We start from the raw sequence: 144179 nt of genomic DNA, 5'->3' as shown, positions 1-144179 counted from the left end.
TCCTAGTTCAACATAACCTCCACTGCAGCCTGCCTTTGTGACACCTGAAAGAGGATGCCCGCTTGATCTCACAGGGATTCTAACACTTAGAGGAGTAAAGAATGGATGACTTTATGATACGTCATCTGTCTCTTGTTTACATTGTATTTTAATTTCTTATTCCAAAATCAGCCATGTTTCTGACATCTACAATGCAACTGTGAACCATCAAGCTTTCCATTCTGTGTATGAAGATCTGATCTATACGTAAAAGTAACATTTGAATTACAATATCACTTTGAAAAGGGTAATACAAAATATATTTTATTATCTTGCTCATAATAGGAGGATTTGAGGACAAAGATCCTCAATTACAAAATATTTCTCTCTAGTGCCTCTGTTAGATGACTGTGAAAGGCATAAAACTGTACTGGGAGACAAATGAGTGGAGATAATATGCTGTGAATTCTTTGACTGCTGATAATTCACTCTATTTCAAAAGTATGTGTGGTTTATCCATAAATCCATTATTAAGTTTTCTAATTCTGTAAATTAGAGAAAATATATTAATCTTTTTTGAATGAAGATATAAATTACCCCAAATTTAATTAATCTACTTTGTATCATTGAATGATTACATGAAAAACTCAGACCTCTGTGCATAAATTATGCAACTGCATTTTAAATGATAATATGGAAAAATTGGGCGTGCATGAAAATAATTATACAATTCTGAATTGTATAATGACTTTCTTTGACAATTTCAAAAAAAAATTTGTTTTTAAGTTGGCTTTGTTTTAAATCAAGTCTTTTCAGGAAACTATTTTGACTATTTGAAGGTGAGCACTGAGAAAGACTAGAAATGAGGAAGAGAAGTAGTGACCTTGATGGTATTTTAGTCTCAATAGATGAATTCTGGTGGATATTGGATGGTTGGTTTGCTTTAATCCTATATTGATTAACGGCCTACAAAGGGATGAGAACATATTGTAGACACTTATTTCATAAATATATGTGCTAATTTCCTACCATGGAATCAATGCTATTACATAAAGGATAGGGAAGATATCTCTGTGTTTAGGTTTCTCCTCTCCCCTGCAATTAATCTCTCCTTTCTCCCATTTTGTCAAATAGGGTATAAAAAATGTTCAGACTCCAACGCAGTTAAATCTTAGGCACTTTCACTTGTCACAGTCATCACCCAGTCTCCCAAATTAAAGAGCAGCTGTTCAGATTCTCTTGGGTAGGACATGATGAGTCTTATTTCCCACTTCCTGTGGAGCTCAGTTTGAACTATTTCTGATGCTCTGGAACTTGAGATAATCATCTACTCTTTAAAAGAAGACAAAATCTCAATATTACTTTCTTGAGTAATTTGGATGACCATTTATTGCTTTTATCCTGAGAACAACTGGTTTCGTTTTGCCCCCAAATATAGCATTCTTAGAATTGCCTGAAAGCATTTATTTCATGTACCTATGTTGCATTGCTAGAAATAGCACAGTTTCTGCCCCCTGTGAAATACAGCTAGATAATTGGGTGATCTCTTTTTTAAAAAAAAGAGTTGTTATGCTTTCAGTAATTCCATTTGGTCAGAAAACTGTTTTCTAATGCAATTTAACTCAGTTTTCTGAAATTGGCTTCTTAGGCTCTAAAAAGAAAAGTGGTGGTTGAGTGAGAGGGAAGAGAGAGTTTTAACTAAGGAAGAAATTGATCTCTCATAGGTTTTTTTCCTCCTATCTACTTTTCCTGTGAGTAGAGGTTTAGGGAAAATTTTGGTTTTGAAGTGACTTTCAGCCCAGATTTCCTAGCTTTTAAGTACATAGAGTAATTTCATCACTGAATCAACTTGATTTTATTATTACAATGTAAAAATCAGGGTGACTGTGGGGTTTTGGGGGTGGATGGTGGCTCACACCTGTAATCCCAGCAGTTTGGGAGGATCATTTGAACTCAGAAGTTCAAGACCAACCTGGGCAACATAGTAAGATCTCAGTCTCTCCTAAAAAAAAAAAAAAAAAAAAAGCCAGGCATGGTAGCATGTGCCTGTATTCCAGCTACTGGAGAGGCTGAGGTGGGAGTATCCTTGAGCCCAGAAGTTCAAGGCTGCAGTGAGTTATGATTGCACTACTGCACTCCAGCTTGGGCAATAGAGTGAGACCATGTAGAAAGGAAGGAAGGAAGGGAGGGAGAGAGGGAGGGAAGAATGAAATGAAAAGAAAAGAAAGATAGGGTGGATCATTTAAGATTAGGAGCTTAAGACCAGCCTGGACAACATGTTGAAACACTGTCTCTACTGAAAAGACAAAAATTAGCCAGGCATGGTGGTGGGCACCTGTAATCTCAGCTACTCTGGAGGCTGAGGCAGGAGAATCACTGGAACCTGGGAGGTGAAGTTTACAGTGAGCCCAGGTCACGCTACTGCATTCCAGCCTGGGTGATAGGGCAAGACTCAGTCTCAAAAAAGAAAAGAAAAGAAAAGAAAAGAAAAGAAAAGAAAAGAGAAGAGAAGAGAAGAGAAGAGAAGAGAAGAGAAGAGAAGAGAAGAGAAGAGAAGAGAAGAGAAGAGAAGAGAAAAGAAGGAAGGAAGGAAGGAAGGAAGGAAGGAAGGAAGGAAGGAAGGAAGGAAGGAAGGAAGGAAGGAACCAGATGTTTCTAACATTAGTGTATCAGATGGTTTTACCATTGTAGCTCAAACTTTAATATGCATGTAAATCACCCAGAAATTTGTCTGAAATGCTGGTCCTGATTGAAGAGCTTTGAGATTCTGCAATTCTAACATGCTCCATGATGCTGCTGATGGCTTTCACAGGGCATGGTCCTCCCTTTGAATATCTCAGGTATATACCATATAATTCATAAGCTAGTTGATATATGAAAGTTTATTACTGTCTTGTTCTCTACTTTTTTTATTTACATGAGACAACTTTTCAAGATTAAATAATTTCTCTAGATTTCAAAGATTCCATTATAGAAAAAGATTGTGATTATGGAAAAGAGCTTTAAAAACGTTTTCTAAGTTAGAGAATTGGGGCTTAAAAGAAGGTTTTGTTTTCCATAATCAAAAGAAAGTAAGGTTGAAAACTTAGCATCTCTTTAAATTAAAAAGTTTGAAAATGTGTCTAACTCCTAATGATTCATTTTGACTACCCTGAGTTCTTCAGTTCTCATTTCAAAATGAATGTCAGTGCTTAGAAATTTAGTGTCACTCAAAATCAGGTCCCATTTTATGAATATCAATGAATGGTTTCAAACCAAATTAATTTTAGAATGTTATGTTTTAAGAGTCTGGATACCAACTAAATATGACATGGTTCAATGACAGTTGAATTGTTTTGTACTTTTTCTTTCTCTCTTAATAAAATATATGTTTGAGGAAATATTGTTAGGAGTCCAGGAAATTTGGAGTGCCAGTGAATGAATGAATAGCATATTCTGCATCCAATGTGTAAATTGTGGGCCAAAAAGCCTCACAGATAAGATTAAGTCTTTTTTCTTTTTTGAGACAGGGTCTCACTCTGTCACCCAGGCTGGAGTGCAGTGGCACAGTCAACACTCACTTCAGCCTTGACCTTCCGAGCTCAAGCAATCCTCCCACCTCAGCCCTGTCAGTAGCTGGGACCACAGGTTTGCACCACACCCAGCTACCTTTGTATATTTTGTAGAGCTGGGTTTTTGCCATGTTGTCCAGGCTGGTCTCTTTTCCTGGGCTCAAGCGATTGCCTGCCATAGCCTCCCAGTGTGCTGGGATTACAAGCATGAGCCACTGCTCCTGGCCTTCTGTTGTATTTCTGGGTCAATGCACAGATACTTTTATCTGTCAACTGTATCAATCAATTTCAATAGCAATTGCTTATTTAGCACCTACTGTAGTGCCAGGTACTGTATGTTTTTATTAGCACCTACTGTGTGCTAGGCTTATCTCAAACTCCCAAGCTCCAGTGATCCACCTGCCTTGGCCTCCCACAATGCTGGGATTATAGGCATAAACCACCACACCCAGCCAACTGAGCTGGTTTTCTAACATGTTTCTTCTTTTTTAGCCCAGAGAATTTAAATGATTTATGAGACTGGCCAGATAAAAAGACACTGAGCTATCTTCCTTCCCTCCCTCCCTCCCCGTCTCTGTCACTCTCCCTTCCCTTCCCTCCCCTCTCCATCTCTGTCTCTCTCCCTTCCCTCCCCTCCCCATATCTCTCTCCCTCCCCTCTTCCCCTTCCCTTTCCCTTTTTTCTTTTATCTCTCCCCTCCTCTCTTCCCCTCCCCTCCCCTCCCCTCTCATTTCTTCTCCCCTCCCCTCCCCCTCCCCTACCTTCCCCTCTGCTCCCCCTCTGCTCACCTCCCCTCCCCTCCCCTCTCCTCTCCTTTGCCCTTCCTTCCCCTTCCCCTTCCCCTTTCACTTCTTCCCCTTCTCTTTCCCTTCCTTTCCTGTTATTCTCATGCCTCAGCCTCCCAAGTAGGTGAGATTACAGGCATGCACTACCACTCTTGCTCATTTTTGTATTTTTAGTAGAGACAGGGTTTCACCATGTTGGCCAGGTGAAACTCTCAAACTCCTGAGCTCAACAGATCCTTGGCCTCCCAAAGTGCTGGGATTACAGGCATAAACCCCCACACCTGGCAACTAAGCTGGTTTTCTAATATCTGTGTTCTCTGGCATGATTTCAGCTCACAGCAGCCTCTGCCTCCCAGGTTCAAGCGATTTGTGTCTCAGCATCCTGAGTAGATGGGGTTACAGATGTGTGCCACCACGTCCACTAATTTTTGTATTTTTCTTTATTATTATTATTTTTAATTGCATTTTAGGTTTTGGGGTACATGTGCAGAACATGCAAGATAGTTGCATAGGTACACACACGGCAGTGTATTTTGCTGCCTTCCTCCCCTTCACCCACATTTGGCATTTCTCCCCAGGCTATATCCCTCCCCATCTACCCCCCCCACTGTCCCTCCCCTATTCCCCCCAATAGACCCCAGTGTGTAGCACCGCCTTCCCCATGTCCATGTGTTCTCATTTTTTCTCACCTGCCTATGAGTGAGAATATGTGGTATTTCATTTTCTGTTCATGTGTCAGTTTGCTGAGAATGATGTTCTCCAGATTCACCCATGTCCCTACAAATGACACGAACTCATCGTTTTCGATTGCTGCATAATATTCCATGGTGTATATGTGCCACATTTTCCCAGTCCAGTCTATCATCGATGGGCATTTGGGTTGGTTCCAGGTCTTTGCTATTGTAAACAGTGCTGCAATGAACATTCGTGTGCATGTGTCCTTATAGTAGAACGATTTATAGTCCTTTGGATATATACCCAGTAATGGGATTGCTGAGTCAAATGGAATTTCTATTTCTAAGACCTTGAGGAATTGCCACATGGTCTTCCACAATGGTTGAACTAATTTACACTCCCACCAACAGTGTAAAAGTGTTCCTATTTCTCCACATCCTCTCCAGCATCTGTTGTCTCCAGATTTTTTAATGATCGCCATTCTAACTGGTGTGAGATGGTATCTCAGTGTGGTTTTGACTTGCATCTCTCTAATGACCAGTGATGATGAGCATTTTTTCATAAGTTTGTTAGCCTCATATATGTCTTCTTTTGTAAAGTGTCTGTTCATATCCTTTGCCCATTTTTGAATGGGCTTGTTTGTTTTTTTCCTGTAAATCTCTTTGAGTTCTTTGTAAATTCTGGATATCAGCCCTTTGTCAGATGGGTACACTGCAAACAATTTTTCCCATTCTGTTGGTTGCCGATTCACTCCAGTTACTGTTTCTTTTGCCATGCAGAAGCTGTGGAATTTGATTAGGTTCCATTTGTCTATTTTGGCTTTTACTGCCAATGCTTTTGGTGTTTTGTTCATGAAGTCCTTGCCTACTCCTATGTCCTGAATGGTTTTGGCTAGATTTTCTTCTAGGGTTTTTATGGTGCCAGGTCTTATGTTTAAGTCTTTAATCCATCTGGAGTTAATTTTAGTGTAAGGTGTCAGGAAGGGATCCAGTTTCTGCTTTCTGCACATGGCTAGCCAGTTTTGCCAACACCATTTATTAACCAGGGAATCCTTTCCCCATTGTTTGTTTTTGTCAGGTTTATCAAAGATTGTATGGTTGTAGATATGTTGTGTTGCCTCTGATGCTTCTGTTCTGTTCCATTGGTCTACATCTCTGTTTTGGTACCGGTACCATGCTGTTTTGATTACTGTAGCCTTGTAGTATAGTTTGAAATCCGGTAGTGTGATGCCCCCCGCTGTGTTCTTTTTGCTTAGAACTGACTTGGCTATGCGGGCTCTCTTTTGGTTCCATATGAAGTTCATGGTGGTTTTTTCCAGTTCTGTGAAGAAAGTCGATGGTAGCTTGATGGGGATAGCGTTGATTCTATAAATTACTTTGGGCGCTATAGCCATTTTCACGATATTGATTTTTCCTAACCATGAACATGGAATGTTTCTCTATCTGTTTGTGTCCTCTCTTATTTCGTTGAGCAGTGGTTTGTAGTTCTCCTTGAAGAGGTCCCTTACGTTCCTTGTAAGTTGTATTCCTAGGTATTTTATTCTTTTTTTTTTTTTAATTTTTTATTGGATTTTAGGTTTTGGGGTACATGAGCAGAGCATGCAAGACAGTTGCGTAGGTACGCACATGGCAGTGTGCTTTGCTTTGCTTCTCCTCTTCACCCACATTTGGCATTTCTCCCCAGGCTATCCCTCCCCACCTCCCCCTCCCACTGGCCCTCCCCTTTTCCCCCCAATAGACCCCAGTGTTTAGTACTCCCCTTTCTGTGTCCATGCGTTCTCATTTTTCATCACCCGCCTATGAGTGAGAATTTGCGGCGTTTCATTTTCTGTTCTTGTGTCAGTTTGCTGAGGATGATGTTCTCCAGATTCATCCATGTCCCTACAAACGACACAAACTCATCATTTCTGATTGCTGCATAATATTCCATGGTGTATATATGCCACATTTTTCCAATCCAGTCTATTATCAATGGGCATTTGGGTTGATTCCAGGTCCTTGCTATTGTAAACAGTGCTGCAGTGAACATTCGTGTACATGTGTCCTTATAGTAGAACGATTTATAGTCTTTTGGATATATACCCAGTAATGGGATTGCTGGGTCAAATGGAATTTCTATTTCTAAGGCCTTGAGGAATCGCCACACTGTCTTCCACAATGGTTGAACTAGTTTACACTCCCACCAACAGTGTAAAAGTGTTCCTTTTTCTCCACATCCTCTCCAGCATCTGTTGTCTCCAGATTTTTTAATGATCGCCATTCTAACTGGCGTGAGATGGTATCTCAGTGTGGTTTTGATCTGCATCTCTCTGATGACCAGTGACGATGAGCATTTTTTCATATGATTGTTGTCCTCATATATGTCTTCTTTCGTAAAGTGTCTGTTCATATCCTTTGCTCACTTTTGAATGGGCTTGTTTGTTTTTTTCCTGTAAATCTGTTTGAGTTCTTTGTAAATTCTGGATATCAGCCCTTTGTCAGATGGGTAAACTGCAAAAATTTTTTCCCATTCTGTTGGTTGCCGATTCACTCCAGTTACTGTTTCTTTTGCTGTGCAGAAGCTGTGGAGTTTGATTAGGTCCCATTTGTCTATTTTGGCTTTTGTTGCCAATGCTTTTGGTGTTTTGTTCATGAAGTCCTTGCCTACTCCTATGTCCTGGATAGTTTTGCCTAGGTTTCCTTCTAGGGTTTTTATGGTGCCAGGTCTTATGTTTAAGCCTTTAATCCATCTGGAGTTAATTTTAGTGTAAGGTGTCAGGAAGGGGTCCAGTTTCTGCTTTCTGCACATGGCTAGCCAGTTTTCCCAACACCATTTGTTAAACAGGGAATCCTTTCCCCATTGCTGGTTTTTGTCAGGTTTATCAAAGATTGTATAGTTGTAGATATGTTGTGTTGCCTCTGGTGTCTCTGTTTTGTTCCATTGGTCTATATCTCTGTTTTGGTACCAGTACCATGCTGTTTTGATTACTGTAGCCTTGTAGTATAGTTTGAAATCCGGTAGTGTGATGCCCCCCGCTGTGTTCTTTTTGCTTAGAACTGACTTGGCTATGCGGGCTCTCTTTTGGTTCCATATGAAGTTCATGGTGGTTTTTTCCAGTTCTGTGAAGAAAGTCGATGGTAGCTTGATGGGGATAGCGTTGATTCTGTAAATTACTTTGGGCAGTATAGCCATTTTCACAATATTAATTCTTCCTAACCATGAACATGGAATGTTTCTCCATCTGTTTGTGTCCTCTCTGATTTCGTTGAGCAGTGGTTTGTAGTTCTCCTTGAAGAGGTCCCTTACGTTCCTTGTGAGTTGTATTCCAAGGTATTTTATTCTTTTTGTAGCAATTGTGAATGGCAGTTCGTTCTTGATTTGGCTCTCTGTAAGTCTGTTATTGGTGTATAGGAATGCTTGCGATTTTTGCACATTGATTTTATATTCTGAGACTTTGCTGAAGTTGCTTATCAGTTTCAGGAGTTTTTGGGCTGAGGTGATGGGGTCTTCTAGGTATACTATTATGTCTGCAAATAGAGACAATTTGGCTTCCACCTTTCCTATTTGAATACCCTTCATTTCTTTTTCTTGCGTGATTGCTCTGGCTAGAACTTCCAGTACTATATTGAATAGGAGTGGTGAAAGAGGGCATCCTTGTCTAGTGCCAGATTTCAAAGGGAATGCTTCCAGTTTTTGCCCATTCAGTATGATATTGGCTGTTGGTTTGTCGTAAATAGCTTTCATTCCTTTTGGATACATTCCATCAATACCGAGTTTATTGAGGGTTTTTAGCATAAAGGGCTGTTGAATTTTGTCAAATGCCTTCTCTGCATCAATTGAGGTAATCATGTGGTTTTTGTTTCTGGTTCTGTTTAAGTGGTGAATTAGATTTATAGACTTGCGTATGTTGAACCAGCCTTGCATCCCCGGGATGAATCCTACTTGATCATGATGGATAAGTTTTCTGATGTGGTGTTGCAATTAGTTTGCCAGTATTTTATTGAAGATTTTTGCATCTATGTCCATCATGGATATTGGCCTGAAGTTTTCTTTTCTTGTTGAGTCTCTGCTGAGTTTTGGTATCAGGATGATGTTGTTCTCATAAAATGATTTGGGAAGGATTCCCTCTTTTTGAATTCTTTGGAATAGTTTCAGAAGGAATGGTACCAGCTCTTCTTTGTGTGTCTGGTAGAATTCGGCTATGAACTCATCTGGACCTGGGCTTTTTTTGTGTGGTAGGCTCTTAATGGCTGCCTCGGCTTCAGACCTTGTTATTGGTCTATTCATAGTTTCGACTTCCTCCTGGTTTAGGCTTGGGAGGACACAGGTGTTCAGAAATTTATCCATTTCTTCCAGGTTTACTAGCTTATTTGCATAGAATTGTTTGTAGTATTCTCTGATAATGGTTTGAATTTCTGTGGAATCTGTAGTGATTTCCCCTTTATCATTTTTTATTGCATCTATTTGGTTGTTCTCTCTTTTCTTTTTTATCAATCTGGCTAGTGGTCTGTCTATTTTGTTGATCATTTCAAAAAACCAGCTCTTGGATTTATTGATTTTTTGAAGGGTTTTTCGTGTCTCTATCTCCTTCAGTTCTGCTCTGATCTTAGTTGTTTCTTGTCTTCTGCTAGGTTTTGCGTTTTTTTGATCTTGCTCCTCTAGCTCTTTCAATTTTGACGATAGGGTGTGAATTTTGGATCTCTTCGCTATACTCATGTGGGCACTTATTGCTATATATTTTCCTCTGGAGACTGCTTTAAATGTGTTCCAGAGATTCTGGTATGTTATGTCTTCATTCTTATTGGTTTTGAAGAACTTCTTTATTTCTGCCTCCATTTCATTGTTTATCCAATCAACATTCAAGAGCCAGTTGTTCAGTTTCCATGAAGCTGTGTGGTTCTGAGTTAGTTTCTGAATTCTGAGTTCTAACTTGATTGCACTATGGTCTGAGAAACTGTTTGTTATGATTTCAGTTGTTTTGCATTTGCTGAGGAGTGCTTTACTTCCAATTATGTGGTCGATTTTGGAGTAGGTGTGATGTGGTGCTGAGAAGAATGTAAATTCTGTGGATTTGGGGTGGAGAGTTCTGTAGATGTCTATCAGGTTTGCTTGTTCCAGGTCTGAGTTCAAGCCCTGGATATCCTTGTTGATTTTCTGTCTGGTTGATCTGTCTAATATTGACAGTGGAATGTTAAAGTCTCCCACTATTATTGTGTGGGAGTCTAAGTCTCTTTGTAAGTCATTAAGAACTTGCCTTATGTATCTGGGTACTCCTATATTGTGTCCATATATATTTAGGATCGTTAGGTCTTTTTGTTGTATCAGCCCTTTTACCATTATGTAATGACCTTCTTTGTCTCTTTTGATCTTTGTTGCTTTAAAGTCTATTTTATCAGAGATGAGAATTGCAATTCCTGCTTTTTTTTGCTCTCCATTTGCTTGGTAAATCTTTCTCCATCCATTTATTATGAGCCTTTGTGTATCCTTGCATGTGAGGTGGATTTCCTGGATACAGCACACCAATGTGTTTTTTTGGTTTTTTATCCAATTTTCCAGTCTGTGTCTTTTGATTGATGCATTTAACACATTTACACTTAGGGTTAATATTGTTATGTGTGAATTTGATACTGCCATTTTGATGCTAGCTGGCTGTTTTTCCTGTTAGTTGATGAAGATTCTTCATTTTGTTGATGCTGTTTACCATTTGGTATGTTTTTGGAATGGCTGGTACTGGTTGTTCCTTTCTATGTGTAGTGCCTCTTTCAGGAGCTCTTGTAAAGCAGGCCTGGTGGTGACAAAATCTCTGAGTACTTGCTTGTTTGCAAGGGATTTTATATTTCCTTCACTTATGAAGCTCAATTTGGCTGGATATGAAATTCTGGCTTGAAAGTTTTTTTTCTTTAAGGGTGTTGAATATTGGCCCCCACTCTCTTCTGGCTTGTAGAGTTTCTGCTGAGAGATCTGCTGTGAGTCTGATGGGCTTCTCTTTGTGGGTTACCCGACCTTTCTCTCTGGCTGCCCTTAGTATTTTCTCCTTCATTTCAACCCTGGTGAATCTGGCGATTATGTGCCTTGGGGTTGCTCTTCTTGCGGAATATCTTTGTGGTGTTCTCTGTATTTCCTGGACTTTAATATTGGCCTGCCTTGCTTGGTTGGGGAAATTTTCCCCGATAATATCCTGAAGAGTATTTTCCAGCTTGGATTCATTCTCTTCGTCACATTCTGGTACACCTATCAAACGTAGGTTAGGTCTCTTCACATAGTCCCACATTTCTTGGAGACTTTGTTCATTTCTTTTTGCAGTTTTTTCTCTAATCTTGGTTTCTCATTTTATTTTATTGAGTTGATCTTCGACTTCTGATATCCTTTCTTCTGCTTGGTCAATTCGGCTGTTGAAACTTGTGCATGCTTCACGAAGTTCTCGTGTTGTGTTTTTCAACTCCTTCAATTCATTCATTCCTTTCTAAGTTGTCCATTCTTATCATTTCCTCGAATCTTTTTTCAAGGTTTTTAGTTTTTTTGCATTGATTTAGAACATGTTCTTTTAGCTCATGGAAGTTTCTCATTATCCACCTTCTGAAGTCTGATTCCATCATTCCGTCACACTCATTCTCCTTCCAGCTTTGTTCCCTTGTTGGTGAGGAGTTTTGTTCCTTTGTAGGAGGCAAGGTGTTTTGGTTTCTGGTGTTTTCCTCCTTTTTGCACTGGTTTCTTCCCATCTTTGTGGATTTATCGACCTGTCGTCTGAGTAGTTGCTGACTTTTCGATTGGGTCTCTGAGTGGACGCCCAGGTTGTTGATGATGAATTATTTCTGCTGCTTAGTTTTTTTCTAACAGTCTAGCCCCTCTGCTATAGGACTGCTGAGGTCCACTCCAGGCCCTGCTTGTCTGGGGTACACCTGTAGCAGCTGCGGAACAGTGAGGGATGCTACCAGTTTCTTCTTCTGCTATCTTTGTCCCAGAATGATGCCCGCCAAATGTCAGTCTGATTAGTCCTTTTTGAGGTGACTCTTTGGATATACAGGGGTCAGGGAGCTGCTTGAGGAGACCGACTGTACTTTATAGGAGCTCAAGTACTGAGCTGTGAGCTCCATTGTTCATTCAGGGCTGTTAGGCAGGTGCATTTATGTCTGCTGCAGCAGAACTTATAAATCCTTTTTTTTTCCTTAGATGCTCTGACTTGTGGAGTTAGAAATTTCTTTATGAGTATCCGTTGCACTGTCCTGCCCAGCTAGGAGGCAGTCTAGTCCCTATTTGCTGGCCAAGGCTCCGCCCTTCTACTGTGGGGTCCGCCCTGTTGCTGTGGGCTTTGCCCTGGTGCTGTGGGCTCTGCCCTGCTGCCTTGCGCTTCGCCCTACTGTCGTGGGCTTGGCCCTGTTGCTGTGGGCTCCAGCCTGTTGCCCGTGGGCTCCGCCCTGCTGTCGTAGGCTCCTCCCTGTTGGTGGAGTCTCTCTGTTATGGTGGGTTGCCGCGGCAATGGCAGGCTGCGTCAGCAATGGCAGTGTACTTCAGTAAGGGCGGAATGCCTTGGTAGTGTCGTACGCCCCTCCCCCACCAAGCTGCACCATCCTGGATTCAGCTGTGCCCGCGGTAAAACTCTCAACCCTGAGCGTTTCGAATCGCCATTTTATTTGTCCCTGTGGGGATGGAACCCACTGAGCCTGATCACCTGGCTCCCTGCCTCAGATCCCTTTCTCTCTCTTTTTCTTTTTAAGTTGAGCAGTTGACTCTCTCCCAGGTGTTTTAGTCGCCAGCTGAAAGGGCACCGGGATGTGTGCGATTTCCCGTGCAGCGACCCACTGCACCGGCTCAAATGTCACTTCTCAGGAATCTCCTGGTCTGGCTCTCTGTCCAAGTCTTATTTAATCAGATGGATATGCTAATCTGCCCTCCCAAATCTCAGATTGTCGGTTTAACAGGGCACCCAGACCAGCGTGTTTTGTGCGGGGTGCCACTGCGCTGCGGCGCTGCCCAAATTGGTGGCGCAAGCTGAGAGGGCTGCACTGGTGTCCCGTGTCTCTCCTACTCCTGGGAATTTCCCCATTCTGTGGGCAACAAAGATTTGTCTGGAAATGTGGCTAGGACTCACCCTCTGCGCCTTCACTGAGAGCTGCAATCCTGAGTTGTTCCTACCATGCCATCTTGGAAATCCCTCCTGTATTTTTCAATAGAGATGAGGTTGTACCTTGTTGGCCAGGCTGGTCTGGAACTCCTGGCCTCAAGTGATCCACCTGCCTCAGCCTCCCGAAGTGCTGAGATACCAGGCATGAGCCACTGTGCCTGGCCCAGTGATGATGTTCTTAATCTCATGTGCCTCCTATACTGCTGCCCCTGAAATGCTAATCAATCTTAAATATTTGTGTACAACAAATATAGCTGTGGGTCATGTTTTTCCTGTTATAGAAAAAATAGGTTACATTATATTCTTAAACTAAATGGTATATTATGATTATTTTACTTTTGATTTTCCCAATTGATTGTCTTATTCTGTTAAATAAGGGGATTTAAACTTTTTTTAAAAAATTAGATGACCATGATAATTGTTGTTTTAAAAATGCTAATCCGAGTTTGCAGTTCATTAAAGGCAATCATGACAGCTCTCTCTGAGTCTTTGCCCTGGATATAGTTACTGGCATTTCTTCATTATTTTATTGCTTAGTTTTTTATTATGGGTGTAATGTTTAGTATAAAAATAATTCAATCATTAGTTTATAAGTAAACATATTTGTTTAAAGTCCAGTTTTTCTCAAATGAAACTATTATGTTAAAACTAACCTTTTCATAGTGATTTATTTCTGCAGTTTTCTCTTCAATACTTAAAGATAAAGTGCTTTTCTTGTTCATTTATAAAATCAGGTATGAGCACAGAATGGCAGCAAGCAAAAAGAATACAGATTGTATCTGGTGAAGGTACTTACATTTTAAAAAGTTATTTATTTATTCATTTATTTTATTATTATACTTTAAGTTCTGGGATACATGTGCAGAACATGCTGGTTTTTACACAGGTATATGTGTGCCATGGTGGTTTGCTGCATCCATTACCCCATCGTCTACATTAGGTATTTCTCCAAATGCTATGCTACTTACATTTTCCTGTTGATTCCTACATTCTGTTCATCATATCCATTAAAATATAACTCTAAAATTTCACACACTATATCAATAAACCAAACATATTGTAAAACTGTCACAATTTTTTGTAAAAGCTGAAAAGTGGTAATCAGTTTTCTTATAAATTGCTTTAAAAATAAATTGTATATTTTTAACTCTAACATTGATTTTGAAGCAGACAAATCACTTGCCCAGAAAGGTATTTATCTAAATATTTTCCAGAAAAGTTTTCCACACACCCTTATAAAACTCTTTATTTAAATAATTGTGGCTCTCAATGTGCATTGAATATTTCTTCCCAAATTAGTTTTACTTGGCAAATATTAAATGATAATCTATCCTTAGGTAGTTGAGAGGGAGAGAAAGTGGAATGCAATGTTGTAAGCATTGTTCAGCAAGTTACATTTGTTTATTATCAGATGCATTAATCTGGAATAGTTTTATTCTTTATTCTCCCATTGGTTTGTTAGACTGTCAACTGGTGTCATTAACCTCACTGAAGGACAGTGTTTGTCACATGGGCAAGATGCCCATATTCTGGCTCTATATTTAAAGTTATTTCAGTTAGTAGGGACTTCTTTTGCATTTATTAGCAAGATTAGCAGAATTTTAAAAAAATTTTTTGTTTTGAAATGAGGTCTCACTGTGTTGCCCAGGCTGAAAAGCCCTGGGCTCAAGGGATCCTGATACCTCAACCTTCTAAGTATCTGGGACTACAATTGTGCACCACCACACCCAGCTAGATTTTTGTTTTTCAGTAACTTTTTCTACCATTTGATTAATGGAGTCACTTTTAGTTTGCAACAATCATTTCAATGTAATTAAGGCATCCATTTGTAAATGCTACAAATGTAACCCTTTTTTAAAAATGAAATGTTGGGTGCCTAATTGTCATTTGTGAATGTGCTTCCTTAGCTAGACTCAAAAGATAAAAGACTTCTTACTTATTAAATACTTTGGGTGGATATTTGGAATGTGACTGAGATTTATTTTATTGAAGGCAACTTTTCATTTGTTCTTTTGTTGAATCAACTGTAACATATAGTGTTTTAATTAGAGCATAGCATCAGTCAGTTATGCTTTAGATTTAAAAGAGTGACAGGAAGTAGATTACAAAATATGAATCTTAAGAACTCAATCCATCCAAGCATTTCAGATATTTAAATAATTTTAACCAATTATTTAAATAATTGGTTTCAAGTCATGTACTAATTTTAAGATTGTTGTGAATACGGTAGACATTACCCAAAATAAGACAATGAGATAAATGTTTCAGGCTTGAATCTGGGAAGTCCAACTGAATGTATTTTCTTAGCTTGTGCATGGGAAAATTGTCGTTAATAGCTCTGAAGTACAAGTCTGAAAAATATGGGTATATCTAATAGGAATCATGAGATTTCATTTTTGAAATTGAATATACACAGGAAAATCTTAAAAAAATCCAAAATATGATTCTCCACCAAAGGGTTGCAATATACCAATGTATCATAAGTAATTATTTACCAGTAGTAATTACATTATGAGTTGGAGGAAGAGTAACTTTTCTTTTTTTTTTCATTTTTTAAATTATTTTAAAAATTGAGACACGGTCTCACTCTATTGGCCAGACTGAAGTGCAGTGGCACAATCACAGCTCACTGTAGCCTCAATCTTGCAGGCTCAAACAATTCTTCTGCCTCAGTCTCCCAAGTAGCTGGGACTATAGGTGTGTGCCACCACACACGGCTAATTTTTTTTTTTGAGACAGTCTCCCTCTGTTGTCCAAGCTGGAGTGTAGTGGCATGATCTCAGCTCACTGCAACCTCGGCCTCCTGGATTCAAGAGATTCTCCTGCCTCAGCCTCCTGTGTAGCTGGGTTTACAGGTGTGCACCACCATGCCTGGCTAATTTTTTATTTTTATTTTAGTAGAGACAGGATTTCACAATGTTGGCCTTGGCCTCCCAAAGTGCTGGGACTATAGGCATGAGCCACCGCATTTGGCTCTGGCCAATTTTTATAATTTTTGTAGAGACAAGGTTTCACCATGTCACCAAGGCTGGTTTTGAACTCCTATACTCAAGTGATCTGCCTGTCTCAGCCTCCCGAAGTGCTGGGATTATGGGTGTGAGCTGCCAAGCCTGGCTAGGTTACTAATTGTCTTTACAAGAAGGGTATATTCAAGATGAGCTATTTTATGATGACATTCTTATTCTCATTCACTTGTATTCTCACGAACTCTCTTGGAAGGAAAAAGAGAAACGAAGTTAGAGTGAACATTTTAGAGACTGCTTGGGAGTGTGTCTGCAGGGTGAGATCATTACTTGTGAAGGTTTCTGCAGAAAAAAAAAAGCTGACTGCTGCTCTTACCGGTCATTTGTCCACAGTGAAAGTTGCTTTTTAAACTTGAAATGTCCTATTGTGTAGAAAACAATGGGAAATGGGATAAATTTCATATGGAGAAAATAAATACTTACCTTTTCATTTTGATTTATTTTAGTTTCCAAAAACAGACTCAAACCATTAACATAAAGAATAAAAATTGAATAAAAGAAAAACCTTAAATTTATATCTGTATTTCTTAGGTGAAAATCAGCAAAATTTCAGAAGTTTATTTTTAAATGTGTTTTAAGCATGTTGCTAAAAGATAAAAGGCAATGTTATCAGTAGTTCTGAATTTATTTTTTGCAAATATATTTTAGAATTTGGGAGCAGGCTGGATGTGGTGGCTCATGCCTGTAATCTCAGCACTTTGGGAGGCTGAGGTGGGCAGATTATTTGAGGTCAGGAATTTGAGACTGGCCTGGTCAACATGGCAAAACCCTTCCACTAAAAATACAAAAAATTAGGTAGGTGTGGTGGTGCGTGCCTGTAATCTCAGGTACTCAGAGGCTGAGCCAGGAGAATCACTTGAACCCGGGAGGCAGAGGTTGCAGTGAGTCCAGATAGCGCCACTGCACTTCTGCCAGGATGACAGAGCCAGACTCCATCTCAAAAACAAAAAACAAAAAAAGAATTTGGGAGGAAAAGACAAAGAAATTGGCCTTTTAATTTTGTGCTTATGGAAATGTGTTCATAAACCCACAAATACTTTTGCAATGTACAGCATCTGAATTTGATTTCTGGAAAACAAAATATTGTGAGGGGGGTTACAACAGTATAGTGAAATTACCTGTTGCTTTTTTGTGTGTGAAATGAAATGTGATTTCAGGCTAATTTAGGGAGGTAAGAGAATTATCTTGAGCTGTTTTACTACTCAAGTCTTTATTAGCTTCTCTTTCTCCCATTGTTTCTCAGATACTCAGATTCACTAAGTGCCCAAGGGTACAGCATAGCACTTTGACTCCAGCAGGAGTTCCCTGGCAGATACATATCAAATCTGAAAAACGCAAACCAATTCTAACCACTAATAGTAGTTTTTCAGAAAAGCAGTGCACATTATTTAATTACAGAAGATGATTTATTCATAAGCATTAGGAATATGAAATAAATTTAATTTATGAAGATTGGTTTCTTACTCTGTGCTGTTATATGTAATAAGATATAAGGTTAACTGGCTTATCCTTGGTGACTTGACCTTTCTCTTTATTTTCATTATGTTAACGATTTTATTTCATTAAAGAAGCATTAAACAAGGCATTTTGTGGTGAATAACTCAGGCCTTGCACTTTAGAATTCATCTCTTTGGCTATTAGTTGCAAATAAATTAAACTGTACAGCAGTAACTCCTACAGCACTTGAAACTTTTCATTCAAAATTCTTAAGTCCTTGCTTCATATTGAAGTTACGTGTGCATTAGAAATTATGGAGTTTTACCTATAATTTTTTTTTGTAGTGGCAAAGCATAAGGGATCTAGGAAAATCTGGTTTATTATCTAGATATTGTATTAATCACTAAAAGCAAGAAAATGCGTAACTGTTGATCTTTGTCCTTTCATGCTATGGAACAAATAACATATTAGAGCAGCTGGTACTACAATCTGTTTTTGTTTTAAAATAATTTTCTACTCAAAATTTATTTGAGCCTAGCTCCTGAACAAATTTATTTAATACCAAACAAAACCTATTTTTAAGTGTATAATACAGACCCTGCTTCAATTTTTGTATTTTTTCCTTCAAATATTTCCATTTTTAAAAAAAGTTTAAATACTAAATGAGTAAGTCTGACTGGAAGCTAGGACTAAAATCTGTAACTCTTAACGTTCTATTGGTAACTTTTGTTCTATTATTCCTAAGTCTGCAGTAATGTGGACATAGATTCAGGGGCCAAATGATCTGTAAATTGGCAGTTAATAGCAAGACAAAAAAGTTGATTCAGGACTGATAAAGTAATAATGTTAATTAAACAAAACCCAGTAAAGTATTTCTGAAACCCACATAAATATTTAAATTGAACTAATGTCCTTTGCATTTTCAGATTTTATTATTTTTACAACTAATTTTTAAAGTTAATTTAAAAACTAGCTTTAAAAATTATGTAACATCACCATTTTTCAAGTACAAAAATATAACTTCATCTTTTTATAGTTTTTTTTGGCACTTGGCATATCTTCACTGACAGTTTACAAATAAACTCTCTTAAAAATATTATTCCCGGTGAAACAGAGCAATAGTTATAGGAAATTCATTTATCTATGATGCTATTCATCATTATTGTTAAGCTATGACTTGACATTTCATTTTATTTAATGTGGGGAAGACCTCTTTTCACATGAATATGGGTATCAATAATTGTGTTTTCCCAACATTTTTAATTATTTGCACTGACTTATAATTAAGATAGCATTCATATAGTGTATTAAGGTATCAATAAGTTATTACAGCTTTATAGAAAAGTAGTCAGATATAAGTGATGTGGTATTTTAATGGGCTAAATTGTGTCCATCCAGAATTCATATGTTCATGTCCTAACTGTTAGTACTTCAGAATGTGACTGTATTTGGAGACAGAATTGTTATAGAGGTAATTAATTAAAATGAGATCATTAGGGTGAATCATAATCCAGTTTTACTGATATCCTTATAAGAAAAAGAAATTAGGACAGACACATAGAGAAGTAAGACCAGGTGAAGCCACAGACAGAAGATAGCCATTACAAGCCAAGGGGAGAAGCCTTGGGAGAAACCAACCCTATCTAATCTTGATCTCACACTGCTAGCCTCCAGAATTGTGAGAAAATAACTAGAATTAAAAAAAATTTTTTTAAAGACACGTTCTCATTCTATCACCCAGGCTGGGGTGCAGTGGTTGATGACAGCTCACTGCAACCTCCACCTCCCAGGCTCAAGGGATCCCCTCATATAAGCCTCCTGAGGAGCTGAGCAGGTGTATGTCACCACACCTGGCCAAATTTTTTTTTCTTTTTTTGGTAGAGACGGGGTCTCACCATGTTGCCCACGCTGATTTTGAACTTCCCTCTCAAAGTGCTGGACTTATAGGCATGAGCCACTGTGCCGGCCAGAAAATAAATAACTTATTTAAGGCACCAATTCTGTGATACTTTGTTATGGCAGCCCTAGCAGACACAGGCATACTTAGGACCAGAAAAAAAAGACAATTAGAATTTGAATTTCAAAGTTTAAATAACAATTTCCTTGTTTGTTGCTTTTACTACCTAATGATCCAATGTGAGATTCCTAACTCAGATTTATGAGAGAAACATTGAGGGAGAATTTGAACTTAATGAAAATTTATCGCTAAGTCCAGTCAAAACATACATAAATTGGAAGCTGAGGCACATGTAATATTTTGTAATAGTGATGAAATCATTAACACATTATTAACACTTACATAGTGTTATGATATAAGTGTTATAACACCTATATAAAGGAGGGAAGATGAGTTAAAGTTGTTAAAGTGTCTTGGGTTAGTGGCTGAGCCACTAAAATTATAAGTAACAGAAATGAGGTTGCTTCTGACCTGTGAGAAGACCACAGACTTAATCCTTCCTAGTCCTACCACAGTTGATTGAACTATCTGCCTACACTGCTTACTGTAAAATGAGCCTGAGTATTGACAGCTTCTCCAAGCTTCTCCAAGCACTCCAAGGTGTGGTGGCTCACCTCTGTAATATCAGCATTTTGGGAGGCCAAGGTGGGGGTATTGCTTGAGACCAGACATTTGAGACCAGCCTGGGCAACATACTGAGACCACTATTTCTATAGTCAGTAATATTTTAAATAAAATTATTGTTTTTTATAACAACTTCTCTGAAATCAAGGCAATAACCTTAGCTGACAGGAGAAAAAAGATCAACTCTTTGTCACCCGGGTTGGAGGGTAGTGGTGCCATGTCAGCTCACTACAACCTCTGCCTCACAGGGATTCAAGTGATTCTTGTGCTTCAGCTTCCCAAGTAGCTGGGATTACAGGCATGGGTCACTACACCTACTACACCCAGCTAATTTTTGTATTTTTAGTAGAGACGGGGTTTCATCATGTTGGCCAGGCTGGTCTCAAACTCCTGGCCTTAAGTGATCCACCTGCATTGGCCTGACAAAGTGCTGGGATTACAGGAATGAGCCACTGTGCTCAGTCATTATAAGTTATTTTTAATCACTATCATATAAATAAATAAAATTTACAATTCCGGGTCAGCAACTCTTAAATTCTCAAGCCAGTGCTAGAAGAGCACTGTAATCTAAGTTGGCCATCTGTAGAAAAAACAAAGCAAAACAAAAAACACTTGCTTAATCCATCTGTATGACATTCTGGAAAGGGAAAAACTATGGGGGCAGTAGAAGGATTCATGGTTGCCAGGAGTTAAGGAGGAGGGAAGGCTGAATAGGAGCACAAAGGAGTTTTGAGACAGTGGAACTCCTCTGTGTGATACTGTAATGGTAAATACATGTCATTATACATTTGTCCAAACCCAAAGAATGCACACTAAGATTGAACTCTCATGTAACTATGTGCTTTGGATGATAATGATGAGTTGGTGTAGTCTCATCAATTGTGACAAATGTGCCTCTTTGGTGTGGGATGTTGATAATGAGAGAGGCTATGCATGTATTATGGCTAAAGGTATATGGAAAATCTCTGCACTTTTTGCTCATTTTGTTGTGAACCTAAAACTGCTCTAAAATATTAAGTCCATGTGGGATAAACAAAACACATTTGATTCATTGTTCTCTGCTTGATTCATTCATTCAATGATTCAACAGACATTTATTGACTGCCTACTGTTTCTCAAGCATTGTTTTAAAGCTTGGGGATACCTCAGTAAACAAAACAGGTCAAGCTCCTGTGTTCACGGAGATTATGGGAAAGTCAGAAAATAAGTAAATACATGCAAAATATCAGGTAGTGATAAGTACTATGAGGAAAATTAAACATCATAAAGGGATGGAGTGCTGTGGGTGATGAGGGGCAGAGCTCTTTAGAATAGGCTTTTAGGAAAGGCCTCTCTGAGAAGTTGCTTTTAACAGACACTGGAGAAAAGTGTAATGGGCTGAGCCATATAAAGATCTTGGGTTAGAGCAACTAAGGCATAAGATCAGCAACAGAAAAGGCCCGGAGGCTTGGTATCTTTGAGGAAAATCAAAGGGGCCTGTGAGCCTGGGGCTCAATGAGTGATGGAAGAGTATTAAGAGAGGGAGTTGGAGAGTTGAGCCAGATGCCAGAGCACTCAGAGGCTGGCCAGCAGGGTTGCAAACATGGATTTTATTTTGTTTGTGATAGAAAGTCGTTGGAGGGTTATAAGGTGGAGAGAGAAATTATCTGATCTAATTTAGTCAATGGGGACAAGAGTGAAAGCAGGGTGGTTAATAGGAAGCTGTGTACAGGAATCTGTTTGAGCTCCTGATGTCTTATAAATTTGTGCATTGAAATTGATAGGAAGTGAGTTGAACTCAAGATCTATTTTTAAGGTATAGCCTGACATGCACATAGATTGAGACTGAGAATTACAGATGTTACTGAGGGTTGGTTCAGATAGGTGAATAGTTGTATCATTTATTAAGACAGAGTACACTGGGGAAAGATCAAGTATGGGTACAAAGAGTTTGGTTCTGGTTAAGATGGAGCTGCTTATTAGTGAAGTGTAGATGCTGAGAAGGCAGTTGGATATTTGGAGTTCAGGAGAGAGGTCAGACCTGAGATGAATATTTGCGAGTCATATTTGCGTGGATCACCCAAGTAGTCAGTGTGTGGGGAGAACTCAGACCTGAGCTCTGGCTTTCTCCAACGTTTAGAGGGCCAAGTAAAGTAGACAGAGATGGAGGCTCTAGTATGACTAACCTACTAAAAACAGTGCAAATTGTAACTGTAATATCAGAATCATTAAAATTTATTATCGTTATTTTTTGAGATGGAGTTTCACTCTTGTTGCCCAGGCTGGAGTGCAATGAGGTAATCTCAGCTCACCACAACCTCTGCCACAAGGGTTCAAGTGAGTCTCTTGCCTCAAACTTCTGAGTAGTTGGGATTATAGGCATTTGCCACCACGCCTGACTAATTTTGAATTTTTAGTAGAGTCAGGGCTTCTCCATGTTGGTCAGGCTGGTCTTGAACTCCTGACCTCAGGTGATCAGCCTCGGCCTCCCAAAGTAGACATAAGCCACCACGCCTGGCCATTAAAATTATTAAAACAAGAGTCTGGGACATTCTATGTCTTGGTGTACTCGTGAATTAATTTATGCCTGAAAAGATGCCCCCAAATCCTCATTCTTGTCTTTGCTCTATTGAAGGGTATAAATGAGCTACGATTTTTTTCCCCAGTCACCAGAGAAACTATGATTTTGAGGTTTAACCATGGATGAAAGAAATGCCAACATGTGAAAAACTCGTGAATATAAGAATATGCCAAATAAGTGCATTTTGGGATATGCTAGAATGCCAAGTTGTGAATAAACAACTATGTAAAAATGAAATATTTATTGATTTATTGTGAGTTGCTTTTTCAAAATTCTAAGCTTTTGTTAATGCTTGTATATCAGTATCACCTGGGAAGCTTTAGGAAAATACCAATGCCCGGGATCTACCCAGACCAGTTAAATCAGAATTTCTGAAGCATCAACATTTTTTACAACACTCCTCAGGAGATTCTGATATGCATCCAGGGTTTAAAACCACTTGCCTTGCCAGGTGTAGTGGCTCACACCTGTAATTCCAGCACTTTGGGAGGCCAAGGCAGGCGGATCACCTAAGGTCGGGAGTTTAAGACCAGCCTAACCAACGTGGAGAAACCCTATCTCTACTAAAAATACAAAATTAGCCGGGCATGGTGGTGCATGCCTGTAATCCCATCTACTTGGAAGGCTACGGCAGGAGAATTGCTTAAACCCGGGAGGCAGAGGTTGCAGCGAGCCAAGATCGTGCCATTGCACTCCAGCCTGGGCAACAAGAGCAAAACTACATTTCAAAAAAAAAAAGAAAAACACTTGCCTCTATGTATATATCACTTTATGTAGCTGTAATTACTATGATACATGCAATATTGTTTTGATTCTTTTCATATATTTTCTTTTTGCATAATCATTACAATTGGAGGTTTGATAAGTAAAATAATATTGACACAGTATTATATACAGTACTTAGTCATTGTCCAATAGTTAAGAGTAAGGTTGCATTTAATTTTGGAGGACAGATATAACACTGCAATTGATTTTGTCACCAGTCATATTGTATCCTTAACCAAAATATTAGAACAAGATATGCAGTTCATTATATTCATATTACTTTCTAAACCTTTAAAATGATTTACAATCCCCTGGAGTATTTGGGGAAACAGATTCATGACAACCTTACCCAAGTTTAGTGTTAGGTATTTTCTTTTTTAATTGCTAGAGTAATGCATTGTATTAACAAGAGCGCTTTTTCTTGCAAACAGTAGAAACCAGCTTGAAGCCTCTTAAAGGAAAAATGAGAATTATTTTCTTATGTGACTAAAAGTCCAGAGGTTATCAGAATTTTGGCAGCAATGGATCCAGGGAATCAAATAATGGTGCAAGATTTAATTTGTCTTTTTCTAGTAGTCAGCCTTGCATTATTCTTGATGAACTTTATTCTTGGGCAGGACCTTATATCCTGCTAGTTTAGACTCTTAATACTCCAGCATAAGCCTGGGATCCATTACGATTGGCTCAGCCTGAACTAATCACTTTGGCTACATGCCACTCTTGAACTCAGGTTTGAAATCACCACATCAGAAGGAAATTGATTCAGAACTGGAGGAGAATGATGCTCTAGAGAGGTGGTAGGCAAGCAAAAACCATGTTTACAACATAGGTTTGAGATTATATGTAACTTTTCCTTTAGCATGCATTTATGTTAATGTTCTAACATTATTTTAATACAGTGTTTAGGACATTTACATAGCAACATATACCATATTATTTAATTAAGTATTTATTTATTTATTGAGACAGTGTCCCTTTTCATCACCCAGGATGGAATGCATTGGGGCGATCTTGTCTCACTGCAACCTCCACCTCTCAGGTTCAAGTAGTTCTCTGCCTCAGCATCCTGAGTAGCTGGGATGGCACATGCCACCACAACTGGCTAGTTTTTGTATATTTAGTAAAGACAAGGTTTTACCATATTGAACAGGCTGGTCTGGAACTCCTGAGCTCAAGTGATCTGCCCGCCTCAGCCTCCCAAAGTGTTGGGATTACAGGTGTGAGCCACTGTGCCTGGCCTATTTTAAAAATTATATTTATTTAAATAAAAAGCCCTATAAAATATTTATAAAGGAAAAATAAGTGATTTTCAGAATAACAACTTTGCTTGTTAAGAATTCTACAGATATAAACGTTTTTCTTGACATCTGTAGGTCAAGATTTGGCTCAAATGCTTATGTAATTAACAATGATGGGCATGGGACATAGTGTATAAAAATAAACATAAAAAAGAAATTAGCATTGAAATTATGAAATTAGACATGTAGAGTCTCCAGTTGCTCATTGGGTATTCTATGTGATAGTTATTCTGAACGTACTGTGCTCTCACAAATCATGTCTCTTGAATTTTAGGAGTTGGAGAATATTCAGCAGCTACTGAGATATTTCTTTTTAATCTGTTGGTGGTTTATTAAAAAGAGAAACTGTAACTTTAACCAGTACATCATTGTGATTTTAAAGTTTGCAAAACACACCCATAATCATATATAATTGAAGTTGTATTGTTAAAGAAGAATTATTAATCATTTATTCAAGGTGATGGAGCACAACACTCATGCCTAAAATATTCTTATTCTGAAGGGAAGATGAAAAAGCAATATAGCAACCAGCTTATCATTTATACAGTTCTCTTGAGAACCAGCTTATCATTTATACAGTACAAGGCACAAGAGTAAAAAGAAAGAGCTTATGTTCATTTCTGAAAGCACCACTGATACATTAGAATCCAAAATGTGATAAGGACAAGATTAGATCAAATGTTCTCAACAATAATACTGAAACATTTGGTTACATGAGAAAAAATATTATATGTGGTTTCCTATTTGCTTCTTTCATTTTGTTTTCATCTATTAAAATTAATGTGATGTCTAGTAACTGCATATCACATTCTTATACATAAGGTACATTTTAATGAGCTTTATTAACAAGAATACAGCCTGGGAAAAGGATTTTTTTTTTTTTGAATGTTTTTCTTTTTTTTTCCTTTAGGGATGGGATCTTGCTATGTTGCCAGGCTGGAGTGCAGTGGCTATTCATAGGAGCAATCCCACTATTGTTCAGCACAGGAGTTTTGACCTGCTCCATTTCCAACCTGGGCCAGTTCACTGCTCTTTAGGCAACCTGGTGGTCCCCTGCTCCAAGGAGGTCACCATATTGATGCTAAACTTAGTGCAGACACCTGATTGGCATAGCGTACTACAGCCCAGAACTCCTGGGCTCAAGCAATCCTTCTGCCTCAGCCTCCTGAGTAGCTGAGAATACAGACACGTACAACCCTATACCTGGCTGTTTTTCTTTAGTGTTGACAAATTGAGGTCTTTTGGCAAGAGAAACAGTGGAAACACAGCAAGGTGGAGAACATTTGTAATTATGGCAAGGTGTAACATTTTAAGACATGAATCTCTATTAATTACTTATAGATGCTAAAGGCAACTGATAAAATGTATCTGCTACAGATAAATATACAACAAAATAATATATGTATGGATCGATATTCTCAACAATGGGGGCTCATAGTAATTTGGCTTTTAACTTTTCTTTAACTCATCAAGTTTATTTGTAATTCATAAGATATTAAATTAGTTCAGAGACTGTGTAGAAGTAATACTGGTATTCATCTCCACCTAAGAATGAAGACATTCTTTACACCTATAATCTTAAAAAAAATTCTGGGTTTTTGGCTGAGTGCAATGGCTCATGCATGTAATTCTAGTACTTTGGTAGGCTGAGGCAGGAGGATCACTGGAACCCAAGAGTTCAAGACCAACTGGGGAGAGCCCTTCTCTACAAAAAGTAAAAAAAAAAAAAAAAAAAAAAAGCCTCCCATGATGGCACATGCCTGTGGTCCCAGCTACTCAGAGGACTGAGGCAGGAGAATTGCTTAAGCCTGGGAGATGAAGGTTGCAGTGAGCTGTGGTTGCGCCACCAAAGTGACACCCTGTCTCAAAAAAAAAATGTTTCTTCAGCTATTGGTTGGATGCAGACAAACTTTCCATTACATGTGAATTTCTGGATTTTCAGTCCTGTCAAATCATGCCTTACCACACATTCTATCCTTATAAATATTCCAATAATAGACATTATAGATGATTTCTACATTTCTATGATTCTAATCTGGATACATTCTTGCAAGTTAACTGTTCCTTAATTTAGTCATAAAATAAGAGCTAGCACTTATGGTTTTAATATGCCAGTTATTCTTCTAAACGCTTTACCTAGATATTGGTACCATTTTACAAATGGAGAAACTCAGTCAAGGGAAGTTAAGTGTCATCCCTACAAACATATAGCTAGTAAATGAAGTTATTCTGGCTTGGATGTCCAATATTCTGTGACCTCACATGGAGCCTTATCACCTTTAGGGTGGAACTTCTTTTTTTTTTTTGCAATAGCTAAAGTGTCCACCTACAGTTACAGAGCAGTGAAAGGGCTAAGAGGTAGTTGAAGCCCTTCTAGGACAACAATTAATGAGCTCTGAAGAAAACACCAGAAACCAGATTTAAAATTCTGATTAGAATTCCTATAAAGCATGACATTAGAAATTCCTCAGACTGAGAATCGCTTAAACCTGGGAGGTGGAGGTTGAAGTGAGTCGAGATCACGCCACTGCACTCCAGCCTGGCGACAGAGCAAGACTCTTGTCTCAAAAAAATTTTTTTTCCCCAGACTTAAGTGATCATCCCACCTCAGCCTCTCAAGTAGCTGGGACTACAGGTGTGCACCACCACACCTAGCTAATTTTTGTATTTTTAGTAGAAATGGAGTTTTGCCATGTCGCCCAGGCTGGTCTCGAATTCCTGGGCTCAACAGATTCTCTTGTCTCGGCCTCCCAAAGTGCTGGGATTACAGGCGGGAGCCACAGCACCTGGCCAGGTATATTTTTATTAACTTATTATTATTATTATTTTTGAAACTAAGTCTCACCATGTCATCCAGGCTTGGAGTACAGTGTGGTGATTTCGCCTCATTGCAACCTCCACCTCCCAGGTTCAAGCAATTTTCCTGCCTCAGCCTCCTAAGTAGCTCGTTTTACAGGTGCATGCTGCAACCACACCCTGCTACTTTTTTGTATGTTCAGTAGAGACAGGTTTCACCATGTTGGCCAGGGTGATCTTGAACTCCTGACCTCAGGTGATTCTCCTGCCTCTGCCTCCCAAAGTGCTGGGATTACAGTTGTGAGCCACTGCGCCCAGCAATTAACTTATTTTTATCTGTTAAAATCATTATAAACATGATAGAACTATTAGTAAACACAAATGAGAATAAACAGAATTTTAAAATAATCCGTAGTCATAATTTTCTGTATTACAACCACTTTAACATGGATACATGTTTAAAACAAAAATAAGATGAGACATTTAATGTCACATTTCTGCCTGGCTGCTTTTAGGACAAATATTGGAGAGCTGGCTACATTAAATCCATACTTTGAAAAGCAGGTTTGGGTAGTTTTAAGGCATATGCAATTCCTAAGAATCCTCAGTTTTTGAAAAATTGAATACCTATTTATAAATAGTAGCGTTCAGCAATACCTTATTTGTAAGTTTTTCAAATCTATACTAGTACTATGTACTGAACTATTATTTCTGTGAATTATTAAGTTGCCTAATACTTTTAGCCTATTCATCCTGAGGGCAATTCAGTTTTTAATCATTTCTAAGCTTTTATTGAAGTCTTGACTTCCCCTTCCACAGAAAAGAAACAGAAGGTAACTGAGAAAGACAACAAGCCTCTTGTTTGGCAGCAAGCTTTTAGCAGAAAATTGCTGTCTACACAAGTGGTATCAACCGTCATTACACCTGCTTGCAAATATGAAGACAGGCAATGGCATGATCAGTCAATCTGGTTATTGACTTCAGGTATCTCACTTCAGTGGTGATTGCAATTTCACCAAGTGTCCCAGCCATGTATGAAAACTGTGTTTTAAGGAACTCTGTGGCCAATAATAAGTTACATGAGAACATTGCTTTGAAAGTATATGAAGATTCCACAGACAATGAGAATATGAGCTGTGATTCTAGCCCCCTCAACTAGCATTTGCAACCATTCTTTTAAATTCTATTGCCAAATTTCGAGTATCACATTATAGTTTTTCTAACAGTCGCAAATTACAGAAAAGAAGATCTTACTTTTGACTTTTAAATAGCAATTAAGCATTTGCCTATAAAATTCTAAATTTATTTCATTCATGGTAAGGTCTGCTTGGTAGAATTAGCTAAAAACATGTACTTATTCATATAAGTTCTGACTTCCAGAACAGTTCAAGGGATCTTTTGCATTATGTACTTATAGATACATGAGATTTAGAGAAAAAGTAAAAGCTGAATCAGTCATTATTGCACTAATTTTGTGATTATAAATTTGCTTGGAGGTCTAGGGAGTAAAAGTTTTAATTCGATTGATAGCCCAGCCTATTTAAAGAAACAACAGGTCTATGGCTCTGTGCACTAGGCTTAGCATGAAATTTTCACTGCTTTCTGATGTCAATACTTGTTATTATCTTTGTAATTAAATCCAGTTTCCATTTATCATCCAAACCAGGTAATCAGTAACTTTACATTTCTCTTCCATTACCTTCAAAGGAGTATTTTGTGAATCCTCCATTTACTTATCTATTTTCAAATGCCCTAATTCACTCCTCAACTTGCCCATATCTCATGAGGGTGAGCACAAAAATAAATAAGGCCAGAAAGAATGGAGGTTTATAATTATACAGTGTATTGACCTTTGGAGTGGTGCTTTCTAAATTATTATTTGTGTGTGTGTGTGTGTGTGTATGTGTGTGTGTTTCAATTAAAGATTCAAAGAAAGAATCCTGGATTTGCTTTTCATGTCATCTCCACAAAGATGTTAAGAAGAGCTGCTCTGCACCCATCCTGTTTGTAAAAACAACCTTCCCAGAGGAAACCCAGACCATTATTGTTCTCCCCTGTTCCTGTTGGTAATTGATTCAGGAAGCTTTCTTGAAGAATGAGGGGTTCTATTTCATTATTACTACTGCTGAATATGTTACACTTGAATTGTAAAAAACTTGAATGCAATAAAATGAATAGCAGCACAACTATAATGAATATAATTTAGGCCTTCAGGGTACAGAATTTGCTGTGCTGCAAACATTCATTTTGAACATCAATGATAATTACATTGTAGCTATAAAAATATAGAAAACGGACTGAAATGACCTTCCTTCTGTGATACTCTGCAAGTTGTTTGATAAAAGGAATTCTGTCACTTGTCTGTTTCATATGTAAGGGAAGACGGAGGTAAAGGTGTGGGGAATGGGAGACAATGAGAGGAGGGCAGATGGGAGTGTGGGATGTAGCTCTTTATTTTGTAATTGTATTATAGTGTATAAGAAATAGTAATGTTAGTAAGCTTCAGCAAGGACCCCCCATAAATGTAGGTAGAGGCAGGGACAGAGAGGGGGACACTGAAACAAGTTATGTGGTCTCAGTAATGGGACAATGCCACTTGGTCCTCCTCTTTTTTTCAGAGAATGCAAGTCAAACAGTAAATGGAAGACTCTCAAGCTTATTCACCCAGATCACGACATGAAGGTCAGTTTGGTGTCTCTCTTCACTTCCTCCCACCCCACAGGGATAGCAGATATCCTTCTGCTTGTGGAAGGATAGACTTATTGCAGGGCTACAGCACAGGGCCTATTGTCATCCTGAGCCACCCCGGTTTCCCCACAGGCCTCCGGAGTTGCATCCTAGGAATGTAGCAAGAGATGACCCAGTGTGGCCAGGTTTTCCTCTCCCACACACCAAATATCCAGTGTGGCCAGGTTTTCCTCTCCCACACACCGAATATCCAGTGTGGCCAGGTTTTCCTCTCCCACACACCGAATATCCAGTGTGGCCAGGTTTTCCTCTCCCACACACCGAATATCCAGTGTGGCCAGGTTTTCCTCTCCCACACACCAAATATCCAGTGTGGCCAGGTTTTCCTCTCCCACACACCGAATATCCAGTGTGGCCAGGTTTTCCTCTCCCACACACCGAATATCCAGTGTGGCCAGGTTTTCCTCTCCCACACACCGAATATCCAGTGTGGCCAGGTTTTCCTCTCCCACACACCGAATATTTCCACAGCTTCAGGCACCACTTTCCTCTGAGCAAATTCTTCTCCACTCTCTTTCAAAATGTTAGAGTTTATCCACTGTATTTTCAGCATTACCACTCTTGAGCAGGAAAGTCAGATAATTCTTCTCATAAGCTTTAGCTTCTTGCTGAGTTGTGTCCTCTCTCCTGGAATGATTGAGGAGAGGTGCTGTGCACAGTAAGTCCAGTTAATGTGTGGCTGCTCCACTCCTCCAGCTGAGACCATTTGTTTGAAGGATATTGCCATCAGTTACAATGGAATCTTGAAACATTTCACTCCAGTATGCTGAAATCTTCCTGAGCACTGGAGAGATTATTTTCTTAAGGCTTTTTTTTTTTTTTTTTTTTTAAGTTTTACTAATAGGAGGAAGCCTCCCTCAAAATGATCGAGACTCAGCAGGTCCGGCACAGCTAAGCTTGATCGTTCTTAGCTGGTGTCTTATTGCTGCTTCTTGCCCAGCTTCCTTTCTGTTTTTTAACCTGGCCTCCTCTTTTATGTTCACTTACTTCATTATTTGAAAGAAAACAGCAGGACCTGGAAACTCTAGTCCGGTTATGCTCCTGGATTCCTGTCTTGCCCTTCGGTCTCTTTTGATCTAAATTTGTTTCTTACTGTTACAAATGTGGTAGCTGAGAAGCCTGCAGAATCTGAAATAAACTAAGGGTTGGTATGAGGACGTATATATTAATATAAATGTGGGAAGCAAGGTTCATCTTCTGTATATTCCGGCCTGATCTCATGTTGGCGACAATTGTAGATATTGCATCCTTGCTTCCCAAACAGAGTTTTTATGGCCATAAGAAGTGTGAGTTCCTACATTTAATTACAACATATGGTGAGTTACCACATGCTCTGCTGCTGGTTTTACCACTTGAGAAGTAATTGGGGGTTGGTCCATTGGTAGATATTTAATTGCCTCAGGGCTGCAGAAGAGGTGTTACCACAAGCTGGTTTCACAGTGAAAGGCCACCTCTGGGATGCAATAGATTAGGCTGGCCTGATTTTCTTGGGCAAAGACAACATGAACTCCAGCCTGCCTTCATAATAAACTGCTCTTTCATCTTTATCTTTTGCTTTCTTGTCTGGCTCTTAGAAAAAAAAGTCAAATTTTAAAAGAAATGTTACTTAAATTGGAAGTTGGCTGCTCACTACTCAGGGAGGGCATATGTAGCATTCTATTAATGAACTATCATGTACATATTTTTATTTGAATTCCTATAAGTGGCTGCCCTTTTCCTAAATCTCCTTAATTTATTCAATAAAAATGTTATCCCCTAAATGTGCCAGACACTAGGGTTTTAAGTTTTTTTAAAAAACATTTCATATTTCTTATTGGATATTTAAAACAATATTTTGAGTTTATGTTAATATACTATTTTCCATTTGAGCCATGTTGACTTTCTTAAAGAATTTCAAGAAACAACTTATATCTACATTTGCACTATAACGTGAATTCATGATTTTCAACTTACTTGAAATACTAAGTTTTTGATTGAGTTGATTTGTTTTGTAGACTAATTTTATGTGTAATTGAAATGTTTCTTTTATAGATACTTTAGTACATTTTGTTGCCATGGATTCATTTCTCACATCTAATTCCTAACTGTGGAAAAGTAATTTTTAAAAATTAGTAGAGAACATTTCTTTTTAGATGAGTCTTAAGACCTTTCCAGTTCCAGATCGCTTTCTGTTGAAAGGAGAAGTTGTGCTTTAGAAAGACAAATTGATCTCCATGATGTCAGTTTCAAAAATCAATCAGCCTAAATAAGGAACTAGAGCTTCATGGAGAAACGCTAATTTCAAGATTGTGGCAGGGAAGTTACATGATAAGGCTGGGGTTTTTGTATGTCAGAAAGTAAGGAAGTGCTCAGACATGATCAGTGTGCATCAGAATGACTCGGAAGCCAGCTTGAATAAATTCCAACTGGTATCCCAATTCAAGTCTGGGATAATTTAAGCAAGAGTGAGAGGGAGAAATTAATTAATTATAAATGAATGAAATAAGAATTCCTGGGTCCAAATTCATGATAACTAAATAAGAAGAAAAAACTGTTTCTTTCAGCAAAATCCTGGCTGATAGGTAAGACAAATAGATGAAGTGGAGTTAGAAAATTACCATTTTGTACCCATCACAGTATAACTGATTCTGGCTAGAATGATAAATAAATGCCAGATCTAGTAGAAGGAATTTTGATGAAGGAATTTTGATGAAGAACAAGTTATATACCCAGTCTCAAAATACCGCTCCACAAGTTAATTAATAATTATGAGGGAAAATAGTGTAGAAGTGGAAAAACATCTTACTTAACCAAGTAGATCAACATTGACATCATCAACAAGAAGCAAAGGAACACCAAGTACCTCTCTGTGTGATAACACAAGCAAGACACAACATCGCTCATGTAGTAATCCAACCCAAAATGGATTACCTCTGTCTAATCATAAGGAGGCAGCAGAGAAACCCAAATCTTAATAAATATAATCTATGAAATAACTGACCTGTATTAGTCATAAATGCCAATGGCACAAAACACAAAAAATATTGAGAAACTGCTTTAAATTAAATGAGTCTAAAGAGACAGGACAACTAAATGCAATATGTAATCCTAGACAGTATTCTGAACTGGACCAAGATTCTTTAAATAATATTTTGGGAAAAATTAAGGAAATTAAAATGAACTTCAAACTATTCTATCAATGTTAAATGTCCCGAGTTTTTAAAATATTTGATAATTATTATACATTTAATAATTATACTGTGGTCATATTTGTCCGACCTACCCTCTGCGGGAAGACTGAGCTCGTTCGGAAAAAACCGGACCGCAGGCTAGAGGAAATTCCTTAAGTTCAGGCTTTATTGAGAGGAAAGAGCCTCCGGGCGGACCAGCCGGGAGGAAGAGGAGAATGGCCGCGCCGCTCAGAGGGGCAGGGTTATTTATAGGGGGCTGAAGGGCTGGGGGTGGGGAAGCCAAAAGCCGAGGTGGTGGGCAACTGTTGGTCAGTTTGAACTGCTGGGCGGGAAGCTGGGCAGCGGGAAGCTGGGCAGCATGAGGGCTAGGGCCGGTATCGGTATGTAAAGTGAGAGATAAGGGAGCCTCTTTGTGGGGGAGGGAAAGAGAGAGAGAGCTTTTGCGGTAGGGGCAGAGTTTTCCAAACATTCCCGACTCCTTAAAGAAAAGAAAAAGAGGGGGTCAGGGGCGTCGGTTGTCTCTCTGGCTACTTCCTGCTGACAAGGGTCGACGGGGGGGTTCTGAAGAGGTTTCTTTTCCTAAGGAGCCTGGATGGTCGGGGAGAGGTCTATTTCTTGCACTCGTTCAGGGTAGGGTTGGAGCAGCATCTGGTAGATGGTGACTCGAGTCAGTTCTTGAAAGCGCCGCTGTAGGAACTGTAGAAAGCAAGGAGCAATAAGTAAGATTAGGCAAACAGCTACTAGGGGCCCAAGCAATGGGGACAAGAGGGTATACATAGAGGAAGACCACCACGCTGTGGCTTCAGCCGAGAACTTCTGACTCTGCAGGTTAGTTTTGAGTTTCTGGAGGCTCTCGATTCGGGTTTCTACTAGGCCGGATTCATTGATGTAGTAACAGCACTCTTCTTGTAGGAAGATACAGGTCCCTCCTCGTTCAGCAGTGAGCAGGTCCAGGGCTCTTCGGTTCTGCAAGGCAACTTGGGCAACTGAGGTGATCTGTCATTGGAGTGATGCTAAAGACTCAGTAGAGTCATTAATAGCCGCTTGGAGTTGTGAGGTCAGTCGGGCTATGGCCAGGTGAGAGTGGACTAGTGCCCCTCCTCCTAATCCTGCTGCAAGTGCTGAACCAGCAAGGGAGACACCAACGGCAATGGGTAGGAAGGCAGCTCGTCGGGTGCGGCGATGGGGAGTTTGCAGCATCTGGAATTCGGCTGGGGAATATATAGTGAGTCGAGGGACTAGGGTTACCGGGAGGACTTTCTGTATTTTCAGATGGCTGGGTGGGTTGGGGAAGAGAAGCGTTGGCGTGTTCTCGGAGAAGGCTGCGAAGGAGAGTAAAGTAGGGGAGGTAGCTGTCTAGAGGAGTAGTCTCTGGCGGTGGGGGAGTTGAAAGTAGGAAGGGGCAACCATACAGCAGCTCAAATGGGCTAAGCTGTGATGGGCCCCGGGGGCCTGCTCTTACCCTGGTGAGGGTGATAGGAATTAAGGTTACCCAGGATTGGCGGAGCTCAAGCATGAGCTTAGTCAGATGCTCCTTTATTAGGCCATTGGCCCGTTCCACCTTACCAGAGGACTGAGGATGGTAGGCGGCGTGTAGCTTCCACTGAATTCCTAGAGAGGTAGAAACGGCATTAGTGACTTTGGAGATAAAGGCTGGGCCGTTGTCTGACTGTATGGTAGCCGGGAGTCCAAAGCGTGGGATGATGTCTTGAATGAGATGAGTGGCTACTGTCCCGGCAGACTCAGAGGCTGTGGGGTAAGCTTCAATCCAGCCTGAAAAAGTGTCAACAATGGTTAGCAGATGCCGGTACTGTTTGTGCTTTGGCATATGGGTGAAATCAATTTGCCAGTCTTGGCCAGGTAGGAACCTGCGTAGCTGATGAAGCTGGCGCCGGGGATGACAGGAACTCTGGGAATTAGTTTTCACGCAGACAGTACATGAGGACTGGACTTCCTGTATGGTATTGAGGAGGCGGTGGGGGTGAAAAAGTGGGTGGAGGAACTGGTATAAGGCTTTAGGCCCAATGTGGAGTGAATTATGGATGTCTTGGATTATCTGGTACCTTTGCTTTTTCAGGGAGGATGAGGAGGTTATGCTTGAAGGCCCAGTCATCCTTGAACTGTACCCCGGGGGTAGACTGGAGGGTCTGGAGTTCTGAGGCAGAGTATTGAGGGCTAGGAGAAAAAGGCTGTGTGGGCTGGCGGTGGGGAAGGTTATGACGGCCTTCAGCTTTGAAAGGATGTCTCACCCCAGAAGGGGAACTGGGCAGGTGGGGATTACTAAAAAGGAGTGGGTGAAGGGAGTGGAGTTATATGAGCACATGAGTGGTGGGGTTTGATAGGGGATACTCGGGGTCCCATCGATTCCCATGACTAAGACCTGGGAAGGGGTGAGATGGCCAGAATAAGAAGGAAGTGCGGAGTAGGTAGCCCCCATGTCTTGTGACCCTAGGCTCGGCGAGGGTAACCGGAGTCGGAAAGCCAGGGCCCCGCTAGTCATCTAGCAGCCCTAGTAGACTGGGGAACGGAGCTCCCTCGGAGGTCGGCTCCTGGCAAGCAGGCTCCTCCCTACTGAGGGTGACCGCCGGCTGCGTAACGCCAGTGTGTCTGTTTTGAGGAACCGGCACCCTGGGGAAGCTGGGGCAGTCTGACTTCCAGTGTCCCGGGAGCCGACAGATAGGGCAAGGCTTAGTTGGTGGCCATGGTTGTGGACAGGCTCGGGACCAGTGTCCTTCCTTTCCACATTTGAAACATGCCCCTGGAGGGGCATGGGTTTTGGCCTTGGGCTTCTGGTTCCCTGCCGGCCTTAGAGCCGCCACTAGGGCTTGGGTCTGGAGGGCAGCCTTCTGCTTCATGCGAGTTTGGCGGGCAGCCTCAGCCGCATCTTCCCTGGCATTGAATACTTTAAAGGCCATTTTTACCAGGTCTTGGATGGGAGTCTCTGGCCCCTCTTCTGCTTTCTTTAGTTTCTTTCTTATGTCGGGTGCTGATTGGGAGATAAAATGGGAGGCTAATACAGTGGCCCCATTTTGGGAGGCTGGATCTAGTCGAGTGTACCGGACTAGGGCTTCTTATGTTTGAGTGAGGTATTGGAATTCTTTAATATAGGTGGACGGGTTGGCTGAGAAGGATCCTAAACGTTTCTCAATTTGGGACAGGTCTTGGAGTGAGAAAGGAACATGGACCCTGATTAAACCTTCTGCGCCTGCTACTTCTCGGAGTGGGGCCAGGATAGCTGGCTGGTGGGAGCGGGTGTGGGCCGCCACCGGAGAGGCAAGAGGAAGTGCGGCCTCTGAGGGAGGGGGCTTGGAGGGAGTAGAGGGAGAGCGAGGCATGGCCTCTGAGGTAGGAGGTGCAGAGGGAGTGGGGGAAGGGCGTGCCGTTGATGGCGAGTGGTTGCTGAGATTGGCAGGAGAGGACAGATGTTCAGGCAGATCCTCCGGTGAGGAGTAGGGAGGGGGAGAGGTAGTGGAGGAAGATTTACGGGGGGGTTCGAGATAAGAGGATTTGGTAGGTGGAGCACGAAGAACATAGGTTGGGGTGGGTACGGAGGTCCCAAAAAGCCTGGACGTAAGGAATTTCATTGTCCTTGCCCGCGCGGCGACAAAAATCGTCGAGATCTCGGAGGGTGTTGAAATCAAAAGTGCCAGTCGGGGGCCAATGTGACTGGTTACTGAGTTTGTATTGGGGCCAAGCCACGTGGGACAGGAAAATAAGCTTTTTCTTTCTGAGGGTTTGGGAATATCCCAATTTGGTAAAATTTCGCAGCAAGCACCCGAGGGGGGTGCTCAGAGGTATTTTGGACTCCGAATTTCCCATGGCAGGCGCAGCTACAGACTCTCCGGCGCGGATGGGCAGATGCAACGAAAAGGCGTCCCCGTTCGTTGCAAATTCCCCGGAGTACAATTAAGTACGGAAAGGGAAGCGGTCAGAGGGGCGTCCCCCGTCTGGCGGCTGTCCCTCGGAAGGCTCCTGGAGCGGGAATGGAAGACTACCTTGGCTCGGCCGAGACTAGGCAAGGAGTCCGTGTGGAACGCCGGAGAGGGAGCAACTGCACCATGCCGTAGGAAGAGGAGACGGGAAGCGGGGGAAGGCAAAGCAAGAAAAACTTGGCTTACCTTAATCGGAACGTGGAGGTGGCAGGGCCAGTGTTGGGTAGGTCGGGGAGGGGGGCCGTGGCCGGGCCAACGGCCCCAGCTCCCGTCCCGGGTTTCGGCACCATTTGTCCGACCTACCCTCTGCGGGAAGACTGAGCTCGTTCGGAAAAAACCGGACTGCAGGCTAGAGGAAATTCCTTAAGTTCAGGCTTTATTGAGAGGAAAGAGCCTCCGGGCGGACCAGCCGGGAGGAAGAGGAGAATGGCCGCGCCGCTCAGAGGGGCAGGGTTATTTATAGGGGGCTGAAGGGCTGGGGGTGGGGAAGCCAAAAGCCGAGGTGGTGGGCAACTGTTGGTCAGTTTGAACTGCTGGGCGGGAAGCTGGGCAGCGGGAAGCTGGGCAGCATGAGGGCTAGGGCCGGTATCGGTATGTAAAGTGAGAGATAAGGGAGCCTCTTTGTGGGGGAGGGAAAGAGAGAGAGAGCTTTTGCGGTAGGGGCAGAGTTTTCCAAACAATATTAAGGGAAAAATTTGTTCTTATGTAATATAAATTGAAATATTAAAAGATAAAGAGGCATGATATGTGCACCTACTCATATAGTTCAGAAAAAAACGTGTATTTTTAAAATGTGTAATATATTTAAATAGACATAGATAAGACAAAGCAAATGCTAAAACTTGAAAAATCTGGATAAAGAATTTTTCTATTTAAGTGTTATTTGTACTGTTCTGAAAATGTTTCTGTAAGTTTGAAATGACTTCAAACACAAAAATAAAAATAGAAGGAGACAACCAGCTGAATTACTTTTGTGAATGCTTAATATAGCCTCATTATTCTGAAAAACAAAAAGGTATTAAGAGATACAGAACTACCCATTAGAACTTTAAAATCTATATGCTGTCCAAACAAGACAAAAGAAGAAAGATTTACCTTTAAAATCTCATTGAGAATAGTATGTTAGCATAAAAAACAATTAAATAAATTAATCTTTTTTTTTTTTGAGATAGAGTCTCACTCTTGTTGCCCAGGCTGGAGTGTAATGGCGAGATCTTGGCTCACTGCAACCTCTGCCTCCTGGGGTTCAAGCAAGTATCCTGCCTCAGCCTCCCGAGTAGCTGGGATTACAGGCATGCACCACCACACCCAGCCCAGCTAATTTTGTATTTTTAGTAGAGACGAGGTTTCTCCATGTTGGTCAGGCTGTTCTCAAACTTCCGACCTCAGGTGATCCACCCACCTCAGTCTCCCAAAGTGCTGGGATTACAAGCATGAGCCACCACACCTGGCATTTTTTTTCTTTTAGACAGAATCTTGCTCTGTTGCCAAGGTTGAGGTACAGTGGTGTGATCTTGGCTCACTGCATCCACCATCTCGCAGGGTGAAGCAGTTCTCCTGCCTCAGCCTCCCCAGTAGCTAGGATTACAGGGGCCATGCCACTGCACCTAACTAATTAAATGAATGATTTTTAAGTAATAAATCAGTTATTTTTTACTATTTATTCATACAAGTTATAGAATAAACCTATGCAAGTTAGGAATGTATTTATTTATCCTAACTTTCTAACTTTCTTTGTGAAGTCATGTAGACTCAATTTATTATCTGGACTTTACCCCCACCCGCCCCTCATTTGTCCATGTAATAGAAAAGCATTGCCCTAGTATTCAGGATATGTAGTGCCTTGCTCATCTCTGTCATTTAAAAGTTGTTTGACTTTGCCAAGTCACTTCACTTCTTTGGACTCAGTTTCTTCAACTGTGAAATAAGAAAGATTAACTCAAAAATCTTTGAGCCCTTTCAACTTTAAAGGCCTACAATGCCACATGGGATGAAAACCATAAGAGCTAATGAAAATAGCTATATATGTTAAATTTCCTTTGGTGATTTGCGGTTAGGATGCATAAGCAAGTGGTCAGACTTCTATGGAAGCTAGACACTTCGATTGTAAAATCACTTTATATTCCAATGCTGCTTTTATTTCCTCAAGTGTTTCCATGCCTTTAATATGATTTGACATTTCTAGCAAAGCTGCTGTGACATAAGTAGGGCATATATCATCAACTCCATTTTTTAAAAAACAAAACTGAGGCACTGAGAGATTACTTACCTTTATGTCTTTTTGTTTTTGAAACAGAGTCTTGCTCTGTCACCCAGGCTGGAGTGCAGTGGTACTATCTTGGCTCACTGCAACCTTCACTTCTGGGTTCAAGCAATTCTTCTGTCTCAGCCTCCTGAATAGCTGGGACTTCAGGCGTGCACCACCACACCAGGCTAATTTTTGTATTTTTAGTAGAGAGGGTGTTTCACCATATTGTTCAGGCTGGTCTTAACTCCAGACCTCAGGTGATTCACTCATCTTGGTCTCCCAAAGTGCTGGGATTACAGGCAGAGCCACCACACCCAGCCTCTGACTTTTTTGGGGGCCCCTTTAAAAGAGTATTTAGTTGAGGCCTGGCCACCTTTATGTGTTTAAACAAATTAATATTTGTTTCTTGATCTATCAACTCAGAAATCTGTATCCACAATCCCATAAAACAAGAACACTAATGCCCCACATACTCCTTCTGTCTCTGTTCTATCTGCATTTCCCAACTTTTTACATTGTCAATATTTCTGTAAGTTGGGTTCTGTTCTCAATGGCTGATTATTCTGTTCTTTGCCAATAGGTTGATTAATGTATTTTTTTAAGTAAAAAGATCTTGCACTATTATAATGTCAATATTATATAAGGCACAAGTAGCATGATTGGACCCATAAAGAAGGAGATATATAACTGTGTGCTAATAAAGCTGTACTAATTAAGGAAAAAAATGCTAAGGGCAGCCAGAGAGAAAGATTGGTAACCCACAAAGGGAAGCCCATCAGACTCACAGTGGATCTCTTGGCAGAAACCCTACAAGTCAGAAGAGAGTGGAGACCAATATTCAGCATCCTTAAAGAAAAGAATTTTTGGGGACTGTGTGCGGTGGCTCATGCCTGTAATCCCAGCACTTTGGGAAGATGAGGCAGGTGGACCACAAGGTCAGGAGCTTGAGACCATCCTGGCCAACATGGTGAAACCCTGTCTCTACTAAAAATACAAAAAAATTAGCTGGTTGTGGTGGCACATGCCTGTAGTCCCACCTACTTGGGAGGCTGAGGCAGAGAATTGCTTGAACCCAGGAGGCAGAGATTGCAGTGAGCCAAGATCATGCCATTTCACTATAGCCTGGGTGACAATGTGAGACTCCATCTCAAAAAAAAAAAAAAAGAATTTTCAACCCAGAATTTCATATCCAGCCAAACTAAGCTTCATAAGCAAAGGAGAAGTAAAATCCTTTATGGACAAGCAACTGCTGAGAGATTTTGTCACCACCAGGCCTGGTGACCACCATGGAAAGGAACAACCAGTACCAGCCACTGCAAAACATACCAAATTGTAAAGACCATTGACACTATGAAGAAACTCTATCAACTAACAGGCAAAACAACCAGCTAGCATTATAATGGCAGGATCAGATTCACATATAACAATATTAACCTTAAATGTAAATGGGTTAAATCCCCCAATCAAGAGACACAGACTGGCAAATTGGATAAAGAGTCAAAACCCATCAATGTATTGTATTAAGGAGACCCACCTCACATTCAAAGACACATATAGGCTTAAGATAAAGGGATGGAGAAAGACTTACCAAGCAAATGGAAAGCAAAAAAAAAAGCAGGAGTTGCAATTCTAGTCGCTGATAAAACAGACTTTAAACCAACAAAGGTCAAAAGAGACAAAGAAGGGCATTACATAATGGTAAAGGGATCAATGCAACAAGAAGAGCTAACTATCCTAAATATATATGCACCCTACACAGGAGCACCCAGATATGTAAAGCAAGTTCTTAAAGACCTACAGAGAGACTTAGACTCCCACACAATAATAGTGGGAGACTTTAACACCCCATTGTCAATATTAGATCAATGAGACAAAATTAAAAAGGATATCCAGGACTTGAACTCAGATCTGGACCAAGCAGACTAATAGACATCTTCGGAACTCTTCACCCCAAAATCCACAGAATATACACTCTTCTCATCACCACATCACACTTATTCTAAAATTGACCACATAATTAGAAGTAAAACACTCCTCAGCGAATGCAAAAGAATGGAAATCATAACAAACAGTCTCTCAGACCACAGTGCAATCAAATTAGAACTCAGGATTAAGAAACTCACTAAAAACTGCACAACTACATGGAAACTGAACAACTTGCTCCTGAATGACTACTGGATAAATAATGAAATGAAGACAGAAATAAAGATATTCTTTGAAACCAATGAGAATGAAGATACAACATACCAGACTCTCTGGGAGACATTTTAAAAAGTGTGTAGAGGGAAATTTATAGCACTAAACGCCCACAAAAGAAATGAGGAAAGATCTAAAATTAACACCCTAACATCACCATTAAAAGAACTAGAGGAGCAAGATCAAACAAATTCAAAAGCTAGCAGAAGATAAGAAATAACTAATATCAGAGTAGAACTGAAAGAGATAGAGATACAAAAATCCCTTCAAAAAATCAGTGAATCCAGGAACTGGTTTTTTGAAAAGATCAACAAAATAGACCACTAGCCAGACTAATAAAGAAGAAAAGAGAGAAGAATCAAATAGATGCAATAAAAAATGATAAAGGTGATATCACCACTGATCCCACAGATATACAAACTACCATCAGAGAATACTATAAACACCTCTATGCAAATAAGCCAGTGCATCTAGAAGAAATTGATAAATTCCTGGACACTTGCACTCTCCCAAGACTAAACCAAGAAGAAGTTGAATCCCTGACTAGATCAGTAACAAGGCCTGAAATTGAGGCAGGAATTAATAGCCTATAACCAAAAAAAGTCCAGGACCAGACAGGTTCATAGCCACATTCTACCAGAGGCACAAAGAGGAGCTGGTACCATTCCTTCTGAAACTATTCCAAATTATAGAAAAAGGAAATTCTCCTTAACTCATTTTATGAGACCAACATCATCCTGATGCCAAAACCTAGCAGAGACACAACTGAAAAAGAAAGTTTCAGGCCAATATCCATAATGAACATCCATGTGAGACTCCTCAATAAAATACTGGCAAACCAAATTCAATAGCACATCAAAAAGCTTACCCATCACAATCTAGTTGGCTTCATCCCTGGGATGCAAGGCTAGTTCAACATAGGCAAATCGATAAACATAATCCATCACATAAACAGAACCAAAGACAAAAACCACATGATTATCTGAATAGATGCAGAAAAGGCCTTCACCAAAATTCAGCAGCCTTTATGTTAAAAACTCACAATAAACTAGGTATTGATGGATGGAACATATTTCAAAATAATAAGAACTATTTATGACAAACCCACAGCCAATATCATACTGAATGGGCAAAACTGGAAGCATTCCCTTTGAAAATCGGCACAAGACAAGGATGCCCTCTCATCACTCCTGTTCAGCATAGTACTGGAAGTTCTGGCCAGGGCAATCAGGCAAGAAAAAGAAATAAAGAGTATTCAATTAGGAAAAGAGGAAGTCAAATTGTCTCTATTTGCAGATGACATGATTGCATATTTGAAGACCCCATTGCCTCAGCCCAAAATCTCCCTAAGCTGATAAGCAACTTCAGCAAAGTCTCAGGATACAAAAGCAATGTGCAAAAATCACAAGCATTCCTATACACCCATAACAGACAAACAGAGAGCCAAATCATGAGTGAACTGCCATTCACAATTGCTACAAATACCTAGGAATGCAACTAACAAGGGATGTGAAGGACTTCTTCAAGGAGAACTACAAACCACTGCTCAAGGAAATAAAAGAGGATGTAAACAGATGGAAAAACAATATTGTGAAAATGGCCATACTGCCCAAAGAATTTATAGATTTGATGCTATCCCCATCAAGCTACCATTGACTTTCTTCACAGAATTAGAAATAGCCACCTTAAATTTCATATGGAACCAAAAAAGAACCCACATAGCCAAAACAATCCTAAGCAAAAACAAACAAAAAACAAAACTGAAGCTGGAGGCAGCATGCTACCTTACTTCAAACTATACTGCAAGGCTACAGTAATCAAACAAGCATTAAAGAAAAGAATTTTTAACTCAGAATTCAACATCCTTAAAGAAAAGAATTTTCAACCCAGAATTTCTGTTACCGAAACAGATATATAGACCAATGGAACAGAACAATGGCCTCAGAAGTAGTGCCACACATCTACAACCATCTGATCTTTGACAAACCTGACAAAAACAAGCTATGGGAAAAGAATTCCCTATTTAAGAAATGGTGCAGGGAAAACTGGTTAGCCATATGCCGAAAGCTTAAACTGGATCCCTTCCTTACACCTTATAAAAAAATTAACTCCAGATGGATTAAAGATTTAAATGTAAGACCTAACACCATAAAAACCCTAGAAGAAAACCTAGGCAATACCATTTAGGACATATGCATGGGCAAGGACTTCATGACTAAAACACCAAAAGCAATGGCAACAAAAGACAAAATAGACAAATGGGATTTAATTAAATTTTAGAGCTTCTGTACAGCAAAAGAAACTATCATTAGAGTGAACTGGCAACCAGCAAAATAGGAAAAAACTTTTGCACTCTACCCATCTGACAAAGGGCTAATATCCAGAATCTACCAAGAACTTAAACAAATTTACAAGAAAAAGATAACTCCATCAAAAAGTGGGTGAAGGATATGAACAGACACTTCTCAAAAGAAGGCATTTATGCAGCCAACAAACATATGAAAAAATGCTCATCATCACTTGTCATTAGAGAAATGCAAATCAAAACCACATTGAGATACCAGTTAGAATGGTGATCATTAAAAAAGTCAGGAGGCAACAGATGCTAGAGAGGATGTGGAGAAATAGGAATGCTTTTACTCTGTTGGTGGGAGTGTAAATTAGTTCAACCATTGTGGAAGACAGTGTGGTGATTCCTCAAGGATCGAGATCTAGAAATACCATTTGACCCAGCAATCTCATTACTGGGTATAAACCCAAAGGATTATAAATCATTCTATTATAAAGATACATGCACACATATGTTTATTGCAGCACTAATCACAATAGTAAATACTTGGAACCAACCCAAATGCCCCTCAATGATATACTGGATAAATAAACTGTCACACATATACACCATGGAATACTATGCAGCCATAAAAGGACGAGTTCATGTCCTTTGCGGGGACATGGCTGAAACTGGAAACCATCATTCTCAGCAAACTGACACAAGAACAGAAAACCAAACACCGTATGTTCACACATGGACACAGGGAGGGGAACATCACACACTGGGGCCTGTTGTGGGGTTGGGGGCTAGATGAGGTATAGCAGTGGGGTGGGGGTAGTGGGCTAGGGGAGGGTTAGCATTAGAAGAAATACCTAATGTAGATGATGGGTTGATGGATGCAGCAAACCACCATGGCACATGTATGCTTATGTAACAAACCTGCAACATCTGCACCTGTATCCTAGAACCTAAAGTATATATATATAACCTGTACTAGTCGAAGTGTCAAGGTCAAATGGATTCTTTTCTTCAATTTATGTAAATATTACACAACATTTAGTTTGTTTTATATTTATACCATGATTTCTTTACACATCTTTTCCAGAATTTGAATTTCTAATTCACTTTTTTTTGTGGGCAGAATTACAATATGCCCTTAGCTTTCATCTTGTCAAAGATCATCCAGTTTGTAATAAGAATATTTCCTACTTGAATATTTCTATACTGTTTGGACTGTAGATTTCCTATGCTTGCTGGACAGCTCTCATCCAATAATATTTTTCCTGGATTTCTAGGTCAAGTTTACTTTTTTATCAGCTACCACGATCTTCTTGGTCTTGGGTACTTTTAATTTTTGCTCTGGTACATCCTCAAATAATTGTTTTTCTCGGAAAGTATGCCTGGGAGTTAAAAAAATAAATTCATCAGTCCATAATTATAGTTTCAAGAGAACTTTCCCTCAGAACTATTAAAGCATTTTCTATGATTCTCTAGCAACCAATTTTGCTGGGAAGGGATTGGCACCAGTCAGATTCGGATCTCTTTAGAGATTATTTGTTTCTTTTCTCACAAAGTTCTTAGGCTTTATATTTTGACATGGGAAAAGGTGACTAGGTATGCATTTTTTAAAAATTGTGTTTTGTTTGGTGATCTCTTTATGCTAAATCGCTTAGTCAACTAAAACAGAGAGGCACCAATTATGGGCCAAGTACCCGTAACAGGCGTCTTGGCCCTTCATAGGCAGGTTGTTTGACTTCTTTAGAGAATATGATTTTGGTTTTAGTTTAAACAAGGGTATACATCACCTTTGTATGTGGATGGAGTTGAGAACGGGGTGAAGGTGGACGTGCACAGCTTTACTGTAAGTGTTAAACCCATACCCTTGATTTCTGTCTCACTTTCCCCTGGCATTCTTGCCAGTTTCAAGCTTTGAACTTGCAACTTTCTTCTGTTTAATTTCTTGGCTGTGGATTCTCTGGCTTCAATTTATAACAACAAAATCTAACTTTTATTAAGCAGCATTCCAGGAATTGTCCTAAGTGCTTATATTTTGATTAACTTGGCCAATCCTCACAAAAACCCTATGAGGTAGCTACAGTCGACTCTATGTATATGCAGGGAATTGGTTCCAGGAACCCCGCATCTGCCCAAATCTGTACATACTCAAGTTTGGCAAATTGGTCCCTCGGGAAATGGCATATACAAAAAGCCTTTATTATAGGCCAGTTTCGCATTCCACAAATACTATATTTTTGATCTGCCTTTGTTGAAAGTCAATCCACATGGAAGTGGACCCATGCAGTTCAAATGCATGTTATTTAAGGGTCAACTGTCCTATAATTGTCCTCATTTTATGATGAGGAAACACAGTTGCTCAAAGTCATACAGGTTATAACTGGCAGAGCTGACATTTGCATCCAGGCAGTCTGTGATCCCATCCTGCACCTATCCTGGAGAAATATATAGAAATCTGTAATTCCTTAATCCTGGGATTTATTATGAGCTTATTCCCTTTTATATGCATATATTTTAAACCACCATTTCATCAGAATGTGAGGTTGATTGTCCAAGAAGGAAAGTCATGGTGTTCTATCTGCAACAGTTAATTACAATTTACCCATAATTTCTGAGTGCCAAATTCACCAAGGCCAAATCCAAGTATAGGCAGTTGCTTATGCTGTGAGTTGACGCAGCATAATGACCAACAATGAGCAGTCAGAGGCTTACTTTTAAAGGTCTAAGACTGCTATAGAAGAAACTCTCACTGATAGAACTTAAAGATGCAGGTTCCATCTAAAACACACTCCCTCTGCCCCCATTTCCCTCCATGCTTATTTCTGTGATTAGACAGGTCTAGGTAGGGCTGGTAGGTGGAAGAAGGCAGACAACCAAAGGAAAGCAGCACTAAAGCTAAAAGAAGGAAAGAGAGAAGAATGAAATTTGTATGGGAAGCTAGGCTTGACTCCTGCTTCCTGCTAATGACCAGGAGGAGTCTATAATGAGTCATGTGTTGTTATAGGTGTTCTGTGTATATCATTCAATTTACTTTTCATAATGGCCCTGTAGCGAAAGTATAGCAGAGGTATTATGCCCATTTTATAGATGAGGACATTAAGGCTCAGAGACATTAAAGAATTTACCCAAGGTTACAAATGTAGTATGTTCATCTGACTTTAAAACCCATGTCAATTCCCCTCTGCTGTGATGCCTGTTGACTCCCTATGGCAGCATTTGGAATGGAACTGGTGTTTGTGTATGCTCACCCTCCCTTTCTCTCAGTACACTCATATACTCATAGATGCGCACACACAAACACACACACATGCAAAGAAACACATGAATTAACTAATTGAACCAATATTTTTTTTTCTTTTTTCTTTTTTTTTTCTGAGATGGATTTTCACTCTTGTTACCCAGGCTGGAGTGCAATGGTGCAATCTCGGCTCACCACAACCTCCTCCTCCTGGGTTCAGGCAATTCTCCTGCCTCAGCCTCCTGAGAAGCTGGGATTACAGGCATGCACCACCATGCCCAGCTAATTTTTTGTATTTTTTAGTAGAGACGGGGTTTCACCATGTTGACCAGGATAGTCTCGATCTCTTGACCTCGTGATCCACCCGCCTTGGCCTCCCAAAGTGCCGGGATTACAGGCTTGAGCCACCGCGCCCGGCCTGAACCAATATTTCTTGAGCAGTATATATACTAGGTATTTGGTAGAGTCTACACTGCCTTCCATGAGTCAAATCATGCCTTTCAAGCACACAGTAATGAAACTTTCTAAGGGGTGGGGATAGAGGGAAAGGGTGTGGAATCAGTATTCAAATAGGTGGCTTCTTAAAGATCAGGACTGGAAGAGCTGCATGAGTTCTTTGCAGAAGAGCAACTTTTTCTAATTTGCACTGGGCCTGCAATTCTGACTCTGAAGCTCACTTCTCTTGAGGTGAGATACTTTGCCATATTAAGAAGCAAAACACTTTCTTAGGGGTCCTTATCACCTTATTGTGAATTAACTTTATGAAATTTATTCAAAATGATATTGTAATAGATCAGGAAATTGTCACAAATTACTTATAACCCTCACAATGGATATGAGTGGGATTGCATACAGGGATATAAGTATGGTCACAAATTACTTATATCCCTTTGCAGTGGGATTTTTGCCAGGCCACCCATCAAACGTTGAGTTTATTTCTTATCCTTTAATCCTGGGCTTGGCTGGGTAACTTGCTTTGGCCAATGGAACATTGAAAAATATGGTGCAGACTGGGCATGGTGATGCATACCTATAGTCCCAGCTACTTAGGAGGCTGAGGTGGGAACATCCCTTGAGCCCAGGAGCTTGAAGCCAGCCTGCGCAACAAGCTGGACAGACATGGTCTCTGGAAAAAAAAATGTGCAGAGGCTTGAAAGGGGCTTGCATATAGGGTTTACCTTCTCCTGCTGCTGAGAATGTTTCTGCCACCATGTAAACTAGACTCTTTGAGGATGAGAGAGCATATGAAGACAAACCTTAAACATACCAGTTGTCCTAGCTGTAGCCCCAGATGTGAGAGGGAGGCCATTTTAGATCACTCAACTTCAAATTGCTGGCCTCATCCAGAAGCACAATCACCACCAAACTGTGAGAAAATATAAGTGGCTGTCTTAAGTCCCCAAAATTTGTAACATTTTGTTGTGAAGCAAAGGCTACCTGATGTATGTAGCTAGTTGAAGTAGGCTGGGGAAGGGGCAGCAAAGCAGGAAGGAAAGGAATTGAGTAGAAAGCAGCTTGATTATCATTTGTGCAATTTAAGGTTCCTGAATGTTTGAGTAGAGACAGGGAAGCCCTAAGGAGAGAGAAGTACAGACTAGAATGAAGGGAGTACACTAAATACAAAGTTCACTCTTCCTCATGACTGATCTTTTTGTAATTTCAGGAAGAATCATCTAGAATGTGAGTATTTTGTCCCATGGTCAGGGCTTTGCTGTAATTTGAATTCAGTTCAAGAGTGATCTGACACTCTTGTTTACTCTTTATTTAGTGGTTCAGCAGAGATAAATAACTTCCCCAGTAGATTCATTTGAATTTCATCTTGACTCAGAACTCTTGAGTGTAAATACAACCATAATCTGAAACTGTGAAACATCAGAAGTGGAAGACATCTCAATCTGTTCTCTGTCCAACTCCTGCCACTTTGTTTTAACACTGTATTGTGTTTAAGAACATCAGACCATAATATTCTAATTCAGTATCACAACTTTATTTGAGTAATATGCTTTCTCCCTCCTAGGCCCTCAAGTATAATGCTTTCTCTGTGTTCTGCAATGTAAATGATTCACTTTGTTATGTGGTTATTCAAATGGATGTCTGCTGTTTTCAGAGGCTTTAAACTTTCTCCGGGACAAATCTTGGTTTATTTAGTCATTCTTTCATTGATTTATTCATGCAGGAAATGTTTATTGTACATGATGATTCAGACCTGCTTGCGAGGATCTTGTTATCTAAGTACAAGAAAAGAAAACCAGTTTTTAAATAAAATGAAATAAAATAAACCAGTTTTTAAAGAACATGTTAATGTTAATTTTGAGTATTTACAAAATATGTGAGCACAGAGAAGAAAGAATTGGCTTGACTCATGCACCTGTATTGTAATTCATATTTCCCCTTCTACACTTGACTCCCTAACATTAAGTGTGCTCTCAACAGCCAGAGTGATAGATCTGATTATATCAATCCTCCACTTTAAACTTTCAATTTAAATTTCTTACTGGTCTTATGAAGCCAATGGCATCTGGCCCCTGACTGTAATTCAATCATGCTGGCTCCTTTCAGTTCTTTGGGAACTCTAGCTTGCTCTCTGGTTCCTGTTGCCAAAATGCTGTTCCTCCTATCTCTCTGCATGATTAGCTTCTTCTTGTCATTCAGAACTCAACTTAGGTGGCTGGATTCCTGATACCTGATGTAAGTAACCACTCAGTCACTGGAAGTCATTTGACTCTGCTTATCATTAGCTATGATTTGTTAGTGTCTTTCTTTTCCTATATCCCTCTCTTCCTTCCTTCCTTTCTTCCTTTTTTCCTTCCCTCCTTCCTTCCTTTTTTCCTTCCTTCTTTCCTTCCCCCTGCCCCTTCCCCTCTTCCTTCCTTCCTTTCTTCCCTCTTTCCATACCTCCTCCAATTTTCTTTTCTCTTTCTTAACTTTGTGTCTCTCTCTGCACTAGAATGCATTCCCCATCGGAACAGTAACCTTGTTTTCTCCTACTCGCATAATAGATATTCAACGTGTACTTCTGGAGTACATGAACAGATGGATAGAAGAATTCTAAATGCTGGAGGTGGAATGCTGTGGGAGTTGGGGATGGCTTTTTAGACAGAGAAACAGCACCATATTCAAACACCTGAGACAATGAACAAGAACAATACAAGTATATTGGGTTGGATGGAATACAAGATTTGGGTTGAGTTTGGGGAGAGCAGGAAAATAAGAAGCTGAGAATTGAAAGATAGTTTTGCTCTCTTTCTACACACATACAAACACACACACACACGTGCACACACACACCCTCCCACGAAATTATTTTTCAGTCTGAGACCTAGTTTTTTGATTCACACACAGAAATTCAGACTTCTGCTACTTTTTTTTGACATTGCTACATTTCAGGAATATAATGAATTGGACTTGTCAAAAGCTACTGACATATTTGGTCTGTTGTAAACAACTCATTAAAGAGTTTTGACTTTTGATTTTTAGTAGGGATTTTTTTTTTCTTGGTGTTTTGAATGAATTGGAAATAGATTACTGAACCTGGCCAAATGAAGGAAATATATAAATCATCATTTTATATCATTTACTCTTTTGACTCTTACAACAGTAGATTTATTGATTACTCACATACACATATAAATGTACTTTATGTATTTAGCCTTTATTTGTTTACTATTTATGAGGTTTAAAACAATTTTGGGAAATCTGATGAGGCATTCATTCACTTTCATAGCTTCCTCATCTGTAAAATGGGAGCAATAATAATGTATAGATCTCAAAGCGTAGTTGTAACCCTTAAATGACTTAAACTTCAAAAGTATTTAGATCAGTCCTTGGGGTAATTGTTAGCCTTTATTATTATCATCATTGCTGCTCACGTGAAGAACATGAGTTGAAGGAATTTTACACTATGTTTCAAATTCTACTGTAAATGCAATTACATTTTACTTTCTGCCCTCTTGCCATTTGGAGGCATTGCTTGATAATGACTGATGTCATTTCTTGCATGCTTTTTAAACTTGGCGTAAATGAAGTCTGATCAAGTGAATTATGTTGAGTCAATTGTTTTCATTTTTCAAAACAATACAAAGGTCAGAATAAGCCAGGGAGATACTGAGTAAAGATGAAAAGAGAAATCTCAACAGAAAAAATATTCTCTAGAAAAAAGAGAGCCTATTTTCCTTGCAGCAGGGCCCTGACGTGAATACATTTCAAGATTCGATTGCAGTTGCTCTGTCTCTGACGCTTGGCTCCAGCCCTTCTCACCAAGACTCTGGGCTAGTTGTGGCCTGTGGTTCTGCAACTCAGCTCTTCGGAGGGCAGGAAGGAAGGGTGGACCTGCTTGAGATTTCCTGTCTTGCTGTGAGTCAGTGATACAGAGCACTCTTCTCGCACTATCCAGAGAGCAGGAATGCAGCAGCCGAAGTCAAACCGGAACCATCCTCTACGTCATGATAACTGCTCTCACCACCTACTCAAGCATGGGCTGCACATCTTCAGGGGGTGCTCTTCCGCCTGTGGCGCAAGACACTGAAAGAAAGGTTCTATTATCTCCCTTAAGGAGAAGATAATAAAACTTATGACAAAGAATATCTTTACATAACATTTAGGTCTGGTGGACTCATTGGTAGATGGCAGACAAAGTCTTCAATTCTGACTAGACTAGGAAAGATTATAAGCCTGTCTCATAACTAATTCCCTTTCCTATCCTGCCTGCCTGTATTGTAAACAAATTGATGTTGAGGCCGGGTGTGATGGCTCACGCCTGTAATCCCAGCACTCTGGGAGGCTGAGGTGGACAGATCACCTGAGGTCAGGATTTAGAGACCAATCATAGCCAACATGGTGAAACCCCATCTCTACTAAAAATACAGAATTAGCCAGGCATGGTGGTGCATGCCCGTAATCCCTACTATTCAGGAGGCTGAGGCAGGAGAATCACTTGAACCCGGAAGCGGAGATTGCAGTAAGCTGAGATTGCACCACTGCACTCCAACCTGGGTGATGAGAGCGAAACTCCATCTCAAAAAAAAAATTGAAGTTGTTTTGCGATTCCTTTAAGTAAATGGCTTGTAAATAAAATTTTAATCTTAGCCAGGTGTGGTGGTGCATGCCTGTAGTCCCCACTATTTGGGAGGCTGAGGCAGGAGGATCACTTTAGCCCTGGAATTTGAGGCTGTAGTGAGCTATGATCATGCCACTGCATTCCAGCCTGTGTGAGAGAGCAGGACCTTTTCCCTAAAATAAATAAATTAGGCCAGATGCAGTGGCTCACACCTGTAATCCCAGCACTTTGGGAGGCCAAGGCAGGTGTTTGAGACCAGTATGGTTAACATGGTGAAACTCCATCTCTACTAAAAATACAGAAATTAGCTGGGCATGGTGGTGGGTACCTGTAATCCCAGTTACTTGGGAGGCTGAGGCAGGAAAATTGCTTGAGCTTGGGAGGCAGAAATTGCAGTAAGCCAAGATCACACCACTGCATTCCGGCCTGGGTGACAGAGCAAGCCTCTGTCTCAAAAATAAATAAATAAATAAATATATAAATAAAAATTAAAAAAATTCTTGCTTGTGGAGTGTAATGTGAAAGGAATGAATCTTTGTAGATGAATTCTGTTAAGACAGCTGTACTACCTAACTTCTAAGCCTGTTGGAAGGATCAATAATAATAATAGTGATTGAGCATATGTTTTACACTAGATATTATATAATCTGTATACATTATTACTGATCATTACAAACTCCACAAGCTTTCCATTCTACATTTTACCAGCTGCCTTTTTTTTTTTTTTTTTTTTTTAAGACAGAGTCTCATTCTGTCACCCAGGCTAGAGTGCAATGGCCAGATCTCAGCTCACCGTGACCTCCACCTCCTAGGTTCAAGTGATTCTCGTGCCTCAGCCTCCCTAGTAGCTGAAATTATAGGCGCGCACCACTACACCCAGCTAATTTTTGTATTTTTTGAAGAGGTGGGGTTTTGCCACGTTGGCCAGGCTGATCTCAAACTCCTGACCTTAGGTGATCCAGCAGCCTTAGCCTCCCAAAGTGTTGGGATTATAGGTGTGAGCCACTGCACCCGGCCAGGTGTTTGATCACTTTTCAGACTGCCTGCAGAAATATTAAGAAGAAGGAAGGACAGGTTGAAGAATTAGAAGTAAGGGAACGCTCCAGATGAAGCAATCTGCTGCCCATGAGGAAAATTGTCTGATTGTTCCTATAAAGTGCATTTGAGAGTGGCTGCATTAGAGACTTGAAAAGCATGCTATAAAGCTGCAATAGAAGAGAAAGTATTAAACATTTATGGTTTTTTTTTAACGCTTTTGGATTACAGTGATATAAAAATGATTCTAGGGCTTTGGTAGGGAAGTTGCAATGAATTCAGTCACGATATTAATGAATTTAAATTGCTAGTCATTAAGTGGCTACCTCAGAAAACCAGAAACATGAACTCTTATAGTGTGTATTTATTAGAGAAGAGAGAGTCAGCTGTCAAATAGTTACTGCCATGACCATTTATAGGCATTATAAATTAATTTTTTTCAATTTTTTTTTTGCTCACATAATTAGATTAAAAATTTTTTTGTTTTGTTTTTGTTTTTGAGAGAGTTTTGTCCAGCCTTGTTGTCCAGGCTGGAGTGCAGTCCCAGCTCACAGCAACCTCCATCTTCTAGGTTCAAGTGATTCTCCGGTCTCAGCCTCCCGAGTAGTGGGGATTACAGGCATATGCCACCATGACTGGCTAATTTCGTATTTTTAGTAGAGACAAGGTCTTTTCATGTTGGTTAGGCTGGTCTCGAACTCCCAACCTCAAGTGATCTGCCTGCCTCAGCCTTCCAAAGTGCTGGGATTATAGGCATGAGCCACTGTGCCCAGCCTGGTTTTTAAAAATTTTATTCATGAAAGTTGGGTCAGCTCTGAAAATGGTAATTATTTTATTAAGCAATCAGCTCTTCTCAATTGTTCTCTAACTTTATACCTCAGAATAGAAAAAATAGTAGTAACTGTTTAATATCAGTACAGGTTACCCTTAGCATGTTTTGCAACATTCTCTACTTTTCATGAGAAATTTGATGAATGTGGGGTTTGTTAGCACATTCAAGAGACCACTTGGGGTGAAAAAAATCTCTTGAGGACTATCTCAGCAAACACTTTGACAACACCCTGGTCGCTGAAGCATTACAGTTTTCTGTTCAGGCAAACTTTTTTTTTTTGAGACAAAGTCTTGCTCTGTTCCCTAGGCTGGAGTTCAGTGGTGTGATTTCAGCTCACTACAACCCCCACCCCTGGTTTCAAGCGATTCTCCTGCCTCAGCTTCCCAAGTAGCTGGGACAACAGGAGTATGCCGCCACGCCCAGCTAATTTTTTTTTTTGTGTATGTATTTTTAGTAGAGACAGGGTTTCACCATGTCGGCCAGGATGGTCTCAATCTCTTGATCTCGTGATCTGTCCTCTTCAGCCTCCCAAAGTGCTGGGATTACAGGTATGAGCCACCATACCCAGCTGAGGCAAACTTTTTATAGGCTTGAGCACCACCGTGTTGTGTTAGGCCTAGAGACTTAATAAATCATTGTGATTCTTTTCGACAGTTTTGGGAACATAAAATCCTGGGTTTCTAATTACATTTGCACAACTAAAAATAAAGTATACTTTGCAAAAGAAAAATAACAAGAAAAACAAACCCCAAACCACAAGAAGCAGGATAAACATTCTTAAATAATAATAAAATTTTTATTACAAGGTCTTCATTCTCTTTCACAGTGTCTCCTAACAAAATGTGTATTCTATTTGTACCTACATCCTCTACTGCAGGGACGGCTCTAGTTATGGGTGGTGTCTTAGTCCATTTCATATTTCTATATAGAATACCTGAGACTGGGTAATTTATAAAGAAAAGGTTTATATTTTATTTTTTTATTTACTTGAGATAGAGTCTTGCTGTGTTGCCCAGGCTGGAGTGCAGTGGCATGACCTTGGCTCCCTGCAACCTCCACCTTCTGGGTTCAAGCGATTCTCCTGCCTCAGCCACCTAAGTAGCTGGGACTATAGGCATGTGCCACCACACCAAGCTAATTTTTTTTGTATTTTTAGTAGAGACAGGGTTTCACCATGTTGGCCACCATGACTGGCTAATTTTTGTATTTTTGGTAGACACAGGGTTTCACCATTTTGGTCAGGCTGGTCTCAAACTCCTGACCTCATGATCTGTCCAACTCAGCCTCCCAAAGGGTTGGGATTACAGGTGTGAGCCACCAGACCTGGCCAAAAGAGGTTTATTTAACTCACAACTCTGCAGGTTGGGTAGTTCAAAGATTGGGTGGCTGCGTCAGGTGGCTTCTGGTGAGGGCCTCATGCTGAGTTAAAATGAGGTGGAAGTGGGATCAAGTACATGAAATGACTGTCAAAACATGGAGGTAACCTGTCTTTATAACAACTGGCTCTCTTCAGGATTAACCCACTCCAACAAGAACTAACACAGTTTTGTAAGAAAAAGGTTAATTCATCTCAATGACCTAATCACCTCTTAACGACACCACCTCTCAACGAAGCCACACTGGGGAACAAGCTCCAACATGAGTTTTGGTGGGAACAAACTATTTTTAAACTATAGTAGGTGGTAAATAGAAAATTATCTAACAAATTGAGTATAAAGGGCTCTGATAATTATCTTGAACATTATGGTTTCAGGGACTGAGAGAGAGTTATACTTCCCCATGATAGCTAAATTTTAGTAATTAAGTATTTGATTAAGAGTTTAAAAGGCATTATCCTGAACTATGAGCCCATGTCTTTAGAAACAATAGAGAGGGATAAAAGGAAATGAGTAAAATTTGGTGCATCTCTCTTTTCTTTTAAGAGCAAGATTTTGTTTACAAGACCTTTGCATGAGCCAAGTTTAACTAATGGCAACAGTATTTGTTGTAGCTTTTATTATTTGTGAATGTCCTGAGGCTATAACTTAAAAGTATTTTAATACTACTAATATTGCTAAGCTTAACAGGAGTTTTTCAATCATGAAAGAGAATTTTCTACTTGTTTGGTTCCTTATGATAAAATTATTCTTGGACTAAAATGTAAGCTGTACATTAAAAAAAATTATTTGATATTTCTGACCCACACAACGCAGGATCCACATCTAAGGAACAGAAATTTGGTGATGAGTCATGGAAAATAAACTTGAGTGTTTTTCAGGGCAAAGGAATTTAGTGGTGAGATATAAAAATAGGCAAACTTAACTGTGTCTCATCTTCAAGAAATATTTTTTCTTCCCCTTATCTTCCACATGCTATATAAACTAAATCTAAGAAAGGTTTGTTATTTTAAAAATAATTATATTTAACACAAGACACAACAAAGGCCAATCTGGAAAATTATTATTCTTATTATTGAGACAGAGTCTTGCTCTGTTGCCTAGGCTGCAAGGCAGTGGTGTGATCTCAGCTCATGGCAACCTCCACTTCCTAGGCTTAAGGGATTCTCCCAAGTCAGCCTCCCAAGTAGCTGGGACTATACTACACTTGGCTGATTTTTGTGTTTTTGTAGACATGGGGTTTCTTTATGTTGCCAGGCTGGTCTTGAACTTGTGGGCTCAAGCAATCCATCTGCCTCAGCATCCCAAATTGCTGGGCTTACAGGTATGAGCTACCAAAACCGGCCCACTTTTTTTTCTTCTACTGGTTCTCATTATAAAATTAGAAATTCTCCCTTCAAGTCCTTAACTGTGCAGTTGAAACTTTTATTGGAAGAGTTAAGAAGAGAGAAAAATCTGGGCCACAACAGACCTGATAGTACTTAGAAAATTGTAGTTTCCACTTACATCCTAAACTCATAATGTTTCTTCTCTGATTAGCTATTTTAACCCACAACTCAGTCTTCTTAGTCAGAGGAAATTCCTATTCCACTCACAAATGCTCCGGCTCATGCTTGGCTTTCTGACTGCACAGGTGCAATCTTGATGCAAATAGGCCTCCTTAATACTTTACTGTGCATTAGAACTGCCTGGAGGACTTGCTAGAATGCAGATTGCTGAGGCCTCACTCCTGGAGCTCCTGATTCATTGGGTCTGGAGCAACACCTGAAAAGCAGCATTTCTAGCAAATTCTTAGATAAGATTTATGCTGCTATTCTGGACACTCCACTTGAGAACCAGTAGTGTGATGACAAGAGACTGTGAGTAGAGAGTTAAGAAATCTTGTCTTCATTTGCTTTCATAACTTCCTGCCACTGAAACACTTATATATGACTTATCTGTACCTGGTTTCCTCATTTGTAAAACAAAAGGAATTGAGCTGGTAAATCGTCACTCAGTACAGGCATTTTGCTCTTTACAGGTACTGTGTTTTGCACAAAATGAAGGTTTTTGGCAACCCTGTGTCTACCAAGTCTACTGGCACCATGTTTTGAACAACATGTGTACGCACTCTGTATCTCTGTCACATTTTGATAGTTCTTGCAATATTTCAAAATTTTCCTGATTATTATGTTTGTTATGCTGATCTGTGATTGGTAATCTTTGATGCTAATAATGATTGTTTTGGGGTGCCATGAGCCTCACCCATGTAAGACAGCAGACTTAATTGAAAAATATTATGTGTGTTCTGACTGCTCTACTCACTGGGAGTTCCTTCATCTTTCTTTTCCTCAGGACTCCCTATTCTCTGAAACATGAAAATATTGAAATTAAGCTGGCCAGGAGCGGTGGTTCATGCCTGTAACCCCAGCACTTTGGGAGGTTGAGGTGGGCGGATCATCTTAGGTCTGGGGTTCGAGACCAGCCTGACTACATGGAGAAACCCTGTCTCTACTAAAAATACAAAATTACCCAGCCATGGTGGCGGGCGCCTGTAATCATAGCTACTCAGGAGGCTGAGGCAGGAGAATTTCTTGAACTCGGGAGGTGAAGGTTGTGGTGAGCTAAGGTCCTGCCATTGCACTCCAGCCTGGGCAACAAGAGTGAAACTCCATCTCAAAAAAAGAAAAAAGAAAATAAGCCAGTTGGCCTGGTGTGGTGGCATATGTCTGTAATCCCAGCACTTGGGAAGACTGAGGTGGGCAGATCGACTGAGGTCAGGGGTGTGAGACCAGCCTGATCAACATGGTGAAACCCTGTCTCTACTAATAATACAAAATTAGCTGGGCATGGTGACACATGCCTGTAACCCCAGATACTCAGGAGGCTGAGGCAGGAGAATTGCTTGAACCCGGGAGGTGGAGGTTGCAGTGAGCCAAGATCCTATCATTGCACTTCGGCCTGGGCATCAAGAGTGAAACTCTGTCTCAAAAAAAAGAAATTAAGCCAGTTTACAACCCTACAATGGCCTCTAACTGTTCAAGTGAAAGAAAGAGTCACATGCCTCCCACTTTAAATCAAAAGCTAGAAATAATTAAGTTTAGTGTGGGGAAGGCATGTTGAAAGCTGAGATACGCTAAAGGCTGGGCCTCTTGTGAAGAACAGTCAAGTTCCGAATGCAAAGGAAAAGTTCCTGAAGGGAGTTAAAAGCGCTTCTCCAGTGAACATACGAATAATAAGAAAGCAAAAGAGACATTGCTGATATGAAGAAGGGTAGAGCGGTCTAGATAGAAGATAAAACCAGCCACCACGGTCCCTTCAGCTAAAGCCTAATCCAGAGCAAGGCTCTTTTTATTCCAGGAAGGCTGAGAGAGGTAAAGAAGCTGCAGAAAAAAAGTCCGAAGCTAACAGAGTTTTGTTGTTGGGGTTTGTGGAAAGACACATCTCCATGAGTTCAAGGACGCGGCAACTACCATGCGAAAGCTATAGCAAGTTATCCAGAAGATCTAGCTGAGGTCATTAGTGAGCGTGGCTACACTGAATGACAGATTTTCAGTGTAGATGAAACAGCTTTCTATTGGAGGAAGATACCATCTGGGACTTTCATAGTTAGAAAGGAGAAGTTAACACCTGGCTTCAAAGAACAGGTTGACTCTTGTTAGTGGCTAATGTAGCTGTTAACTTTAAATTGAAGCCAGTGCTCACTTACTATTCTGAAAATGCTAGGGCTCTTAAAAAGTGTGCAATATCTACTCTGCTCATGCTCTATAAATGGAACAGTGAAGCCTGGATGACCACACATTTGTTTATAGCATTATTTACTGAATATTTTAAGCTGCTTGTTGAGACTTCTCAGAAAAAAGGTTTTTTTTTTCTTTTCCAAAGTTTACTACTCATTGACAAATTCACCTGGTCACTCAAGAACTCTGATGGAGAGGTATAGGTATGTAAATGTTGTTTTTATGCCTGCAAACATGACATTCATTCTGCAACCCATGAATCAAGGAATAATTTTAACTTTCAAGTCTTATTATTTATGAAGCAAATTTTGTAAGGCTATAGGTGCTATAGATATTGTTTCCTTTGATAGTTCTGGGCTAAATAAATCGAAAACTTCTGGAAAGGATTCAGCATTCTAGATGTTGTTAAGAACATTTGTGATTCATGGGAGGAGGTCCAAATATTGACATTAACAGGGGTTTGGAAGAAGTTGGTTTTAACCTTTATGGATGACTTTGAGGAGTTTAACACTTCAGTGGAGAGAGCCACTGCAGATGTGATGAAAATAGAACTATAATTAAAAATGCAGCCTAAAAATGTGACTGAATTACTATAATCTCATAATAAAATCCGAATGGACAAAGAATTTCTTCTAGTAGATGAGCAAATAAACTGATTTCCTGAGATGGAAAATGCTCCTAGTGAGGATGCTGTGAACTTTGTTGAAATGACAACCAAGGATTGAGAGTATTACGTGAACTTAGTTGATGAAGTAGCAGCAGTGGTTGAGAGGATCGACTCCAATTTTGAAAGGAATGCTACTGTGGGCAAGATGCTATCAAACAGCATCGCATGCTACAGAGAAATCTTTCATGAAAGAAAGTAAGCAAGTTGGCAAATTTCCTTGCCGTCTTTTTTTTATTTTCATTTTTGAGACCCAGTAGCCAGATGTAGCTACTGATTACAAAAGACAGGATCTACATTGGCTGCTGAGCCTTCCTTGCTGTCTTAATGTGAGATTGCCACAGTCACCCCAGCCTTTAGCAACCACCACCCTGATTAGTCAGCAGCCAACCACATTGAGGCCAGACCCTTCAACCAGCAAAGATTGCGACTCGCTGAAGGCTCAGGTGATGGTTAGCATTTTTTAGCAATAAAGTATTTTAAAATTAAGATATATACCTTATTTTTTAGACATAATGCTATTGTAGCTGTAAGAGACTACAGTATAGTGTAAATATACTTTACATATGCTGGGAAACGAAAACATTTGTGTGACTTGCTCTATTGCAATATTCACTTTATTGTGGTGGTCTGGAACTGAGCCTGCAAGACCTCTGAGGTATGCTTGTATTTATCAATGATTTTTCTTTCTATGTAATGTATGCCATCAATTCATGGCACTCTTCTAGAAGTAAAAAAGATTTATTCCAACAGTCATTTCAAATTGTGAGCCTCTCCTTGGAGGGTATTTCCCAGTCTCATTGAAGGTATTAGAGGGAGTAATTAGAAAAAGCATTTCATTTATTTCATGAAATAGAATGCCTTACAATCAAAGTTTTAGATCAGAGCTTCCCAGTGGGATGCTTTTTCTAAAGAAAAGGGTTTTCTTGGGTCTGGGGCTTCTCAGCAGTCCATCTTTATAAGTGTCTCTTTATCCTAATATGCCATAAATACATTGTGATTTTCTTTTCTTTGTGTGTGTGTGTGTGTGTTTTTTTTTTTTTTTTTTTTTTTTTTTTTGAGACAGAGTCTCACACTGTCACCCGGGCTGGAGTGCCCGTGGCACCATCTCTGCTCACTGCAACCTCCACCTCCCAGATTCAAGCGATTCTCCTGCCTCAGCCTCCCAAGTAGCTGGGATTATAGGCAACCACCACCAAGCCTGGCCTTTTTTTCTTTCTTTATTATTATTATTTTTTTTATAGTAGAGATGGGGTTTCACTGTGTTGTCCAGGCTGGTCTGGTACTCCTGACCTCAGGATCTGCCCACCTTGGCCTCCCAAAGTACTGGGATTACAGGCATGAGCCACTGCTCCCAGCCCTTGTTCTGATATCTTTCATGTAAAATTTATTTAGGAATGAGGTCCACTATAATAAAAAGACTGCCTGTGGTATGCTAACTTAGTTTTTAAAATGTTAGCTGAAATACTGGCACCATTCTTCGTTTTACTTTGAAGCAGAAGTTGAGTACACTATGGAAGAGATGGTTTCATTTTTCTTTTTTTGTTTTGTTTTGTTGTTTTTTTAGATGGCTTCTCACTCTTGTGGCCCAGGCTGGAGTGCAATGGCATGATCTCAGCTCACTGCAAACTCCTCCTGAGTTCAAGTGATTCTCCTGCCTCAGCCTCCCGAGTAACTGGGATTACAGGCACCCGCCACCACACCCAGCTAATTTTTTCTATTTTTAGTCGAGACGGGATTTCACTATGTTGGTCAGGCTAGTTACAAACCCCTAACCTCAGGCAATCCACCCGCCTCGGCTTCCCAGAGTGCTGGGATTACAGGCGTGAACCACCGTGCCCGGCTGGTTTCATTTCTTTGAATCTGCCCGAAAGAGTTTTCCCATCTAGCACTGCATTTTTTGTGCATGTATATCCATCAGCCATACACTGTGTATGGCACATAATAAAAAATGCAAGGCTGGTGATTAAAAGGAAGGGGGGCTCCTGTATGTGTGTGCACATGTCCAGTGGCTGGAGTTGGGGAATGGCAAATAGAAAAGAATGGTGCTGAGGTTTTTGGGGTGGACTTTAAAGTTTTCTGAAGACATGGAAAATGCTACCAGCTGGATCTGTCTCTTCACTGGAAATCCCATAGGATTCTGAATATATTGTACTGTCTCCTCAGGGACTAGAACATGCTTGGAACAAGAGGGATGCTTAGAACATGTCTTCAAATAGCTTCATAAGGGCTTGGCAAAGATCATTAGGTTCCAACCTACTGTCTGGAATGTGTATTATTTACAGTTCATATAAGAGAAGCCACAACATGGGAAATGGTATGGAACAGAGTGAACATTTTACTTTACAAAATAAGCAGACTTACTCTACCAGATCTCCTTTCTCTTCAACTCATTTCAACTTATTTTCCAGATGATCTAATTCCAGTTTGTTTTTAGAAAAACAATCTTCTGTTATCTTGAAAACTAATTAGTGTTGAAATGTATGTCACCCCACCTTTTTATATAGTAAATTTAAAGAGACTTTTTGTTTGCTAAAGTGTATGTTGTGTATATATTACTTATGAAATAGTTTTACTCAGAAGCTTCTCACAGAGCTGTTCACAACCACCAATGACATTGTCTGCCATGAAAAACTTAAAGCTCTGTAGCATTTCCTAAAACCAAATATCTACAGCTAACTGATCTTTTTGACAAAACTGACAAAAACATACCCTCAGGAAAGGATACCCTTTTCAATAAATGGTGCTTGGAAAATTGAATTGCCATATGCAGAAAAATGAAACTGGACCCCTATCTCTCACTGTCTACAAAACTCAATTCAAGAGGGATCAAAGACTTTAATGTGACACCTGGAACTATAAAAATGTTAGAAGAAAATCTAGGGAAAATCTTCTGGACATTGGTCTAGGCAAAGAATTTATGACGAAGACCTCAAAACTTAGGCAATAAAAACAAAAATAGACAAATGAGACTTACCTAACTGAAAAGCTTCTGCACAGCAGAAGAAATAATCAACAGAGTGAGCAGACAATCTGCAGAATGGAAGAAAATATTTGCAAACTATGAAAATGAACGGAGACTGATATTCAGAATATACAAGGAACTCAACAAGAAAAACACATATCACCCCAGTACAAAGTGGGCAAAAGACATGAATATACATTTTTCAAAGAAGACATACAAATGACCAGGAAGCACATGAAAAATGCTGAGCATCATTAATCATCAGAGAAATGCAAAATACAACCACAATGAGATAAGAATGGCTATAATAAAAAAGTAAAAAAATAACAGATGTTGGTGAGGATACAGAGAATAGGGAATGCTTGTACTCTGTTTGTGGTATAGTAAAAATTAGTACAGACCCTATGGAAACAGTATAGAGATTTCTCAAATAACTAAAATTAGACCTACCATAAAACCTAGCAATCCACTACTGAAATGCCCAGAGGAAAATAAATCATTATGTAAAAAGATACCTGCCCCTGTATGTTATAGTAGAATTATTCACAACAACAAATAAATGGAATCAGCCTAGGTGTCCGTCAACAGTTGAGTGGTTAAAGCAAATATGATATATATGTATATACATTTGCATATATATATATATATCATATTTGCTTTAACCAATATGTGTGTATATGTCTATATATGTGTGTGTGTATGTATACATATTTTTATATATAACGAATGTGATATATATATATATATATATATACACACACACACAATGGAATACTATTCAGCTGTAAAAAAATAAAATCATATCTTTTGCAGCAACATGGATGGAACTGGAGGTCATTATCTTAAGTGGAGCAACTCAGAAACAGAAAGTCAAATACATATTTTCACTTATAAGTGGAAGTAAAATAATATATGGACATAGAATGTAGAATAATAGTCATTGGAGAGTTGGAAAAGCAGGAGGGGATAAGAGAAGAGAAATTACTTAATGGGTACAATGTACACTATTTGGGTAATGGTTATGCTAAAAATCCAGACTTCACCATTATGCAATATATCCATGTAACAAAACTTCCCTTGTACCATTTAAATTTACACACACACACACACACACACACACACACACAGCTTTGTAGGATTTTATATTGGAACAGAAATGGTTTTCACACACTATGAACAAAATTGATAAAAACCTATGTATTTGTGGTAGTAACTAAATAAAAAAGCAGTGTAATGCATAGAATAGCAAACTGATGTTTACCTTTAATTAATCATTTTTAGCAGGGAAAAGCAGGTTACAATATTATGGTTAGTCCTTGCAAAAGATAGACAAAATCTAGAGTGGATTTGAGGCAACCCTAGCTTCCATTCAGAAAAAGAAAAAATTCCCTTTCCTGGAACTCGGACTGCTTTTTACTTCTCCAAACTTTACTTCTCAGTTTATATTACTCATTACTGGTAATTCTGTGTTTGACTCTGGTTGGGCAAGTTTTTGAAATGGCCAACCATGTATTATTTTTATTAACATTGCTTCAGGCTTTAAAAAAGTTTGAGGATCACTGTTGGTTGACAGGAGAATCTTCCAGATGTACACTCCAACAGATAATGGAATTCCATTTTTAAATAGCCACATCTACTTAAGATGAGCCAGTCTTCCTATCAAGACACATAAGTATCAATTACTATTTTGCACATTTCTATACTTTCTTGGTTTTCTTAAGAATATTTCTACTATTATTCTCTTGAATATTAAAAACAAGTGTGCTGTTACATAACATCTTGCTGAGGCATACCACCAACATCAACACCATCATCCCCGAAAGCTTCACTTGTCACCTTATAGTACTTCATCTAATTCTTGTCTATTTTATCTTTCAGTAGGATTTTCAGCTCCTAGAAGCCAGAGATCATGTTACTCATTCTTTTGCATCCTTCCCAGGGTCTAGTGGAGCACTGAGCATCATGTGAGTAGTCTATAAACAATTGTTGAATCTTGTCGAATTGAACTTAAAATGTCCACATTCCTCGTGCTAATCAAAGAAGTAATGAAAAATTCCCCTGCTCTCTGCAGTCTGAGACTATTTTCAGAAGTAATTATTATCAGACTAACATTACAGGGAAGGAAAAGCCAAAGATCAATGCAAAGTAGTACAAAGAAAAGTTAAAAGAAAACAATTTGCCTTTAACCCAGTCCTGTCTGAGCTGCAGAAAGGGGATATTTGGTAAATGTTACAACACCCGTGGTCTCTTGTGATTGTCACATGTACCAGAAGCATAGAGCAGACAGATTTTTAAATATATATATATTTATTTAAAGTTTGAAGTTCTATTAAAAGTTCTGTGTTTATTTCATACCATTTCTTTGATGTTTTAGTAAGCTGGTATGTCAAAGTAATTTTCCACATCTATGACTAATTTCTAAATATTGATTCAGTGCTTTAGACATTGGATTTTACTATGCAATCTCCTCCCTCTTGTAAAACTTGTGAGTGTCATGTGCAGGAAGAAAGACAGGGAGAACAGTGTCTTCTGTGCACTTAATCAGTATCACATGGGCTTCCTTGATCTAGTGGGCTTGGGTTCCCTATTTTAAAACTGCCCTTTTATTTTTCTAGACGATGCGTTTACTAGTTTCTAGTTTTTAAAATCAACTTGTTAGTTTCTTGTTTTTATAGTTAAATTATTAAATCTTTCACTTTATACTTTCTTGTGTCTTTCCCAGTGTCTAGCAGAGTCATAAGCATCTTGTTTATATTCAATATACAATTGTTAAATCATGTTGACTTTAAAATTGAAAAGGAATTTTAAAATGTGGAAGTTTTGCACAGGATCTATTGAATAATATTATAAAATGGTTAAGCAAAATAGCAGTTTTACCCAAACTAGGCTGGGCATTGCATATGTATATACACATGTATATTTGTGTGTGTGTGTGTGTGTAATACACACACACACACACACAGAGCCAGGCCTTGGCTATTTCCTGTAACATTTGTCTTATATATGTTATCTAAAGATGTCTCTGGAAAAACACCAAGAACATTTTTTAAAGTGTTTGGAAATTTTTTGTTGTGCAAGAACATTTAGGTAGTACTGTCTGGAATCTATTTTTTTTCTGTTACTTTAGTTTTTTAAAAAACATTTTATTTTTATTTTAAGTTCTGAGGTTCACGTGCAGGATGTGCAAGTTTGTTACACAGATAAGCATGTGCTGTGGTGGTTTGCTGTGTCTATCAACTCACAATCTAGGCATTAAGCCCAGCTTGCATTAGCTATTTTTCTAATGCTCCCTCTCCCGTCACCCCATCTCCCAACAGGCCCCAGTGTGTGTTGTTCCCCTACCTTTGTCCATGTGTTCTCATTGTTTGGCTCCTACTTATAAGTGAGAATGTGCAGTGTTTGCTTTTTTTTGTTTCTGCATCAGTTTGGTAAGGATAATGGCTTCCAGCTCTATCCATATCCTGCAAAGAACATGATCTCATTCTTTTTATGGCTATATAGTATTCCATGGTGTATATGTACCACATTTTCTTTATCCAGTCTGTCACTGATGGACATTTGGGTTGATTCCATGTCTTGGCTATTGTGAATAGTGCTAACTTACCTTTTGAAAAAGTAGACTCAATTTTTCAAATGTTTGTGAACATTACATCATATGTCATATGTATCTATCCCAGAGATAACCTTCCTACAGAATTGGTCTAGTAACATAATATCTCGACAACACCCACTTTCATTTTAAGGGATAAACTGTAATAATGAATTTTCAGTCCTTATGATAGAGATCTCATGCAGATGATGGTATTTTGAATGAACACAAGCGTATACAAATGACCAACAAGGAATAAATAAAATTATACTCAAATGAAAGCTGCTTTTATCTAAATTAAAACAATTGGATTATAAAATAAAGATGGTGGTGTTAGTTTTCTAATGGTGAATGTTCCCTTTAGTAATCTCATTGACTCTTGCTCAATAAAATAAATAATTGAAACTAGTCTGTTTTTTCTTTATATGTAAATATCTCTTATAATTTACCTAATAGGTCACCATTATCATTGGCAAAGCTAAAACATTTTATAAAACAGTTATTGTACTAGAACTTTGGTATTGTTTAGCAAAATAGCAGGGAGCAGGAAGATTTTGCTGTGTTCACTGATCCGATTAGTTGCCATTGTTTTGTTGTTGTATTTCAGCAGGACTGAAAGCAGTGTTTCCCAAAGCATGAGCTGAGGATAATCTGGGAATTTTATAAATTATACAGATTCCTAGGCATACACAGCCCTACCTAATCAGAACCTCTGGGAACAGGGCATGGAAATCTACTGTTTCTTCCTCTTGAATTTAAATAAGCATCCTAACTGATTATAGCCACTAAATAAGAAATCTCTGCCCATTGACTCACATTTAAGAATATATAACTCATCTTTGGATAAAGCATTTTTCATTTTAATATTCCTCTCCACTCAGCATGCTTCTGTGTTATTTCTTACTTTCTCTTCCTCTTCTTGCTCCTCTTGCTAAGTTTCATAAAATCTCAGAACTATGTATCACTGGAATTCTTTGGTTATAAGCAATGGAACCTAATTCTGGTTAAGCTGAAGCAAAAAGTATTACAATTTATGGGGTAGATTATAGATTTTTAAAACAACCCCAAAGAATGATGTTAGGAAAAGACAAAAACTAGAGTCATTTCAGGTATGTTAAGAGTAGGAAGGACTAACCACACTAGTGCCTGTGTCACTTTATTTAGATTTCAAATGACATTTAAAAAGCATCAGCTTTGACTCCCTGGTCATGTGTCAATATTCTGGTCAATATTTTGACCAGGAAGTAAAACTAAAGGAATATTGCCTTCCTGGTCAATATTCTGGCCAGCAAGTAAAACTAAGGGAAACTCTCTAGAACTATATCCATGCAGTTCTCCAAAGCAAAATAGTAGTACAAGGCTGGGTACAATCACTCCTGCCTTTAATCCCAGCACTTTGGGAGGCTGAGACAGGTGGATCATCTGAGGTCAGGAGTTCAAGACCAGCCTGGCCAACATGGAGAAACCCCGTCTCTACTAAAAACACAAAATTAGCTGGGTATGGTGGTGCATGCCTGTAATCCTAGCTACTTGGGAGGCTGAGGCAGGAGAATCACTTAAATCTGGAAGGCAGAGGTTGTGGTGAGCCAAAATAAAATAAAACAAAATAAAGATAAAAATAGCAGTACAGTTTTGAGAAGAATGGATGATTTCTGTGCAGTCAAAAGGAAGTTCACCACCATGCAGAAAACTTCAGAACCATTGGGGGGGAAAAGTACTTATTTTATTCAGAAGTCAACTAATTCCTGAGAGTTAGTCAACAAGTATTTATTACACACCTAGTACACTGAGGCAGGTGCTATATTAGGTGTTAGGGTAATAACAGTGGAATTACTAGAAGTCAGGGTAACAAATTAAGGCAAACAGTAGGGGAGCTAGTTTAGACAGTCCTCTATAAAACAGGATGAAGAAGGAAGAGCTTGTTAAAATAAACAGAAAGATTGAATAAGATACTTTTTTTGTTTACTTGGACTATTGTTTTCATTAACTGAGGACTATATGGTAAACATTGTTTTTGCCTGCTATGTGTTCTTATGGGCCTTGCCTTAAATATATATGAGGGCTTACAATTTGGCAGTTTAATTAAATAATCATTGAATGAATCAAATTATGTGATTACAAGTTTTTCTCTATCTTAAGTAGTTAAAGAGTCTTTCTGAAATTATATTATGTCATATTATATTATATTAGTTTATGTTATTTACTTAAACAGACCCTATTATTTCAATCAACTTTTTGAACACATAACATGTGCTAGCTACTGGGGATAAAGATATTTCCAGCAATCAGGGAGCTCACATTTATTCTCAGGGAGTGTCTTTCTTCAGAGATAATGAAAAGGCAAACTTTAACCTGGTTTTATATTAACTTAGCTTAAGTTTCTTTAGCCTGGTTTTATATTAACTTAGCTCAAGTTTTATGTTATGCCTCTTTATATGTCTTCGTCTTCACACAGGTCATCCTTCTGCCAGGAATGCTCTATCCCTCAATTTATCCACCTAATGGGTACCAAGTTATTCTTCATATTTAAGATCAAAAGACTCTGGTGACAGTTTTCTTTAGTTTCTTGAAACGTAAGAGTCTCCCTGTGGCATTTCATGCCAATACTTCCAGTGTGTTATTACTTACCTGCCTTCTTCCTCATTTGACTCTTAACAACTTTTCTTCTTCATCTTCTAGAAGCCCAGACCCTCTTTAACACATGGCTCCAGCCACCATTTCTATACTGAGAATGCTCAAGAGATATGTTTCCAGGTTAGAGTTGTTTGGCAAGTTCTGGATGTGTGAGTCGTTCTTGCATTGCTATAAAGAACTACCTGAGACTGGGCAATTTATAAAGAAAAGAGGTTTAATTGGTTCACAGTTCTGCAGGGGTTACAAGTGTGACACCAGCATCTGCTCAGCTATTGGTGAGGCCTCAGGAAGCTTACAATCATGACAGAAAGTGAAGGGGAGCCAGCGTGTCACACAGCAAGAGAGGGAGCAAGACGGAGAAGGCAAAGTCCTCAGCTTCTTTTCAACAACCAGATCTGACGTGAACTAACAAAGAACTCACTCATCACCAAGGGGCTGCTGCTGAGCCATTCATAAGGAATCCACCTCCATGATCCAACACCTTCCACTAGACTCCACCTCCAACACTACGGATCACATTTCAACATAAGATTTGGTGGGAGCACACATCTAAACCATATCATTGGACTTGTACAGCAGGTTACACAATCAGAATTTCCAATCTTATCTCATTGATCTTTCCCTTGAAACCTGTTTCCTCCTCTTGAATTCTCAATCTGACTGAACATTTCTGCCTTCTTCCTAGTTTTCCAAGGCAGAAATGTGAAATGTCCTGTGACTTCTGTCTTTCTTTCTCCTTCCACACAGAATGAAAAGCATTCTGTAGCTCAGACCAGCATGATTTTTGTCAGGAGAACTTCAGTAGCTTCTAAATTAGAGCTGCCTACCCTAGTCTAACCCCTTCTAATCCATCTTCCAAAGAGATAGTAGAGGTAGACTTTATAAAACCAAACCTGTTTTTCTTCTCCCTTTTGCAAAACACTTCAAAAGTTCCCTGTAATATTTAAGATAAAATTCAAGGTTTTTTACTTAACATAAAAACCTCTTCACTATCTACTCCTTCCCATCAGAGTCTAGCTTCTAGGTGTGCCCAATATGGCAAGTACTGTTGATGCTCTCAAAGTCTCCTACAATCATCCCCATTCTAGGATCTTACCTTTGGAGTGAAACTGCTTCCAACTGCCTAAAGTCTTTCTTCCCCAGCACTCCTTAACCAATGAGTGAAAAAATTTGCTGCATAAATAAGTACGGCCATGCATCACTTAAAGAGGGGGATACGTTCTGAGAAATGTGTTGCTAGGTGATACTGTCATCATGCACACCTTGCAGAGTGTACTCACCAACCCAGATGGTACTGCACACCTAGGCTACACATTACAGCCCATTGCTCCTAGTCTGCAAATCTGTATAGCATGTTACTTTACTGATTATTGTAGGCAGTTGTAACACAGTAGGTATTTGTGTATCATAACATAGAAGAGGTACAGTAAAATACTATAAAAGATAAAAAATGGTATACCTGCACATGTCACTTACCATCAATGGAGCTTGCAGAACTGGAAGTTGCTTTCGGTGAGTCAGTGAGTGAGTGGTGAATGGCCTAGGACATTACTGTACACTACTGTAGACTTTATAAGTACCATACACTCAGGCTACATTACATTTATACAAAATTTTTTTCTTCAGTAAAAAATTAACCTTAGATGACTGTATCTTTATTACTTTATATACTTTTTAATTTTTTTAAACTTTTGGGCTCATTTGTAATTACACAGCTTAAAACACAAGCACATTGTTACAGTTGTGTAAAAATATTTTATTTCTTTATATCCTTATTCTATAAGCTTTTTCCTATTTAATTTTTTTACTTAAAAATTGTATATTAAAAATGTAGACACAGGCTGGTTGCGGTGGCTCATGCCTGTAATCCCAGCACTTTGGGAGGCCAAAGCGGGCAGATCATGAGATCAGGAGTTCGAGACCAGCCTGGTCAACATGGTGAGACCCCATTTCTACAAAAATACAAAAATTAGCCAGGCATGGTGGCGGGCACCTGTAGTCCTAGCTACCTGGGAGGCTGAGGCAGGAGAATTGCTTGAATCCAGGAGGTGGAGGTTGCAATGAGCCAAGATTGCACCACTGCAATCTTGCATCAGAACAAGATTCTGTCTCAAAAAAAAAAAAAAGAAGTAAACACAAACACACACATTAAGCCTAGGCCTACACAAGGTCAGGACCATCAATATCACTGTCTTCCACCTCCACATTTGTCCTACCGGAAGGTCTTCAGAAACAATAACATGCATGGAGCTGTCATCTCCTATGATAACAATGCCTTCTCCTGGAATACCTCCAGAAGGAATTGCCTGAGGCTGTTTTATAGGTAACTTTTTTTAATAAGTAGAAGGAGTACACTCTAAAATAACAACAAAAAGTATAGTATAGTATACTAAATCCATAAACCAGCAACATTTATTATTGCTATAAAAATTATGTACATAACTGTATGTACTATACTTTTATGACTGGCAGTAGAGCAGATGTGCTTACATCAGCATCACCATAAATACTTGAATAATGCATTGTACTATAATGGTACAACAGCTATGATGTCACTAGGTGATAGGAATTATTCAGCTTTATTATCATCTTATAGAACCACCATCATGTACGTGGTCTATCACAGACTGAAAGTGGTTATGTGGCACACTGAAAGTTATGACATGTTACTGTACTCTGACTCTCTCACACTTGGCTTCAACAAGTCTGAGACCTGTGTTCTGTCTTAACTCCTGGAGTTTTCCAGTGTAGAAAATTTCCACTTACTCATAGGCTTAAGAGGCTTAATAAAATATCTTTTGTTGGCTGCCTTTCCTTTGCCAGCTTACTTTTCCATACCCCTGCCAGTGCTTCCTGGGATCGCCTCACCAATAAACAATTTGCACTTGAATCCTTAGCACTTCATCTGATTCTGAAGAAGCCAGCTAGGGCACCCAACATGTTTCCTTTGTTTCAATCAAAAAAAAATGAGTTCATGCATTTTTTTTTAATGTCATGTTTTCCCATAGTTCCTCTGCCCAAAATGATTCTGGCTCCCACCTTCCTTATGGAGCCAAATTGTATGAATTTTTCAAAATCCTGTCCATGTATCATCTCTTTAAGGGAAGCTTTTCTAAACACTGAATTGTAGACTGGAAGCTCTATCCCCCTGTACCTGAACACACCTGTATCGTGGCAGACATCTCAATCCTTGATTTGTTTATTTAACTCCCCAAATAGACTGATCTCCTTGAAAGCAGGGACTAAGTTATATTTGGATTTTCAGTCCACCCCACCCCCACAAAAATAGGGGAAGATAGTATTGATTAAACTACTAATTATTTGCTTTTTAATGCATTGATTTTATTGAACATATTTATGAATGAACGAGTAAACCAAAAACAACGCCAATAAGAGCAAATTTTATTAGAGGAAAGAAAATCTATTGTGAAATGAATATTTATGCAACTAATTCCAAAGTTCAGAAGAAAAGTTTTGGCTTATTTACATGATTGTCCTTCCCAGTAAATGTGGATAACAATTAACAATACTGTTAACACACACAAAACAAGCATTGTCTTAGAGACTGTAAGCACTTTAAAAAATTACACATTTAATCTATTGTATATACCATTATTATATTACATTGTGTCACATTGCACCTATTATGTAGAATTTATTGTTATTACTATTGTTATTGTTAGTTCCATTTTACAAAGAATACATAATGTTCACGTTAAATATATATTTTTTTTTTCAGATGGAGTTTTGCTTTTTTGCTAGGCTGGACTGCAATGACGCGATCTCGGCTCGCTACAACTTCCGCCTCCCTGGTTCAAGCAATTCTCCTGCCTCAGCCTCCCAAGTAGCTGAGATTACAGGCATGCACCACCATGCCTAGCTAATTTTGTACTTTTTAGTAGAGATGGGGTTTCTCCAAGTTGGTCAGGCGGGTCTTGAACTCCCGACCTCAGGTGATCCACCCACCTCGGCCTCCCAATGTGCTGGGATTATAAGCATGAGCCACCATGCCCAACCCATATTAAATATTTTAAAGCAGTTTTTTCACAAGGCCAAGAGTCTCAGAAAGTCCCATTGTGCTTATTAGGGCAATGAAGAGTAACAAATTCAAATAATAGATGAGGTTTAGGTTACTTCCCTTCTTTTATCCTGCTCTATACAGAGGGTTAATAACTATTAGGGGCAAGCTCCCTGCCTCATACTGTTTTGTGACTTAACGTAGCCAAAACAACACCCTTTGACTATGAGATAGAATTTCCTAAAACCAGTTTCAGAGTTATATTATCCACACAGTCGAAATTTGGGCTCAAAAAAAAGTTGTGCCATTCATTTATTTGTGAAACACATGTTGGATCTTTTTGTTTGTTTGTTTCTATTGCATGGGGTTAACCTTTGGGGATATATAACCTTAACTAAGTCAAGAATCTGACTATTTGCATGCAGTAGCTTATCTTGAATAACAACTTTATTTGCAACTTTAGGATCAATGGCCAAAATGTACTATCTAAGTCTTTTCTTTTCGATTGTATCTGGAATTAAAAATGGAGATTTGCATGGTTTTTGATGACATTGTATTCACTTAGAGCCCTTCCAGAAGGAAGCTCCAGATGCTTTATAAATATTACCATATTTATCTTTTTTTTGAGACGGAGTTTCACTCTTGTTACCCAGGCTGGAGTGCAATGGCGCGATCTTGGCTCACCGCAACCTCCGCCTCCTGGATTCAGGCAATTCTCCTGCCTCAGCCTCCTGAGTATCTGGGACTACAGGCTTGCACCACCGTGCCCAGCTAATTTTTGTATCTTTAGTAGAGACAGGGTTTCACCATGTTGACCAGGATGGTCTCGATTTCTTGACCTAGTGATCCACCCGCCTCAGCCTCCCAAAGTGCTGGGATTATAGGTGTGAGCCACCGCACCTGACCTAACATATTTATCTTGAAATGACCACTCCCTTTGTGTCGTAACTCAACTAACCAATACTTGCATTTTTTTCCTAGAAATTGCTTATTGCCTCTTTATTTTTATTTATTTAGTTTTGTTTACTTATATGGTTTCTCTCTGTAAGAGTTCATTATTTGAGGAAAGGGACAATGTCATATTGATTTTTATATCCCCTGGACCTGACTTAGAACCTGGTACTTCATCAGCACTGTTGCTGCAATGAATGAAGAAAAAATTGTATACAGCATTTAGTATAATGTTTTAAGCATGAAAAAGTAAATGCTTTTACAAAGTGGTTCTATATGAGTTTATCAATAAATACATTTTAGTTTAAGTCCTATGAATTAATCTACATCCTCTTGAATTCCCCACCCTGATCTTTTCTTCCAGACATAATTGGAAGTCAGCGATAAATTCCAATTCATAAAACTAATCTCTAGTGTTACATCCTGTCTGCCCCATTCACTAGCTTTCCAACGATAATCTGAGGTAGTCACTGTGCAGTAATCAGGAAATCTTAATGGCATGCTTCCAAGCCCTTGTCATCTTTTGAGCCCTAACACGGTTAAGTCACATTGGCTCAACCACGTGAATGAAAATTCCACTATGTCTTTAGCCGCTCTATTCAGGTCCATACTGTAGAAAGAGGCTGTTTTTTAAAAGTATGTTTTCACATCAATGTGAGCATTTTCCTAAAGTTTCCACATTAACTCACCAAATGATTTCTAAAACTCACTTTAAAAATAGCTGAATCAAGATGGGCGCGGTGGCTCATGACTGTATTCCCAGGACTTTGGGAGGCTGAGGTGGGTGGATCACAAGGTCAGGACTTTGAGACCAGCCTGGCCAACATGGTGAAATCCTGCCTCTACTAAAAATAAAAAAATTAGCTGAGCGTGGTGGCAGGCACCTGAACTCCCACTTACTTGAGAGGCTGAGACAGGAAAATCATTTGAACCCGGGAGGTGGAGGTTACAGGGAGCTGAGATTGGGCCATTGTACTCCAGCCTGGGCAACAAGAGTAAAAGTCCATCTCAAAAAAAGAAATAAAAATAAAAAATAGCTGAATCATAATGCTAATAGTTATAGTCAAAGTTCTGGATCATGAGTTCTGAACCTCTGGTGTAGGGGTCCAAGAAGTAGCAATGGGGTTGTCAGAGAAAGACATAGATCCTTGAGTGCCTGAATATGAGTGTAGCAAAGCCGCTAGTCCTTGAAAATCAGATGCAGCACCATATAGGGCACAAACATTTATATAACCTCTAGGATGCATGTACCTTCACTGGCCCAATAATTGCAAGAAGGAAGAGGGTTGGCTTTCCCGTTTCTAGACTCATAGCTTTCTTTGAATATTCCTGCCTGCAAGTGTTTTCTACAAAGGGCCAGATAGTAAATGTTTTAGGTGTTTCAAGCCATACAATCTCTGTCATAGGTAATCGGCTCTGCTAGAGATGACACATAATCAGATAAACATGGCTGAGTTAGAATAAAACTTTATTTATGGACACTGAAATTTGAATTTTTTATTGTTGTCATGTTCCACTAGTATTATTCTTTGGATTTTTTCCCAACCACTTAAAAATGCAGAAACAGGCTGGGCGCAGTGGCTCACACCTGTAATCCCAACACTTTGGGAGGCAGAGGCAGGTGGATCACTTGAGGCCAGAAGTTGAAGACCAACCTGGGCAACATGGTGCAACCCTGTCTCTATTCAAAATACAAAAAAAATTAGTTGGGCGTGGTGGTGTGTGTTAGTAGTCCCAGCTGCTTGGGAAGCTGAGGCACAAGAATTGCTTGAACCCGGAAAGCAGAGGTTGCGGTGAGCCAAGATGAAAGCAGTGCACTCCAGCCTGGGTGACAGAGTGAGACTCTGTTTCAAGAAAAAAAAAAATACAGAAACAGTCTTAGCTCACATGCTGTACAAAAACTACGTATGGGCCATAGTTTGTCAACTCTGCTTTTTTAAATTTATTTATTTTTTGTAGATTCTCACTCTGACGCCAGGCTGGAGTGTAGTGGAACAATCTCGGCTCACTGCAAGCTCCGCCTCCTGAGTTTATGTGATTCTCCTGCCTCAGCCTCCCAAGTAGCTGGGACTACAGGCGCACGCCACCACACACAGCATTTTTGAATTTTTAGTAGAGACAGGATTTCACCATGTTGGCCAGGATGGTCTTGATCTCTTGACCTCATGTTCTGCCAGCCTCAGCCTTTCAAAGTGCTGGGATTACAGGTGTGAGCCACTGCGCCCCACCGCCAACTCTGCTTTAAAGCAATCTATGTTTAACTTCAAATTTACTAATATCTTCTGCCTCCTAGTCTATCTCTCTCATGTCCTCTGCCCTCCTGTTTTTCTCTCAGTTTCCTTTATAGCATCTCTTGCAGGACTACTCTACCAAAAAGTATCCCCTGATCTAATATTTCTAGCCTTTCCTTCCCTTATTTCCCACTTTCTGAATATAGCTTTCTAGCTAGTTCTTTACAAAAAGCGGCCAGGTGCAGTAGCTCACTCCTGTACTCCCAGCACTTTGGGAGGCCGAGGCAGGCAGATCATGAGGTCAGGAGATCAACACTATCTTGACCAACATGGTGAAACCCCATTTCTGCTAAAATACAAAAAATTAGCCAGGCGTAGTGGCATGTGCCTGTAGTTCCAGCTACTTGGGAGACTGAGGCAGGGGAATTGCTTGAACCCAAGAGGCGGCGGTTGCAGTGAGCCAATTTTGTGTCACTGTACTCAAGCCTGGTGACAGAGCAGGACTCCATCTCAAAAAAAAAAAAAAAGAGAAAAATGTAATTCACTAAGAAATGCTGCTACCAGAATTAGCTTTTGAAAATACAGATCTGGACCTGTCACCCTAGTGCCAGCATTTTTATGACTGTCCTTTGACTACAAGATGTAGCTTAATCTCTTAAACAGAGCCCATTAGGTCTTTTACAATCTGGCTGTCATATGCCCATCAGATCCTTGATCTTTATCAGCTCTGTGACTGCCCATGTTTACTATGCATCCTGTGGCCAGACCAGATATTTCTTCCTTACCATGCCCTGTCTGGCTCTTTCCTGTCTGTTTGCCTTGTGCATGCCACTGCCTTTCCACAGAACACTTGGACATCTCTTCTCTGACTGTGGAACTTCAGTTGACCCTCCAACGTCCACTCTAAAGTCAGATTCATAGTGAGACCTTTGCTAATACCCCCGAAAGATAACTTTTGAAAAACATCATAACATTTAAAAAATTATGCCATATTATGCATTTTCATGTCACTATTTGTTTACTTACCATTCTTTCCTATCAGATTCTGGTTTCAGGTAGACAAACACAGTGTTTTCATCTTCGTTAACATCTTCCTCCTCTATTTGGCACAGGGCCTAGTACAGAGTCAGCAACGTAGTATATTTCTATAAAAGATAATAAATTTAAACCACCCAGAGGTATTTTCACTTTTTTTTTTTTTTGAGACAGAGTCTCACTCTGTTGTCCAGGCTGGAGTGTGATGGTGCGATCTCAGCTCGCTACAACCTCCGCCTCCTAGGTTCAAGCAGTTCTCTGCCTCAGCCTCCCAAGTAGCTGGGATTACAGGTGCCCACCACCACACCTGGCTAATTTTTGTATTTTTAGTAGAGATGTGGTTTCACCATCTTGGTTTTAGTAGAGATGGAGGGGACACCATCTTGGACAGGCTGGTCTTGAATTCCTGACCTTATGATTCACCCGCTTTGGCCACCCAGAGTGTTGGGATTAGAGTTTCAGGCTATAGTAAAAGGAAGTGAAGGGATTTAGGCAAAAAAAAAAAAAAAAAAAAAAAAATTCTATTTTGGAGCAGCAGGGGCCACCCCTAGAGAAGTGCAGCTGCCCCCTTTCTCCCAACCCCATCTCTCCTCAGGGTCACCTTCCCAAAAGGTCTCATATTTCATGGGTCTGGTTTCTTTCAGGCTTAATACCATATTCAGTGTTCTTAAGGACACCATGGGCAAGGCTTTAGATTTGAGAAGGGAAGTGGGGATGAGAAAAACTGCCATTGAACTACAAGTCAGTTGAATTGTTTACCAATTGGTACCTGGATCTACCATGTTTCCTTATCTGAGTAGCAGAGAAATGTTTAAATGATACTGACTGGACTCGAAAATGTGTCATTTAGAATTAAAGAATTTCATCAAAGGCAAAGGTGTTAGAGAGATGCAGAAACAGATTTTTGTTTTTTTGTTTTTCTTTTCGGGGTGGAGTCTTGCTCTGTCACCCAGGCTGGAGTACAGTGGCACAATCTTGGCTCACTGCAATCTCTGCCTCCTGGGTTCGAGCAATTCTCCTGTCTCAGCCTCCTGAGTAGCTGAGATTACAGAGTCGAGCCACCATGCTTGGCGGCTAATTTTTGTATTTTTAGTAGCTACAGGGTTTTACCATGTTGGCCAGGCTGCTCTCAAACTCCTGGCCTCAGGTGATCCGCCCTCCTTAGCTTCCCAAAGTGCTGGGGTTACAGGTGTGAGCCACTGCACCTGGCTCAGAACAGCTTTTATACCAAAGTAAATGCTAGTGATTCAAATGAAGGCTGTGTCAGGATGATAAAAATTTTAAAGTTCTCTGATTTCTCCTTGTAAACCTGTCAACCTTTTGAACCCATTCAATCTGATTTTCAAGAAAAAAATAAAACTACAAGCAAGAGAAAGGAATCTCATTAGATATTGTAAGAATGGTTATTCACTTGTTAATTATAATTAACTTTTTTGGTTTGGAAAATAGTTTTATTTCTATTGTCATTTTGATTTTGTCAATTGGAATTGAGAAGTAGAGATTTGATTATCTATGGATTACAGCAACTTTCCAAACCTGGTTTTATTTCAGTTTATTAAATTAGACATTATGGATTCATTTTATCTTTTCATTTCAGGAATTACAAACGAATTTTAAAGTGGGGACTGGACACGGTGGCTCATGACTATAATCGCAGCACTTTGGGACACCTAGTCATGCAAATCACCTGAGACTAGGAGTTCAAGACCAGCCTGGCCAACATGGTAAAACTCCGTCTCTACTAAAAATACAAAAATTAGTTGGGTGTGGTGGCACATGTCTGCAACCTCAGCTACTTGGAAGGTTGAGGCACAAGAATCACTTGAACCTGGGAGGTGGAGGCTGTAGTGAGCCAAGGTCACACCACTGTACTCCAGCCTGGGTGACTCTGTCTCAAAATAAAATAAAATGGGTCTAAAACAGGTGTCTGAACCCAGAAACTAGTACCCCTATGATGCCAAAAAGGAAACCAGATGTGGTACTTGCCTTCATGAAATACTCTCACTTCCTTCCTTGCTTGCTTTATTTATTTATTTGTTTATTTGAGATGGAGTTTTGCTCTTATTGCCCAGGATGAAGTGCAATGGCGCGATCTGGGCTCACCGCAACCTCTGCCTCTTGGGTTCAAGTGATTCTCCTACCTCAGCCTCCCAAGTACTGGTATTACAGGTATGCATCACCACTCCGGGCTAATTTTGTATTTTTGGTAGAGACAGGTTTTCTCCATGTTGGTCAGCCTGGTTTTGAACTCCCGACCTCAGGTGATCCACCCATCTCGGCCTCTCAAAGTGCTGGGATTATAGGCGTGAGCCACTGAGCCCAGCCCCTGCATTATTTATATTCCAGTCTATTTGTATATCATTTCTGTATTATGCAGCCTTCAACATTTTGCATTATGCTTGGTTCTCAGTAAGGTTTGGGCAAATATTAATAGAGGAAGAAGACCAAGCCTTTTGAGATGCTGGGGAAAAAAGAACTATTAAACGTAGGTAGTTGCCAGGATAAACATGAATGACTCATGGACCACCAATATGGAAAACAGGTGGACAAACTACCAGTGGGGAGAGGCAGCAAGTTTAGAAAGAGTCCTGTTGAATTATATTTCTTGTGACTCCTCTGATATGGTTTTACTTACTAGTAGATTCGTTGGATGGATCTTTCAAACCAAGGGAGCTCAGATACGGTGAATGGGGAAAAGAAGAGAGAGACAGCAAAAGAGCAAAATTTGGAGAAGAATAATTACTATAAATAATTCCCCACTCAATGAGATTTCCTAAATGGGGATAAAACACTCTAATATTTGGGATTTGGGAGTTTTTGAGGTAGGAAATTGAAAGCTTTCTTTTTCTCTGTCTCTTTTTAAAGGAAGTGTATGCTAGCAACTATTAAACTAATTTTTTTTTGTGGAAAACATTTCTTGTGATATGAAGTGAATTTTAAAAACTTGGAAGGAACAAATTTTGATTAATTTAAGAATGTCAAGTTTAACTTCAGTTCTGTCTTGGGTCCCCCTTGAATTGACTTCTCAAAAGCAAAATCTACTTTGTGTCATGTTGGCTTAGGAACTATGTTAATACATAGGGATTTTAAAAGAATACAGAGGCTGAATGAAATTAGAACTGTAATGGGATCTGGGCATGATCAGTAACATTTAAATAGCTTTTCTTCAGCAGACCTGCCACATAGTTTAAATACATTCCTGCAGAAGGTATTGCAGGATATTTCTGGTTAAGTGCACTACAATTCAGTTAAGTATTCGGAGCTGATTTTTTTTTTTTTAAACAAATAAAACTAGAGAGGCCAGATTCCAGAAGTGGCTGCCATGGCCCACTTTCTGAATTCCTGGCAACTGAAGATTGTGTGATAAGTATCTTCTACCCAAGTTACAAATTCAAAGGTTTTCTTCAATGAGGGTGGAAAACAGGCACAAAAGTTTATCTTCTATCAGATGGTACAGCTGCTATCTTCAGGGCTGGTGCACTCAATGGAGATCAGAAGAAAGGCAGGTATTTAGATTTAAAAAAAAGTTGATCAGAATAGGAGTCTTCCTATTGGATACTTAATCCCGCTTTTAAAAGTCCAAACAAAACAAAATAAAAAAATGCACACAGTATTATGTAGTCTTTTTAGAGCACTGTGTATGGTAATAATATATTGCAATGTTCTGTAGGTCAAGATCATATGGAAGACTAATTCATTAAGATAGTGAAATTTCAATAAATTTTGATTACTAGTCTTTATATATTTATAAAGTGGTTGCTTCCCTTGTAACTCTACATAGCGTTTTCAAAAGTGACAAACTCACTTTCAGTCACAATATTTTAAAGTGAATATCTAAATATTACAAAAAATATAAATTCTTCTATACCTAAAAACATAGATAAATTAATTTATTTTTTAGGTCTTTTGTAACAAAGTACCTATATGATATTTACAAGATAATATAATTTGTCAGCTTTATTTTTATGTATGTAGCATTAGTTCATATATTTGAAGAGTTTTCATATTTTAATTTTTGAAGTTTCATTGTAATTTAGATAAATAATATAATTTGTTAGAATGTTTCTGATTGGAGCTTCGATTTTTTCAAAAATTAGTGAGTAGAACTGACAATAAGGGTTATCCTGTATATGTTGTATTTATTATTAATTAATTAATTAATTTTGAGACAGTGTCTTGCTCTGTAGCCCAGGCTGGAGTGCAGTGGTGTGATCACAGCCCACTGCAGCCTTGATCTCCCAAGCTCAACTGATCCTCCCACCTCAAGCCCCTGTGTAGCAAGGACCACAGGCACACACCACCACACCCTGATAATTTTTGAATTTTTTGTAGAAACAGGGTTTTACCATGTTGCCCAGGCTGGTCTCAAACTCCTGGGCACAAGCAATCCACCCACCTCAGCCTCCCAAAGTGTTGGGATTATAGGTGTGAGCCACTGGGCTCAGCCCTGTATGTTATATTATTAAGGAGTCTGTATAACCTATCATTATCATAGAATATATATTTTTTCCTTGTAAAGAAGTAACTAGAAGCACAAGATATATAGCAATTATGCTACTGTTATTTTAAATTAATTATCTTGACTTCTAGTTAACTCGTATTTTAAGTTTTAAGACTATACAGTGAAAACACAGGAAGGTATAACTCATCACAGATCTTTATTTGTTAACAATTGTATATAGGTCACAAATTATAGGAGACAAATTATAATAGACCATCACCTCATCTTCTTCAAGAAATTATGTTTGGCAGGCTCCTCTGACCCTAAGGCTGCTCTGACCCTATGCCCATTGTCAGTGTTTTTCTTAATGACCAACTAGTTTTTCTGCAACAGTGTTCGCTTGCTCTGTATCTAAGTCAGTGGCTGCTATCTTCTAACACTCTAAGGGTCATCTGTATTTATTAGGTTGAAAAAGTTATCTCATATAAAAACTAATATTTACATTTGTTGTATGGGGGAAGGAAAATAGAGATGTTCCGTGGCAACTAATAGAGTGGGATTTTTGAAGTCTTCACTTTTGAATTTCCTCTGAGTGTTCGGTACTAATGATTCCCCCAGGGATTTGGGTGTGTTGCATCCTCTTCCCTGTCCATCTACACTAACAAACAGTTAAATAGCAAGTTCTACAGGAAAGTGCTATTCTAGGCTTTTCGCTTATATTAATTATTAATCCTTCCAAAACCACCATAAGACAAGTCTATTATTAATAGCTCTATTTTACAGTGAAGAAAATAAAATATAGAAAGGTTTTCACTCAAGGTCACAGCTAGTAACGGTGGGACCCACATTCCCACAGGGATAGTCTTACTTCAGATACCATGATTTTCACCTTGTGCTTTCTCCACATGTCCAGCCTCTTACAGGCCAGAGCAGAAAATGCTAATGCACAAAACAGCCATCTTATCTTCTAGTATTAAGTACAGAAAAGAAGATTAACAAGAGATTAGCATTCTCCATCTTGAAATGAAAAGGTGGACCAAAAATTTGGGGGAGAAATTAGTCTCAGGTAGTTATTTATTCAAATAAGTCAATATCTGTGACCTCTTCCCTCTTGAAATTACAACTTGCATTGCTGCTACCTAGAATGTCATTATATTATCCTTAAAAATTTCTCTGAAAATATGTTTGTCTCCATCATATTATGTTTACCTTGCACTCAGAAACTTGCATACTTGCTAGTGAAACTGTATTTGTTGTTATGCAATTTCTAAAACCATTTTCAGCCTTTTGAGAAGGGGAATTGTTAGTCTTAAGGTCAGTTGAAAAGCAGCCATCTGTCAAATCTTTGGATATGAGGGCATATGGGTTGATTAAAGCAGGGCAGGGAAGATACAGAGAAATAGGGATCTGGAGCTGGAGGGCCCCATGGGGTTAACATGGGCTGAAAGGAAGTTTTGTCTGACTAGTGGATTCCAGGAATGTAGGAGCATGCCATGTTGTGAAGTGAAAAAGAGCATTGGATTTGGAGTGACAAGGTCTGGAATTAAATGTTCGTGCTACCAATGCTACTTTAACCAGCTGATGTCTTATTGACTTCCTGGTTTCCTGGCTTTCTTTTAAGCTCTTAGGATTAAATAAGAAGACAGATACAAAATGCTGTGAAGTGTTAAATATATTTGAGCATTTTTAAAAGAAAAGATAGACAGTGGGCACTAAATTAAACAAGCAAGCTGGTATGAGTCCCTGATGTGACATAATAGTAGTGTCCTAGTGGTGATCAAATACCATGATAGGTAATCCAGATCAGAACAGGAGTTGGAATTTTAGACCTCAGGGACATCTGTGAAGAGTTACCAGAACTCTAGCCACCGGGCTGGGTTCCCATAGAAAGTTCCAGTTTGGATATATTAAGATGCAAGGCAAACCTTTTGTCATTCAAAAAGGGAGAGACCAGGTCTTGGGTCATAGTATCAGCTGGAACAGTAGCAAGAGTGCCATGTTCTGTACTCCATAACTTGGGCTAATAAGTACCTTCAATCGTTTTGGCTAGAAGGTAGAGTTGAGTCTGAAGATGCAGCTCTAGCTATGGGTTAAAAGGGACCCTGCCAAGCCTGGAAACCTAATGCTAGCCTTCCAAAGTAATGGATAGGCCAGGCACAGTGGCTCACACCTGTAATCCCAGCATTTTGGGAGGCCAAGGCAGGTGCATCATAAGGTCAGGAGTCTGAAACCAACCTGGCTAATATGGTGAAACCTCATCTCTACTAAAAATGCAAAAATTACCCACCCAGGTGTGGTGGGTTGCACCTGTAGTTCCAGCTACTCAGGAGGCTGAGGTCATAGGATCACTTGAAGCTGGGAGATGGAGGTTGCAAGTGAGCTGAGATCATGTCGTTGCACTCCAGCCTGGGTGACAGAGCAAGACTCTATCTCAAAATACAATAATAAAAATAAATAAATAAAAACAAAGTAATGGATCACACATAATTCTTGGGTTGCAGAAATGGAGACAGCTTCAAGTGGGTGGAAAATGAGGACTCAAAGGTGACTTTGTGGTTTCTAACCAAAGTGCTTGAGGCCACATATCTCATTTACAAAGGTTGCAGTATGGGGAGTCAAAGGTGAGAAAGAAGAGAGATGGGAAGAGAGTAATATTCTAGAGAGGCAGATTAGAATGATGGTTGGGCAGTCACGAGATGCTGTTGGAATTGTAGGCTTAGCATTTAGAAGGAAAGTTAGAACTAGAGGTATGAGTTTTAGAAATTCTCCGTAGATACTGGCACAAAAACAGACACATAGACCAATGGAACAGAATGGAGATCTCAGACCACAAATCTACAATCATGTGATCTTCGACAAACCTGACAAAAACAATGGGGAAAGGATTTAACACATGGTGCCGGGAAAACTGGTTAACCATATGTGGAAAAACTGAAACAGGACTGCTTCCTTAGACCTTATACAAAAATTAACTCCAGATAAATTAAAGACTTAAACGTAAAACCTAAAACTAAAAAAATCCTAAAAGAAAATATAGGCAGTACCATTCAGGACATAAGCATCCTTCATGACAAAAATGTCAAAAGCAATTGCAACAAAAGCAAAAATCAACAAATGGGATCTAATTAAACTAAAGATCTTCTGCACTGCAAAAGAAGCTATATTATTAGAGTGAACAGACAACCTACAAATGGAAGAAAATTTTTGCAGTCTATCCATCTGGAAAAGGTCTAATATGCAGAATCTACAAGAAACTTGAACAAATTTATAAGAAAAAAACAACCTCATAAAAAGTGGACAAAGGACATGAACAGACGCTTCTCAAAAGAAAACATTTATGCAGCCAACAGACGTATGAGAAAAAGCTCAACATCACTAATCATTAGAGAAATGTAAATCAAAACCACAGTGAATACCATCTTATACCAGTCAGAATGGTGATTATTAACAAGTAAACAACAGCCGGTTGTGGTGGCTCAGCCTCCCAAAGTACTGGCCTATAATCCCAGCACTTTGGGAGGCTGAGTTGGGTGGATCACTTGGGGTCGGGGTTAAGATAGCTTGGTCAACATGGTAAAAACCCAGCTCTATTCAAAATACAAAAATTAGCCAGGTGTGGTGGTGGGCACCTGTAGTCCCAGCTACTTGGGAGGCTGAGGTGAGAATTGCTTGAACCTGGAAGGCAGAAGTTGCAGTGAGCTGAGATTATGCCATTGCACTTCAGGCTGGGCAGCAGAGTAAGACTTTGTCTCAAAAAATAAAAGTCAAGAAACAGATGCTGGTGTGGCTGTGGAGAAATAGGAATGCTTTTACACTGTTGGTGAAAATGTAAATTAGTTCAACCATTGTGGAAGATGGTGTCATGATTCCTCAGAGATCTGGAACCAGAAATACCATTTGACTCAGCAATCTCATTACTGAGTATATACCCAAAAGACTAGAAATCATTCTATTATAAAGACATATGCATACATATGTTCATTGTAGCACTATTTACAATAGCAAAGACATGGAATCAACCCAAATGCCCATCAATGATAGACTGGATAAAGAAAATGTGGTATATATATATATATATATATATATATATATATATATATATATACCATGGAATACTATGAAGCCATGAAAAGGAATGAAATCATGTCCTTTTCAGGGACATGGATGGAGCTGTAAGCCATTATCCTCAGCAAGGAACAGAAAACTATGCAGGAACAGAAAACCAAACACCACATGTTCCCACTAATAAGTGGGAGTTAAACAATGAGAACATGTGGACACAGGGAGGGGAACAACACACACTGGGGTCTGTTGAGGAGTGGGTTGGGGGAGGGAGACATCAGGTTAAATAGATAATGCATACAGTGCTTGATACCTAGGTGATTGGTGGATAGGTGCAGTGAACCACTATGGCAAATGTTTACCTATGTAACAAACCTGCATGTCTTGCACATGCATTGCAGAACTTAAAATTAAATTTTAAAAAAAGGGTAGAAAAAAAAGAAATTCTTCATAAAACAGTTACCTCCATGCCCTTGGAGAGTGTAGTTTCCCAGGAATGTTGTAACACAGTAAAACCAACTGGATGCCTTAAATAACAGAAATTTATTGTCTTATAGCTCTGAAGGCTAGAAGTTTAAAATCAGGTGTCAGCAAGGTTAGTTCCTTCTGTGGACTGAGAAAGACAATCTATTTCATGTCTCTCTCTTAGCTTCTGCTAGCCTCAGGCATTCCTTGGTTTGCAGCTTCAGATCATCTTCTCTCTATGCATGTCTGTCTCTATGTCCGAAATTCCCCCTTTTATAAAAACTAATCATATTGGATTAGGATCCACCCAAATGACCTCATCTTATTTATTTACTTATTTATTTTTGAGAGTCTTGCTCTGTTTCCAAGGCTGGAGTGCAATGGCACAATCTCGGCTCACTGCAACATTCACCTCCCAGGTTCTAGTGATTCTCCTGCCTCAAACTCCTGAGTAGCTGGGATTACAGACACCCACCATCATGCTAATTGGGTATTTTTTGTATTTTTAGTAGAGACAGTTTTCACCATGTTACCCAGGCTGGTCTCAAACTCCTAACCTCAAGTGATCCACCAAACTTGGCTTCCCAAAGTGCTGGGATTACAGGCGTGAGCCACCACACCTGGCCATTATGTTAATTGGATTATTGACAAAACCCAAATTCCCACTAAGGTCATATTTACAGATAGTAAATGAAGACTTTATCATCTTGTTTCGTGGGACACAATTCAACCCATGACAAAAAGGATGAGATGGTTTCTGGAGAGTTTACAATAAGCAGAGATGCTGAAGCAAGGCCTTTGAAATTGTGATTCGAAAGACAGAAGAAATAGATGGAAGTAAGAGGAGAATCAGAAAAGTATAGTAGCCAAGGAGAATTTCATACAGAAAGAAGACATATTTTTCAATGATAGAAAAAAATTCAGGCAGTAGGATCAAGTATAAGAAAAGATAATTGGATTTGGTAATGGGGAGGCCACGGATGTTCATTATAAGAAGTTTCTATGAATTAAGTAGTGGGGAGGCTACTGATGTCCATTTTAAGAAGTTTCTATGACATAAGGTTTCTAGAAACAAACTCTATGGCTTAAAACCTGAGTTAAAGCCATTACCATAGGATGTTGGTACATTATTTAAACCTTCTGTGTCTAAATGTCCTCATATGTAAAATGGAAATGATAATAATAGTATCCACTGAATAGAGTTGTTATGAGGATTAAGTAGGTGTGCATAATAGTTGTCCTTTGCTAGTGTGCATCAAAGAATACTATCAACATAATGAAAAGGAAGCCCATGGAATAAGAGGAAATATTTGCAAGTCTTATGTATGACAAGGGATTGATGTCCAGAATATATATAAAGAATGTCTACAACTCAACAACAAAAAAAGAATGACTTGACTGAAAAATGGTCAGAGGACTTAAATAGTAATTTCTACAAAGAAGATACACAAATGGTCAATAAGCATATGAACAGATGCTTAACGTCACTAAATCAAAACCACTGTGAGATACCACTTTATACCTATTAGGATGGCTATTATTTAAAAAGACAAAATAACAAGGATTGATGAGGATGTGGAAAAGTTAAAATGCTGTGACATTGCTGGTGGAAATGTGAAATGGTGCAGCTGCTACAGAAAATGGTGTGGTGATTTCTTAAAAAATTAACAATGAATAAATAAACTGTGATACATACATATAATGAAATTTTATTCAACTTTAAAATGAAAGGGAGTTATGGTACATGCTACGTCATAAACCTTGAAAACATTATACTAAGTGAAACAAGTCAGACACAAAAGAACAAATATTACATGATTTCACTTATATGCAGTACCTAGAGTTGTTAAATTTATAGAGACAAAAAATAGACTAGTGGCTGGCATGGACTAGGTTAGAGAGGAATGGGGAGCGTTTAGCCGGTACAGAGTTTCAGCTGAACAAAACAAAAAAGTTCTGGTGATTGATGGTGGTAATAGTTGTAAGCAATGTGAATGTCCTTAATGCCACAGAGCTGAACACTTAAAATGGTTAAATTGATAATTTTTGTCTTTTCTTTTTTTTTATTATGCTTATGTTCTGGGGTACATGTGCAGATCGTGCCGGATTGTTGCATTGGTATACACAGGACATGGTACCGAACACTGCATGTTCTCACTCATAAAATTTTAGATTTTATGTTATTTGTATTTTACCATAACAGCAAAATACTCTGAACTAAAAAAAAAATAGTGTTATGTAAATGTTACCATTATTTCATTTAAGGTAGATTGCAGAGGGTTTAAAGAGGAAATGGGAGACGAGGAAATGGAGGTAGTGAGTGAAATTTACAACTCAGAGAAGCGTATTGGGAAAGAATATAGGATACTAGCACAAAAAAGCAGAGAAGGATGAGGGACTACTTTTCTTTCAAGTAAGGAGAGGATGAGCTTGTTTATAGATGAAGAAGAGGGGTCAGTTGAGAAGAAATTAAGGCCGTGAAAGAAAGGCATGGAGAGATGGACTTAGATTTCAGAGAATGAAATGAGAGCAAGAACCTTAGAGAGAAGTCATATTTGGAGATGGGGGGAGAAGGAGTTTGAGTATAGAGACATGTCAGGATTTATAGTCCACTACCACTTAACAGATTTTTTTTTTTTTTTTTTGAGACGGAGTTTCGCTCTTGTTACCCGGGCTGGAGTGCAATGGCGCGATCTTGACTCACTGCAACCTTCGCCTCCTGGGTTCAGGCAATTCTGCCTCAGCCTCCTGAGTAGCTGGGATTACAGGCACGCGCCACCGTGCCCAGCTAATTTTTTTTTTTTTGTATCTTTAGTAGAGACGGGATTTCACCATGTTGACCAGGATGGTCTCCATATCTTGACCTCGTGATCCACCCGCCTCGGCCTCCCAAAGGGCTGGGATTACAGGCTTGAGCCACCGCACTCGGCCCACTTAACAGATTAAAAAAATTATTTTTGAAACTTCTGATTTTTATTCCTCTTTTTTTTCCGGGGAAAACAAATATTAAGTACCTTTTTTTCCCCTCAAAATACATTATCTAACACATTTGTCTTTTCCTGCAAGAGAGAAAACAAAATGAGTTTCATAGTTAGGTTACCTTGTGCAAAAGGCATGGTTTTTGCTTTTTTGTTTTGGTTCTTTCTATTGGATGGCGTGAGGTACTGAGAGTCTTAAGTGTAATAAAGTTGGATCATGATTTGCCTAGGTTAGGAGATGAGTCTATTGATTTGTTTAAAGTTCAAGGGATAGCTTCCTTATTATTGGCTTTGAAATAATTGGAGTAGGTTTTATTGATTAATTATATCTTAATGAGTGGCATTAAAGGCCCTTAAACTCTTAAAGGTCAAGTATGTTCCAGATAATATGCTCATGTTTAGATTTATAAATATTCCTGACCAAAACAGAATGTAAAAGCAGCTGTCATATGTAAGTACTCCAAATCTCAGCCTTTGACGGTGTTGTTCTGAAATAAAACATGAAGAATTAAACTAACCGAAGTGGGGAAAAGAAATAAAAGCTTTAGGACTTCAATTATTTGTGGACTCTCATAATTTTGCTAAAATATCTTTTAACTTGAGAGTTAAGATATTTTCATCTTCTTAGTCAAGGTAAGTAAAATAAGTACAGACCTGTCTTTTCAGTAATTTCACAGGCTTATGTTTATGGAACTGTGCTATTAGGGTTAAATCCTCAAATCGGTTTTCAGAACACTTTTTAGTTGTTGAAATATGGTAAAACAATGCTCAGTTTTCTATTTTTAGATATAAGGAATCATTATATATTCACATTTTGATGTCAGTAAAACAAATTTTGTTGTTAAATTTACAATTTAAAAATATTTCACATTGTTCTATTTTTAAAAAGTTAGTTTCCCCAAAGGTTAGCATTTTGTGCTTCTTTGATTTAGTGGAAATAAGAAGAGGTTTTCTCATCTCATTCTACTTTCTTAGGATTGAGATCCTGGATGATTCCTCCAGATTTTGACATACTTTTGTATGAATTAAAGTTATTATTTTAAAGTTATATTAGTAATTAGATTTATATTTTATTCATATAATATTATAGTAGGTTGAAATAACAGCCCCCGAAGATATCGGGTTCTAATCTTTGGAACTTTTTCTTTCCTAATTTGGAAAAAGGGTCTTTGCACATGTGACTAAAAGCCAAGAATTTTGAGATGGGGAGTGTTTTAGTCAGGGTTCTCCAGAGAGACAAAACTGATAGGATATATAGAGAGATACATCTAAGAAGGGATTTATTAGGGAAATTGATTCACTCAATTGTGGAGGCTGAGAAATCCCATAATAGTCTGTCTGCAAGCTGGAGAATCAGAGCAACTGTTAGCTTGGCTCAGGCCAAGCGCAAAGGCCTCACAATCAGGTAGCTGATTCTGTAACTGATGGTGTAACTTTCAGTCCAAGGCCAAAGGCCTGAGAACTCAGGGGGCTGCTGGTGCAAGTTCCAGAGTCCAAAGGCTAGAGAACCTGGAATTCTGATGTGCAAGGGCAGGAGAAGAAGGGCATCTGAGCTCCAGTAGAGAAGGAAGAGGAGAAAGGCCCCCACCTGACTGGTGGTGTCCACCCACCCTGAGGGTTGTTCCTCCCCACTAAGTCCACTGCCTCACATCCCAATCTTCCCTCCCAGACACACCTGGGGCACACCTGGGGGAGCCCAATTTTTCTAGTTAAATGCCAGACTCTCTGGGTTTTCTTTTCAGCATAAAGGGGATGGACTCAGTGCCTACTAAAGCATTGAGAATAATTAATGCAATGATTAAGAATAAATAATACTTTGCCAGCTATCTGGGTATTTCTTAAATCAGTTGACACCCAAATCAACCATCACAGGATTATCCTTGATGGTGTGCGTGGGCTCTAAATACCATCACATGTATCTTTACATGAGGAAGGCAGAGGGAGCTTGACAAACACACAGCAGAGAAGGCCCTATGAAAGCAGAAGCAGAGATTGGGGCCACAAGTCAAAGAATGTCCATAACCACCTGATGATGAAATTGGCAATAAATGGACTTTCCCTAGAGCCTCTGAAGGGAATTGGTCCTTGCTCACACCTTGAATTTGGGCCAGTGATGCTAACTTTGAACTCCTGACCTCTGGAACTGTCAGAGAATAAATTTACATTTTTAAAAGCTATCTGGTGTGGTAATTTGACACAGCAGCCACAAGAATCTAAAACAAATATAAACCTTTACAGTGACAAATTTTTACACAATCATTTTGATATATTGCAGGTAATTCTGATGTTTCATGGAAACTCTGGAGAGAAACAGTCCTTTGAGTTGAACTCCAAAAATTCCATATTTATGGAAGTATAAACACTCTAAAAAGAATGTTGCTGACATGAAGAATCAATGTAAATGGCATTCAATTACATAAAATATTTAATGATAGTAGTCTATACAGTGTTTTCGTAAGGATAAGAAGAAATTTCATAAATGTCAGAGAAATACTGATTGAGTATTTTAATCTTACTCTTCATTCATTACTTAAAAAATTATTTTCTAAATTATACAAATAGCATAGTCACATGACTAATCTGTGCAAATTATAGAACAAACTCACATGAAATTCTCAATACAACTATTATCATAACTTTTGTATAATCACTTACATTTGCTTTCTTTTCATAATGGCGGTACCTATTCAATGCCTACACTTCCGTATATTGATTTTTTTTTCTTAAAAATATGAAACTTTTGCTATTGTTACTTAGTCTTTAGAAGTATAATTTAAGAAATATCTTAAACTGCTATCAAGTGGGTACACTATATCTGAAGCATTTTCCTGTGAGAAATATTTAGACCACTTTCTATTATTGTAAAGAACCATAAATGAAATCTCTTAAACACTAATGAAATTGAGACCCATAGATTATAGTTTCTCAAGCTCGCATCATTGACAGTTTGGGCTGAATAATTCTTTGTCTTGTGCACTATAGGATGTTTAATAGCATCTCTGGTCTCTACCCAGTTGATGCCAGCAGCACCCCTCCTACCCAGTTGTGACAACAAAAAAAGTCTCCAGACACTGTTAAATGTCACTTGACAGGCAAAATTGCCCCTTGTTGATAATCACTGCTATAGAAGCCAGGTTCAAGTTCAATCATTGGAAGATCCAATATTAAAACTTAGCTTCCTGAATTTGAGTCCAAGGCTTTTTATTACACCTTTAATGCTCTTACTCCATCATTTCTATGAAAACTTTTCAACCTCTTGTTGCAAAGTGGCTTCTGCTGCCAGGAGTCATAAAGACCTTCCTGGCAAATAGGTGAGATGTTGGCAAGTAGTAAGAGTCAAGGACACGCTTCTTAAAGAGGTGGTGTTTTTATTGAGAAGGGATGCCTTCCATGTTGACTGCTCTTGTATTATTAACCAGAATTGTGTCATATCCCCTGACCCACCTCCACCTGTCATGAAAGAAGCTAGGAGTTCACATTTTTAGCTTTAATAGCTTCTATACTAGAGTCAGTTATGGGAGAAGGGTGGTCATAAGTGGTTTTTGAATCAATAATATTTACTAAATTTCCTATCCGAGTACAGTCACTTTCTTATGGTAGATGGAAGGGGCAGGAATTGAAGCTGCTAAAAATGTTTCATCATATATATGTGAAGCCTCAGTGTGCTATGATTTATTATCTCAAGAGTGCTTCATGATACTCCTTTTGGCTGATTGATTTGGTAGTTTCTTTATTGTTTTCTCTGAATCAGAAAATTATATTCATGTACAAGTAGTGTCATGGAAGACACCCAATTAATTTCAGCTGGAAAGGTCACTACTCCAAACCAGCAGTGCTTTTACCAGTTGTAATAAATATGCCTATCAATTCATATCATCCACAGCCGACATTTAGAAGATTCAAATTGGTTTCATGTCATATCCATCCAGCAATATTCAGCAATGACCCAAAGTGCTAAATGCCAGCTCTATCTGAAGATAAACAGGATGTGGACTTATCAGACACACCACAAAAATACAATACAAACAGCAACACAATTCACTGGTTAAAAGTAGAACTGTTTGTTTCCTTCTCTACCGAATCACTGAGAAATTTTGTTTAATTATGCAGTTTTCCAATTTCTATCTAAAGAAACAAGTCTCTACACAAGTGTTGTGGGTTATGCTGTGTCTCCCCCAGAAGGTTCTAACTCCTGATAACTACATGCGATCTTATTTGGTAATAGGGTTTTTGCAGAAGTAATCAAGTTAATACAATGTCATTAGCCCTAATCCATCATGATTAGTGTCCTTATAAGAAGAGAGAGAGAGACAATCTAGGAGAACACCATGTAACCACAGGGTCAGGAATTGAACGAATGTGTTACTAAGCCAAGGAACACCGAGGCTTGGCAGGAACACCAGAGGCCAAGAGAAAGGCATGGAGCGGATTCTCCCCTAGAGCCTTCAGAGAGATCATGACCCTACTGACAGCTTGATTTCAGACTTTTAGCCTCCAGAACTATGAGAGAATAAATGTCTGTTGTTTAAAGCTATTCAGTATGTGGTACTTTGTTTTGAAGCCCTAGGAATACAATATACCAAAGGTAGAGAAATAGTAACTTACTTGCTGATTGAAAAAGCAGTAGAACACTTTTAGTCTGTTTAAGATACAATTTTATACAACACTGTCTTATTCTGAATGTATTTTTTTTTTATCTTTTTGAGTGGTGCATTTCCCAGTGTTAATTTTCTTTTTCATTTATCAAATGATAAAATCCTTTCTAAATTGAATCTTATTGAGAAGGAAGGGCAGATTTGGGCCTGGCATTCAATACCAAAGATATGGTGGCACTGGGAGATGGCTCTTTCCCTCTTTGTAGTATTATTGCTGAGGGCAGGGATGCTTGGGAGAGAGACAGATGTCACCTAAAAGCTCAACGTAATGGAACCTCAGAATAGATTGTGTCATAGTTGAGGCCCTCTGAGAAGCAAACACTGATATGGTTTGAACTTGTGTCACCACCCAAATTTCATGTTCAGTTGTAATACCTGGTGTTGGAGGTGGGGCCTGATGGGAGGTGACTGGATCATGGGGGGCAGTTTCTAATAGTTTAGCACTGTCTCTTTGGTGCTGTTCTCATGATAGAATTCCCATGAGATCTGTATTTTTTAAAGTACACTGCCCCCTGCCCCCTCCTGCTCTGGCCATGTGAAGATGCCTGCTTCCACATCATGAATAGAAGTTTCCCAAGGCCTCCCTAGAAGCCAAGCAGATGCCAGAATTATGCTTCCTATACAGCATGAGGAAACATGAGCCAATTAAACCTCTTTTCCTTATAAATTACCCAGTCTCAGGTATTTATTTACAGCAGTGTGAGAATAGAATAATGCAGTCACCAAGCTAGAATTAGATGTGCAAAAAATATATCCAGGGAAATGCCTGAGAAGGATATGGGGGAAGGAGCTAGAGAAGGCAGCAGGAGCCTTGAAACCACAGTGCTGGTCTGATACCTGTGAAGGGAACAGAAAAAAAAGTAAATCTGGATAGAAAGAATATTGGGTTGCAGCATTGTTTCAAGAAATGTTCAGCTAGGTCAACGGAAAAGTTGCTGATTATAGAGTTCTGCATCCCAGGAATGGGCTTGCATCAGTACCCTCACCAGGTTTATTGTCAGCCAGAAGCTTTCACGGAAGCATAGCTTGAGCTGCAATATGGTAGTGAATCCAGAGGACAGCACCTGGGTTATCAGACCATTATGTCTCCAGGAGAATGACGTCTGAGCAATATGTTTTTATAGCCACCACTGTATTCAAAACCAGAACAAATTTTGGATATTGCCAGGAGATCACAAAAGGACTAGTATCTTGAGTAATAAGGTAGCTTTGGCCTAATTCATTCACTAGTCCTTGCAATGATAGTTCCTTTATGGGAATGGCTGGTTAGAGGCAGTTTTCTTGTTAGGCTTTTCTGGTGGCATCAGGTTCCTGTCAGTGGCTCCTGCTGTGCTCCCTGGTGGCAGCTCTTGCTAAAGGCATCTCCCATTGAGAAGAACTCTTTGTGGAGTCAGGTCCGTGGTGAGCCCCCAAGCTGGGCTACACAATGCCTAACAGTGGTGATCCCTGACTGCAGTGGCTTCAGTGATTCCGTCAGTAGGTTTCTAGTACCTACCACCCCTCCTTTGCTCTCATGGACCTCTTTCCCAGGACACTCCTTCTTTCCCTGTCCATAAAAATGCTCCCCAAACTTGAAAGCTGACCTTGATTCTGCTGATTACTTATTTTCAGAATTCAAAGATACATCATCTGTGTAACCTACTCATCATTCAATCAAGTATTTCCTTGTTCATCAACTTTTCATGTGGGGCCTATCTTATTTCTCTAATAATGGATATGATCAATTCTTTTTTTTTTTTTTTTTGAGACGGAGTCTTGCTCTGTTGCCCAGGCTGGAGTGCAGTGGTGTGATCTCGGCTCACTGCAACCACTGCCTCCTGGGTTCAAGCAATTCTCCCACCTCAAGCAATTCTCTCCCAGCCTCCTGAGTAGCTGGGACTACAGGCACATGCCACCATGCCTGGCTAATTTTTGTATTATTAGTAGAGATGGGGTTTCACTATATTGGCCAGACTGGTCCTGAACTCCTGACCTTATGATCTGCCTACCTTGGCCTTCCAAAGTGCTGGGATTACAGACGTGAGCCACTGCATCCAGCAGATAAATTCTTTTTTTTTTTTTTTTTTTTTTTTGAGACAGAGTTTCACTCTTGTTACCCAAGCTGGAGTACAATGGCATGATCTCGGCTCACCGCAACCTCCGCCTCCTGGGTTCAGGCAATTCTCCTGCCTCAGCCTCCTGAGTAGCTGGGATTACAGGCACGCGCCACCATGCCCAGCTAATTTTTTGTATTTTTAGTAGAGACGGGGTTTCACCATGTTGACCAGGATGGTCTCCATATCTTGACCTCGTGATCCACCCGCCTCGGCTTCCCAAAGTGCTGGGATTACAGGCTTGAGCCACCGCGCCCGGCCTAAATTCTTTAATGTATGAGCCAGTATGCATATACTTCTCTATGGAGCTAAAGAAAATTAGAGAAACACTGATACTGTGGCTACTATTCAGTAATTATTAGTCCAATTAATCCTGCAATGACAAAGAGACCAGCCAATCAGTAAAAATTCCTGGCTCCCTAGCTGCTCATCATGTTGTTCATGTTTCTAGACTCTGATGATTCATGATGAGCTGGCATTACAGTATTCTGGATGCTACAGAATATTTCAAATTATGATTCTGGAATCATAGAAACATTCTGCAAACACTCAGTTAAACAATATGAATTATAAAAAAGCTTTTTCCTGCAATATATCTCAGAGCTTTCAAAAATATAGCGTCACTGAATCTTAAAGACTAATAAAGTATGCAGCATTTACTAAATTTATTTGCCCGCAGAATTTTGTGTTGTTTTGCTTTGTTTCCCTACATCATCCTGAGGGATTGAAAGTATAAATTGTTTTTAGAAATGCTCGATTAAATAACCTTCTCAGGATGATTTTCATTTTTATGAGAAATGCTAGAGGACCTAAGCTACAATGGTAGAATTTGAGGCACTGAGAAAGTCAGGAAGGTTATGAAGAGGAGGAGAGATTATTTTGGCATGTGTCTCATGCTTGATAATGTAAATCCTTCTGGTGACCTCATTGGAGCCATACTAAGAGTTTCAATTATGCGGCTTGCTGTCCTGATTTGGATTCAAACTGGATGGTTGTATTATTCACAGACTTCATGTTATCATTCATCACTCATCTCCCTCACATCAGTGCTGAGCCCTTTCCCAGTGAAACTTCTTGCTGAGCCTAGAAATGCAGTCTGAGAAATTGCATGGTTTCTCCATGCTTAGAAATAATGTCGTGTTTTGGCTGGGCGCAGTGGCTCACACCTGTAATCCCAGCACTTTGAGAGGCCAAGGCGGGTGGATCATGAGGTCAAGAGATCTAGACCATCCTAGCCAACACAGTGAAATCCCATCTCTACTAAAAATACAAAATATTAGTTGAGCATGGTGGTGCACGCCTGTAGTTGCAGCTACTTGGGAGGCTGAGGCAGGAGAATCACCTGAACCTGGGAGATGGAGGTTGCAGTAAACCAAGATCGTGCCCCTTCACTCCAGCCTGGTGAACAGAGCAAGATGCAAGACTCTGTCTCAAAAAAAAAGAAGAAAAAGAAAGAATGTCATGTTTTTAGTCTAAAGTCAGGATCCTATATCAAGAGATGTAACATTGCCTGTTGGGTTGGGGATACTTTAAGATTATTAAATAAACAAATAGCCATTAAGTAACCATAATGTGCAAAGTCCTATGCTTATGTTTATCTAAGGTCATAATTTTCTCTGTTCCTTGAGGCAATCTAGACTAATGGAACAAACCTAAACTTGGTAGCCTGATTATCTAATATTAAATTTAATATCATCATCTTATTTTGAATGCTAACAGAGAGCAAAGTAAGATCTTTGTTGAAGTCTTGACTAAAATAATTTTCTTTTTAAGTTGTGTGTATAATTGTGTCATGATCTATCCCTAAAAGTTTCTGCCTCAGATGACTGCTGTGTAGTCCATTATTAAAAACTGTCTTCAAAGATGTGTGAGTCTCTGGTGGAACCTACAAACTCAACTATTAGACTGTGTTTGTTCTTTACAGATTTCCTACAGCTAGTGAATGGGAATAAATGTGGCTGATACATCCGTTTTAAATTAAAGGAAATTTCATGAATGCTTTTTAGATATTTAAACTTCTTTATTGTACATAACATTATTATTACTGCTAATGTAATTTCCTATTCCCAAAGATCAATAATACTTTGTAGACATGATTTCACTAATATTGCCTTGTTATATATATTTCCAGATAGGGTGATGATGCAATTATCAATGCTTAATGAAGAGGAGAAGGGCAACATTCAAGCTGGATTTATATACATTCATAACAAGGAAACCTGTTAATTAGCTGGGGCAAAGGGAAGGTAATCCTTTTCCTGCTTTTATTTATTCATTTTATTCCCAGTTGCGGTGGTATGTTGATTACTAAGCTAAGACTGGCTTGCTACTCTGTGGTGTCTTATTTTCAGATGTATTTTGGACAATCTGAGTCTGGTTGTGTCTTGGCAGAGGGAGGGCCAGTAAAGTGGAGGTGGATGTGTGGGCATCTGGGATGAAGTAGGTGGGCAATGTAAAAGATAATACGTGCCTACCCCCCAGCCCCACTCTGTGAACTAAGACTGAGGTCTGTAAAGAAAAGGAAGATGCTGACAAAAGTCTTTTAACATAAGAACCAGCAAGGAACCAGAGGGCAGGCCCATTGCCCAAGGGAACAGGAACCAACCACAAATTGGCTATATTTCCCTGGTTTGCTTGGGACAGCCCAGTTTATCCTCTTGTCTTGGAGTAACTATTAATAAGAGCCCCCTTTCACTCTCATAACTGTTTGAGTTAAGAAAATAAATATTTACCTTCAACACAGAATGAGGCGAAAGAGCGATTCACTCCACTGTGCACAAGAAAGGTACTGTATGCCCCTGAGACTCAGGAGGCTGAAAGGAAGGTAGAGACATTTTGTCAACTCTTGGGTTTGTGGCTTTAGAAGCACAAGGGGAATCCCTTCCCTGAGTATTCTCATGGAGAACCTGAGCAGTAGTGACAAATGTCCCTCAAATGGTTCCATGGGAGGTGGGCATTACTACAAGGCTGTGCTTTTTTATGGGCTGATTTGTTGAGGAACATGTGGATAAATCCCTAAAAAATGCCCCAAATACTGGAGAGGCTCCTCTGTCAGGAGAACAATTTTTTTGCTACCTCACTTGGTCTCCCAGGCTGGGTAAGGCTCAAGGAAATTAACACATGGGTTGTGGCAATAATTATAGGTAGAAAATGTGGCACATTTTCATTCTAAGAGTTATTTGTTTATTTGAATAAATTCAGCAACATTTTGAAATGAGTGGGATTTCAATCATGGTGAATCCTAAGTTTTCCTAAGTTAAATGGATCTAATTAATGCAGAACCCTTTAACAAATTGTAGAATTTAGCAATTTATCCATCTGAATCTTGGTCTTTTGAAATCCTGTGGCTCCTGTCTTAGGCAGTCATTCAAAAATTCCTGTAGCGATAACAAGATGAGGATGATGACTAGGTTTGCTTCTAGGTGTGGAGCTTGTTTGAAAATAACTATAGAACATTTGTCACTGATTGTCTCATGCTCTCACATTAACATGATCATGTCTGTCTGATTTATTTTTATTATGTTATGTCACCAAAACCTTTCCCAACACAGGAATAAAGGCAGAGAGGACTGCCATACATGTACATTATTTGTTTTAGGGGTGGTTTTATTTTTTGTTGGTTCTCAGAGAACTACTTTAAATTTACTTGTGCTACATCATAGTAAGATTAAAGATACATTACCCTCCTCAATTTGGTCTCGGTGACTTAACCTTTGCAGTGAAAAGGGCCTTTGAACTAGTGCCCTGAATAAGTTAATTTGAATAAAGACTCAACTGACATCAAAGAACTGAAGTACTTTTCCCAGTGAATAATTCTTTTCTTCCCTCATCTTCTCTCTTCCTACTTTTTATTGGTCCCCTATAGGCTACCTCCTTATATTAATAAAAAGTATTTTTTCTCCTTTTCTACATTTTTTTTTGGTGACTAGAATTCACTCTTTTAAAGAAAAGCTAAGTTCTTTTAAGATTTTGTTCCCCAAAGCATAGTAACTAACAATATAGATATTCATAATTTCCTTTTAATGTGCTTTAATTTTATATTGTATTTTTGTTTCTTGGGGCATTGGCTGAAAATATTCTGAATTGTTTATTTTTGAATAATCTCCTTATTTTACTGTAACATTTTAATGTATTTAATTTATCTATATTTATGTCTTTGATATTTGTATTACCCTTTTCATTATATGGTGTTATAAGTAGAACATTTTAATTATTGTATTTTTTCATTGTAACCTGAACTTTTCTTTTTAATAATATAAAAAATCAGTGAAAAATAGTTGTTTTGACTGAAATGGAATTGGGTCTAAATTATGTGTTGCATCTTTAAAAAATAATAGTTATCTAATCATAATAGAAATACATACATCAGGGTTTTGGCTTTTCTTACCTAAAGTAACCTGTTCAGCTATGCTCTTTAACATATCTCCCTCACCTTCCCCAAGACCTTCCTCCATGAAGTAGCTTCTTTTACAGAAACAGTCAACTCTCTCTTAACTGGCTCCTTTCCTTCTACCTACAAACACCATCAACCTTTCCTTATTTGTACAAACAAACAAAACACCACCACTATTTCTACAATCCTGCAACTTCCTTTACTACTTTTTCACTACCAAATAACTTGAAAAAAATCACTTGTGCCTACTTTGCCTCAATCACTTCTCTCTCATTGTTACATGACTGTCATAGTTTCTTTGTGTTGCTGTGAAATATCACAGACTGGTAATTTCTAAGCAATGGAAATGTATCTGTCATAGTTCTAAAGGCTGGAAAGTCTAAGGTCCAGGTGCCAGCACTGGTGTCTGGTGAGGGCTGTTCTCTGCTTCCAAGATGGCGCTTGCTTATTGTGTCCTCACATGGCAGAAGGCTAAAGGGCAAGAGAGTACTACCTTCCAACTCAAGCCCTTTTATAAGGGTGTTAATTCTATTCGTGAAGACAGAACCCTCATGACTAAGTTATTTCCCAAAGGCCACACCTTTTAATAACTCGACAAGGGGCATTAAGTTTCAACAAGAACTTTGGAAGGGACATGCATCCAAACCGTAGCAGACTTGCTCAGGTCCCAAGAGCCAATTCTCTTATGTGTTGTCATGGCCTCTCAAATTCTCTGAGGACGTGATGGTATTAACCACACCATCCTTCCTCTCTTGAAATTGTTTTTTCTCTGCACTCATGGCACGATCCTATTCATGATCCCTGAGCCACTTTTTTGTTTCGTTTTGCGTTGTTTTTTGAGATGGAGTCTCACTCTGTCACCCAGGCTGGAGTGCAGTGGTGTGATCTTAGCTCCCTGGTTCAATAGATTCTAGTGCCTCAGACTTCAGAGTAGCTGGGACTACAGGCATGTGCTACCATGCCTGGCTAATTGTTGTATTTTTAAAATAGAGATGGGACCTCAAGTGATTAGTTTGCATTGGCCTACCAAACTGTTGGGATTACAGGTGTGAGCCATTTTAAATCATTGAGTCTGTCCCTTGACTTAATATATTTATCCAGACTCTAGCTCATTATTTAGGAAAAATAATACTTCAGTTACATAAACACTTAGTACTAGCATATAAAACACTGCAAAAGACTTTCTGCTTTTTGAATACTTTTACCATTAAAGTTTCTGAAGGTGAAGTAGAAGTTAGCAAAGTTTCTGGTTTTGATACCAGAAACCCTGTGAGCCTCAGTTTCCTAGTATATCACAGACTAGACCTTCCAGTGATACATTGGTAGAGTTAGCACAAAACTATGTAGATGTGGTACAATTTTAAACATTCCCTAACATTTCTTATGTGTTATTAAAAGGGAGACATCAAGGTTTAAATGAAGCTTCTCTGTGACTGATACCAGCTGAGGGGACAGTGTAGTGTCTTTCGAACATTTGCCAAGTGCTTTAAAGATGAAGAGCTACTTACTCTTCATGCTTCTGTTCCTCTTCACATTGTCCACTGTGAGCAATTCTTGCACTCGTACATGCTGATATGCTTTAGGAATTATGGCAGCACAGTCTCTCCACTCTCTCTCCTCTCCCTGGATGGTTGTTTATGTTCTTTTACATCATATTTATTCCATCAATATTTACTAAACACCTCCTATGGATGAGGTCCTGTATTCTGCACTGAGTATAGGCAGATTATTGAGATACAACTCTTATTCTAGCTTATAGTCCACTAGGGGAAACAGACACATAATAAAATATTTACAATATACTTAAAGTGACACTTTTATCTGCCTGGTAAATGTGCCTTTGAGAAACAACTTCTTCATTCCTCCATGTTTACTTCATCGAACTCAGAGATTGGTCCAAGATTAAGAACATAAACCAAGGCTGGGCATGGTGGCTCATGACTATAATCCTAGCATTTTGGGAGGCTGAGGTGGGCAAATCACTTGAGCTCAGGCATTTGAGACCAGCCTAGGCAACGTAGTGAAACCCTGTCTCACCAAAACCACAAAAAATTGGCCAGGCAGAATGGCTCATGCCTGTGGTCCAAGCTACTTGGGAGGCTGAAGCGGGAGGATCACTTGAGCCTGGGAGGCAGAGGTTGCAGTGAGCCAAGATTGCACCACTGCATTCCAACATTCCAACATGGGCAACAGAGCAAGAATCTGTCTCAAAAAAAACACACAAAAACAAAACAAAACAAAACATGGGCTGAGTAATTCCAATCAGGACTCTTTCATAAAATTTGAATACCAGGAGTCACAAGGTCTCTCCTTTTTTAAGATTATAAATTTGAGATAATCAGCAGCCTCTCATATAAAGAGAGCCAGCCTGAGGATGAAAATATTAGAAAGAGAAAAATATAAGTAACACGTGGCGAGAGACCTGGTCATTATGACGCCATTTGATTATTTAAAACTAGCAATTCCTAGTCTTACTTCTTTGAACTGCCAAGAGTTTGAAGTAGTATACTCTAATAAGTGCATTGAAAGATCACATATGAACATTATGAGATCACAGATGCTGAGACCCAACTTGAAAGAACAAGGCTTGGCTGGATGGTGTCAATAAAGTTTTCCTGAAAGGCATAAATAGCATTTTTTGATAGAATCTGAGACTCTCAGAATGTGATGTGCAGAAGTACTAACATCTCCAAAGAATTAGTTTACATTGCTTTACACTCAAATATTGCATTTATTCATCTTAATTATCAATTGAAATTAATAACTTGATCAGTGGATCATCTGAAAATTTTACTTCCTTACAAATGTGCAGAGAATAAACTCCCATTCTTCAACAATTAACTCATGGCCAGTTTTATTTTATTTATATTCTCACCCATTCACCCTTTTCCCCATATTTTTCTGGAAAGCCTAGACTTTATATTACTTTTCATAAATATTTCTTTATGTATTTTGAAGGATAAAAACTTTTTAAAAATATGACTACCATAAAAGTATAACTTAAAAAATTACCTGTATGAGTTAATTATATTCAGAAACTAGAATTAGCTAACAAAGTTAATTTTTCATTTAGAACAGTAGATACTGACTTGGCCTTGTTTTCATAAAAAGAATGATACTTAAACTGGTAATAAGTTTCATCATTCAAAAAGCAAATGATACATTTCTTCTTTAGACAGAGTAACTAAGCCTTCTAGGGTCTCATTAGTTGTGTTAATTTGTTCAGGACACCTGTATCACTTATTAATGGGAAAAATAGCAGTCTGTTTTTTGTCTGATGGGAGGAAAATTCACATCAGCAGTGCCATGTAATAATATCTATTCACTCCGTGACTTTTGGAGTGTTTTGTGCTTTGCAGTCTAAAATGATTTTTAAAAAGTTATTTTATTCTTAAAAAGAATCCTGTAAGATACAGCAGAAAATGACCAAGGATACTGGTCCCTAGCCTACTGGGGTCATAGACTCTTGAGAATATGATCAGATCTCTGAACTCTCATGAGTACGTTAAAAACACAATATTGTGTATACAGTTGCATGGAGTTTACAGACGTCTTAATGCCCACTGAATCTGTATCTTCAAATTCAGATTTCTTGGTCTAGTGAGTCACAGTATAGAAGCACTGAGATAGCTGCGTAACATTCAAAGTCTGCAGCTTTGACAAAAATTCTAATTTGGGGAAATTATGTAGAAGTATAGTTTGCAAGTGCTAGGAGTTTAGCATATATTTTGGCCTCACCCTACTTGATATCCTCAGGATAATTCAATATAAAAATATATACATAGTAATTTTAAAATTTAACGTGTATCAGTTGATATTTAGCATACGTCATCTTATATGTTTTTTTCTTCTTTTTTTATATGAATGTACTATGTGTCTACACATGATGCTAACTACAAGAGTTCAACAGAAAAAAGAATGACAAGGGGTTGGGTGTAGTTGAGAAGACATTCATGAAATATGTAGTCATAGGCTTTACCTTGAGGGATGCATGACTCTTAAGTTAGTAGAAAATGTGAGAAACACCGTGTGTTATGAGTATGAATTTGAGCAAATATATATAGAGAAAAACAGACATGTGTTATCATGGCTAATTTTATGTATCAACTTGACTGGGCCATGGGGTGTCCAGATATTTGGTTAACCGTAATTCTAGGTGTGTCTGTGATGGTGTATCTGGATGAGAATGATGTATGAATTGGTGGATTGAGTAAAGCAGATTGCCCAACCTAGGTGGTCTATACTGTGGATAACTGTGTATATACTGAACAGAACATGTAGGCTGACTAAAGGGGAATTGCTCTCTCTGCTTGTCCTTAAGTTGGGATGTGAGTCTTCTCCTGCTTTCAGATTTGGACATGGATTGGAGCTTACAACATTAACTTGCCTGCTTCTCAGTCCTTTGAACTTGCATCAGAACTATACCATTGGCTCCTGGGTTTCCAGCTTCCTGACTGGAGATTTTGAGACTTAGCTTTCATAGCTGTCTTATGAGCCAATTCCTTAAAATCAACCAATCTCTTCTTTCTTCTCTCTCTCTCTGTTTCTCTCCTTTTCTCTCTCCCCTCCTTTTTCTATGTCTGTCTGTCTGTCTCTATCCATCTATCCATCCATCCATCAGCTATCTAATATCTATCTATCTAGATACTGTTTTTTGTTTTGTTTCTTGAAGAGCCCAGACTACTACATGTGTTGAATAGTCAAAATTGTGTTGTCAAAATTGTTTTGCGCATTCTTTTCTTTGCCCTACCAATAGAACTTCTGTCTTATGGTAATTGCATTAAATGTAAATAAAATAAATAAGACTTAGATTTAATTAGTTGTAAAGCTTCCCTTGGAGAGAGTTTGGGCCAAAGACAGAGATGAGAGAATTTCCAGTAACTGTTGACTTGTTGCTTCTTTTGTTGACTTGGCTGGTGTCATTTTTGAGACAAAATCTTGAGAAAGAATCTTAGAGTGTTTTGTTTACACTATCTTGCCTGAGATCCTCTGCATTGCTGTTTATAAGAAAGTCCTAAAATTCTGAAACCCAGAAATTGGGAAAGGTGAAAAGCAACTCTTTTTCTGCCTACTATTGGGAGTGTTGATTTGGGTAGAGAGGTGGACAGAGGGAGATGAGGTCAGCTAAATAAACAAGGAACTAATTGAGCAAGGCCTTGAATTTAAGGTTAAAATTATCAAAAATTGTATGTATGTGTGTTGCCTTGGATTTGAGAAGTTGGGTGAAAATAATGATTTAATGATAATCACATGAGACTATGGATGGATACGTTAGAGATATAAAAACCACATGAAATGGCAGGTGTACCCTACACCATAATTCAGCATGCATTTATTACATGCAGACTACCGCACTTGGAGATTCGGAAGACGTAAAGTCAACAACTGTTCTTTTCTTGTGTGGCATCGACACACAGAACAGCACCTATATGATAATAGCACCTGTATATTTAAAAGAGTACTAAGGTGCCTGTGATATATTCAGAAGAAAATGACAAAGATAGAGAAACAAATAAGTAAGCATCTCCATTGCCAAATGGTGTTCCCAAAAAGTAAACACAATAAGTGGTTTGAAATTAAATGAATGATAAAAGCGGTGGAGAGAAGGAGTGGGTGGGTAAAGACGTCCAAATAGGGGAACTTGTAGGCAATAGATTGCAAGGTAAGAGAGCAGTAAAGATGTTAGCAAAGTAATAGAGTGGCAGTGGTTATGAGATTATAGGGAAATGAAGCACTGGTTATAACCACCACTTAAGAGTTAGGTCTTAAAAAGCTGAGTCACTTCAGGGACTAAAATAAAATGTCATGTGCTGATGACTGTGATGACTGCACATAGGAGGAGTGACCAGAAGTGCAGTGAATTCATTTTGTTTGAATAGAATTTGTGGTGGGAGAAGAGTTAGAAGCAGTTGCTATGTTTTAACATATCTAGAGATCAGCAGAAAGGAAGAGGGATATAATAAAAGTGGGGAAATACAGTTTGAATTGTAAAGATAAAAGGATTGTTTTTTCTGCAATGGAGTAAAATAGACTTTGGGCACTTAATTGTAAAAGACTTTTCAGATATAGACATAATAAGGCATGGTTTCTATGCTAATGGTAAATACAGAGACAGTAGCAAACAAAATTATTTTCTTCTGTTTTTGATTATTGAAAACTTGAAAAGAAAGGCTTAATTATGCTATAAATATCAGGTGCTGAGTAGCCTCTTTCTATAACAATTTTTTAAAAAACATTATTCCTACAATGTCTAAAAGGTTTTGAAGATTTATTGCCAATATTGATGATATAACAAATGTATTTAAAGGGTGTAATTTTTTGTGGCTCCATATTTAAAGCCTCAGCCTATATTACTCTTAATGTGATGCAATATGATAGTATTTTTAATTAATAAATAATTTACAATATTGATGTGCAAGTAAAAAATTATGATGCATAACCGTTATTTTTAATATGTAATTGAAGATTCTATATGAGTTATAGAATCTTCATCTTTAATTAATGTGTTTTTATCCTTAGTATGTTGCTGTAAATCAGTTTAATTTGTGAGCAGGATAGGAAGTTACAGAAAATAAAATCTTCATGTAGCTTCTCTTTTAAGGATTATAACATCTAGAAAAGCATAAAGAAATATTCTGTCACATGAAACACCTTTTGCTAAAGAAAACCTTCATGTAGGAGGCAACTCCCCCTGCTGTGATGTCTGGGAACAGGGAAACAAAGTCTGTGGTTGAGAGATGGCAAATGTGGGGGTTTTCATAGAATTAATAGTGCTGAAATTATTTTCTTTTTATATCCAGGATCAGATGAGGAAACATTTTTATTGTCAATACTGTGTTGCCAAAAAGAAAATAGAAGCAACTTTCAACATTTGCATATGCAGTTCTTCTGTCCCTTTCAAGAATTCTTTAAGTAGGATTTTGCTATTGTTTTATTCTACCACATAGTGCATATTTGTTCTGCTTCAGCTTCCGTCTCATTTAATTGTATTAAAACTTTTCCACTGGGCTGGCAGAACTTCAGGATAAACCACAGTTTCAAAAGAACAGCTGCTTTTGAGTTCTCAAGAGATTGAATTGTTTCAAAATTCCATCTTTTATGGTAGCAAGCAAGTGTACATAGTTTAATTATTTTAAAAAGGTATTTTTTATGGACCATATAAACACTTAACAACATACTGGTAATATATTCAGAGTAAGATGACAGAGGAACAGAAACAACAACTCATGCAGCACAATTCATAGCTTTGGAGCTACACTTATTCAGTTTGAGGATGTTCAGTCTCTAAGCAATAGGCAATGCAGGCACCTGATTTCTTCAAAAGCTTTAAACATTTTTATGTTGGATAACATCACATTTGATGGCATGGGAGATAACTATGTTCTTTTGATTTTTCTTGTAATTATATGGGGCTAATGAATCTGGTTTCTCGTTGACCCTGGGAGGCAGTCAGTAGAGGGAGCCAGAGTTACCTTGCCAGTGGCCCTGACCAAGGACCTTCAAACAGGCAAGAAAAAGGGATGTAGCCAGACAGCCTCCTTTGTGTTTCAAACAATTGGAATAGGTGCAGTGAGAGTAGCAGAGGTTTTCTAAATCAGCTATGAGAAGATTTTTATTAAGTGTTTTGATGTTTCATAAAGAAAGACATCATTTACAAATGAGGCCTTTATGATTTCCCATGATAAAGAGCAACATTTGTAATTTATGCAAATTAGGCCCTGCATAATCTACTTATAAGCAGTTCTCCTTGGAAATGTGAGTTTGTGGATTTTGTAATTGTTATCTGAGGTACCGATGAGCAAGTTAGAGTACAGAAGTAGTGCCCTGCTAGGTTTGTCTTAGTTCTCAAGTTGTCTGTCTTGACAGAAGACTTCCATAATTTGGAAGTCTTTACTGCTTTCTCTCTTCTTGATGCTTGCAGTAGAATAGCCTCTTGACAGATCTCTCTGCTTCCACTCTTACTGTCTAATACTCTGTTTTCAACATGGAAACCAGGGTGGTCCTTTACGAGTATGTAAAATGTCAACAGCTCTGTTCAAAAACCTTCCAGGGGTTTCCTACTCAGAGAAAAAGCCAAAGTCCTTACAATGGCCCCCACAATCTTCTAGCATTTGGTGACTTCTAGCATTTGGTGGCTAGCATCTAGTACGAGTTACCTACTGCTTCCCTCTGTCCCAGCCACCTCATAACTCCTCAAACACTCAAGGTTTTTTCTGCCTTAGAGGTTTTGCAGTGGCTGTTCACTCTGATGAATGCTTTTCCCACAGGTAAATGCTTATCTCCTAAATCTTTGCTCAAACATCACCTTCGCAATAGACCTAAGCTACTCCTGGCTTTCCTTGCTCCACCTTATTTTTTTTCTATAGTTTATAATCACTTTCTATCCTACCATATAATTTACTTATTTACTATGTTTATTATTTTTGTCTGTTTCCAGATACTAGAATTTAAGTTCCAAAGGTAAAGAATTTGTAAACAAACAAACAAATAACTTTTATTTTCAGATGATTGTTTATTCACATATAGTTGTAAGAAATAATACAAAGAGAGCCAGGAGTAGTGGCTCATGCCTGTAATCCCAGCAGTTTGGAAGGCTGAGGCAGGTGGATCACCTGAGGTCAGGAGTTCAAGACCAGTCTGGCCAACATGATAAAACCCCGTTTCTACTAAAAACACAAAAAATGTAGCCAGGAGTGGTGGTGGGCACCTGTAATCCCAGCTGCTCAGGAGGCTGAGGCAGGAGAATCACTTGAACCTAGGAGGTGGAGGCTGCAGTGACCCGAGATCACACCATTGCACTCTGGCCTGGGCGACAGAGCAGGATTCCATCTCAAAAAAAAGAAAGAAAGAAAGAAAAAAAAATTGAAGTAATGCAAAGAGATCCTTTGTGTAAGATCCAGTGTCCCCCGAGGGTGAGATTGCAAAACTATATTAAAATATCACAACCAGAAAGTTGGCATTGGTAGAATCTATTCACTTTTCTCAGATTTCACTAGTTTTACATGTATTTATTTGTGTGTGTATTTAGTATAATGCAATTTTATTACATGTAGATTGCATGAATGTAGATGTGTGTAGCTAATACCAGGGTGAAGATATAGCACAGTTCCCTTACAAGGATTAATAGTAATAATTTTTGTTTGTTTTAGTTATTGATGTATTCCAAAGCCTGGGCACACAGTGTATGCTCAATAAATGTTTAGTAAATAAATCAAGTTATGTTTTGACATGGAACTTATATAAAATATTATAAGCATTGTGTTCCCAAATAATTTAAAACCACACCCAAGTTTTTTTAAGTTATTGTTAATTTAAAATATATTTATAACTTTATTCTTTAGAAAACACATGTATTAGTCTGTTGTTTCTTAAAGTGCTGATTATTATGCTGTGGTTACTGAAAATGTGATTTAACATAGATCCTAAAAACATTATTGCTTAAGGGCATAGAAAAATTACTAAATATACTTGATATTTTAACTATTTAAATGTAATATTTTTTGGAAGTAAAAGACAAGGTTACTGACAAGCTAACACATTTCAAATAGAAAAGTAGTATGAGAATGAATGTGGCAGTACTGGCGAGCCATTTTGTGATGTTACTATCCTTTCTGGAGAGGACTCATTAATACAGCAAAACTGGAATCAGACCAAGTCTTTTCCCACCAGGACAATATTTTATTATTATCCACCTATGTTTTCTTGTTGTTAGGCTGATTCATTCTCTAAAGACAGTGATGGTTGCTCAACTTTATTTGTTAGTTTATGAAATAGCTGAGTTGGTTGTTTAGTCTGGAAACAAGCAGAGCTTTCTTTTTTCTCTTTTTGTAAAGTTCCTTGGCATGTTCAGGCACTGCACTCAAAGTTTTACCCATATTAACAAGACAACTTCATAACAGTGGGTGGCTAGAGCACATAACTGTGGGAGGCCTTCTAAGTTCGACAATTTCTGTCAAGATAATTCTCCAAACAGTGGAATATATGAAATTTAAGGCCTATCGAATTTTTTTAGGAAACAGTAAGCCCCTTCCCTCTCATTGCCTACATGAAAGCTTAAAGATTAAAAATCTAAAAGCAACCTAACTCCCTTCTATTTTTCATTGGATTTTATATCTCTTATAGTCTTGGATGACATTGTTTAGTCCTGCAAGAAAAAGAAAGAAAGCAAAGAAAGACTGAGAGCTTAAATAACCTTGAAATGCAGCTCTCCCTGCTTAGCTATGTATTGAGTATTTTTTTTTTAACCAGGCACATCCAATTTTAATTAAGCCTAACTAATTTTTATAACTTCAGTCTTACACCTAGATCATAAATCTTATTAGCATAAGCAGAATGCTAAAGGAAAATATAGCTAAATTATATGAGATTAAAGAATTTTCTAAGGTCTATGGTGTGTAAATATTAAATAAGGAAATATAAGAGAATATTAGCTATCTAGCTAGGGAATGATTTTATTAGTGAAGAATATTAAAAGAAATTATAAACAAAAGGATCAGCAGATATGATTAACATGAAACACTTTGTATTTTTAAAATTCATATTATATATATTTAAAACAAACTATTCATGGAGAAGTATTTAAAACAAAGAGATAGTCAATATTTTTACTACATAAAGTATTTTTAAAAGGTTCTATGCTGGCGGGGCATGGTGGCTCATGCCTTAATCCCAGCACTTTGGGAGGTTGAGGTGGGCGGATCACAAGGTCAGGAGATCAAGACCCTCCTGGCCAACATGGTGAAACCCTGTCTCTACTAAAAATACAAAAATTAGCCAGGTGTGGCAGTGCGTGCCTGTAGTACCAGCTACTCAGGAGGCTGAGGCAGGAGAATCACTTGAACCTGGGAGGTGGAGCTGCAGTGAGCAGAGATTGCACCACTACACTCCAGCCTATGTGAGAGAGTGAGACTGCCTTAGGCATTAAGTTCTGTACATAGTTTAGCTTATGACAACTTGGAAATATATAGAAATCTTTAAATGATTAATCCTTTTTGACCAAGTAATTCCATATCTGGGTTTCTACTCTAGGTAAATAATTACAAATGCAGAAAATAATTTATTTTAAAAAGTATTAATCACATCAAAAGAATAGTTAGACATAGCATATTTATATAAAGGTCTTCTATATAGCTATTAAAATCATATTTAAGAGAGATTTTGAATAATACAAAAACTACATGCTGTAATATAAAATGTGGTATTGCGTAATCACAACTATGAAAATATAAAGTATAGCATGTAGTTTTTGAAAGCATAGCAAGATTTTTAAAAGAAAAATATCAAATGGTTAAAAATAGTTGCTGCTGGGTGATATTTTTGGTCTCCTACTTAGAAAATTACATAATTTAGATAATTACATAAGCTATAATTATATAGTTTTTCTAAATTATATAATAAGTTTTCATTGATTTTATGATGAAAATCAGTGAAAAATATTTTATTAGCACAATAGCGTAGCATAAAGCCTTCAATTCAAAGTTTGCAAAGAGATAGATGAATTCAGAACTCTCAAGTTTTTCCAAAATTGTTATAATAAAAGCAGCAGCAGCAACAACGAAAACCCCACAACATTGGTACTTTTGTAATTCTCATTTTATAGATGAATAGATGGTGGAGCCAAGAGATTCTAGCGGTAAAGTAACTTTTCCAAGGTAGCACAGAAAGTCACTGGTAGTGCTTGGCCTGTACTCTTAACCACCATGCCATTTATTGCCACTATTGGTTCAAAAGATAGTTCTAGAATATAAACAGGACTTGGTATTCATATAACTTTTTTTCATATACCAGCTCATGTACCACTGATTCACCGTCTGACTCTAGTTAATTAAATAATGTAAAGATCAATTTCCAATCTGAATACGTATAATGACGTCCATCTCAGAGAAATTCAGTGAACCTTTTACTGTATGTCAAAGCTAACATTTATGGGAGTCTAATAAATATTAGCTCAATATGAGTATAAATTAAATGCAAATATTTATATCTTATTTGGCCATTTCGCTAAAGAATTTATAAACATCTTTTTAAATTTTAAGTATTTGACACATATTTGAACTGGAAATAAATGCCTATCATGTTATCTTATTTTTAAATAATATTAGTAGGTGAGGGAATCAGTATACTTTTACCCCATCTCCCCTATTTTTCTTTTTAATTCCAGCTATAGCTATTTAAAAATATAATCTCTAGATTTTTGTTCAGTAACCATAATACACATGTTTATATGTGTTTAAATTACCACTGATAAAAGGAATTAATAATCATTGCTAGCCAGTTTGCATGGCATTTCCAGACAACTCTTGGTTGCTGAAGTTTGTCCTCTAACAGTTTATATAAGATAAGTGACGGAAAATGTATTCTCTGGGTTCTCACATACTCAGAAAAGATTTTCAAGGCCTTTATACTTGCACAATAGTTTGGCTAAGAATGCAATGTTTGGGTTATACTTTCTTTGTGGCTTTTGAGAATACTGCTCTAATATTATTGAGTTGAATGTTTCTTTGTAGACATACAAGGCCAACCTGCTTATTTTCTCATTACGATGATGTGATTATTATACCCGGAGATCCAATGAAGTCTTTATTTCAGAATTCCAAGATCTTACTAGGATATATCTCAAAGCTTACCATTCTGTGCCTTTTATATTTTTGGTCTGAGACACAGTACTTTCTTTCAATCAGAAAGGAACTTCCTTTATATTTTATGTTATTCTCTTTCCTTTACCCTGATCTTTATGTGGCCTTCCTGGCTCACTAAAATCTCTAACACCTAGGAGAGTGAAGCAGAATAAATATTTACAGCATAAACAAATTTTAGTGTATGATTATCAAAACTCCTTAACTTTCTAGAGCCATAATCAAGGGGCACTATAGAGTAATGTTTAAGAACAGCGCTGCCCAACCTTTTTGGCACCAGGAATGAATTTTGTGGAAGACTATTTTTCCATGGGAAGTTGGGGATGGTTTTGGAGTGAAACTGTTCCACCTCAGATCATCAGGCATTGTCTGGACTCTCATAAGGATCACACAGCCTAGATCCCTGGCATGCGCAGTTCACAATAGGGTTCAGGCTTGAGAATCTGATACCGCTGCCGATCTGACAGGAGGCGAAGCTCAGGTGGTAATGCTTGCTCGCCTGCTGCTCACCTCCTGCTGTGCAGCCCAGTTCCTAACAGGTCACTGGACAGGTACCGGTTCATGGCCTGGTGGTGGTTGGGGAACCCTGTTTAAGAAACCAAGCACTGAATATTCTCACTTATAAGTGGGAGCTGAACAATGAGAACATGTGAACACGGGAAGGGAAACAACACACATGGGGACCTGTCTGAGGTGAGGGCAGGGAGAGCATTAGGAAAAATGGCTAATGCATGCTGGGCTCAATACCTTGGTGATGGGTTGATAGGTGCAGCAAACCACCATGAAACACGTTTACCTATGTAAAAATCCTGCACATCTTGCACATGTACCCTAGGACTTAAAATAAAATAAAAAAATTAGGGGAAAAGTTCTAATTAAGAAAAAAAGAGGATACAAGCTCTGAAGATAGCTATGATGCTAGACAAATTTCTTACCTGTCTGTAACTCAGTTTTCTTATTTCTATAAAGAGGATGCTAACAGTATTCACTTTATGAGTTTGATATGAAGATTAAATAAGTTGAGTATGATATAATTAAAATAGCACTTGGATGATATGTGTTGTTGATGTTATTGTTGTAAGTGTTGTTACTATTATTATTTTGACAGAATTAAACTGCAAGTTCAATGAATCTTATGGAAATAAAATAAAAATCAATCGACTACTGGTTCCTACAAAATCAGAGACAGATGTCCACAGTACAAGGCATCCAATAACATCAAAGAACCAGTTGAATCATAGATAAGTGAAAACATTTTATAAATAGATAAAAAGAACATTTAGATGAAAAAAGCTTTTGAGGACAGATTATATGATGAGCTCTTTCCCAGTCATTTGTAGTTAACAAAATGAGTCAAATACGGCAAAGACAGTTTTAAGCAGAACGTGGTTTTCAAACACCTAAGTCTTACAATTAACCATCTCATTTCCTTAAATCTATCTCATGAAATCTCTTTTTTCATCTCAAAGTTATTTTAATTATGAAATATTTCAAATGTATAGAAAAATGGAGATAGTACCCCCTCCCTTTTTTCTCTATTACTTACCTGTTAACATTTTGCTATCTTGTCTTCAGGTCCCCTTCTATCTCTGTTATTCTCTGTTTCATAAATTCTGCGACCTAAAGAACTTCTGTCTTATTTTAGCGAGACTGACTTTCTTAAGACTCATAGAGATCTTCTTGATACTCATTCCACTTTCCCAAGATTTTATGGTATCATTTTAATGATCCAGATTGCATTTCATAGCTGTTTTTCTTCCCCATCTAGCCAAAAGTTTTAACTGAAAAGTCATACTTTAAGTCCTATTTATAACCCTTCTACTTTTGAATCATTAGAGCTATGCGTTCCTTTATTTGGGGAAGGGAGACGTCTCTTATAGGGGTGTAGTGGTAGTTGAATGTACTTCTGTCTTAAATATCTTCACCTCACTTGAAAGCTAATATATGCTTTTTACCTCTGTGATAAACTCTGATATAATAGTGTAAAGAAAAGAAATAATCACCTTTGGTTACTTAAAAGATGAAAAGAAATTTATGTTGCTATGGATACTGGAGTCTTGCTGGCTTTCTCTCATCATTAAAACCCCAATATTGTAACATTATAGTCTCAACTTCCCCTGTTACAATAATGAATTAGTTAAAGATATAATTATCTCAAAGCTTCAAGCAGGAAAATGCCATGGTTTCTGCAAATCATCACATATTTTATATAAAAGCATCACAATCAAAGTGAAAATATTAACTGTGGATTCAATAATTGCCAATATGCTTAGGGCTGCTTTGAAGATAAACACAAAGCATTTGCTAATGTTTCCCTTTGAAAGTTAGTCAGACTTCTTCTAAAATATAAGCTCTTTACAGTGGAAGAAAAGGGATATGTATTCACAGGTTGAGTCAATAGAATTCTGTGTAAATTATGAAAACATATGCTTCATTTATTCATTCAACAAATATTTATTAAACAGTTACTATATGCCAGGTACTGTTCTAGGTGCTAGGATTATACTAGTGAATGAAACAGAAAAAAAGGGGAGATTGATAATTAATATATTGTATATTAATAATTAATATAAAAGTGTGTGTGTATATATAGTATATATACTATATATAATATATTATATATAATATATATAGTATAAATATATAGTATATATATAATATATAGTATAAATATATAGTATATATATATATATATATATATACACACACTTTTTCTCTAGCCATCTTCACCTGTATCAAAGAGATACGAGTTAGGTGGAGAGTTGGATTAAACCAGAGTAGGGGTTTTGCCAAATGAGTACAAAGAAGAGAAGTCAGGACAAGGAGGTTGAGGGTGTATTCAAGGGAATACCATAGGCTTCACCATGAAGTGGAAGCTTCTTAGGTGAGAAGTAAATAGTACTTCTCCCAATACATAACTGGGTAAATATTGTCCAGTCATATAATCCTGGATAAGTTGGTTCAAAATTGAGGATCTCAGTTTAGCTTCTATCTTAGCTTCTATCTCATTGGTACTAAGTGTCTTCCAATACATTGATACTAAAATCTTCCAAGGCTAAAGGGAAATACTATAGTCATTAAAGACTGCAACAAAGAAGTATAGGATTATCTAATATCTTATATATGAGATAACTGAGATCCAAAATTTTGGATCTCAACAAAGAAGTATAGGATTATCTAATACCTTATATATGAGAGAACTGAGATCCAAAATCTTGGATCTCAATTATATAATCCAATTTACCCAGGATTATATAACTGGGTAACTTCTCACCTAGGTAATACTTAGTACCAATAATGGGGTGGGAGGCTGGTGGGGTTGGATGCTAGATAAGTATTCAGATCAATGGGTTGTAAGTCCCAGTGTAGCTGAAGGACTGAAGGATGAAGATGCTTAAATAAGTGCTTAGAATTTAATTTAAGGATTGTTTTATTTGTTGTGACAAGGTCTAGGATTCAATTGTGAGGGTGAGTGGCTGAGGTAGTATAGTGTTCATGACAATTTAATCACAGGAATTCAGAGGATTACATAACAAGGATGTTGGAAGGGTAATCCAAACATTTAACCATTAAAGGATAGTGCTGGATAAAGTACCAATGAGATAGAGGCTAAAATCTTCCAAGATTAAAGGGAAATAATATAGTGATTAAAGACTGCAGCAAAGGACTATAGGATTATCTAATATCTTATACATGAGGAAACTGAGATCCAAAATTTTGAATTGACTTACCCAGGATTATTTAACTGCAAATTATTAACTCAGTTGTACAATGTACACTCAACAAATCTAACTTTATGCCAAGTGTTTTTTCCACAATAGCATACTATCAACCGTGATAATTTCTGTGAATTCAACACTGAATGAGGATAAGAAATGCCAGGAATTAGGAACTTTCTTTAGCTGTCTGTAGGAAGATGATGAATTAATTTTATTACAGACTAAACTTGAGGTAGCTGTGAATACTATAGTGAAGAGGGTGACAATTAATTGGAGGTTATATTCAAGTGGAGAGGTTAGTAGGCATTTGGAGGTCACAGAGATCTCAAAAATATGGCTTTGTGAACCATCAGTATCTAATGATAGGTGAAGCAATAAATACAGATCAAATAAAAGAGAAAAATGTAGGGAGAGAAGAGAAGGCTAGCAAAACACTGAGGAGCAAGATATAAAAAATGAACAGAGAAAAAGGAATTCCACAGGAAACAGAAAAGAGAGCCAAAGCAATAGAAGAACCAAGAATGTAAAGATTTCAAGTACTATTGAGTGATCAGTGGCATCAAATGCCCCAAAGAAATTAAGTGGAGGGAGGTATGAAATAGTCCTTCAGATCTAAGAATGGGACTATAGAATTGAGTTACTGCTTAATAACATAAATAATTGAACAATGAATAGTAAACATGAGGCACTGGAATTTCAGAGATCCAGAAGGCAAGAGATTATGCAGTTTTGACGATGCAGTGCTGCTGGACTCATTGTCCACTAAGTCTATGGGAAATCTCCAGTCCTTTCATCAGATAAGTGTCCCAAGTGTCGAAGGTTTTCACATGATGAATGACAGAAGCATTTTCCAGAACACTTGTCCAAAGATATTTCTTAAGATAATGGTTCAGTGGTCAGATAATTTGGGAAATTGGAATTTAATTACTCTTTGAGGTTTACAGTTTATTTTAGTAAATGCAAAGCCCTAAGAAGTCCTACAGCAAAGAAACAAACTAGTTTTTTATTAGCATATTTTTTCTTAAGCTTATTGACCAAAGAACCTTATTATCATTCTTGTTGTTGTTATTATTAGCAAATTACCTTTTAATATTCTTTTTTTTTTTGCAGAAAATGATTTATTTAGGCAGAGAGAGAGAAAAAGGAGGAAGAAATAGAGAGAGAGAGAGAGAGAGTCCCACACTGTTGTCATGGGAGGGGATCCAGAAACGGAGTCCCTTTTAATATTCTAAGATTACGTTCTGCAGAACACATGTGGGTAAATGCAATTTATATTATTAGGCCAGAAAACAATGGTAAAAAGAAAATACTTCTAGCCATGAGGGTATACTGGCTCATAAACATGGTCAGGAGTAAAAAATATGATTAAGGGAGGATGAAGCATTAGAGCAACCCCTAAATGTAGCATGATTGCCCTCTAATCATACCCAAAAAGTAAACCTACTATTATTTTCATCTATTGCTACTATTACTCTCACAATTTAAATTCTTAATAAAACAGAGTTTTTGGTCAATAGAATTATAATGCTTTAGTTATTAAGTCACCCCAAACCATTTTTCTGTATATTAAATTTTCAATAATGATTGTGTTGAAAACCTCATTAAAGGGGCCTTGATTTAAGTTCACAATAACAGACTGATCGATTCACATAAAAGAAAAAGAAACCTCCACCTGCCTAGAATTTTGATCAGTTTTTTTGCCATCAGAGGGAAAGTATGCTATTTATCTGAGGCTGTCTGGGACTTTCTATAGGATTTATAGATGGTCCCTGCTGAGTATATTAAAGAAAAATGAGATCGGAATTTTTTGTGACTGACGTTCATCAATTTTAAGATTGGCATAGTACTAACAAAGCAGCTAGTTAAGAACATTTTTGGTGATGACAAATTACATTATTATTGAATTTAAACTGCCAAAGAGAGAAATGGCCTTAAAGCCAGTATTAAAAAAAGAGATGTTTTAAAATATTTACCATTAAGTGGATAATTTTGAGATTAAGACCTACTTGAAAATGAAACGTAACCTATTACATGAGAAATTTTGTGATTTTTAAGGTAAAATTTATGATTGTACATTTGTTACACACTACAAATTAACTAGGTTTTTCTGAATGCTGTCATTATTCTCTTTTCTTACAAATGCAAACATTAGTAAGCATTGGTCAATTTCAAGCAGAAGAAAAGCATCATCTGACTTGCATTTTTTTTTTTTTTTTTTTTTTTTTTTTGAGCTGGTGTCTTGCTCTGTTACCCAGGCTGGAGTGCAGAGGCACGATCTCGGCTCACTGCAACCTCCGCCTCCTGGGTTCAGGTGATTCTCCTGCCTCAGCCTCCTGAGTAGCTGGGATTACAGGCACACACCACCATGTCTGGCTAATTTTTTAGTATTTTAGTAGAGATGGGGTTTCACCATGTTGGCCAGGCTGGTCTCAAACTCCTGATCTCAACTGATCTGCCTGCCTCAGCCTCCCAAAAGTGCTGGGTTATAGGCATGAACCATCGTGCCCAGCCTGACTTGCATTTTTAAGACCCTTTGAGGGCTGCGTGAAAAATGAACTGTAGGAAAATGTACTGAAGCACAGCAGCCCTGGGCAGAGAGGATGCTGATATGGACCAAGATGGTAAAAGTGAAGGTGGTGAGAAGTGGTTTTAGTTGCTGTCAAGTTGTCTTTATGAGTGCAACATTCAGGGGCTACTTTGAAGGCACAGATGAAAGCAATTGGATTTGATATGGGGCCTGCAGGGAAAAGAGCCAGCAAGAATCATGGCTCTGTGTGGGCCTGAGCATCTCGGTTAATTCTGTGAGATCAAGAAGACAAGATAAAAGCATATTTACACTAAATGTTAAAAAAACTCATTAACACAATCAGAAGAGTCTCTAAAAATTCCTTAAGGCTGTTTTTGTAAAGTTAGCTTACTTTCATAAAAGAAACTCCACTAGAATTTCAATCTTTAATTACAAAAATGCCTTCACTGGAGTAACGGGTGGAAAAATGTGTATTTGGGTTAGAAGCTGCTACTTGCAAGCATTTTTATTACTTCTGGAACCTGAGTGAGCATAAAAATAGTTCATAATAAGATATAGATTTATATATCTCTTCGTATATGTCCTTCTCGACAAGCTGTCCAGGCTAAATTAGATAGTGTTTACAGTAAATATATGTTTACTTGTACTTTTTCTTTTCTTCTTAAAATCTGTTTTCTTCCGTGGAAGCATAAGAAAAACAGATCAGCAGCTAGAGTGTCTTACTTGCCTTTAAAAATAAAAGCAGCTATATTCATGCTGAGTTATAGTTGAATAACTGCTATAGCAGATGAATAACCTGTTAACCTTTCCTTTCACTGGAAACATAACAAGAACAAATTATGGAAGTAGTGACTAGAGTTAGGCACAGAGTAAGAATTTTTGGCAGTAAATCAGTCTTATAAACAAGTAGATGTTTGTCTAGAGGAACCTAGACTTTAGATTATAACAAAACATTTTTCTATAACAGGTTTATAAAGAAACAATAAACTTTTTAAAATCCCCACAACAATCTGTTCTTTTAATTACTATTACATAATAAGAGAAATGACGAATAAGTATATTTACCTAAAAATACAACCACATTTTCTTCAGTAATACTGAATGGTTTCAAGACACTGTTTGAGGGCTGTTATATTTGTTGAAATAATCTCTAGGGTACTGTTTGAGGATTCTTTACTTTATAAGCAAATTTTAGCAAGGTTTTTTTTCACGATATGCTTTGAATGCCCCTTCCATGATTTGAGCCAATAAATGAAAGTGTTTCAAGTTAACAGATGGGCAAAACTATATGAAATTTTCCAGATCACTGTCAATGTTTAGTTTTTTTCTCAGTTTCATGAATTTTTGATATAGGACTACCTCTCAGATCTGGACAAAGTTATCCAATTGTTCAGGGCTTATGTATTTTAAAACAAGTGAGCAGATCCTGCATGATCATACTTTTTGTCAAATTCATTGTATTTTAGTTGCTGTCAAGTTTTCTTTATGAGTGCAACTGAATTGTGAAGTGTTCAATTCTTTAAAGATTCAGAAACTCTGGAAAAGCAGAATTGCAAGATTTTCCAGGATGACCACCTCAGGGACTGAAGAGATAAGGTCTGAAGTCTTTTCTCTAAACTTACTGCAGGCAGTAAACATTGATTAGCTCACCTTTGCTTAGGTCAAAATGTGTAGTGTACATATATTTTGAAGGGAGAGAATTATAAAAAGGAGAGAAACTAGTTTCTCACTGTGACATGCTCCCAACAACAGGAAATATTGCCACAAATGGTGATTTCAATTTTCCTCTCTACCTATTGAGTAGGTCAGTGTGGGATCATAAATTTATTTTATGATATGTGACTTTCAACTCTTACTAGACTTGCAGAGGGACTCTCAGCTCTAATAATATATGATCCCAAGAATAGCCAAATTTAATTAATATTCAGGAAAACGTTCCCATTCATCACATTATATGTATGATTTGCTACTTTATAACAACTTTGTGTTTATTGCCTCACTTTTATATTAACAAATGTGTAATAAAAAACTATTAGCTTAATTCAGCATAAATTACTTGTAGAAATCAAATGTAATTTGCTTATTATAAGGAAATTAAGCCAGTTCAAAATTCTGTGTCTTTACATTTAGCCATCTTTAGTGTGATGTTAAACTGTTTAATTACTTCATACATTGAATGTAACAAATTAAAGTATTTGTGCCTTATCAGGTTGTATGTATTCAATAACCAGTGCTAGATTTGCAAGAGAACTGTCAAATTCCGAAGACAAAAATTTGTTCTCGTTTAATTTTTTTCAAAGGAAGGACAACTTTATTCAGGTCTGAAGAGCCAGGCAATCCATCTGGGAAGCCCTCCTGAGCAGGCTTGATGAGGTAATTTGGGTTGACCTTGTTCGGCAGGCAATGCCGTCTGTTCTGTGGTAGCACTAGTTAGGCCAGAGGTGACGTTTCTCCTCTGAAAATATAAACAAAGCATGACTTATCTCTGTGTGCTTTTCAAACATCATATGCACTAGAATATTCTGCTTACAACAGGAACTTTTTCAGGACCTGAAGTGGAAAATTTGGCCACATGGCAATTATTGCCAACCAAGGAACCCTGCCAAGCTTTAGAGGATACCAATGTTCCAGGCCAGGTGGAAGACCCTGTACAAAAGTAAATTTTCAAGGTAAAGTTCACAGTTAGTGGAGAGAAACATGAAAATGAGTTGTATAATAATCTATCCTGCTTTCTGGCATTAGAGAAAGGGACTTTGGAAGAAGAGAGCCCTGGGGTTACACACAAAAAAATCACCCGTAGGGATCTCCTAACATAATTTAGGGTAAACCAGCTCCTGATTATATTTCTAAGGAATATTTGTTCATAAAGGCCTAACTTAACTAAACATATTGAGGGATGTGATGGAATTAGACTGGGAAGCTGAGGGCTATCCTATCTGAGAGTTGCCAAGGCAACTCAGAAAGATTGAATTGGATATCTATGGGGCAGGTTTTTCAAACGAGACCTGGAGGAGGGAGAGAGGCAGGAGGACCAGAAAGAACAAACAGCAAAGGAACTCGTAGGCTCCCCTTGTAAACTGGGCTGATTGGGCCCTGTTGCTCATGCTGAGCCTTTGGGATTTATACAAGAGAGAAATTTAGCAAGTCTCTGATTGATCTTGTGTATATTCTGGACCAAATAATATGCAAAAGCAGGGCTCCATATCTGGCGAGATGAGGCAATTGGACTCTATTTTATTATTGTTGATTGTACGTGTCCCCATTTGTTTTCAACCATTTTCCGTGTGTGTTCATAATACTGAATTTGGAATAGACAAAATGAGAATTCTCTTCTAGAGACTGATCCATATATAAACCAAGCAAAGCAGTAAAAGATAATTTGATAAACGTATTGTTCTTTACCTAGCCTCCAAAGTTAAAACCAAGTTGTTTTACCGTAACAGACTAAATCTTTAGCCACTAACAGTTTTTTTCTTCAAATGTGCATTGCCAAAATACAAATATGCTTTACCAAAACTGGCATCTTTTTCCCAATGCCCTTAGTGCCATGGTACTTTATGTATGAAAGTTGTATATGTTGAACATTTTTTTTCTGAAGTTTGAACCTAAGTCAATGAAAAACAAAGTTTCCTTATTTTAACTTAGAACATTATTTGTGATTATTTTAACAATCCAATCGATTTTCTTCAGGCTTATTTTCAAAACAGGCTTTTAAAAGTGTGTGTAAAATTTTAATTAACTTCTGTCCAAGGATACCTATTCATAACCCTTTGTAAAATAATTAGATTTTAAACAGCTGGTCTTAAAAAGCATATAGCCAAGCACAGAAAAATTGATGTCGGGCTTAAAGTGTGGCCTTTTGTCATCATCTCACTGTTCTGAACTTACCTATACCAATTTGTTGATACATAATGCATGAGTTCTTTTGAGAAGATGCATCAACAGTATCAGCTGATGAAATTTTGAGCTGAATAAATACTGTTCATGCACCCTCAACCCAGTAGTGTATAATGTTGGTAATGTTCAACGACAAGCTCTGAAGAATGTATGTGTGTGCGTGTGTGTGTGTGAGATACAGGTTTATGGTGCATTTTACTGATATAAAAGATGTGAAGCATGCAATTCACAAATAATAAAATATTACAACATTCATTAATGTAAATTTCATATACCCAGTCGATTCTAATGAAATAACCAATTTCATGAGATTTGAGCCAACTAATATTTGCACTGATTAGAGCCAAACTAATATCTGCAGCTAACCTATGATTATAATTGATGAATAATTAGGATCTGCATGAATATTATTTAATTTTTTGTTGGTGTTAATGAGGAAGATGAAAGGAGAACTTTGAAGACACTTTGGAACTTGATTTTATCAATAATGACATAAGCAACTTTGCTTAATCAGATGACTTTTTGAATACTGGAAGAATAATTTCTCAGTTTTTGGTAACATTTATAGTGTAATGGCTGTAGACATGATATGCACTGAGGTTTAGTCTGCATTATTACTTTCTGCAACACTTTCTTAAGGCAATCAGTAAAATAATAAATCAAACCCTGATTTGTAGAAAGTCACCGATAAAGATGTGGATAACAGAAACACCTGTAGTAGCTACCTTTGAAGAACAGTCTTCCTAAATAGAAGGCTAGTGGGTCACGCAATAGACCACTTATTTTCTTTTTTTTAAATTTTTTATTGCATTTTAGGTTTTGGGGTACATGTGCAGAACATGCAAGACAGTTGCATAGGTACACACCTGGCAGCGTGTTTTGCTTCCTTTCTCCCCTTCACCCACATTTGGCATTTCTCCCCAGGCTATCCCTTCCCAGCTCCCCCCACCACTGGCCCTCCCCTCTTCCCCCCAATAGACCCCAGTGTTTAGTACTCCCCTCCCTGTGTCCATGTGTTCTCATTTTTCATCACCCACCTATGAGTGAGAATATGTGGTATTTCATTTTCTGTTCATGTGTCAGTTTGCTGAGAATGATGTTCTCCAGATTCATCCATGTCCCTACAAACGACACAAACTCATCATTTCTGATTGCTGCATAATATTCCATGGTGTATATGTGCCACATTTTCCCAATCCAGTCTACCATCAATGGGCATTTGGGTTGGTTCCAGGTCTTTGCTATTGTAAACAGTGCTGCAATGAACATTCGTGTGCATGTGTCCTTATAGTAGACTGATTTATAGTCCTTTGGATATATACCCAGTAATGGGATTGCTGGGTCAAATGGAATTTCTATTTCTAAGACCTTGAGGAATTGCCACATGGTCTTCCACAATGGTTGAACTAATTTACACTCCCACCAACAGTGTAAAAGTGTTCCTTTTTCTCCACTTTCTCTCCAGCATCTGTTGTCTCCATATTTTTTAATAATCACCATTCTAACTGGCGTGAGATGGTATCTCAATGTGGTTTTGATTTGTATCTCTCTAATGACCAGTGATGATGAGCATTTTTTCATATGATTGTTGGCCTCATATATGTCTTCTTTTGTAAAGTGTCTGTTCATATCCTTTACCCATATTTGAATGGGCTTGTTTGTTTTTTTCCTGTAAATCTGTTTGAGTTCTTTGTAAATTCTGGATATCAGCCCTTTGTCAGATGGGTAAACTGCAAACATTTTTTCCCATTCTGTTGGTTGCCGATTCACTCTAGTGACTGTTTCTTTTGCCGTGCAGAAGCTGTGGAGTTTCATTAGGTCTCATTTGTCTATTTTGGCTTTTGTTGCCAATGCTTTTGGTGTTGTGGTCATGAAGTCCTTGCCTACTCCTATGTCCTGGATGGTTTTGCCTAGATTTCCTTCTAGGGTTTTTATGGTGCCAGGTCTTATGTTTAAGTCTTTAATCCATCTGGAGTTAATTTTAGTGTAAGGTGTCAGGAAGGGGTCCAGTTTCTGCTTTCTGCACATGGCTAGCCAGTTTTGCCAACACCATTTATTAAACAGGGAATCCTTTCCCCGTTGCTTGTTTTTGTCAGGTTTATCAAAGATTGTATGGTTGTAGATATGTTGTGTTGCCTCTGATGCCTCTGTTTTGTTCCATTGGTATATATCTCTGTTTTGGTACCAGTACCATGCTGTTTTGATTACTGTAGCCTTATAGTATAGTTTGAAATCCGGTAGTGTGATGCCCCCCGCTGTGTTCTTTTTGCTTAGAATTGACTTGGCTATGCAGGCTCTCTTTTGGTTCCATATGAAGTTCATGGTGGTTTTTTCCAGTTCTGTGAAGAAAGTCAATGGTAGCTTGATGGGGATAGTGTTAATTCTGTAAATTACTTTGGGCAATATAGCCATTTTCACGATATTAATTCTTCCTAACCATGAACATGGAATGTTTCTCCATCTGTTTGTGTCCTCTCTGATTTCGTTGAGCAGTGTTTTGTAGTTTTCCTTGAAGAGGTCCCTTACGTTTTTTGTGAGTTGTATTCCTAGATATTTTATTCTTTTTGTAGCAATTGTGAATGGCAGTTCGTTCTTGATTTGGCTTTCTTTAAGTCTGTTATTGGTGTAGAGGTATGCTTGTGATTTTTGCACGTTGACTTTATATCCTGAGACTTTGCTGAAGTTGCTTATCAGTTTCAGGAGTTTTTGGGCTGAGGTGATGGGGTCTTCTAGGTGTACTATCATGTCGTCTGCAAATAGAGACAATTTGGCTTCCGCCTCTCCTATTTGAATGCCCTTCATTTCTTTTTCTTGCCTGATTGCTCTGGCCATAGACTACTTATTTTCAAATAAATACTTGCAGCCTCAGGACTATAGTATAAGCCAAACAGTACAAACATAATATTATACTGTACATGTTGCAAAGTATTCTACAGCAAGAATTTACCACTCATTGTAATCATGCCTATTCTAAGAGAGGTTTAGAGCTCTTTCAAGTTTTTACTTTTTTATATGCTTTTTGATTTTGCAATGAAGATAGCAGTAAATATCTTTGCACATATATCTTTGTACAGCCTATGAATTTGTATAAAAGATAGAATCCTAGAAAGAAAATTTGCAGGCTTCTTCAATCATTGATTATGTATTCATTTATTTTGCAATTATTGAAATCATCCTGGCTTTAATTCTAGTTCTGTATACAAATATTTGCCAATACACCATCCCCAGATTGTGACCAAATAAACTCCAAGGGTTCTCCATCTTTTGAGGTTGTAGAGTTCTGCATTATTTTGCTGTTGAATATTCTGTGGTTCAAAAGTTTTTGTTCTGGAATGAACATTTGCTACAAATGCTTTTGAATTAATGAATTATCTGACCATTCATTTTAAGAAACAAGTGAAATTATTTTATAGATCATATTTATTTTTAACAAATGAGAGTAGATAGAATTCTTACATTTTGGGTCTATTAATACAACTCCATAATGAGATTGTCAATGTCTCACTTATTTGAGTAAAAGAGCATATATCCTTAAGGTATACTTTCTATTAAAGTGAGACAAACATTTAAAATTGCTCAAGTGGCAAAGATTGTTGTTCTTAGGCTAGAATCTGTAAAAGTGACTGAGCAATGATAGGTATGTTATTCTGAGGGCAACTTTCAGAGCTTCAACACAATAGGGGATTATTAAGTCATTCAAAATCGAAGTTACTGCTAGAATCTGGGACAGGCAGATTCTTGAGTCTTAGTAAATTTTAAAAGGTCTAAATGCATGGGTCTTGTCAGTTTTGCTCTTATAAAACCTTTACATCACAAGTATATAATATACTTCTTTCTGTTAGGTATATCAGTGTTGTATCTGCAATTGAGCTAAGGGATTTGCAACATAAACTTGCATCACATATATTCATTGGTATTATTCAATGAGCTTAACTATCTGCTTTAATCTGTTTTGATGCATTTGAGCCTTTCTTTTCTGCCCCCTTGAAATACTCAGATTATTTAAATGCACTTATGTAGAAAATGCAATTTTTATTGGGTAAACAAGGAGTGGTGTGTGTGTGTGTGTGTGTGTGTGTGTGTGTAGCTATGGTGTATCTACTCAAATTGGCGACTTAAAAATATGAAGATGCTATTATCTCAAGAAGAAAATAAAACCCTTTAAGTACACTATCTTTGAGAAATGGACCAGAGTATGGACACTCAGCACTGTATAAAATATTCACTGAGGAGAGAGTCTGATAAGGATAAACAGAAAGAACTTAAAAAAATCTAGAAATAAAAATTTCAGGATCCTTCAATCGCTGATTATTTGTTTTTTATTTTGAAATCATCCTAGTTTTAATTCTTGTTAAAAAAAAACTTCTCAAGTTTTTCATTAGAGGACCAAACATTGGTCATAGAATCTGAATGGGGTCTTACCAATCTTATAATTTTTTTTTGGTTAGAAATTTCTTTATTATTACTTATTCTTATTAAGCACCAGCTTAATACTGCAGAAAATTTCAAATCACCCTTGATAACACACTTTCTTTTCTCCTACCCAAATTCTTGATCAAGAGTTTCTCAAGTAAAGATATACTCTTCTCTCTTCTGTATAAAACTTTATGAAATAAAGGCAAAAGATTGTGTATATCTTGCTGGAAAATGCTGCCCAGGAATCTGGAGATGGTGGCTGCCCGAGCTCCCTTCATTGTCCAGGTCCTGAAAGACTCTTGTTCATGAACTGTCTCTCCACAAAGCAAGTCCACCACTTGCTGGGTTTATCATTCTGAGGGTCGAAAACTTTCTCACAAAGTCTCTGTCCAGTCTCTTGCCTTAGCTGTTGTAAATAGGCTCTCATCACTTCATCTTCCTGTTTGTTTGCAGGTTTGGCATAAATCGCATTAAGTGGAAAACCAGGCTCTCCAGGAATGGGAAAATCAGTGATCCCCAGTGTATACATTTCTTTCTCACCTTGGCTTTTGGAATTGCACTTTTGGAGTTTCTTCAGACACTCAGAAATGTAGAGAGTTATATATATCAAGGTCCTATTAGCTTCATTCTTAATTTCATAGTTCTTGAAGAAGACATTGGCCTTGAAGTAATAGATGGCTTCATCCACAATATCTGTATCTTTCGTCTCTCTGGGGGCAGGTCCTTTGAATTGGCTTCTGATAGGTAATGGTGCCATGTTTCCAATGAGTTTGGTGTCAGGATCCATGAGAGAAGAGTGGTAAGCTGGCATCTTGGCGGCGCCCCAGTTTCAACCCAGAGGAGCAGGATCTCCCAACCTTATAATTTTTTTCTGTCAGTTTTTGGCTTGAGAAGGACAAAGAGCTAAATTCATTGGCAGTATCTCTTTCCACGGCTGGGTGAGCTCAAACTGCTAATCTGTAGGCCTTACACTGTATTGTCAGCACAGAAATTAGAGCAAATCACATGGGCTCTCACTGAGCTAGAAAGTCTATAGATCCAAGCAAAGGTTATCACAGAATAATGATGTAGGAAGATCAGAGTAATTTTTTGTCTTTTTTGAAAAGTCATCAGTATTTGATTTATAAGAGCAACAGTTAAGAAAAAGCAGTAAGACAGAAAGTTCCTGTAATAAGTTTTCATGTCATTTAAAACACTTTATCCTTTGTGTTAAAAATCATTTTGGTGTTTAATTTTAAGGACACTAAACTGTAGGTTTTATAAAGACCATGAGAATATTTGCTTTGTTCTCAAGATCTCCAGGGCATGGCACAAAGTAGGTGTACAATAAATACTGCTGAATGAATGAATGATAGAATAACCAACTGCATCTTTTCAAGCTTAAAACATTGTAAAATTGCTTGTCATTGAGATTGGCAGTCTCTGGAATGGCTCTGATCATCTCTTTCTCCAGGTTTTCATGCTCTTTTGTAATCTTTCTTTGAGTATGGGCAGGATCTAGTGACTTTCTTCTAGTGCACAGAGTACAGCAAATGTGATGGAATGTCTCTTCTGAAATTAGGTTACAAAAAATATTGTGATTTTGTCTTGTTTGTCCATCCTTATCCCCCAAGCCCTCATTCTGGAGGAAGCAAGCTGGCATGTCATGAGTCCTGTGAAGAGGCTCATGCAGAAAAGAGCTGATGTCTCTGGCCAACAGCCACATGATTGGGCCTATAAGTGGAGGCTTCCCCAGGTGAGCCTTGAGATGGCTGCAGATCCGGCCAACACCTTGATACATGATATTGTGGCCTCATGGGAGACCCTGAGTCAAAGGCACCAAGCCAAGCTGTGTGTGGTTTCCTGACCCACAATAAACTATGAGATAATAAATGTTGGTGGTTTTCAGCCACCATGTTTTGGGGGGTATTTTGTTACATAGCAATAGATAACCAATGTAGTTAAATTACTTCTTGGACTAAATTCATTAGTTATAAAAACCTCCTTCTAACTGTATAACCCCTGAAAAACATTGAGAGTTTATTGAGACATATAATCCTTCAATTTCAACCTTATTTCAAATGGCCATATCCTCTAAAACTAAGGTACTTTACTCAAATAAATATTTATTTTGAGTTTGAGTTACTTAGCCATTAGGAAGTAGAAACATGTTGATTGTCTTTTTACTGTTATATGAGTGAGCATTACATTCAGATCAGTGAGCACGATACTTACTAAGACCTTTATTATCTTCGTGGAACTATGCCCACACATTCGGATATAGTCCCATGCAGAGCACTGTGGTGAAACTTGTGATCAGTGGTACCAAACAGCCTGGATGTGATGCTAACTTAGCAGTTTATTATAAATAACTTAAAACATTTGGGCAAGCCACTTGTCTGGCATTCATTTTGTCATTTATAAGGGAAAGGGAATAGGTTGTAAAAATAAATGAGATATATAAAGAGTAGTCCATACAGGAGATCCATGTTCAGATTATAAATGAATAATCTACAATTTCACTTTTCATAGAGTTTGCTCAAGGAAGCTCCTTTTTCCCTGGTCGTTTCACATATATAATGTCCTCTGTTTGAAGACGTTAGTGCATTTATGTATACATGGATGAAGTGGACAACCTATCAACACCAGTGCTCCTTTACAAAGTTTTTAAAAAGTTATCACAGTTATAAATGCACATAGCTTAGAATTGTACTGTTGAATAAGGTAGTCCTAGACTTATGTAGCTACTGAGTGCTTGAAATGTGGCTAATCCTAATTGAGATGTGTTGCGAGTATAAAATACACCCTGAATTTCAGATTTAGTACAAGAAAATGTAAAATGTATCATCTTTAATAATGATACTTTTGAAAATGATGGCATATTCGCTTAAATAAACTATGTTAAGTAAAATATATGGATATATTTGGTTAAATAAAATATATTAAAATTAATTTCACAACCAGGTGTGGTGGCTCATGCCTGTAATCCCAGCACTTTGAGCGGCTGAGGCAGGTGAATCACCTGAGGGCAGGAGTTCGAGGCTAGCCTGGCCGACATGGTGAAGCCCCATCTCCATTACAAATATAAAAATTAGTCAGACGTGGTTGTAGGTGCCTGTAATTCCAGCTACTCAGGAGGCTGAGGCAAGAGAACTGCTTGAACCCAGGAGGTGGAGGTTGCAGTGAGCTGAGATGGTGCCATTGTGCTCCAGACTGGGAGACAAGTGTGAAACTCCATCTCAAAAAAAAAAAATTTTTTTTAAAATTTCACTAGCTTTCTTTTTTTTTCTTTTTCCTCAATATGGCTACTAGAAAATTTACATTTACATATGTGGTACTTATTTTATTTCCTTAGAAAGCATTCTCATAACTCTCTGACATTTGTTTAAAAAAATAGCAGTATAGCTCCATCGCCTCTGCATCTTCAGTCTTTGCATGCATTTTCACCTCTTTTAAGTGATTTATTTGGTCGGTAATTATAGCGTTTTCTACAAATAACATACTTTGGTCATAACTTTTTTATTTTCACTCTCAGGCATTATCTTTTGACTTCACATTCAGTTGCCCCTCTGTCATCTCTCAGTCCCAAAGGATTATTTTCTATCCCATCATAGCAGTTGCATCATTATGACCTAACAGGAGCCCCATTCACAATTGAGGCTGGTGGAGAATCATGATTGATTCCTTTTTCTGTACAACTTTTTGTTTCCTTGCCTTCTTTCTTTTCATTTGCTGTATTTTCCATGTACTTATAATTAATACAGTCCCAAATGCTTTGCCAGTTTTCTACCTTCCTTCTTTTTTTTTCTTTTTCTTTTTTTTAGATGGAGTCTCACTCTGTCACCAGACTGGAGTGGAGTGGTGCGACCTCGGCTCCCTGCAATCTCCGCCTCCCATGTTCAAGTGCCTCTCCTGCCTCAGCCTCTCAAATAGCTGGGATTACAGGTATGTGTCATCAAGCCCAGCTAATTTTTGTATTTTTAATAGAGATGGAGTTTCACCATGTTAGCCAGGATGGTCTTGATCTCTTGACCTCATGATCTGCCCACCTTGACCTCCCAAGTGCTGGGATTACAGGCGTGAGCCACGATGCCCGGCCTTTACCTCTCTTCTTAAGATGTCAGATGTGCCTGGCATTCTTCTGGTTTCACCTTTCACAGAAGTCCCTCCCAGAGCCATCGAACCTACTCAAAACCACCCCGGGTGCTCTTTCTATCAGGTTCACAGTTGCCATCTGGGAATCTTTCTTCTGCAGCATCCCTGCAATTCCCCTTCTCAGGCTCCTCTGTTTAATCGATTCAACTTTATACCAGGACTAATTTATTTGCTGATTTCTTCTTTTCAGTGGAATACATTTTCCAAAAGTTGTCAAGAAAAGTGAGCAAAGAGGTACACTTTTTGAGATGTGCATGTCTGAGAATGTTTTCCTACAGGCTGAAATGGATTGCTTGTGTAGAAGTCTGTAGAATTTTTCTTTTGAATTTTGAAAACCTTCCTTAAAATTTCTTAGCATTCATGTTGCTACTGAGAAGCCTGAGTCATGATTTTTGTATTTCGTGGCTATTTTTTTTTTCCTTTCTTTGGAAGCTTTTATGATTGTCATTTTGTCCCAGTGTTTAGTAATTTCATTATGATGTATATCTACTTTTGTTGTGCTGTGATTGCTGACTCTTATTTCTCTCTCTCTCTCTCTCTCTCTCTCTCTCTCTCTCTCTCTCTCTCTCTCTGTGTGTGTGTGTGTGTGAGACAGAGAGAGAGAGAGACAGCATGTGTGTTAGTAATTATGTAATCTAAATTTTTAAAATTCTAAATAAGAATTTTGTGATGACTGGGTTGAGAGAGAATCAACATTTCCTGCTGCTATGGTGCTGGTGACAGTTCATCATCATCCTCTCCTTAATATGGTTTCTTCTTGGGGCATTTTGGGATAACACATGTGTGAATTCAGTCTTGAATGAGCTAGTTTGTCCTTGCTAAATTCCAGGGGTATTTTCTGTTGGCTAAAACATAGAGATTAGACAGGTTTTTTTTTTTTTAATCTACCATTGCTAAAAGGGTTTTCTTGTAGTTGTAGGCCATCCTGTTATATAGGCAGCAAAGTTGTAGCTTTATTTGGGGTGGTTCAGATCTTTTATCTTGCCCTGCATCGGTGCCTGAGGCTTCAGGCCACATGCATGAATCCCACAGATGCCCTCATGCTATGTTGCATACTGTTTTCTCATACCTTCTGAGGTTTTCTGCTTTTGTTGTTGTTGTTGTTTGTTTGTTTTTGCTCTTGACAATAGTGGATACCCTGAAATTTAATGTTGTGGTCTTTCTCTTCCTTAGCTCAGCTAGGTCCAGTTTCTTGTCTCATAACCAGAAGAATTAGGCACACAGACACCAGAGAGTGATTGAAGTGGATTTTATTAAGTGAAAGGAAAGCTATCAGCAAACAGGGGATGGGGCGTGCGGGGTGGTTCCCCTACCCGAAGGCGGGAAAGTTCTCACGTGTGGTTGGGTCTGGGGCCTCTTATGGACTCCAAATGGGGACTGCATGCTGATTGGTTTGTGAGTATATAAAAAAGGTTAAGGGGAAGACACCCCTCAAAGATGGGCATGACAGTATAGAGAACCAATTAGGAGAGGGTATGTATATGTAAAATAGGTGAAGGGTGGGGACCAATCAGAGGAAAGCATGTCAAATAGGAAGACAAGTTCTCAATCCAGTCAAGGATTTAACCTGTGGCTTGGCTTTCCAGCTTTAAACTGCCTTTGGCTTGGAGGTGGGGTTTCACTGGGGACCCACCCTATCTGCCTAGGCATTTGGCTGCCTCCTGCCACTCTCACCAGTTCATTGATTTAAGTCTAAACTACATGGCATTTCTAACTTTATAGATGAAGAATTTTAGGACTTTTAATCTACTATGATAACACTAGAAACAGAAATATAAGGCACTTTAAAAACTATGAATTATTTTATCATATAATGTATATAATGATAACACTAGAAACAGAAATATAAGGCACTTTTAAAACTATGAATTATTTTATCATATAATGTATATAATGTAAAGCATAATATACATAAAGTTCATCCCCACACCAATCAGCTTAAGAAATAGAACACTTTCAATATGTTTGACGCTCCCTGTTTCCCTTCCATAATTATACTGCCCTTTCTATCCAGAAGATCTCAGTTATTCTGAATTTTGTGATATCATTGTCTTGTTTTTCTTAGCAATTTTATGAAGTTTGTGAGTATTGCTTAAGAATAATGTTTACTTTTGCATATCTTCAAATTTTACATAAAAATCATACTGCTGCAGTTTATCTGCAACTTGCTTTTTTTTGTTTGCTGAAGATTGTAAGATCCTTTAAAAATCTTTTTAGTTTCTCAAATAAACCCAACCCCTATTATTCATGAAATTGTAGTGTCAGTGAATAAACACCATAAAACGAATAATTACTAGAGGGCTTGGGAATTTCTCTGCCTTATTCATATTGGAAATAACAATTTACTAGAAAAGCTGAATACTGACTATCTTCTAAATTAGAAAAAAAAATCTTGATCACATGGAAAGAGATGCGTGTTCTTCTGTTGTGGCAGCAGCTTTCCACTGTATTTGTTATTCTTCTCCCTGCAAATCCAATGCCAACCACACAATTCCAGATGAGTTAAGAATATTTATCTTAGGTTTTAAGGATTGTAAAACTAAGCAGGAATGTAAGTAACTTAAGCTTTACCTTTATTTTTATACACATACACACACACAATTTTAACTTGTTAAGCACTTTGAATTGGATGACATTTGTTGACTTTTTATTGATCCATTCAGCTTTAAATCTACTTATCAATCTAATATTTTCTCCCTTTTTGTTTACTTCTGTTTTGTAGGGAAGGCTGGAAATACTTCTTAACGAATTACACATCTATCAAGTTTCCCCTATTTCTCCCCAGTCTGTTTTCAGGTATCTACAAGTTAATTTCTGGGGTGGTAAGAGCCAAACTCAGAGAATAAAATAACAACTGAGACAAAAATAATAGGAAAAGGGCATGCTAAATCATTTCCCCCACCCCCACCGTAGGGAACCTCATGCTTTTTTTCAAGTATATAAATACTTTTTTTCAGGCTAAAGCTTACCTGCTGCTCATCAGACTAGGCCAAGGGAGTTTTATGAAAAACAGACTAGATGTCATAAACTATCATAATACAGTCTGCCTTAAACAATGTGTGAACTCAACAAATGTTTTGCTTTAAGTAAATTTCAAGTTTCTATTCAGATTTTCACTTAAATTTCCTCTTAAAATAAACATACACACCACAATATAAATTTTGTAACACATATTTTGAAACATAGTTTATACCTCTAACATTTAATAGAGGTTCTATCATTATAGAACTTCATTTATTATCAAATTTAGCCATTAATATTTCTGGTGTATTTTCAACATTTAGAAGTTACAATATTTTCCTATGGAAGTTAGCATCTGGACAGTTCTCTAAAACACTCAATATGTATATTATTAGTTCTAAAACAGTGTGTCAATTATTCAGCATTACTATGTATTACCGTCTATATTTCTATGTTTTTTTTTTTGTTTGTGCATGCTTTCTCTTCTCAACCAAATACTCAGTTTCTACTGCCTTCTAATTTTTATGCATTCTCCCCTCTCACTAAAACATTATTGGACCCCCTATCCTCCAACAAACCCTTGTTAAGCACCTACCACATGCCAGGAATTGTTTTGAGGGCTCAGGATATAGGATAAGAAAGACAAATACTCTGCTCTTGGATAACTCATAGTGAAGAGGCAAGCAATAAAGAAATCAAACAAAAAAGAATGAGATAATTTCTCATAGTAATTGGTGCAGTAACCAAGAAACAAAAGAAGGTGATATGAAGCATAGTGTCAAGGATGTAAGAGCCTTCTTTACCTTTTCTCAAGAAAACTTATACAAACTTTACTGCATATCCCTTTAATACCATATTGGAGTGCTGTCTATCAGCACTAAGAGTTATTTAATTCTTTAGTGATGTATTAATGTGTCATTGCTTCTCTTAGTATTTACTAGTGATTAGGGTCCAGACTCTGAAAAGTTACATGTTAACGTGAGGATTATTGTCCAATAGAAATACCAATTGGTTCTTTCTAGCAGAAAAGATCGTGTCCGATTGTATGGCTTTATTGTCTTATAGGATAAAACTAGTTTTATCTCTAATATAGCAAATTTATTTCAGTATACCCTTCCTGAATGATATATAAACATCTGTTCCTTAAGTTTTCCTTAGAAAAAGGAAAACCATGTTTCTGATTCCCTTATTAATGACTGAAAAAAATCTAAAATTTATTTAGCATTAGTATGATAGTCATAATTTTAACTTGCTGAAAATTATAAATTGACCAGAAGAGGAAAGATAAAGATAAAGTTTTTTTGAGAATAGAACATTTGAGCCCAAATATAAATGACAAGAAGGAGACAGCCATGTGACCAACTAGGAACTGAGTGCTCTAGGCAGACAGAATAGGATCTTTAAAAACCTAAACCAGGAATGAGGTTGGAGTGTTGAAGAATTAAAGACCTATATAGAGTATAAGAGTAGAGGAAAATGAGTTTGAAGAACTTAGCAGAGGGTAGATTTTGCAGGGTTTTGACAACAATGAATAATGACTTTTTAAATTTTTTTTTTTTAGAAAGAGAGGAGTGAGACTGAGGGAGGAAAGTGATACAAAGAGAGATGGAGAGAGAGAGGAGAGAGAAATAGAGAGAGATGAGAGAGAGGAAGACGGGGGAGAGATCTAGAGAGAGGGAGACAGAGAGAGACAGAACAAGGAGAGAAAGACACATACACACAGAGACCAAGAGAGAGGGAAAAAGAGAGAGAAAGAGATGGAGACAGAAAGAAGAGAGAAACAGGGAGAGAGACAAAGAGAGATGAGAGAGAGGGAGACAGAGAAACAGAGAAAGAGAGGAGAGAGACAGATGGGGAGAGAGAGGAGGGAAAGACAGAGAGAGAGGGGCCCAAAGAGGGAGGGAGGGAGAGAGAGAGAGAGAGAGAGAGAGAGAGAGAGAGAGAGAGAGAGAGAGAGAGAGAGAGAGAGAGAGAGAAGATTATGAATAGTGACTTTAATACATTTTTAAAATTACATATTTTCTAGGAAATCTCAACCCATATGTGTTTCTTTCCATACCTAATGTGAGTCCTTCAATTCCCACCCCCCGCCAAAAGTTGGAGTGGAGAAAAAACATAAGGATTAGCACAAGCAACAGGAGAAAACTAGAAAAGGTATTTCCAGTTATGAAAATACATTGAATCACACACTCTGAGATTGTGGCTTCTTTTAAGTTAAAAACTCTAGGTGGGGGGTACAAATATTCCTGTAGGTCCTCTTTCCTTTCTTCTTTTTCTCTGCAAGGAAGAGAAACTCCAGACTCCAAAATTATCAGTGATCTGGGATGGAGAAAATAAAAGCAGAGTTCTGTGACCAATTCTGCTTCTGACTGACTGTGATTTTAATAGAGTTTTAGCTTCTCCATCTCTACACTGAGGCTGTAATTACCTAGAGATCTCTGTGGGTCCTCCGTGGAAGGGTTTTAAGACAGCTACAATTAACTGTAAGTTATCTTGACCTTTAAGAGAAAGATTCCAGACCCTGTGGCTTAGGGGTTGTCTTTTTCTACCTTCCTTTGCCTCCATGTTTCCTCATAAGGTAGGGGAATAACAAAAACAACAAGGACAACTTCAGTTCCTTAATCTTTTCTCCGTGTGACCAGAGCACTCTGTGTGTTAACATTTCACTTCTCAATTCATAAAAGGTCATAATATTGTGTTGGTTCTGTGTGGTCTTATTTTAGTAATTAGTCTTATTTTGCTGGGAAAAAATGCAAAGAATTACCATTATGGGGAATTTTATCTTTATTAAATGTTGAACTTGCCCTCTTATCCTGGTTTCCTTATTATTGTGTACTGACGTTTGTGCAAAGTTCATTTTCAGTTTCTATTTTATTTTTCCAGTGTTGGGGAAAGGTCTCAAGTGTGACAGAGAAGGCAGAAATTCACCAGCAAATCCAAACTGGGAAAATCCCAGAGTTGAAGAGAAGAAATTTAAAGAAAGAAAATCTTACAAAAAGAAACATGCTTGGGGATACTCTTGTTTGCTGGTAAAATGATCTGTAGAAATTCTGAGATAAGGGGTGTTAAAAGTAAGAAAATGCAGGCATACTTAATTATCAGACTATCAACTTTCCCCTTGTCTAACGGGAGCCAAAGAATGGTGTTTTAATGCCCAGCTTCTAGGTGAAATATGTATTAGCAAACTGTTCTAGGCCTTTATGTTCCTTTATTTTTGTTTTCAAAAATTCCTATGACAATATTCTGGTATCCCTGACACATGAGGATACATTTCATGCCAAAACCAGTTTAGAAAATCTGCAGATTAAAGGAGGAGTGTATGCTGCAGCTGAGAGCAGACACTTCCAAGGCATCTTGCAAGGGTAAGTTTAGAGTGGCGTACTCTTTGAATATTGTCTGAGTATTGACAAGATTCAAATGGACGCTGCAAACAATGGAGTGTTGTGAATTGTGTACATCTCTAGAAGTAATTTGGTGGCATATATTTAACACAATCCGTCCATATTTGAGCAAACCCAAGCAATTTACATTTCCTGGATGTCAGCTTGAACAGGAGCTTAGAAGGATGGTGATGCTTCAGTCTCATTTGAGATAAAAATAATGGATAATCATGTATTTACACAGTAATTTATTTCAGAAGTATGTCAATTATGAAAATAGGACTTTTATACATTACTGTTGAGAGCATAAATTGTTACTAACTTCCATGAAGGGCAATTTGTATATACAAAAGCTTAGAAATACTCCTGATCTTCGAATCATCAATTTTCCAATAAAATAAAAAGATAAATGTTCAGGATTATATAACTTATTTATTATGTTATCACTGTGCTTACAATAAGGAAAATCTGAAAAGAGCCTGTAGAAGCAGAAATAGAGGAATTTTTAATATGGTTTATTCATGCAATAGAATATTTTACAGTGTCTATAATGATAAAAATTTATAATTATTGACATGGAAATATATTTTTAATTATAAAATAAGACTACAAAATAATATTTAAAGCATTATCTCATTCTGTAACAATATATTATTTGTTTGCTGGTATATATGAATAAAATGTCTCTCAGATAATTGAATTACATCTTACGCTTTGTCACTGACTTAAACTTATGTGTTTCTGTTCTTTGCCATCACAAAACTTTGTGACTACAGAGTCATATAAGACTCTATTGTTAAAAAAAGACTTTCATGCATTTCTAAGTTTACAATTAGAATTTTGATTTTCACTACCACCTTCTCAAAGTAATCCAAAGTTCTCAAAAAGACAATTCAAAGTTCATAATTTACTATTATATATTTCTCTTAGGAAACACTTTTTTTCCATGTCGAACTGGATAAAATCGTTAATGCATGGGGTTCATGGACTTCTGCCTCCCCTTTTGCCTTCTTTTTTTTTTTTTTTCTCACTTCCAACCTGAGAAGAAAGGACAAAATTTCATGAATGAATGCAGAAAGTAGAGAGGGATTCAGAACAAATATATTTTCTTCCTAATTCTGAGCACCAGGAAGTCAGGAAATATCCTGAGTGTATTATGAGAAACTGTGCACTTTGGAGTAGCAGTGGAGAAGGAGGACCAAAGTATAAGAAAAGGTGAGATGAGTGAGAAAATTCTTCCAAGATAAGAAGGAGGTGCCGAGGATTTGTGGTGACATACATTAATAATACTTGATGTAGTCTAAGTATTTGCAGCTCCTTAAAAATAGAGAGGGACATGAATGAAGATTATATGTGCTCATTTTTGGGTCTAGAGTCTATATGTGAGACACTGCTTCTGGATTGGACTTAGGGGTGACAGCTTTCTAAATATTATTTGTGGATCTAGAGAATTTTGTCCACATGCTCTCATCAGACGAATTCTTGCTTTTGTGCCTTTTATCACTTCTTGAAACTCTATTCTGTGTCAAAAGAGGAACAACAGTATGTCTATTCCTAAATCAATCCCCCCAAAAAGACAGATTAGGGCTTTATAATCAATTGTGAAATATCTTGTTTCCTCCCAAGATCATATTAAAGATTTGTTTGCAGTTCTTTAATTGCAGTTTTTAGTGACCATGATAAGCTTCACTAAAATAAACATTAGGAAGTAAGATAATAATGTATAAAGGAACTCTCTAGAAGAATATGTGGGTGTTCTCCACACGTGAAATCTAGGAAAACAGGATGGATTCAGAGATGAAAGGAATGACATATTGTCTCTCTTGCTAACACAGATTCTTAATTACCCTATAGATTGCATCTGCAGTCTCAGGAAATATTAAAGCCCATTTTAATCTAGATAAGTCATCATATAGCCTTTGTAAATATAAAGCCCAAATATCACAATGCTTTGTTCAAGCTGAATCCTAATATGTATGAAAATTAAACTCTGTTACAGCACATGAAGATTTCATAAAATTTTTATGACCAGATCGGTCTTCGCTGAGAATAACAAAACATGTGAAGTGTGCAAATTAGCTATCATATGGCTAAAAAATATGGGAGGATTTAGACTATGAAGAACTGCAGGTTTTCAACAAGTTGGATAGGGTTCAATATTTTTAGTCTGTCCAATAGGTCACTGTGTTTAAGGTATGATGCAAATGTTTAACAAATTGTGAAATATGGACTGTGACATGGTTTCAAACTATATTTGTTTATTTTTTCAGAAGAGAAATGTTTTATTTTATTAACCCCAAATATCCCAAACATATTTGGCCATTGTATTTTTTTAACATGAAGGTAATGCTAATAACAACGAAGGCAACTCCCGTTGTCGAATGCTTACCACGTGCTAGACGGTACTTTAAGAACTTCATGCGTTAATCCTGTGATGTAAATACCATTTTTTGTTGCTAGTTAACCTGTTAGAAAACTAGCATAGTTTTCTATGAGGTATAAAGTAATTAAGAAATTTACTCAAGATCATGTAAGTGGTGATCACACAAGAAGGTGATTTGACCTCAACTTCTCTGAAGCTAGAGCCCTCAAACTACTATTTTAAAGTCTCCCACATTTAATGCCTACTCTCTGTAGAAATTCTGTGGAATTGATGTTTCCAGGAAATCACTTGGGGAAACAACTGGACAGAATGTTTTGTATGAACGACAGACAAATTGCTTTCACTTTTAATATTCACAAGGTCCTGAGGCTGTAACAGTACATTTTCTAAGATGGTTTGCAGTAATGCTGAATATAAAAATTTCATTTTTTAAGGTACTGGACTTCTCCAGAGTATAACCCTTTATAAATGTTTATTCTCTTTTTTTCCTTTTCTTTTTATTTATTATTATTATTTTTTGTTTCTCCCTGTGGGTAAAGTGGAATATAAATGTTTATTCTCTTTTTTCTGAATTAAATCTCTTACTATGGTAGTTTAAAACTATTTTAGTTTTTATAATTTCAACTTTTATTTTAGATCTGATGGTCCATGTGCATTTTTGTTATATGGGTATGTTGCATGATTCTAAGGTTTGGGTATGAATGATCCCATCTCCTAGGTAGTAGGCATAGGACCCAATAGCAAATTGTTTAATGCTTACTGCCCTCCCCCACCCCTACCTCTAGTAGTCCCCAGGATCAAGTGTTGTCATCTTTATGTCAGTGAATACCTGAGGTTTAGCTCCTGCTTAAAAGTGAAAATGTGCAGTATTTGATTTCCTTTTTTTTTTTTTTACTTTTATTTTAGGTTTAGGGGTATATGAGCAAGTTTATTATATTGGTAAACTATGTGCCATGGGGATTTGGAGTGCAGATTATTTCACCTCCAAGGTAATAAGCATAGTAACCGATAGGTATTTTCTTTGATCTCCCTTCTCCCACCCACCACCCTCAAGTCAGCCCCCAGTGTCTGTTGTTCCCCTCTTTGTGTCCATGTGTTGCACCGTTTAGATACATTTATAAGCAAGAACATATGGTATTTGTTTGTTTGTTGTGTTCCTTCATTAGTTTGATTAGGTTAATGCCTCTAGCTCCATCTATGTTGCTGCAAAGGACATGATTTTTTTCTTTTTTATGACTGCAGACTGTGTAGCATTTCATGGTATATATGTAACACATTTTCTTTTGTTTTCCTTCTTTTTCTTTTTCTGAGATGGAGTCTCTCTCTGCCATCTAGCCTGGAGTTCAGTGGTGTGATGTCGGCCCACTGCAACCTCTGCCTCCCCGGTTCAAGTGATTCTCCTGTAATCAGCCTTCTCAATTGCTGGGATTACAGACATGTACCACCATGCCTGGCTAATTTTTGTATTTTTAGTAGAGATGGGGTTTCACCAGGTTGGTCAGCCTGATCTCAAACTCCTGACCTCATAATCTGCCCTTCTCCACCTCTCAAAGTGCTGGGATTACAGGCGTGACCCACCGTGCCTGGCCACCACATTTTCTTTATCTGGTCTACCATTGATGGGCAGTTAGGTAGATTCCATGTCTTTGCTATTGTGAATAGTGTTATGATGAATATACATGTGCATGTGTCTTTATGGCAGAATGATTCATATTGCTTCCAGTATATACTCAATAATGTACTTCTGGGTTGAATGTTAGTTCTGTTTAAAGTTATTTGAGAAATCGCTACACTGTTTTCCACAATGGCTGAACTAGTTTACATTCCTACCAGCAGTGTATAAGTGTTGCCTTTTCTCTGCAACCTTGCCAGCATCTGCTATTTTTTGACCTTTTAATAATTGTTTAATAACCATTCTGACTGGTGTGAGATGGTATTTCATTGTGGTTTTGATTTGCATTTCTCTAATGATTAGTGCTGTGGAACACCTTTTCATATGCTCATTGGTCATGTGTATGTCTTCTTTTGAAATGTATGTTCATGTCCTTTGCACACTTTTTAAGGGGGTTTCTTGATATTGCTTGTTGATTTAAGTTTCGTATAGATTCTGGATATTAGACCTCTGTTGGATGCATAATTTGCAAATATTTTCTCCCATTCTGTAGGTTGTCTGTTTACTCTGTTGATAGTTTCTTTTGCTGTGCAGAAACTCTTCAGTTTAATTAATTCCCATTTGTCCATTTTTGTTTTTGTTGCAATTGCTTTTGGTACCTTTGTCATGAAATCTGTCACGGCCTATTTCCAGAATGGTATTTCCTAGGTTGTCTTCCAGGATTTTTATGGTTTTAGGTTTTACATTTAAGTGTTTAATTGATCTTGAGTTGATTTTTGTGTATGGCATAAGGAAGGGATCCAGTTCCAATCTTTTGGATATAGCTAGCCAGTTTTCCCAACACCATTTATTCAATAGGCAGTCGTGTCCTCATTGCTTGTTCTTGTTAACTTTGTTGACTATTAGATAGTTGTAGGGGTTTCTCTTCTTTTCCACTGGTTTATGTGTCTGTTTCTGTACTAGTACCATGCTGTTTGGTTACTGTAGCCCTGTATTATAGTTTGAAGTCAGGTAACATGGTGCTTCCTGCTTTGTTCTTTTCACTTAGGATTGCCTTGGCTATTTAGGCTCTTTTTTGGTTCCATATGAAATTTGAAATATATTTTCCTAATTATATGAAGAATGTCATTGGTAGTTTGATAGAAATAGCATTGAATCTATAAGTTGCTTTGGGCATTATGGCCATTTTAACAATATTGATTATTCCTGCCCATGAATATGGAATGTTTTTCCATTTGTATGTGTCATCTCTGATTTCTTTGAGCACTGTTTTATGATTCTCATTTTACAGATCTTTCACCTCCCTGGTTAGTTTTATTTCTAGGTATTTTATTCTTTTTGTGAGTATTGTAAATGGGATTGCATTCTTGATTTGGCTCTCAGCTTGGATGTTGTTGGTGTCTGACAATGCTTCTGATTTTTTTTTTTTTTGAGATGGAGTTTCGCTCTTGTCACCCAGGCTAGAGTGCAGTGGTGTGATCTCGCTCACTGCAACCTCCACCTCCCAGGTTCAAGTGATTCTCCTGCCTCAGCCTCCCATGTAGCTGGGATTACAGGCACCTGCCACCATTCCCAGCTAATTTTTGTATTTTTAGTAGAGACTGGGTTTCGCCATGTTGGCCAGGGTGGTCTCAAACTTCTGACCTCACATGATCCACCTGTCTCAGCCTCCCAAAGTGCTGGGATTACAGATGTGAGCCATTGCTCCCAGCCAGCTTCTGATTTTTGTACATTGATTTTGAATCTTGAAACTTTGCTGAAGTTGTTTATGAGATCAAGAAGCTTTGGGGCAGACACTATAGGATTTTTCTAGGAGTAAAAGCATATTCTCTGCAAACAGGGATAGTTTGACTTCCTCTCTTGGTATCTGGTTTTCTGTTTCTGTGTTAATTCCCTTAGGATAATGGTCTCCAGCTGCATTTGCTGCAAAGGACATTATTACTATTTTTAATG

The 144179-nt window shown here is 38.2% G+C and overlaps 1 long non-coding RNA gene and 1 pseudogene across 1 annotated transcript; one reads left to right on the top strand and one right to left on the bottom strand.

The window, feature by feature from the left end:
* The first annotated feature begins 60425 nt into the window (after positions 1-60425).
* Positions 60426-138928, top strand: LOC103788772 (uncharacterized). The gene is made up of 7 exons (XR_614779.5): positions 60426-60498; positions 64896-64981; positions 129370-129491; positions 131560-131680; positions 134613-134686; positions 136878-137005; positions 137735-138928. It is a non-coding gene; the product is annotated as an uncharacterized LOC103788772 (long non-coding RNA).
* On the bottom strand, positions 127815-128595 carry LOC100390823 (actin related protein 2/3 complex, subunit 3, 21kDa pseudogene; annotated as a pseudogene).
* Positions 138929-144179: the final 5251 nt, after the last annotated feature.

This window comes from Callithrix jacchus, chromosome 17 (assembly GCF_049354715.1).
Source record: "Callithrix jacchus isolate 240 chromosome 17, calJac240_pri, whole genome shotgun sequence".
Lineage (NCBI taxonomy): Eukaryota > Metazoa > Chordata > Mammalia > Primates > Cebidae > Callithrix > Callithrix jacchus.
Note: the sequence above shows the minus strand (reverse complement) of the source record. Positions and strands in the feature narration are given on the sequence as shown.